At 32.7% G+C, this 144,179-nt stretch overlaps 1 pseudogene; it reads left to right on the forward strand.

Moving 5' to 3' along the window:
* Nucleotides 1–29,844: 29,844 nt before the first annotated feature.
* Nucleotides 29,845–118,395, forward strand: LOC114335656 (histone H3-like; annotated as a pseudogene).
* Nucleotides 118,396–144,179: the final 25,784 nt, after the last annotated feature.

The following is a 144,179-nucleotide window of genomic DNA, read 5'->3' on the forward strand; positions in this document are numbered from 1 at the left end:
TATTTTTGAAAAAAAGATATAATTTAAAAAAATCATAATTTTTAAAATTATTGTAATTCTCATATTCTTTTGATAATAACTTTAAAAATACTCAATATACGTAAAAAATTTTATATAACCAAATTTTAGTTTTTTCTGTGCCAAATATTTTACCTGTTTTACTATTTCTATAGGGTAAAAAACAACCGAGATAGAAACGTTTAAATCTTAAATTTTGTTGTGGGAACCATGCAACCGGGGTCATTTAACCTTTTATTTAAAAAAAAGTAAAGGGTTTAAAAGAATAGGTTCAACGTATTTAAATAGCGCTTGGAATTAACTTTCAAATAGTTTTTATATGGACCTGATTTCGTAAACATGAACGAAGTTATTAAAAAAACAATAACATTTTTTGGAAAAATTTTTAAAAGATAAATTTTGAGAAAATTTAGGAGCATAAATTTTAACGCCATCAACATGTTCGGGGGCTCATTTAATAGATATTTTTAAGTACTTTGACAAATGTTTAATAAGTTTATGTTATAAAATGCATCAATTTCCCGTTATTTCAGCTTGAATACTTAGACTTTTTTACTCGCCGAAAAAAATATACATTCAATTACCTATAACTCACTTTTAGTTAACATTAAAAGGTTTTTGTAGTAAGAGGTTTATTTCATTTTTTATTAGCTTCAATTTTGATAATAATAACTTTTATGTTAAAACTTACACTTTTTGAGTTATTGATGAAAAATGGTTAAAAACATGCATTTTTCTCAAGAAAAATTAAAATTTTTGATCTCTAATAACTCAAAAATGATTCTGATTTATTTTAATAACTTTATATAACAAATTTGGCTTGAAATTTGTCCCTCTATCGAATTATGGGGTTATTTTTAATAAAATAATTTTCACCCCCGAGAAGGGGTGGCATCCACCCCCAGGGAAAAAGCGCAAGTTGGCACCATGTCACCTTTGTTCCTTGAGATATCTTCTAACCACTTACCAATTTTCATGCAAATCAATGGAGGTTCAATGAAATCGGAGGTAATAGCTCATATCCACCTTCAGTGACTCCACTATTTGTAATCTGGATTAGGTACACATTTTACATTTTAGTCATTTTACTCGACTTAAAAAAATTTGATACAATATTAAACTATAAAAACTTAACGAGTATATAAAAAAGCCGGAAGGAATATAGACCGAACTCCAAAATAGATTTCAAGACTTAAAATATGTTAAATCGTCTCTTCATTTCTTTTGAATTCATTTGAAATGAACATAGTTCATAAGGTGAATTTTTTATTATTACCAATATATGACACACAACATCTGGAGAATTAAAATTAATAGAGACGCAAGACGATCAAGCTCGAAAATAAAACTATAAGTCGACGCAGAATACCGAATTTTGGAAATTTGTACCAGAATCCAAGTAGCTACCCTAAAAAGGATGCTTGTCAAATTATTTCCATATTAGCAACAATGTACTTGTGTAAGATGCACATTTTATGCCATTTTATAATTCGTGAAATCCTAACACCTATCAGTATTAACTAACCAGCATCTAAAAGAATTACTGAGAAGTACTGCCACACATTAATCACCAAATTGTAAAGAATTATCAAAAGAAGAAAAACAAAAATGTAATTAAGTTTTAATATTTCGTAATTTTATTTGGGTTTTCAGTAAGTAAAAGTTCTCTTAAAAAAATTGTAAATATCTTCTTTACATACTTTTTGAATACGTATTTGATTGCGGCTCGCGAAAAACTTCAACTTGTGAAAAGTGGCTCGGACTATTAAGGAGCTTGGCCACCCCTGACATATAGTATAATATAGAAATAAAATATTTCAGTTGTGTTGATTTAGGCCGATGTCACATTATGCGTTTTGACCGGATGCGTTTCCACCGCATCCGGTGAAAACGTATAGTGTGACAGATCGGTCCGGTTGCGTTGGAAACGGATGCGTTTTGAGTCATCGGTACGCGCTTACAAACTGCACCAGACTAAACGCATAGTGTGACAGGTCGGTCCGGTTGCGTTGGAAACGGATGCGTTTCCACCGCATCCGGTCAAAACGCATAATGTGGCATCGGCCTTATACGAAAATAATTTTATTGGGACGCTGTAACGCTATGCTTAACCGTATTGAAGGCTTTAAGTCGGCTTTTATAAATAAATTGGTCATTAAAATCAAAGAGCTTATCCTGTCATTTTTAATTAATTTGAATACCTTCCCTCGCGAGGAATGAACAAAAAAATCAAAACAAAAAGTCTGAATGGCTCCTGATCTGTTGCTAGGCGTTATACGGTTGTTTGAATGGAAGATGCCCATGTGAAATAATATGATAATGTCACAACATACAAACATTCCTGAAGAGATAGGAACAGGGAGATAAATGCAAAGTCGTACCCAAATATTTTGAAAGGTATGGTAAAGAATTGTATCTCATAATTCCTACGAAAATACGATATACTGTATAGAAATTACATTAATACTCAGCGTTCCCTATTATCATTAATTTGTTAACCAAACTTACAAGAGCTTTGGTAATTTTTGGAACTTGCTGATGGTGGGAAAATAAGCACCTCTGGCCTGGTGGATGTTTTGTTAGTGTTTTTGGATACGCCACTTTTGTGTCAGTTTTTTTGGTTTTTTTGATGGTCTTTTTTGTGTTTTTTTTATTTTTCTTTTTATGGAGTTTGAGTTCTTTTTAGGGAGTTTGGGATGAGTATCGGTTGAGTTAGGTTAGAATGGCCAGTGCGACGTTATTGAGAGCGTTGTCTTTGTTCTGAATGATAATTTCTCCTTCTCTCCTTTTTCTTCTATATTTTTTTTGTCATCTCCTTTTCCAAGATACGTACCTACTCTCAATGCTTATTATCCATTTTTTGAAGTTATACTTCTTTACCGGCGATGGAGGGTGATTTTTTTATATGTTAAAACCTATCAGCCCGGCGCATGCGCATTATAACTTTGTTCTGATTGGATGTTCAAATGACATGTCAAAAATTATCCGATATGGCAGCTGTGGTTTGGAGGTAAAGGTAAAGGTAAACAAATGTATAATATATTAGTTTTATTGTTGTGAGGACAGAAACAAAAAAGTTTATAATATTGTAGTGACTTTTAAATAGTTTTTAAAAGCAACAGGTACGTAATAATTGTTAATGTATCATGGGTATAAACCTACCTATTTGATCTGCCAAAATACATAGTATGTAATACTTTTATTCATACATATTTATAATTTATACATATTTATACATATTTATATATATATGTATAATTTAATTGCCATCAAAATTTCTATCAATATTCACCTAATATATTGTTTTTTTACTCTATGTTTTGTTGTATTTTTTCAATTCTAAATCATTTCAATTCAAAATTAAAATAATTTGATCAATTTTCAAAATATCAAAATATCATAAGTTTAATCCGTTTAGTTAGTCGATCTTCGTAAATAATGACACATAGTGTCCGTGGCTAAGCGGAGAAGGCGAATGAATTCCAATACCAACCGCTCTTATCAGCGCTGGTTCGAGTCCCAATAGAAACTTTCTTTTTTGTTTTTTTTTAATACATTTTATGATTGTAAGTATATTTATTATATAATTGTATTTTCAGAAATTACGTATTTAGTTAAAGTAATTTTCGACAATTAATGTTCAGACATCATTTGTGGCTTGTTTAATGTGTTTGTGTGTGTTTTATTCTTTTATTATTTTAATTTTTGGCACTGTTTTAATAAAAATGTTTGAGAAGTAGTAAGTATAAATTAGTTTAATATTTAAACAAAATATAAATAAAAAGTGTATTAATTTCGTTTAAATCATATAATAGAAGTATAACTTCTTACGTGCGTACAAAGTACACACACATTCTTTTTTTTTGTATTGGTATAACCATACCTTATTTTGTCCTGTAAAAGTTTGCGTTATCAAAAATTACATAATAAAACGAAGGGGGTCTCTGCAAATATTCCGTAGATATATTCCGTATTATGTCCAAATTCAAATTATATTATGTATATCGTAAACCTATACAAATAAAAGCAACGAAATTGACTGACACGGTAATGCTGGTGTGAGAGTGCAAAGTCCAAACTTATTGATTATCTAAAACTTGAGAAATTGGTTTTGTAATCTTAAAATCTTAATCTCAAAATTTAAATATTTTTTATACTTTCCTTTGTTATATTACGTATTACATACTATAAAATCGTATATGTACAAGACCATCATACAGTCTTGGTTGTAAATTATGTCGTGTGTTGATCACGGTATTTGTAATACATAATTTTTACGTCTTTTTGTACGACACAATTTATTGAACATATGTATTTGTTAAGTCGTTTTACTCTCTTCGTTTAATCGAAAATAAAATAAATAAGTAAATCATATAATATATTGTTACGATCTGCTTCTTATTAATTTTATATTAATTATTATTTATTTGATTAATTATTTAATTGTCGCAAATCATACATAAAAAATTAATAAAAAATCTCAGGGTGCCTTTTTCTAATATCAAGAAAATATCTAAATTATCTTACGTTATACTTATCTTCTCTCGTGGGTTCAGTATCTCTTAGTTGATCCTAATCGGGATAAAATAGGGAAAAGAAATAAAGCAAAATATAAAATAAACATACAGAATTGTCTTTTATTTATCAAAATCGATACTCTAAAAATCTATCAAATCTAAAACCTGTGGACACAGATGTCCGAATGAAATTTCTACCATTTAAATTTATTCTAGTAAAAAAAAACAATTTATCGGTTTGTTCCCGATGACTTTGGTACAACAAAATAAACAAAACCAAATTATGTATTCGCAAGATTAGCTATACTCCCTATTTACTTTCTGAAATATTGGAATTTTAATTCCTACGCTTTTTACTCAAAATTTTAGTTTCCGAACATAAAAATATCTTTCACATAAGTTGACTGACCTTTTGCTTCACTCACTCTGATGTCTTCTCGTGACCCAAAACAGCTCTCCCTCGTTGACTATGTTAAAGGCTACTCATCAAAGCCCTCTCCGTTTTCCAGCTTCAAAACTATCAGCATACCAGCACCAATTCTCCAACAAACCGGGCCTCTTTTGACACGTACTCGATTCAAACAAAAACTCCAAAAATTCTCTGCTCTCCTTCTCACAATAATACAGAATCAAAGAGGTATTTCGTCTCAATTTGATCTGTCTCTCGTTCCACTTTTCAACACTATTCTCCACTATCAAACAGCCACTGGTACTTGCTAACTATCTATCCACGAAAACGTCGAACTACTCCTCAGCGATGCCAATAACATAATGCCTTCTTTTTCAAATTCACTCAACATTCAAACCACTTTTCCCCTTCCAAATTTCCAAATCAGAAACATTTCTCTTTTCCATTCGACAAACAAACAGTCATTTTCAAAATTATTCCGACCATTCTAATTACTTTCGGGGAACCCTACAACATTTACTCGGGTTGAAATAAAGATATTAAAATTCCAAACTTTCTTTTAAATCATTTTTCTAGAAAATGATAATTACCTCTACCTGTGGATTCTATAGTTCCCGTAATAAACAATCTTTTTCCATTTTAAACCTGAATACATCGTCCTTTTCACTTTAATTATTCACAAAAGTATTTAATGGTTCATCGGAAAGCTCATTAAAAAAAAGAAATCCACTTACATCCAAACTAAATTCTAATAAATATTTACAGATCAATATACAGGGTGTATCAAATTTATGTGCCAGCGTTATTTAAAAAAAATTTAATTTAATTTTCATTTTGCCTTTGATTGATAAATTGAAAACACAATAATATATTTATATATCTATATATTTACAGTTAGGTTGCATTTCTTGAAATAAAGTTATAGTTATTTCATACTGCAAAATAAATCACTGACTTAAGGCAAACTCATTCTTGGCTAAAGGATATAAAACGTTATTATTACACACAAATATTTTCTCCACTCTTAAACCACTGCCTTCTACAATAATAAAATGATGGAGAGGCAAATCCAACTTCCTCAGTTTGTCCTTCTTTTTGTCAATAGTACCCAGTATATCAGCAATTAACTAAAACAAATCCATTAAGTGGGAAGAACTTATTTTAATGAAAAAAGTTCTTTATAAAGACCTACTTATTTCGGCAAATTTTGGGAAATACAAATAAAACACAAATACTCATAACAAACCCGACCCCACATAAAAAGAAAAAGCTTCTAAAAAAATATAGTGGTTATATGATGGTCTCATATATTTTTTGGTGGCAAGACAAATCCATCTCAAAATAACCCATATGCATTGCAAGGGTATCTCGCGTCATGATAGGCAAAAATGCCCTCACTCCAAAAATTCAATTTTTTTCTTTTTTTACGTTCTATGCGATTAAAAAATACGACTCAAACCAGTCTTCACCCTTCATCGCTTAACCTCCCTCCACCATCAAAAACGTCATTTTTTCGTTTATATTTTTTTAGGTAGAATGCACTCAATTTAAAAATTTCATAAAATGCACACGCATACAGTTGAGTCCCTGAATCTTTACCCGTGGGTCATCATTTAAAGCATACGAAATAAGTCGATGATAAGTCGGAAATTTAAATTTACTAAACGCAACAGCAAGTCACTTACTGTCACTTGCTGTTGCGTAAAGTAAATTTCAACTTCCGACTTATCATCGACTTATTTCGTATGCTTTGAATGACGATGCACGTGCACGGGTAAAGACTCAGGGACTCAACTGTAGTTGAGGCTTATACAAAAACTTGTTTATTGTTTATAGACCCATAGGATGAGTGTACCTACATAACCACAAAATGAATTATTATTTTTTCGGAAAAACGCGTAAAACTTTTTTTGGTATGGCTGCAGGTCTATTTTTTTATTTTGTGTACCTACATATATTATCAAAAAGTATATTTCTAATTTTTTTTCGTAAGCCATATTCAAAATTGCGTAAAACAATTGCAAACAAAAGACAAAAATTGGTTCCAAAACACCCGAAAAAGTTTAGAGAGGCACTAGTAAAAGCTAACCTACCAGTGACTACTGGAGACCCTGACAAAACGTGGGAATACACAAAGAAGTTGATCACCGAAGCCATCAACAACACAAACCCCAAAGCAAAAATAGATAGAAAAAAACATTGGATGACTGAAGAAACTCTCAACCTTGTAGAAGAAAGACGAAAACTTAGAAACGGCACGTCAAATTCAATACAAAAAGAAATAGAGATGAGCACCATAAATACAACTATAAAACACTTGTGCAGAAGGGACAAAAATAATCATATAAAAAGCATATGTGAACAACTAGAGGAACATGCTGACCTCCAAGACTCTAAAGAACTTTTCTCAAAAGTCAAATTTTTAGCGAGAGAATTCAAACCACAGACACAGATCATCAAAGATAATAGTGGAAATACCATGACAAACCCAGACGGTATCGCAGAGGTGTGGAAACAATATTGTGAAATACTATTCTCTAACAACGACCCAGACCATAATACAGAGAAAAGAAGTTATGAAAAAGAACCTCAAATATTGAAATCAGAAATTGAGTCGGCAATAAAAAAACTAAAATGTAGAAAAGCACAAGGAGCGGATGGAATAACAGCTGAAATACTCAAAGAAATGTGAGAATTAGGGACGGAAGTAATGCTTAGAATTTGCAATGAGATCTGGAATACCGGAAAGTGGCCAAATGACTGGGGTAAACTCACGTTTATTCCCATATACAAAAAAGGTTCTCCGTCAGATTGCAGTAATTACCGTACAGTAGCGTTGATATCTCACGCGAGCAAAGTACTTCTAACAATAATCAATGAAAGATTAAAATCCATTCTCTTGTCGCAAATTTACCAAGAACAATGCGGATTCGTCCCAGGTAGGAGAACAAGAGAACACATTCTTAATATTTGTCAAATCATAGAAAAATCTCGAGGGTTTAACATAGAAACATATTTGTGCTTTGTTGACTACTCCAAGGCCTTCGATAACGTAAAATGGGATAAAATGTGGCATATACTTAGAGAAATGGGTACGCCAGAACATCTAATCTATCTATTACAAGCACTTTATGTAAATAACACCGCTAATTAATGTAAGAGTTAAAAATGTGGTTTCGAAAAACTTCAAATTAAAATCTGGAGTGCGGCGGGGATGTATAATATCCCCCATTCTATTCAATATTTATAGTGAACACATTATGCGTCAAGTTTTTGAGGAATGGCAAGGTGGAGCAACGATAGAAGGAAGAAAAATAAAAAACCTACGTTATGATGATGACACTGTTATATTGGCGTCTTCACCAGGAGAACTGGAAGAAATTATGAATAGGCTAGGAACGATAAGTACGAAATATGGTTTGAAAATAAATATACAGAAAACCAAAGTAATGATCATCGATAGAATCAGAAACAACCAACCGGAGATAAGAGACTTGCCAGGTTACGAAGTGGTCAGACAATTTAATTACTTAGGCTCTGTTATTACTAACAGAGGAGGATGCGAAGACGAGATCCGCAGGCGCATCATAATGGCCAGATCGGCAACAGCCAAACTCACAAAAATATGAAAGAATACTGACATTACAAAAAACACAAAATTACGCCTTGTTCGAGCGTTAATATTTCCTATCGCCACCTACGCTTGAGAGACTTGGACCATCAAAAAAGCAGATTCGAAACGTATAATGGCATTTGAAATGTGGGTCTACCGGAGAATGTTGCGCATACCATGGACCGCACATCGCACAAATAATTTAATATTAGCCGAACTTAACATACAAACTAGACTCAGCACAACTATCAACCAAAATATACCGAGATATTTTGGACATATAACTACAAGAAGAGAACGCATGGAACAAATGATTAATAGCTGAAGGCAACGTAGAGGGCAGAAGATCCAGAGGAAGATCTCCATTACGTTGGTCGGACCAAATAAAGGACATGACTGGTTACTCATTCTCCGAAGCAAAACAACACGCACAGAAGAGAGAGAACTGGACAGAAATAGTCAAACGACTTACACGACGCCACTACATCCTTACGAAGAAGAACAGATTGAGGAGGAGGATTCAAGAAACCGAAAATCTGGTGTTTCTACGGATTTTCTCCATCTTATAAATTTCAAACTAGATCAAATTCATTTTTTATGTTGTATGTGATTAAAAATAAAAAAAAAAAAAAGTAAAAAAAATTGTAGGTATGTAGCATGCAACAAAATATTTGTTTTTTTGGAAAAAGGCGTATAAATTTTTTTGGAGATGTTTACAGACATAATTTTTTATTTTGTGTACTTTATCAAAAACTACTTTGAATCTTTTTTTGGGACTGCAATCGCCGTGATACTGTCCCTTCTATTCTTACCCAGCATCCACGGTAAAATTTTTATTTCATCTACCTAGATCTTCTTTTCATGAATCTTCTTTAATGGCAAAACTTCGCCGTCGTGCACCAACGCAGATCTCACTATGCACTCTTGTATATCGTTCCTTTCAGCTTTTTCTCGATTTTTCGATCACAGAGTAACTCGCTCGTTCGCTTTAAATTAAAACAACCCTAACCAACAAGTCCACGAAAAAATAATATATTATGTTACCTTTAAGGGGAGTGCAATTAGAACGAAAAGATACAATGTTTCGGAAAAACTCAAACAAGGATATTTTTTTTTAGAACTTTTTTTGTTAGTTTAAAAATATGTTAAAGTAAAAAGTTCTACTCACAAATTTCGCCGTTAATTGTTTATTAATTGTTTAAACAATAACAATTGTTTTGTATAAATAATGTTAAGAATATGGGTGAATTTAACATTTTATTTTGATAAAAAATGTTTTTATTTTAGTTTTCATTATGCTGAACCCGAATCTGACATTACAATTTGCAAATTCAAAATGGCGGATTCAAAATGGAGGATTTTTTCCTAAAAATCCTTAAAAAGTGGTTGTAAAATCCGATTTTTTTATAAAACGTGTTTGTTTACATATATGTGGATATTTTTGAGAGGTTGCTGAACCTGAATCAAATTTTGATAATTTAAATTATATAACGGCAGATCCAAAATGGCGGATAACTTAAAAAATAGTTGTAAAATCATAATTTCTTTACAAAGCGTATTTATTTCTACATATATTTATTTTTGAGAGCTTTGATAAACCTAACTTAAATGTTAACATTATAAACTATAAAATGGCGGATCCAAAATGCGGATTTTCTAAAAAGAACATTTTTCTAAAACATTTATTGTCTTTATTTTTAACAGGTTGTTGAATCTGAATTAGAGATTAAAAATTTAAATTTCAAAATGGCAGATCCAAAATGGCGGATATTTAAATGAAAAACATGTAGAATCCAATCAAACAAATATGGAATTTCATTCTTAAAAAAAAGATAAACAAATAATTTTCACAATAATATTAAAAATTAAAATGTATTAGAAAGAAAGAACAAATTATTCAAAATCTATCTCTTCAATATCACCTCCAACTACGCTGACATCTTCGCTTTCTTCAATTTCTTGTTCATTTAAAACGGGACAATTCAAACAGTCTTGTCCGAAACAATGAGAATAATATTGATAAAATATAATATTTTATATTTGCAAGTAAAATCCAATTAAACAAATATGGAATTTCATTCTTAAAAAAAAGATAAACAAATAATTTTCACAATATTAAAAATTAAAATGTATTAGAAAGAAAGAACAAATTATTCAAAATCTATCTCTTCAATATCACCTCCAACTACGCTGACATCTTCGCTTTCTTCAATTTCTTGTTCATTTAAAACGGGACAATTCGAACAGTCTTGTCCGAAACAATGAGAATAATATTGATAAAATATAATATTTTATATTTGCAATTAAGTGTTAGACCATGCACAGCTATTTATGACGAATAACTTTCTTCATAAAATTAATAATAAAACAGTTATCATAAATAATAAGTGAAAATTTAATGATGTTGGGGGTATAATTAATTTGAAACAATATTAAAAAAAAACAAATTTTCGATTAGAAGGATATAGTTACATATTGGAACATAGTTTTTAATTCCAAACAACTTTTCTTTATAAAAATTTTCGATATTGTGAAATATAAAGGTACTTTACTCTTGAGTGAAATTCATATTTTTTGACATACCTCGTACAAAATTAACAAAATTTGATATTTGATTGCATCTTATGTTATATACGATGCAGAGTATTTTATAAAGAATAAATTTTTTTCGTAAAACTGATATTAAAAAAGTTATCAATAGGTTCCAAGTTACGCAGACATACTGTATAAGAGCTAAAAAAAATTTTTTTGTGGAACATTTATTATTTTTTAAGCTTATTATTAAATGTATTTTAGGTAAGTTTTACAGAAAAAAGTTTTGATCACTCTGTATATACATTATTTGAATTAAATTTTTGAGATTTTTTTTTGAATAAAACGTCGTTTAGTGAGATAATTGAGAGGTAAGTTGTGCAAATTTGAGAGTTTTATCAGTAAAATCGTATTAGTTACACATTTTTAAATCATTTTTAAACAAAATTCATGTAAGGCTCATTTTCCGCCCACACCGTACTTATGTCCATACGTTTTATTTCTTTTTATTGTAACCATAAGATAGCTTATTTCATCTTCTTTCATGTCCAATTTGCAAAATTTCTTTTGATCCATTAGTTAAAGAATTACATTAAAAAATCTCAACCGTGCACTTCTTCCAACGCTAGTTTACAGTGCGCCAATGTGTGTGAGAAGGGTGACTTTAGCGTTATAAATAAAAAATTACAGAAGCTAGAGATTTAATTTTAGAAAAATCTTTATATAAGGTTTTTTTTGTAAAATTTTCTGAATTTTTCAATGGTCAAGTCAGTTTTTTCTAAAAATTATATTTTCGGAGTTATTTAAAAAAACATCTAACTTCGCTGTTCATTTGTTTAATAAAAAATGAAGCAACCACTTCTCGAGTAGAACTTTTTGATATGTTGTTTATTAAACATTTCTTAATGAAATTACAAAAAGTTTTATCTTGTTTGATTTTTTCCGAAGTGAAAATCTAAATGCACTCCCCTAATAGTATACCTAACAATATATTTATGTTAAAATTAATATTATTCATACCCGCCTAATTTCTTAATTTTTCTTAATTTTTTATTCCGAATTACATAAATATTCTAACGATGGTGCAAAGTCCACGTTCAAATTTTTAACTAATATTTTACCGATTACAGATGCATTGTGTTGTATAATATTCACCTTTGGACTGCTTATTTCAAAAGATTGATTTACTGAAAATCACGCCTATGTTAACCTTTGTTAATCTAATGTTAACCTAAAATTCATAAAATCACGCATATGTCATAAATTACCAACATTCGGTTTGAAAATTATAGATCCTAGAAATTGCATCTCATTTCCTTCTACCCCTGCGGACCCAGTTCTCCCACTAACTCCCACTCTTCCTTCTCTGCTATCAACAGCACCTTTCTCTTCTCACATAGTTCTCATCTAGTTGTGTATTCTTTCCACCATCAATCATTCCTCTCCATCTTCATAGGGATTTTGCCGCCCTGGGCAAGATGGGCGACTGCCGCCCCCCCTCTCGGTATAACCAAAAGCTCAAAAATTGCACCATGGCTCTTAATTTGCTGAAATCTATCACTTAATGCATTAACGGTTGTGTCTATAATTTTTAAATAGAAGTCAAGTTTTTATCGTGACTCTGGATTTAGGTCCATACTTTCATGTTCAGCCTCGTGACAAATTGTCTTTTCACTTTCCTCTTTCTGGCTATTACTGTGCCTCTTTTGGGGTTCTCAATTTCTATTTTTGATGAGATCTTTTGCGTCTGTCAAATAGCCCTGGAATTTTAAATCACTTCTGAGAGACTTAAAGTAGATTTCTGATTTTTCTAATAAACTGATAGCTTGATACGCTCCCATATCAATACTCTGCATACACGACTACGTTGATGTGAAGTAAAATGTCATGCCATATTACCACAGAGTAAAGAAAAGTAAAATCACGGATTTGATTTTTTAGCATAGTCCAACGATGACTAGATGCTGAGACAAAGTTGTAAATTTTTGTCACTAAGGAAAAGAAAGAAACTGCAAACTGTGAGGCTTTAGCAGCATCGTTCACGACTAAGTTAAGTGAATGGCTAGAACATGGGACAAAAAATGCTGTAGGATTCATTTTCAAAATTATGTTTTGAACTACCAAGTTCTTCTCTTCCATGTTTGCACCATTATCATACCCGTGTCCTCTCATTCATATCTTCCAAAGGTATTCCCAGTTTATTCTGGCACTCTGTAACTCCCATGCCAGTGCAGGCACAAATCCAAGAAAATGTTCTTCAATTTTAACACTATGTGAATAAGAACCTAAATCGACAAAATGTAGGTACAAAAATAGTCATCTGTTCCACCGCAGCAATATCAGATATACAATTTAAAATTATGCTATAATACTTTGCTGATTTCAAAAAGTTTAAAATTTTATTTTTGATTTGGTCACGGAGGAGCTGAATAATTTCGTTTTGAATACGTTTTCCCAAGTAGAGATACTGCTTGTTACTCCCATTAGTTATTCTCCTAATGTGCTCTTGTAAAACACAATCAAAATTTTTAAAGTGCTCAAAACGCTTAAAAAATTACCATTGTTTTGATGAAAATGTTTATCAGAATCGCCCCTCAATGAAAGACACTGTTGTGCTAAGAACAGTATTATTGATATAAGTCGTTGACTTATATCACATGACCAGTTTCTGAATTTAGAACCTTTTGTGTTTCTTCATCTGTGATTTTGCCCTATTCTAGTCTAATTGCTAGTTCTACCCACTGTCGCTGTGACTGTAGATAAGCTGGAGACTTAGCGTGGACCAAGCTTCAGCCATATGTTTCTAATTATTATATCAATTTTCAGTAAAGTTAATTTTAAGTGAATTTAGTTTATTTCTAATCCTACAATTCTTTTGCGATGAAGAAGAAGGCGGTGTTGTCGATTTTCCGTCGAATGAACCTTGCAATTGTTATTGTTTCACTTACTTAATTCTCATTTTTACAGTTGCATTTTTGCCGCTTTTGTTCATAATATTGATTTTTTATAATATTAAAAACACAAGTTATTATTTCTTCAATTTCAAAAATTGGCTGTCTTCTAAAATTTGCCGCCCCTGAATGGGCCGCCCTGGGCAGCCGCCCAGTTCGCCCACCCCTGGGGCCGGGCCTGGTTATTAGTCTAAGCGCCTGTATCCTCAGTCCAGCCAGTTCCAAAGATTCGCAATCAGTGACTACCATGTGCCACATCCTCCGTTGCATTCCACTCATCCTGCCACATCCCAATGGATGTGGTCCTCTCCTTGCTACTAACGTTATTTTCTTGTATCTCCCTATTTCTCCGGTGAAACATCCTCTTAGTCTCTCTCACCAACATATGTGAGGGCTCACAGCCGGGCATCACCCAGAGGGTAGCAGCAGAGACAGTCCTGTAAGCACTTCTAATACTGATCAGTTCCTGATTTAATTCCCGATCATGTCCCTTCTATTCTTAGCCAGCATCCACCGTAACACTTTCATTTCAGCTACCTAGATCTTCTTTTCCCGAATCTTCTTCACCGTCGTACAACGCAAAACTCACCACACTCTTGTATATCGTTCCTTTCAGCTTTTCCCCGATTTTTCGATAAAATGGAACGCCTATTATTGTTTGTCAGATAAAACTGTGGAAAACATCCAATCTTAATAGATTTACACAAATGAGCCCTTCAGAATAAATCCCTGCTAAATCCTAAATTTTTCGTTTTCCCTCTTTTTACACATTTTCAAGTTACACAAGTTCAATGTTGTTCTGAAGCTATTTTCTTGTGGCATTTTTATAATAAAATAAAATAATTTATTAATAATAAAATAATAAAAATTTTTTTTAAACGTTAATAAAATAATTTTTTTGGTAAAATTGTGGCTTATTTCCCATTAAAAGTAATTGAACACAAGTTCAAGTATATACTAATCTACAGGCATAAGGTTTTCGGCTCAAAACCTTCTAAATTCGTTTTAAAATACCAGTGTAATATTAAGGTTAGAATCAAACCCAGCTATGTCCATTACTTTTATGAACAATACAGCAACGGCGTAACTAGGATGAATCTAAGGGTTTGTTGCAACCCTGGTTTCTGGGGGATATAAAATACCGCCAATTTAAGCTCAAAGTACATTTCTATGGGGGGAGGGGGTTGTAACCCCCAAATCCCCCTGGTTATGTCACTGCATAACCAGTTGATAAATGAGTAAATCGGAGATTTTTGGGTTCGTTGAACACGAATATCATGACGACGATGGTCTCCGAGGCACCAGGTGCATTTATGTCAATTATTTCCTAATTACAAATGTATTATTTTTCAACATTTCGAAATGTATTTCGGAAAATGCATTTTCCTTGTTCAATAATGCAATTTTCATTTCGTCATCATCACTTTAGTTCACAAAGTTTCCTAACGCTTTTATGAATTTGGATTTTGGCCACTAGTGTATTTATGTTAAAATTAATATGATAACCAGCCACTTAACTTTCTCAATTTTTGACTTTGAATTATATAAATAATCTAACGATGGTTCAAAGTCCTCCTTCCGATTTTTTATTAAAATTTTTCCTATTACAGATGCATTATGTTGTATAATATTCACCTTTGGACTGCATATTTCAAAGGATTGATCTACTGAAAATCACGCGTAGGTCACGACAATTTCACTGAAATTTTACCTACTACCGACGCATTGTATAATACTCGTATTAACCTTTGAACCTTATATTTCAAAGGAATGTTTTAATTTTAATACTGATGTTCCTAAAATCACGAGTGTGTCACGATATTACCAACATCTTGTTTTGAAAATCATAGATCCTAGAAATTGCATCTGTCAAAATGTGTATTTGATATGGGTATTTTTATTATCCATGTGCGTCAATATAGTGCAATATTCCCGTCTTGAATCACAATTCTCTGATTTGTTCTAATATAGTGATATGTATTAGAATAACGTTAAATGAATTTAGAAGCCTACAAAAGTCTTTAATTTTATTTTCATTAATTTAAAACAACAAAGCACCAGAGAACATAAGAATGGAACTGCTGAAATATGGACGCACAATGGCCCATATTAAGCTGCACCCCCCACCATCGCGAATAAAGTTCGGACTAGGCAAAAAATTAGTGCTATTTATGTGCTAATTAGTTACTCTAATCCGAATTTTGTTGCTCAAACCGTTGACCAGGTAATCGCGTTGAAAGTGGGGGGTGGTGCAGCTTAATGGCAAGCTTCACCCACCCTCACCGAAAAAAGTTCATACTTCTTGATTTTTTTGGTGAAAAATTTACTTTTATTTATGTGCTAATTAGTTGCTCTAATCCGAGTTTTGTTGTTCAAACCGTTGACCAAGAAATCGCGTTTACAGTGGGGGGTCCAGCTTAATGGCAAGCTGCACATCCCCACACCGAAAAAAGTTCAAACTTCTTGATTTTTTTTGTTAATGAAAAATTTAGTGCTAAAGTGCTAATTAGTTGCTCTAATCAAAATTTTGTTGCTCAAACCGTTGACCAGGAAATCGCGTTGAAAATGGGGGGGGGGGAGTCCAGCTTAATGGCGAGCTGCACCCACCCACACCGAAAAAAGTTCAAACTTCTTGATTTTTTTGGTGAAAAATTTAGTGCTATTTATGTGCTAATTAGTTGCTCTAATCCGAATTTTGTTGCTCAAACCGTTGACCAATCGCGTTGATAAGGGGGGTTGCAGCTTAATGGCAAGCTGCACCCACCCACACCGAAAAAAATTCAAACTTCTTAAATTTTTTGGTGAAAAATTTAGTTCTATTTATGTGCTAATGAGTTGCTCTAATCCGAATTTTGTTGTTCAAACCGTTGACCAGAAAATCGCGTTGAAAGTGGGGGGGTCCAGTTAACGGCGAAAAAAGTTCAAACTTCTTGATTTTTTTTGGTGAAAAATTTAGTGCTATTTATATGCTAATTAGTTGCTCTAATCCAAGTTTTGTTGCTCAATGCGTTGACCAGGAAATCGCGTTGAAAGTGGGGGTCTAGCTTAATGGCAAGCTGCACCCACCCACACCGAAAAAAGTTCAAACTTCTTGATTTTTTTTTGTGAAAAATTTAGTGCTATTTAAGTGCTAATTAGTTGCTCTAATCAGAATTTTATTGCTTAAACCGTTGACCAGGCAATCGCGTTGAAAGTGTCTAAATATACGTCTGATTTTATGGCTTATTGTTTTAGTGAATATACAAGTCTTTCGTTGTATGTCTAATGAGAAGCTGACCCCGCCCCACTTTCAATTTGATTTCCTGCTTAACGCTTAGAGCAACAAAATCCGAAATAGAGCAAGTAATTAGCACATAAATAGAAGTAAATTTTTCACCAAAAAAATCAAGAAGTTTGAACTTTTTTCGGTGTCGGTGGGTGCAGCTTGCCATTTTGCCATTAAGCTGGACCCCCCCCCCCATTTTCAACGCGATTTCCTGGTCAACGGTTTGAGCAATAAAATTTGGATTAGAGCAACTAATTAGCACATAAATAGCACTAAATTTTTCACCAAAAGAAATCAAGAAATTTGAACTTTTTTCGCCATTAAGCTGGACCCCCCACTTTCAACGCGATTTCCTGGTCAGCGGTTTGAGCAACAAAATTCAAGTTAGAGCAACTAATTAGCACATAAATAGAACTAAATTTTTCACCAAAAAAATCAAGAAGTTTGAACTTTTTTCGGTGTGGGTGGGTGCAGCTTGCCATTAAGCTGCACCCTCACTTTCAACGCGATTTCTTGGTCAACGGTTTGAGCAACGAAATTCGGATTAGAGCAACTAATTAGCATATTAATAGTACTAAATTTTTCACTAAAAAAAAACAAGAAGTTTGAACTTTTTTTGGTCTGGGGGGTGCAGCTTGCCACTAAGCTTTCAATGCGATCTCTTGGTCAACGGTTTGAGCAACAAAATTCAGATTAGAGTAACTAATTAGCACATAAATAGCACTGAATTTGTCACCAAAAATATCAAGAAGTTTGAACTTTTTTCGATGTGGGTTGGTGCAGCTTGTTATTAAGCTGCAACCCCCCACTTTCAACGCAATTTCCTGGTCAACGGTTTGGGCAACAAAATTCGGATTAGAGCAACTAATTAGCACATAAATAGCATTAAATTTTTTGCCTAGTCCGAACTTTTTCGCGAAGGTGGGGAGTGCAGCTTAATAGGGGTCGTACAATGATGTATCCTTTATACGAGTACTGTTCAATATAATAGAAGCAGACGGGGAGATTCTAGGGAAGTGAAATCTATCATACATGTCCCTCATTTTAAAAAAATGGTGACAAATGGTAACCAAGTAACTATAGAGGACCATAACACATGGACCATTATGCCGAAGAATAAGCCGGATTGATGTGCAAATGTACAGGTAAGCTGGGAAGGATCAAATATCACCTTACCGTAAGCGTATCAAAACAAGAGGCTCGTCTCTGACAACCAGAGGTTCCGGGAGGCCGCTGTTGCGCGTTGGCCGGGCACCACCATCCAGGTACTGCCGATAGTGCTTGGATCTAGGGGTGTCTGGCCGAGGTGCAACGACACCGTTTCGGAAATTCTGAAGATACGGCAGTGAACAGCTGCATGCATTTATGCCTGAGGTGGGTGGCTTCGATACATTCAGCGTTTAGACGAAAGGTCTGGAGGTGAAGGTAACCCCTTTGTATTTCAATTTTTTTTTCTTCTTATTTTTATGTTCAGTCGTTTTACGGCGGTTCTCTTTTAACAAATATGTAATTTTGTCCCATATACACTGTTTGCCATTTAATTATGTTTTTATGGGTTGAATAGCAGCTGTCCCACCTGATGCGATTCCACCGCTTAAGTGACCTTATCTATTAACTGCAGATAAAAAACATCTTACAACAATCACATCCACCCTCAGAATCCACCAATTTCCACTTAAAATGCTCTTTATAACAAAATTATAGCAAACATGTATTAGGGCAGCAGAAGTTGTAGTATTATTAGTTAGCAGTGGTTCCCAACCATTTATGTCTGGCGACCCACCTTCTGATGTTTTTTCATATTCGCGACCCATCCCTCACCCATGATGATATTTTATATATTTACGTTATTCAGCTACTGTAAGAGCCACGCCGCGACCCACCGGTTGGGAAACGCTGAGCTAGAGTACAAAATACTGATTAGACCAGAATCATACATACAAGAGGCACATCATTTACTCAGTTTTTCATTTTATAAAATTGTATAAATTAATTATTGGGGTTCCTAACACGGCTATCATTCACCGGAATTCACGCCAATTCACGGAATTCAAAACATTGAATAAAAACAGGCTTATTTTGCCCCCTTATTTTGTATTTATTGCTATTTTGCAGAAAGGGTAATAATTTAAGACATTTTTAACCAGTAGTGGTATATTATACAAAATTTAATTATCTTTATTTTATTTCTCTACAACCTTGTTCCAAACTGAATCGTTTTAAAGTTATAAGCAAATAAAATAGAAAAATCGATGTTTTTCGAAATTTTTAAATATTTTAATTTTATTATTAATGTTCCGGGCATATTTGAGAAGAAGCCTAAGTCAATTATAATTATTGAAGTTGTCACCTAACTTTATCAGCAAAACTCCAAATGCCACCTCTTACATCCAAAGATAGAGGTTTTTTCACAGATCCGCCCTGGTCTAAATGTTAATCAAAATTAATTGATAAACCAATGATATATATTCCGATTAAAACAAGACATACGTAATTTTTTGCAGAGATAGCTTTGATCCAAATAATTGTGGATCGCTCGTTCTCTAAAGGGTTTGTACCCATATATCTTGGTGGCTGAGGCATGATCTTTAACCTATAAGAAGCACTGATGATGAGATTGCTATTTCGAAAACGTTCTGTGATGTAACCCTTTTTAGAAATTTTAATAAAAATATACTTTTTATAAACGATTTTAGTAAAACTTATAATAATCCCTTTGATTCTCTTCACGATACTTCCTTGAATGAGGGATACCTGAGCGCCATCGATTGCCATTAACATCAGTGATCGGACGCCGGCCGGTGGCGGTCTTGATGGTGCCGCAAAGAGTGCCACTTTTGGGCCGTTTTACATTTGTTAACGTGCTTTTTTATCAGCTATCGCGCTCCTCCGCATTCGAATGTAAATTTTGTTGGCCGAGAATCGCTTGTTTTTTTTTCTCAATAACAAATGGTCTACATCGTATGACATGAATTTTATTATAAATTATAGATATATTTGAGCAGAATATTGTGTACAAACATAACCGAAAACCCACAGTATGATGAAGATAAATGTAGATAGATGTAGAGGATGTGTTCATCATTTGTCCTCAGCGATCATAATAAATAATTTTTATGGACATCAGCAGTAAAGAAGAATCAATGAAATTGACAATGACAAAAGAAAACAACAACCCCCTACCTATTATGAATGTGTTAATCAAAAAAGAGAATATGGGATACGCACCAAAATATACAGAAAACCAATTCACGCCACATTTAAATTACCACAACATAAATATCAAAACACACATTTCAAATCATTATACATATATGTTGTAGGCAATCGGTGTAACACGTCATTCCGTGAAAAGCCTAGTCATTACACGTATTGCCGGCAAACGCTATTGGCCATGAGCCGATGGGTAGAGGGGATTTGACAGCTTTCGCCAGCGCTGTTAGTGGCAGTTTTGTGCATTTATCTGATAAATTAAAATGGCGCGCCATGGGTAGAGGAGAGGGGATTTGACGGTTATCGCCAGCGCTGTTAGTGCAGCGTTGCCACATTTAGTAGATTTCTACTTTTTTGGTAGATTTTTGATATTTTTTAAAAAATTCTAGTAGGCAATATTTTTTAATAGATTTTTGGTATATTTCAACATTTTCTTATGACAAAAATAAAATTTGCTTTTTAATAGTATTTACCCCATTTCTAAATTAATTTTTAGACATTTTGTTACAATTTCCCAATGTCATTACCGAAAATAAGATTCAGGGGTGGGATTCTGTGTACAATCGCTAACACCGCCGACCGCTTTCTATCAATGTCAATATATTTGAATTTTTAGTTTTAATTCAAATATTTTCTCGTTTTACTAAGTGCCACTTCAGCATCAATTAGCAAAACTAGAAAATAATTCAATTAAAGCTAAAAATTCAAATATTTTCACGACAGTTGACATCGATAGAAAGCGAAGTGTAGATATCTACAGTGCACGGAATCTAGCCCCAGGACGTAAATGATGAATATTAAACAGAAATGAAACTGGATTCTGGTGTAGCAAACTTGCAGATTTCAAGTAGCAGTGCAATCAGTACCTATTTCAGGTGTTATTGAAGAGTTCTGGCATTCGGTGAGCCTGTTAGAAGCTAACGATGGAAAACTAAAATATCTAAGGCCCGGTCTTTTCACCTCCGGATAAAAGTTATTCGGAGGTTTATTTGACAGATTTACATGTAATCTGCCGGATAAACTTCCTAATAAATATTTATTCGGAGGTGAAAAGACCAGGTCTAATTATAATATATGTAACTTTGCAAAACAACAAATGTTGTGTTTGCGTGTTTCTAATGTAAAATGCAAAATAATTGTTTGAAGAATATGATCCAGACATGCAGATGTTAAAATCAGCGGATGACAAAACATTATATACAAATATTAAATATAAAACTGATAAAAATTAATAATAGTTGGTCATTTTGTTCCCCAGTTAAAATATAAAAAAAGTTTGGTTTTTGTTTACAAACAGTCATATTAATTTCTAGTTAAACTCCCTCTGTGGCTCAGTGGTAAGAGAGCCTACCTTTGGATCGAAAGGACCGACTGGTCGCGAGTTCGAATCTCACCAGGGTAGAGAATTTTTCGTTTATTATAAATTAATAAATGAAAATAGTTTCTATCCTTGTGGGATCGGTACCCACCGGAGGGACCGCAGACGTTCGGATACAATTAGCGTCTCTGCAAAGACAATGACATCGACTTTGCAAAGTAACAAGACACTTACTCAACACACACACTACACATAACACTAGCTACCTAATTGGTAAAATCCACTGTACCATCACCATGCCAATGCCCATTAGTTGTCGAGGCATTAGCTAAATAAAAAAAATTTCTAGTTAGTCAGCTGTTATTTTTATTATAAAAAGTCCTAAATTATATACAAATATATTAATAAAGTTTTATAGTATATTTTAGTTTTTGATAAGTAGATTTTAGTAAGCTAAACTTACAGTAGATTTTCGAAATAAAATGTGGCAACGCTGTGTTAGTGGCCGTTGGCAGTTTTGTTTTGTGCATTTGATAAACTTCATAAACTGAAATGGCGGATAATATGGATTTTTCAAAAAAGAAAACAAGATATTGCAGCTGTTGTATTGATTCATGTAAAAATACTGAATATAACAGTACTGGATGCATTTATTATATTCGGAAACATTGCGTACATGTCCTGCATCAACTAAATCCTTTCCTTGTTTGGTGTTGCTGATTGAAATTGGATATCATGGGAAATAAGACTTGAATCCAGTATAATGTTTAATATCCATTTTGATAGAATTCAAACAAATTACAATTCATACAAATTACAAATTTTAATAAGCAAATCAGTAAGCACACAAAAATAAACAGAGGTAACATTTAAAATGTTAAATAATTCATTTAAACTTATTCTTTTTCTCAATGGTCTCTTGCGTAAGCAGTCATCCAGTCGCACGAACTTATATTATTAAATATTAAAATTATAATGAATAAAATAAAAAAACATAATTAATTTTACTATTAATTCTGTGTATTCATTTAGTAATCAGGTTACAATAATATTTCAGTTCATAATTTGTGTCTTTCTAGATAAGTATCTATTTTTCTCGTTTTGTATGTTTCACATACATAAATTTTATCAGAAAAGTATAAGTTTCAAACCGCGAGAGAGCGCTACCGTCGAAACTCACAGCCAATATCTCAATCAGTATTACTTTGTTTGACTGATATTATGCGCCATTTCAGGGACTGCCGTCTACGGTTTAGGCAAACGGTGATACCTCCCGAATGATTGAACGTTACAACATCTGACGGTTGTGTGTCTAGTCAATTCAGTCGTCGAATTAAGATTTTACGACATATCTCGTTGCAAGTGTTTATTATTATATAAATATGGATATTCACAAGGGTGTATTTTATGAAAGCTATATGAATTTCATAAGCTAGTGTATAGGTATGAACGGCCACGTATTTTTTATATTTAAGGTTAGGTTTAAGTTTTTGTTACCTCATTCATTTCATCATTTTTCCACGGCTTTTTGGCGTCCTTGTTCATTTGATAATATTGGTTTACTTTTTCATAAAATACACCCTTGTGGATATTCATATTTATATAATAATAAACAATTGCAACGAGATATGTGATAAAATCTTAATTCGACGACTGCATTGACTAAACATACAACCGTCAGACGCTGTAACGTTCAATCATTCGGCCGGTATCACCGTTTGCCTAAACCGTACACGGTAGTCCCTGAAATGGCGTATAATTTTAGTCGAACAAAGTAATAATGATTGTAATACAGCGTTTGCCGGCAATACGTGTAATTAATGACTAGGCTTTTCACGGAATGAAGTGTTTCGCCTATTGCCTACAACACATCTCTCTCTCTCTCTCTCTCTCTCTCTCTCTTGCCGTTTCCCCATTACTGAGGATCGTGATTTCTTCCAATATTCCTAACAATGTTTCTCCATTGGTCTCTATCTTCAGCTGCTCTAAGAGCTTCGCAAAATGAGTTTCCAGCTGAATTCTTTATTTGGTCAGACCATCTAGTTGGTGATCGTCCTCTTGATCTTCTCCCCGGAACGTTTCCAGAAACGATTAATCTCTCCAAACTGTCGTCACCTCTGCGAACCACGTGACCAAAGAATTGCAGAATTTGTTGCAGACATATTGTGGACAGCCTTTTTTTAATATTGAATTAGTTTAGAATGGAAACGTTTGTCCTATGAGCTGTCCATGGTATGCGCAGCATACTTCTCCAGCACCACATCTCAACGGCATCAATTTTTTGGCGCTCGCATGCGCGAAGAGTCCAAGTCTCTGCTCCATATAGAAATATTGAGAATACAAGGGAGATAGATCTGTCTTTCCAAACTTTAGTTAGGCGACTCATCGCATTTTTTGCCATACCAATACGTCTCCGAACTTCTGCTTCACAGTTGCCATCGTTAGTCATACTAGACCCGAGATAGACAAAGGTGTTTACTATCTGGTAAGATCAAACTACGACACATATTATATGATAAAGCTTAAAATCCCTGCTCTAACGAATGCTTTTTTCTTCCTAAAAATGCTTTTCAGGTCGAAAAAAAACACAGATTTTAACGAAAAATTATCATATCTTGTCATTTATGAACAAGGAATTTGAAAATATTTTCTAAGGGATATAACATTTTATAATATAATAACACAAAAAGCAATTCACCTGAAATGCTCACAGGAAGGAATTTGAAGATGGCAACATTACCATAGTATATATAGGGCTTATCAGAAAAATAGAAACGGTGGGAAATAATTCCGTAAAAATTCAAACCCAAGAACACCCAGGAGAGTTCAAAAAATGCATATATGTATAAAATAGCTTGTGACTGCAAAAAATTTTATGTGGGAGAATCCTTAAGACCATTAAGTATTAGAATAAACTAGCATGCAAAAACTAGCAAAAACAGTGACTTCGACAGATCTCAGATACGCGACAATGAACAAAGAGTGCAATGGAAAGATGCATCAATATTCATGATATAAAGAGGCAGCAAAAAGAGAAAAATCAAAGAAACAGCCCTCATCTTACGGAAAGAACAAAAATGTGTTACAAACCCATCAAGAGAATGTATTATGCTCTGGTTACCAATACTAAAAGATTAATAAAATGCAAGAGACACATTATTTATAATTAACCACATAAACACACAGCATGAAGCTTGCGGGGGGCCCAATATGTCAGGGGCCCCATCTTGTCGTTTAATATAATAATATGTAAAAATGTGTTATTATATTATTTTACGCATAGATGAAAAATGTAAGTTGCCATAAACAGTGCATGAATACACTAATAGCCCAGTAAATGACCGTTTTGGAGTTTAATTATCAGCGCCACAACGGATTTGCTGACAGCATGAGTTAGGAACAATATTTTTTCTAGGGCCGTACGTTTAGAAAAAAGCCTTAAAAAAATAGTGTAATATCAATTTTTATTTAGAAGTGAAAATACACAAATTAATTTTTTGACAAGTTTGTCACAGCCAAACTTTCAATATAATTGGTTACCATGACGACGATATTTGTTTCCATGCCGGCGATTCAAAACCATTGTTATTGTCTACTGATTTTACTTTTTAATATTATGTCAAAATAATTCTATTTCAACGAATTATCGCGTTAATTTCATTAAAACATGAACAAAATAAGATAAATTTGAAATAAATTAGTAAATAATATCTAAATATTAGTTTATTGCATGTAGTATAATATATTATAATGCCATATTACAAGGTATTCTACTTTCCAGCACGCCGTGCGGGAAAATTTACTTTCACGCAAGCCATGCGGGAAAGTGCAACTTTCGGAAACAAAATGCGTGCGGGAAAGTGCCTGTTTTAGCACGGCCGTAGAAAAAAATAATTTTAATATACAAAATATTATACAAAATATTACTAGTAATTACTAGTAATATTTTGTATTTTGACAACGACATCGGATTTTGACGTCGAAACGTTAATAAAATTATTTTTTCAATTTAATTGTGGCTTATTTAATGTAACACAGTAATGTAGTATTACTAGTAATACAAAATATTACTAGCAATATTTTGTATTTTGACAACGCCTTCCAATTTGGACGTCGAAACGTTAATAATAGTTATTTATGTACCAAGTCAGTAAAGTAACTCTTTATCGAACGAGTCTGATATTACGAGAAGAGCGAGCCAGACGAGTAACAGAAGAGTTCGATAAAGAGTCTTTACTGACGTGGTGCCTACAAAATTTTATCGCCAACATAGTTTAATATTGGTTTTAACACTTACTTGCAATTTACAAATTAAGAACTTTTTAAATTTTAGACGTTATAATAATTTCATGACAGTGATGACAGATAACTTTTACAAGATGGCCGCTTTCGATTTTTAATCGATAGTTATCAATATTGAATAATTACTAAATCGGTAATGTTTTAATTTATTTCATATGAATACAATTACAAAATACTACAGCATTTCACTTTTTGACATAAATTTAATTAATAATATCGCAAATTGTGTACTCTCTCGGGGGTGGAAATTTTTTTGTTAAAATAACTACTGAAGTGGCTAGACAACCTAATTTTAAGCAAAAACTGTTCTATATATTTTTTTTAAACTCGATACTTTTTGAGTTATTCGTGGTTGAAAATTGGCTATTGTCATTGAAAAATGGCACCTTTTCGGGCGGTTTTTTGCGAAAAACTATGCATCTAACGAAAAAAACTATATAAAATATTTTTGTAGCTTATAAAAAAACAGAGAGATTCGTTCCTTCATAAATCTTGTAGTTATAATACAAAAAGAGATATGCTAGGTGAGACGAGTTTGTTTTCTTGGTGCATGCTCGAAACGGTGTATTCAACCTGAAATAACAGAGAAACGGTCGATTATAGGTGTATAATGCTACCAAAACTTTTTGTAGTGCTTGAAAAGTCCTTTAAAATGAGCAATATTTAATGTCGATTATATTCAAACCAAGCGAGATATGCTAAAAGAAATGATGACTAATGTATTTTACGAAAAAATGAGAAGTATAGTTAACCCCTCATCAACAGAATTTAAACGCATCGTTTTCCTTCTACAATACTTTTTATTATAGTGTTCTTTCTATGTTCAAAAAGTTGGACGGGTTTAAAATGAATGGTATTTGAAAAAAATTATATCAATTTATAGAGCGCATTTTGAAATTTTCCCAAAAATCTTCTTTCTCTCAAGAAAAAAAATCAAAATTCAAAATGTTTATCTAAAAATACCCTACATTTTTGTGTGGTCTCTTTTTTTCGTATCTCTTATCATTTTCGAGTTAAATGGAGGAAAAGGAAGATTTTAAAGAAAATTTCAAAATGCGCTCTATAAGTTAATCCTATCTTTTTTAAAACACTATAATAAAAAGTATTCTAAAAGGAAAACGATGCATTTAAATTCTGTTGGATGAGGGATTAACTATACTTCTCATTTTTTCGTAAATACATTAGTCATCAATATTTTTTGCAGCATATGTCGGTTAGTTTGAATGTAATAGACATTTAATATTACTCATGTTAAAGGTCTTTTCAAGCACCACAAAAGGTTTTAGTAGCATGATACACCTATAATCGACCGTTTCTCCGTCATTTCAGGTTGAATAAACCGTTTTGAGCATTTACCAAAAAAATAAACTCGTCTCACCTACTCTTTGTTTTTTTATAAGCTACAAAAATATTTTGTATAGTTTTTTCGTTAGATGCATAGTTTTTAAGGTATTCGCAAAAAACCGCCCGAAAAGGTGCCATTTTTAAATGAAAATAGCCAATTTTCAACCACGAATAACTCAAAAAGTATTGAGTTTTAGAAAAAAAATTATAGAACAATTTTTGTTTAGAATTAGGTTTTCTAGACACTTCCGTAGTTATTTTAACCAAAAAATTGTCCACCCCCGAGAAGGAGTGGGAACCACCCAAAAGATAAAAGCGCACATCGGCATAGGGTAGACTTTGTTTCTTGAACTATTCCCTACTTTCTGTGACAATATCAAGTAAATCGATGTAATAGGATGGAATTCGGAGCCAAATTCCCTCATTGACTGCCCTATTAATCAACTTTTTTTTGGTACGCGGGATCCAGGTCTAGGCTTTTGTAAATTATTAGAGTTCCCTTTCATTTTACATTTTTTATTTTCATCAATGTGGCGACAGACCGATCCGGATATGAAAAAATCCGGATATCAAGACCACTTCTTTTATAGTCTCTGAAAGGTTTTCTCCTTCATACATTCCAGTAATCAATACCGTCAATAACTTTCGTCGATAGACACGTTTTATAGATTCTATAATACATTATTTCGCCATCTTTTAGTTCTTTTGGGTCGGGACGAGGACTGCCTTTCTAGGCAGATTTCGGTAGATCCGGACGGCAGGACCGTCCGGATATGGGACGTCCGGATATGACAGGTCCGGATGTGGCAGGTTGTACTGTACTTGTAAATAAATATTTTTTTCTACAAGAGATTTCTTGCATTGAATTATTTTGCGCAAATTATTCAGGTATTTTCAGATTATGATCAATACACCACACACTATAAATAATAGAGCTATATGCACCAAAGGTAGACAGCAACCTCGGAATATTGGGATAGACCGCATAGTATAGTGGCACTGATTTATAATTAATCACATATTACATTTCATGTACTGCCAAAGCCAAAATTTACTAGATTATTTTAATTTTGGTAAAGATATCGACCAATTACACTAATCCAAGTATACACTGATGAGCGCGCAAATAACCTGCAAAATAGCGCAAAAGATGGAAAACAATACATTACGAAACAAAAAGAGATGAAACTAGTGGAGGTGGAAATGATCGTTATAAATATATAAATTAACATTACATTACATAGTTTCCACCTTTAGACGTCTGTGACAGGAGTATTTTATAAAATTCTACCGTCACAGTGACAGTTGTCATACTCCTCTGATACGTCTAAAGGTGGGAAACTATGTAATTTAATGTTAATTTAGACGTTTATAACGATCATTTCCATCTCCTAGTTTCTTCTCTTTTTGTTTCGCAATGTATTATGTTTTCCATCTTTTGAGCTATTTTTTCGGTTATTAGCGCGCTCGTCACTGTATAAATATATTACCTTATGAAAAGTGTACAACAAAGTTAACCTTATGACGATTGTTTTTAACCTTTTTTTATTTTTTTCACTCTGACTTTAAAATAGGGCGTAGAAAAAATAAATTTATTATTGCTCTCAAAAAGATAAATATTTTGTGCAGTTACTGACAGTTACTGTAAAACCTTTCCGTTCAACCCGTGAGTTGTCAGAAAAAAGTATCTTTTTCTTTGTAAATCTCGTCTACCTAAGCCACCATAAAATCTTAAAAATACTAAACATCATTTATTTAGTAAGAAAACACAAAGGCACTTCATTCACGAAAACCATAATAATATCCCACAAGCCTGGCTCTCGGCACCGTACACAAAAAGAGATTAGACATCTCCGTGTCAAGTTTCGTTTCTAAACGCCGGTTCCTTTACGTCAACTCCCATCCTCGGTTTCGTCGAGACCAAAGGTGTATCCATGAATTGGCCGATGGGTTATAGCTGATGAATATTTATTAATATAATATGAATGATATTTTCGGATACACCTAAAAAAATAAATCTTTAATTTTTAGGTGCCATTTAAAAATTTTCTGAAAATACTTTGTCTTAGTTGTCTTAGATGTACCATAGGTTTAAGTGTCATATTCATTATTAAGGCATTCTAGTTATCCCTTACCTTTAACTGCTTCTGTTGCTTTTTCTTTTGAATTTGTTATTACTCTCATGGTTCGTATCGTTTTAATGCTGCATGAAATTGCTGTTTTTTTTTTTCTCTTCATTTTATGTCCATAATACGTTTAATTAATCCTCGGCTACATTTAACATGACCTTTAGTTGATTTGGTGTAAAATTTTAACAGCAATAAATCACAGAAGTCAAATGCTGCAGTGCAGTCAGATAACTATGGATATGGAGATTAAAAATATATCCGGGCTTCTACCTAGAAGATTTACAAAAATTCAGAAATTGATTGAAGAATATAAAGGGTCAGAATCTAAAGGGATCAGGTCTTCCATTGTTGAAGAATCTAAATTAGTTACCAGCAATTATGGAATGAATTCAGAATTTACATCAAATAAAGAAAAACGGCGCAAGAAGCATGTGAGATTTTTTGATGATTGCCTGGGCCTAGTAGTGATGCGACTGATACTTTTGAGCCCGACGCAATATTTCGCTTTGAACTATTTTGTGGACATTCCGAGATGACGATGACGAGAATATTAAGAAAAAAATTGATATATTACGTGAGTTTTATAAAGAAGACATCGGCATCAGTGAAGAATTGATAGATGAAATTTTTCATTTAAGAGTGATATACAAGGATAATATTGGTAAATCTTTACTTTCTCCAATCTTTTCTTTACGTGTCATCTCCGCGACGAAGGTTGGCAATCATCATTGCTATTCTAACTTTTGACACTACAGCCCGAAAGAGTTCAGTTGAGCTGGATCCAAACCATTCTCTGAGATTTCTCTGCCAGGACATTTTTCTTCTACCTATGCTGTGCCTTCCTTGAATCGTTCCCTGCAATTTCTCCAATAGATTTACTTAATAAAATTAAATATTTCAAATTAGATTCATTATTTGCTAACGTCGTTATTGCGTTAAGAATATTTTGCACATTGACGGTGACAGTCGCAAAAGCGAAAATATCCTTTAGTTTTCTTTCGCGCATAAAGAATGCTATGATATCTACAATGAAACAGGATTGGTTAACTCGCCTATCGACTTTGTGCATTGAGAATGATTTGGTAAAATCATGCGATTTTTCGAAAGGTAAAGACATCTTTTCCAATCAGAAAACTCGAAAAGCACCTGTATTATAAATATGTTCATTATTATAAATACATATACATACTCAAAATTTAATAAAATTTATATTTGAAATGTTTCTAATTACATATTTTTACTATTGATAATTTTATTTCTATAAAAGTTGAACAATTTTTTTCGCTCTTCATTTTTTGTAGGGAGCCCGTTCGTCACTTCTTGCCGGGGCCCGCTCATCCCTCTCGGCGGTTAACGACTAGAGTTGATGTCGTGTGAGACATGGCAACAAGTGCCCCTTTTTCAGTGGCCTTTGATTTGGTCTTGCTCCTTGCATTTTACTATCTAGAGTCAGTTCGGCAATCGTTCGGCCTTCATTCTTACTACATGTCTAGCTCCTCAAAATCTCTGAAGTTTAACGAATTCTGAGACCGGTGCCTATTTGAACAGGTGGTAGAGTTCATGGTTGTACCTGGACCTCCAGACTACGCTTTCGTTTTCGTTACTTCTTCTTCTTCATCTTCTTCTTGTAATAGGACTATGTCCTGTTTCTTCTGTTACAGTCTTTGCTGCGATCCGAAGCTCCAACTCTCGTACCATCGTTTTTTGGGTCTTCCTATGGGTCGCTTGGTGTTGGGCTTCTGTGTTTTCGCCCAATGCGCCATACGTTCAGGGTCCATCCGATCTACGTGGTCCCTCCACATGCGTCGTCGCGCTCTTGTCCATCTCACTACGTCCTGAACGCCTAGCTCTCTCAATGTGTCTTCGTTTCGTACTCTATCTCTGAGTGTGATACCTCTTATGGATCTTAGGGTTTTCATCTCTGTTGTTCTCATTATCTATTTGGTCTTTGTTGTCTCGGCCCTTGTCTCAGCTGCGTATGTCAGTACGGGTCTAACACATGTCTTATAAATGCGGACTTTGCTTTCGGTGCTCATATATTTATTCCGCCAGATTATATCCCTCAGGAAACCAGATATTCTCGCTGCTTTCATTGCCTGCTGTTTTGATTCTTGCCACAGATACCTGTCGCTAGATATTTCCACACCTAAGTATCTGCAATCCATTACTTGTTCGATTATATGGTCGTCCACTACTAACTTACATCTAATTGGGTTCCTGGATATTACCATCGATTGGGTTTTCTCTTTGGATAGTGTCAGGTTATACTTTTCGGCGGTTATTTTGAATTTTTGTAGTAGGCGTTGTAAGTCATCTTCGTTTTCGGCTATTAAGATTGCATCATCTGCGTAGCAAAGTATTCTCATGGTTCGGTTACCCATTTTGTATCCCTGATTTTCATGTATTCATGTTTTCGTTACTAGATCCCAATAACTTGTAAGATTTTATAGATTCTGATTTTCGATTTGCAGTGTGTGTTTTTGGAGCGGAACATATAGGCATGTGAAAAATAACCTCTGCTATTCTTTAATATTCTTCTTTGAGTTTCTGTTTCTTCTGTTCCATTCATGGATCCTAGCTTTCAACGCTTTCTATCGTTCCAGTCATATGCTTGTAGATCCCTATCTTCCATTGCACCATTTACTTCTTGTCAACAAGATCTTTTTGGACTTCCCTTTTTCCTGCGGTTGGTGGGGAATAGGGATTGCAATCCAGCAGCATTTTCATTCCAGCTGGATATTTCCAAGATTGGCCTGAGTCCAGCTGGATCCAGCGCGGATCCAGCAAAATGTGGAATCAAAATAAAAACACGATTTTGCTGTTTTTTTTTGTCTATATTCTAAATTTCTAAACAACAAAAACATGAATAATTTTGTTTTTTGGAAGTTAGACCAAAAACATATTTAACTATCATCTTATCGTCTAACCTACTTCGCACAGAACTGCGCATATAGCCGGTCGCGGAGAAATCCCTTTCGGCCTCTATGCTGGTTGAATTTAAGGTCATCAAATAGCCATAGACCATAGACAAATTATCGCCTTTCACACCTTCGGTGTCACAATCGGTCATTTCCTTTTCCAAAATCTTTTCAAAATCTTTTTGGTAGCCAGTTTTTTTTTGTTATAAAAGTTTTCTCTTTCTCGTTTTAATTCAATCTCAAGCTCTTGCTCTGAAGTAAAATTCACGGGCTCCGGATTAGTTGGCCCATCTCCTTCCATTATGTCCTCTTGCACTGGATCCACAATCACTTGTTTATTTTTTATACGACTCAACAAATTTTTCATCTCTTGTCGCATTGCATTGCAGGATTATTTAGTCCTTCGTCATACTTTTTTATATTTTGTAAGTACATTAATGTGCCTGTAACTTCAGAGAGGTGCCGTTCCGCGATTCTGTTGCATAGTACTTCCGATAGTAACATAACATAAAACATGTAAATTCTTAATTATATTAAATGTTTTCATGTTGTCTATTTCTAAGCTATACGGCTATTTTTGAATTTCTGATAAAATTAATGATGGAATCTAGTATCGATTTATCTGAGGAAGAAAGGAGAGCTGTAATATTTAGCGGCAATGGACACTCGTGACGAATTAGTTCTTGATACAGAATTGAAGAAGATTGAGAGTTCAGACAACATTCTAGAAATATGTGATTTGAATCACCAATGGATACATTGTCACAACTACAGACAGGAGAGTTAAGTATTCCAATTTTATATAAGTGAGATGGAAAGCGACAATGGTTCAATTTTAAACGAGTCAATACTGATATTTGTGCTCTATTATAATTAAAGGTGAAATGAGGAATGTTTTTTTGGAAGTGTAGGGTGAATACTGAAATAATGTTTTGTAGATTTATTTGCAATTCTTTTGTAATCAGTTTCCTATTTCCTTCTGATATTAGGTTTGAGAGCATTATTCAAATCTTTTAAATTAATTTCATGGTTATGTCGGCCGTTATCAAAGTGTACTCTCTTCTGCAAAGAGCTTCTACAGCCAGTTTTACCGGTCAAAGAGTGGGATCAACTCAGTGTTTATTGTCCACTCGCCAGCAGAGAATTTTGTAGCAGAATCAATGTCTGTCAACGCTTTATTGATGCAAACTTTTAGGCTGTAGAAACTTTCCAGCATACTGAGCTACTCCTAGCGCGATAGAATGGCAAGTTGCCGACTCACGGCTTTGAATAAAGAGGCTAATGAAGACATTAAGTAACCTATTTCTAATTTGACACGTTTGCGGATCCGCGCTGCTGGATCCAGCATGTAAAAAATAGCACTGGATCCAGCTAGATTGCTGGATGCTGGATCCAGCAATTGCAATCTCTAGTGGGGAACCACTGTAACATTCTCTTTGGTTCTGTCTGATCATCCATCCTTTCGATATGACAATACGATTTCAGCCTTTTGGCAATCTATAGTTTCCAGGGTCTCAATGGTTTCTGATTTCAATATTTCTTACTATCTCTTCTAGTGATTTGGTAACACGTACGCCAATAATTCATTTCCATTGCTTTTTTTTAATGCGTCTTTTTAATTTATTACCCAAAGCTCTGAATCATGTGTACCTATACTTTCAATGATTCTTTTGAATCTCCTAATTTTTGTGTTTCGAGTGATGTGTTTATTCCAGAGTATACTTTTATTTGAAGTTTTGAGGAACTACCATCGTTTGTACTGGTTACACCAAGATATTTATAGCTTTCAGTATTTTCGTTTTGTGTGCCACTCAGTTTTTAGTACATTTCTTCTCCTCCCACTATTACATACTCTGTTTTTGAAGGATTAATTGATAAACACCACTTAGTATATTCTTCATCAAGCAACATGTAGTGGACCTCATCTTGATATTCTCCAAGTATTACTTGGTTATAAAAATTGGTAAAAATTCAAGCTGTAAGTTTATGATCTCTAATTTTAACACCAAAGTTCACATTTTCTTTTCCAAATATCCAAAATCCGTTCGAAGTAAATCTTACAGAGCGTATGTGCAATGCAACAGCCTTGGCGAAGGCCTTTGGCCACCTTTATCTTTTTTGTAGCTTTTTTCTTCTTCTTCTTCTTTTGCCCTTTAATTCGTCCAATTCTGAACATAGGCTTCCCCCAGTTTCCTCCATTCGCTTCTGTTTAGTGCTTTCTGTTTCCAGTGCGTTCCTCCTATCTTTTTAATGTCGTCTCCCCATCTCATCTGGGGTCGTCCTCTTGCTCTCTTTCCTGTCCATGGTCTCCATTGTTGTATCGTGCTATTCCACCTATTGTCCGTTTGTCTAGCGTTATGACCTGCGAAGCTCCATTTTAGCCTGGTTATATGTTGACCTGCGTCTTTGACTTTTGTTCTATTTCTGACCCAGTTGTTTTGCTTTTTGTCTGTCAATGTTACTCCTAACATTGCTCTCTCCATGGCTCTTTGTGTCTTTATTATTTTATCCATGTTTGCCTTGGTCAAGGTCCATGTTTGGCATGCGTATGTGAGAATTGGGAGTATGCACTGGTCAAACACTCTTGTTTTTAAGTATTGTTGTATTTTTTTATTCTTTAGGACCCATTTTAATTTTCCAAATCCTGCCCAGGCTAATCTGACCCTTCTTTTTACCTCCGCTGTTTGGTTTTCCTTATTTATTTTTATAATCTGTCCCAAATATATGTAATCATTAACCGCTTCTATTGTGGTGTCGTTTAGTATTACGTTTCTATTGTCTTGTGTGTTTGTCATTGTTTTTGTTTTGGCAAAATTCATTTTTAGACCTATTTGTTCGGATTCATTTGCTAGTTCGGTTAGCATGGTTTGTAGTTCTTCAAAACTTGATGCTATGACTACTACATCGTCTGCATATCTTAGGTGGTTTAGTTTCTTTTCATTTATGTTTATTCCCATGTTTGTCCATCCAATCTTTATTGAATTCGTCATATCGTCGTACAATTCCTTAACAACAATAATGTAAACCGGAGGAATTTTCTTCTCTTCTAACACCTGCCACAGTTAAGCTAATGGGACACTACCATACGCTTCTTTAAGATCAATAATGCATTGCAATTTTCATCCCTACTCTACGCAGAGCAACATTAGAACAATTAGAAGCAATATTGCCAAAACAATCACCGCATTTTTTTGAAATTATATTTTAGCAGTATGTCGCTCTACTAATTACTCCAGATTTCCAGATTGATCCATTCGTGTCGTCGATCAATTATTGCTCAAAAAATTGCCCGTATAAGTGCACCGTAACGCCAGTGTCCGCGTGAGGAACACATCCATTATGAGATATACATTTTATTTGTATTTTAAAATTTTTATAATATGGCAAAGAAGCAGAGGCAAGTTAGCGGTGAGCGGTGAGCGGCGGCGAGTCGCTGCCATCAGAGTGACCCTCATAAATAACGGACCGCAGACCTGCCGCCGTGCCTTGTTAAAACCTTGGGAAATAAACTTTACACAGATCAGACAGATAACAACAGAATTTGGGACTAGTAACTTATTAACATGTTCACATTCCAGAATTTTGTTTCTCATACGTTCGTGTACCGCGGAAATGGTTTAGGATTTTTTTGTATTTACTCATTGTTTTAATATGTAAATTAATATAAAAGACACATATTTACATAAGCTCACGACATTTTCATTTGAGACAAAGAAAACGAAAGGATTTATTTTTTATAGGCAACAGCAACCTTAATATACATTATTTTTTTATAGTGTACAAATCAAAATAAGCTTGCTCAACATACAACTAGTTACAAGCATGTAGTAAGGATTTTTAATCATTTTTATCACAAGTCATCATCATTTTCTTTGCCTTATCCCTATGCGGGGTCGGCTTCCCTAATTCCATTTCTCCACACAATTCTATCTTGGGTCATATCAATGTCAATCCCCTTTACCAACATGTCCTGCCTTATCGTCTCCCCCCAGGTCTTCTTTGGTCTTCCTCTCCTACTCCTTCCAGGAATCTGCACTTTAGCTATTCTTCGTATTGGGTGATTAACGTCTCGACGTTGAACATGACCAAACCATCTTAACCTATGCTCTCTCATTTTGGCATCAATGGGTGCCACACCTAGACTTCCCCTAATATACTCATTTCTAATTTTATCCTTCTTTGTCACTCCACTCATCCATCTAAGCATTCTCATTTCCGCCACATGCATTCGTTGTTCCTCTTTCTTCTTCACTGCCCAACATTCAGTTCCGTACATCATAGCCGGTCTTATGGCTGTTTTATAGAATTTTCCCTTCAGCTTCATTGGAATTTTTCTGTCACACAACACACCACTCGCTTTTTTCCACTTCATCCATCGAGCCTTATTCTACTGCATGCATCTCCATCTATTTCTCCATTACTCTGTAATACCGATCCCAGGTACTTAAAACTATTGCTTTTACAATCAGTTCACCATCCAAAGATACCATTTTATTTGTAGTAACTCCATCTTTAAATGAACATTCCAAATACTCTGTTTTTATCCTACTAAGTTTTAAACCTTTTTCCTCCAGAGCTTGCCTCCACTTTTCCAATTTTTGTTCTAAGTCTCTTTCACTATTTCCTACTAACACGACATCATCAGCATACATTAAGCACCATGAAATGTTACCCTGTAGTTTCGCTGTTATCTGGTCCAAAAATAATGAGAATAAATACGGACTAAGCACAGAGCCTTGGTGCAATCCTAATTTCACATGAACTTTATCAGTCTCTCCAACACCTGTCCTAACACTAGTTGTTACTCCCTCATACATGTCCCTCACAATCTTTACATATTCACCAGGGACTCCTTTCTTATTGAGTGCCCACCAATCATTTTTATCACAACTAAAATGTTATATTGTTCAGATGTATTACTTTATGCAAATTATGTGGTGGCTGGAAATGACATGATGGCTAACCAATCACAACTGGATTGGACTTTGGACAGAATTAGAACCTGTGCGGAAAGAATCTAATTGAGATCAAGCTTTCTACACTCAAAAACTAAGGTTCAAAATGGATTATAATATGAATTATCACACACACATACACATAATAGTATGTAATCCCCGACCTTAATGAGTCTTCCATATCCTTAGGAACATTTGGGCATACAATTTTAATTGTGGTGAAGAGGATTGGTCTAGCTAGGTCCTAGGTAGAACAAGGATGAGTCATACAAGTCGCGGCAGGCATACTCTCCAGGCATTCCTTCATAATTCCTTTCATAGCACGCTGATGTTCTGTGAGAGGATACTCTCATAATGATGCCTGTAACGTGAAAGTCTTAAGAAACGAAACTCCCACTTGACAATTTCGTCGCTTGAAATCCCACTTGACGTCCTGGAAGACCTGAGACACTTTAGTCCAGTGGTGTTTTTTCTTCTAGCTTCCATAAGGTAAGTCTTCTTCTTCTTATGGTGCCTATCCGTTACGGATGTTGGACACTAACATGGCTATTCTGACTTTGTTGACTGCTGCCCTGAAAAGTCCGGTAGTGGTTAAGTTAAACCATTTTCGCAGGTTATGCAGCCAGGATATTCTTCTTCGTCCTAAACCTCTTTTACCATGCACTTTACCTTGAAGTATGGTCCGAAGTAGGTCATATCGTTGTTCATTGTGCATTATATGGCCCAGGTATTCCAGTTTGCGACGTTTTATGGTTACGACTAGTTCGCGCTCTTTACCCATTCTATGTAGAACTTCTTCGTTGGTAATTCTGTCTATCCAGGAAATCCTCAACATGCGTCTGTAGTACCACATCTCAAATGCTTCGAGTTTTTTCAGTGATGCTTCAGTTAAGGTCCAGGTTCCAATTTTATATCGTGGCTGTTAAAGCTTTTTTTCATTTTGATGAAAGGTGATCTTGCCTTCTCGATCCTTATCTTAATTTCCGTCGATTGGTCCCACTGTTCATTTAAGTTTGCACCCAAATAACAAAAGTTGGTGATTTGTGTTATTGGTTGTTGGTTAACTAGTAATTGACCAGGTGGTATCCTATTTTTGCTTATAACCATGTATTTGGTTTTTTTGATGTTAAAATCAAGCCCAAACCTGCTACTTACTTCTGCCACCCTGGAGACAAGGGTCTGCATACCTTCAAGACTGTCTGCAAAAATGACAGTATCATCAGCGTATCTTATGTTGTTCAATCGTTCTTCGTTTATAAGTATTCCCTCGTCTATGTCCGTTAGCGCTAAGTCTACCAGAGCCTTTCGGTTGAGTTGACGCCAAAGTCTCAACATTCGGATTTGAAAATTCGGCCCATTTTTTTTAATGTTTTGTTATTATTTTTTTATTGGCAGTGTCACTTTTTGTGTTTGTTTTTTTTTTAATTTTTTTTGGAAGGCCTGTGCCAATTTGTATTTTTATGACTTTCTTGACGAAGTTTTTGATGAGGATCGGCCACGGGTGCAAGTTAAGAGACCTACATGTTATCCCTTCTCAGTCATTGCCAGGATATTGTTGTTTAAGTCTTTTATGTTTCCATGTGTACCAGACAGAAAAACTTTGGGAAATAAACTTTACACAGATCAGAAAGATAACAACAGAATTTGGGACTAGTAACTTATTAACATGTTCACATTCCAGAATTTTGTTTCTCATACTCGTTCGTGTACCGCGGAAATGGTTTAGGATTTAAAACATTTTTTTGGATTTACTCATTGTTTTAATATGTAAATTAATATAAAAGCCGCATATTTACATAAACTCTTCGTTTACTGAAGAGCTGACATTTTAATTTCAGACAAAGAGAACGAAAGGATTTATTTTGTGTTTATTGTTTATAACAGAAATCTTAATATACAGTGCTAGTCAAAAGTCCGTACCCCCCTCGTATCTTTTGAACGGTTATACCTATAATAGTCAAAGGACATCGCACACATCTTATGAAAAATATAATGTCACTCAAATTCAATAAAATTTATATGAATATATTCGTTTCAATTTAACGATCAATTCTTATCATTGTTAATTGAACGATTAAATATCATTTATAATTTAAAATAGCATACATACATTAAAGTCAGAATTTGGTATTAGTTTTGAGAGTAAACTAAATGTAAGCCCAAATACTTACGATGTCGGGATAGTATCACGAGGTTTTTTCCTGGTTTCCCTCGTGATTTACTATGGAATCTCTAGCTCGAGAATTTTACTGCCATCGTTGCATTTGTTGTCTTTTTAAAGACAGATCACATGCTATGATTTTTTGTGGCGGATATTGTTGAGTTGGGGTTGATTTCATGTAATCGAATGAACTATCTTTTAGTAAAGTCGTCCCAGGAAACGCAACTCATCAATATTGGCAATATCATTTTAAAGTCTTCTACTTTAAAATGTATAATACATGCCTGAATTGCCGATATAAATGAGTCAGATTAAATAAATTATTAGAAGAATTTTTTACTAAGCAACAACATTTTTGTTTATTTAGTATTATTTTGTATTTTGACAACGACATCCGACGTGGGCGTCGAAACGTTAATAAATTCACTTTTTTGGTAAAATTGTGGCTTATTTCCCATTTAAAATAGTTCGTTTTAAATTATGTTCTGTTGTGGTGTATAGCGTTTCTTTCGATTTTATGCAAGTTCCCTATTCAATAAGCAAGATTCTGAAGATGAACGTTTTCAATAAATTTTCGTTTGTCCGATCGTTTAGAAGTTACGGCTCATATAATTCTTGAGCAATTACAATAAAACAAATAACAAAACAAAAAACATCCTGCGGTTTCCTTTTAAGTTAGTCATTCTGCAACAGTATTATACTGACACGCCTTCTATCAATAAACCGACCTAACTAAAGAATTTTGTCTACATGGTCTATACATGCTTTAACATTTCCAACTAAATCCAACTAATCGGATTAGATCAAATTTTGTGTTAACAAAACCGCCTTTCGTTCGAGACGGTCCCGACAGGTTAGCAGAAATTCTTTGGCGTAGATTCATTCTTCATTCATTTCCTCATTTGAAAATCCTCTCCGCCGGCGCTAAGATTCCTTCCCGTCTAGGCGTGCACAGCTCATTGAGAAACTTGGCAGCTATTTGGCAATTCGGGGAAATATAGCTCTATCGGATAGAAGTCAATGAAACAGAAAACCGAGTACTAGTGCATTGAAGGACAACATAAAGATCTCATATTGGATTACAGAACTACGATAAAGCCCTATAAGTATTTAGTTATAAATATTTTGTACGATAAAGCCATAAGATAAGGAAATACGGTAGGTAGAAAAGCAATTACAATGATAAACAGTAGTTTATGGGACCACTCCATCAGCAAAAAAAAATAAAAAGAGAATCTATCTAATTAGCCTTCTTCGATCCATATTTGGACATAGGCCTCCCCAATCCTTTTCTATTTTTCTCTGCCTATCGCTACAGTCATTCACCTAGAACCAACGCGCAACGTGCTTACGTTCTTATTAGTAACCTTAGAGCATGGAAAATTTTTAGAGAGAAAAAATTTTCCATGCTCTAAGTTAGTAACTGCTGAGAAGAGCAGCACGAGGATCTAGAAAAGAAATAGTCCAAGTAATGAAGCTTAAAATAGGACAAAACCTCGCAATTTTACAGAATGGATCGATTTGCTTGAAAATTTGAGAATAAGTAGTGGATAGTCCAAGGATCAACATCTATATCAGGCCGAAAGGCGCTTTTACCATGGGGGTGGTTGCCACCCCATCTCGGGGGTGGAAATTTTTTATTTTATTTTAACTGCAAAAGTTGGTAAACACATTCATTCTAAGCAAAAAACGTTCTATACATTTTTTTGATAAAAGTAATAGTTTTCGATTTATTCGCTATCGAAAGTGTTGGTTTAAATCGAGAAAATCATTGTTTTTAATCAGTTTTCTGCTAATAACTCAAAAAGTTTTCGTCCTATCAAAACAACAAAAATATACCTTTCGAAGAAAAAATAAACATAACCGTTTTTTATGATTTGCTTGAAGACCAATACAATAGTAATCGAGCTATACTTTATTATTAGCTCTTCTTCGTAAAATGCTAAATATTGTAGTTTCAAAGTGAAAAGACAGGAAAACTATGCATTTTTCGAGGATAACTTGTTTAAGCTAATTTAAAGTATTTAAAAATATCTATCTCAAGAAATAAAAAAAATAGTCCCTAGCTCAAAAATTAAGTGACTAAAAAGAATGTCAGTCCCTATTTTTTTCAGCGAAAAAGTGATCGGAAACTTCCCCCTACTCTCCACCCTAATTAAAATTGGTCATTAACCTTATTTGGTCTTCTTCATTTATGTATTATTAATAGGTTCTAGAGGTTTAACCGGCATAGAATGATGAGTTTAAAAAAAATTGAGTTAAAAGCGAATAACGACTTTTTGTAGTTTGGTAAAAAATGCCCTTTTCTTCAGAATAAAAAGATTAGCATCAGAGATACGAAAAAATATTTAAATGTAAAATTGTAGCTTATTTAATTCCCAAGAACTTGGATTGCAAAACTTGTTTCTACGGCAAAAATTGAGTGAATAGTAAATGAGTATCATACAGAAAAACATTGATTTTTTCGATATAAAACTAACACTTTCGATAGCGAATAAATCGAAAACTATTAATTTTATCAAAAAAATGTATAGAACATTTTTTGCTTAGAATGAATGTTTTTATCAACTTTTGCGGTCAAAATATAATAAATAATTTCCACTCACGAGATGGGGTGGCAACCACTCCCATGGTAAAAGCGCCTTTCGGCATTATATAGATTTTGATCCTTGGACTATCCACTACTTATTTTCAAATTTTCAAGCAAATTGATCCATTCTGTAAAAATTGCGAGGTGAAAAGCTTCGGTTCCTGGACTAAAACGATTAACAACGAACCCATTAGAGAAATAATGGGAATCAAACGCACAATCGTAAATGACTTATCAACATAACAAACTTATCTGGTTCGGATATATTTATACAAAGAAAGGATTAACAATGAATACCAAAGGAACTATAAAATGGAATCCAAAAGGAAAGAGAAAACGAGGTAGATCGAAACCAAGTTGGAGAGAAGAAATAGACAACGAATAAGAGAAAGAAACATAGAAGAGGTCCTATGGAACAATCGGGCGAAGTGGCGATTTGAAGACGGTGAAGAACGTTACAAACTGACATGTAGTACCTAGTAGTAGAACAGTAGAAGTAGCAATATTCAAAAAGAAAGAGTAAACAGGTACAAGTACTTGGGAACATGGATAACTTAAAATGTAGAGCAAATTCAAGATATTAAAAATTGCATTAAATCTCCAGAACCAAATCTGTAAGTATGAAGAAAGTATTAATAAAAATCTAAGGAAAAGGACGCCGTACAGCAGAGAGAACCATTGGTTGTCAGTTGTCAAGTATCTAGTGTTAATCACAAAAATATACACAAATGCCCGAAATACCGTCTCGACAACAGTTGTTTAATATTTAATTAGATATTCTGACCAATCGTTAAATTATTCTTTATTTTCTTGAGCAACTACAATAAAAACAAATAACAGAACGAGAAACATTCTGCGGTTTCCTCAAGTTAGTCATTCTGCAGCAGTATTATACTGACACGCCTTCTATCAATAAACCGATCTAACCAAAGAATTTTGTCTACATGGTCTGAACATTTCCAACTGAATCCAACTAATCGGATTAGATCAAATTTTGTGTTAACAAAACCGCCTTTCGTTCGAGACGGTCCCGACAGGTTAGCAGAAATTCTTCGGCGTAGATTCATTCTTCATTCATTTCCTCATTTGAAAATCCTCTGCCGCCGGCGCTAAGATTCTTTCCCGTCTAGGCGTGCACAGCTCATTGAGAAACTTGACAGCTATTTGGCAATTCTGGGAAATAATTGGGTATTTTATTGTATTCCCCGAGAACGGCGGTACGTTATCAGAATACGGTTGTGGATTTTTTTTTGTTTTTCGGGTTCGTGCACCTCGTCTACCTGAGAGGAATTTCTGGTAGACTGAAGAATGGATCTTTTGCTGAAACAAGATCAGTTTTCTATGAATTGTTAGTCATACCGTAGTAGACACCGACACGACTATGGAACAAGTTGTGTAATAATAACTAGTTATTTAACAATAATTACACGGTTGAGTAATTTTTATTTATACTAATATACGATCGTGTGTTTATAATGATGACTAGCTAATTTGTAAGATATAATACCGGAATATGTTAACATTGTACTCAAAAAACATTAAGAACATCAACAATTAATGCATATATGTATGTATTTTGAATCGTAATATTTATACTACCTCAAAGCCCTTGAATATGATGTAGACCTTCAACTTTTAATTCCATTATTCCAATTAGAATTATCTTCTATTGGTGTTATGTTTTGTTTATAATAACTTTTTCACAGTTGTTAAACATACATTAGTAAATGAAGTAAGTCAAGAATCCTACGAAATTCAAAACTTTGAATCAAAACTATTTTCGATATTTCTTTTTCTTCTTGCTTTCAACATCTTTCAAGTAGCTACTAGATGATCAAATCTACTCTAGAAGTACCCTCCTTTCAAGAATGCTCACACTATAGAGGAATAACACTTAGAGTACAGTAGGAAAACTTTATGCTAGTATACTAGAAAACAGGCTAAGAGAAAAGCTAGAAAACACCTTTGAGGAGAGCCAGAGTGGTTTCAGAAAAGAAAGAGGGACGAACGATCAGAATTTCATAATAAGACAAATAATAGAAAAGCTCTTAAAGCAGAAAAAGAAATACATGAATGTTTCATAGATGTGGAAAAAGCTTTCGACAGAATTAAAAGAGCAGATATTTGGAAAATACTAGAGAAGGGAAAAATTGAACAAGATCTAATAGGATGCATCCAGAGTTTAAACGAAAAAACGAATAGCTATGTAAGGACAAGAAATGAAAAATCAAAAGTATTCGACAGCAACATTGGATTAAAACAGGGTTGTGTCCTGAGCCCACTACTCTTTAACCTAGTACTAGATGACGTAATAAGAAAATGCAAACACAAATTGAGAAAATAAAATGTAGGATATTGGAAGTTGAGAATGATACAAATAACAGACCTATGCTACGCAGATGACCTGGTGATCATTGGGGAGTCAGAAAAACAATTACAAGAAAATATAAACATATTGTATGAAGAGCTAAAAATCAGAAACATGAAAATAAACAAAGAAAAATCAAAAACAATGATAATTGGAAGACCAAAAGGAAAACATGAAATAAAAGTAGATGGCAACTTGTACAGGTAGACAGATATATAACGATATAAGTATTTGGGGGTAATCATAAGCCGGGATGGAAAATTAGAAGATGAGATAAATGAATGAATTGCAAAGACTGGTGAGCTGTACAATATTATTAAGAGTAACTTTTTAAAAAAGAAAGAAATACCTAAGAATATAAAAACGGAAATAGTAAAAAATATTGTGAAACCCACTCTAACCTATGCCTGTGAATCTTGGGCATTAACAAAAAGGCAAAAGAATAGACTAATAAGCACAGAAATGAGATTTTTGAGAACAATAGAGGGACAAATAAGGAAAGATAAAACTAAAAATCAAACCTTTAGAGAAAATTTAAAAATACACCCAGTTCCAACAACAATCGAATAAGGACAACTTAGATGGCTCGGACATGTACTGAGAAGAGAAGAAAAAATAGTAAGACAGATATATGAAGCGAGAGATATGGGAAGAAAGAAGAGACGAAGACCAAGAAAGACGTGGACAGAAGAAGTGAGGGAAGCGGCCGACAAAAGAGGAATAAAATGGGAGGAAACAAAAGCATTGGCCATGGATAGAAGGAAATATGGAAGAAAACGACGGAGAACCTAACTCCGTAATAACTCACACAGAAAGATAGACGAGTTCTGGATTAAGTAAGTAAGAATATTTATGAATGACGATGCTAACCATTCTTCTGGTATGATGTCTGTGCCATAAATATTTTCTTACACATCTATCAAAATATATATAAACCATTTAAAGTAAAGAAAAGTTTAAGAAACTCACCTGAGCCCATCGCTTTCCCCATTTTTTGAGGAAACAGTTTTAAACCATAAACCTGTTCCTTCCATGAGCTTAGATATTGGTTATTTGTTGCATCCCTTCTCTGCAGGGACATATTATTTCGATCATCTATTTAGTTGATTTTTTGTATCTCTGAAAATTTTACCATTCGAGTCTTTTATTAGATGTATGTGTTTTTGTTTTGTTTTCTTCTCTTCTTTTTCATTGTCATTTCCTTCACTTTTCGATGAACTGTCATATTTTGTATTCCTTAATTTCCCGACACTGCTCATTTCCTTGCCTGTTTTTATTTATTTTCTAATCCTACATTTAAAGCTTATACTCTTCATTAGTGTTGTTATATCTTCTTCGTTCATTCATGAGGTCTAATATTTTATCAGTCATCCAGATCTGTGTTTATTTGTCCAAGTACTTCTTCTTCCCCATCCTTTAGGGTTTGTTCAATTTCTGCCCATTTTATTTCACAACTTTGATTTTTCTATTATTTATCCGTATAGATTTAAAGTTGTCGTTTGTTTTCTCTTTACTTGTTTTTCTGTTCTTGTACTCCTGCTGTTGTCAACAGGAAAAATAATTTGAATTTTGAGAACGATTTTCGAAATGGAAATAGAAACATTAAAATAAACGTATTTTTAACTTAAGTTTTGGTTAATATTCTTATTGAAGGTTGTAAATAAAACACGGCTTTATTTAAAGATACATGCATCTTATGCATAACCAACTATTTCCTTCCAGAACAAATGGCTCATGCATGCCAACAATTACTTTTTTCCTAATCTTGCGAACCACGTTATTCCTAATTCCATTATTACCCAAACACTGACTGTCGCACTTGTCACGGCGTACTAACACTTTAAATATTGTTAACTTACTGTTTCCATTGGCTGTGATGCTGTGTCGAAGCTAGGACAAATAATCCCCGGACAAATAATCCCGGACAAAAAATCCCCACAAATTATCCCTGGACAAAAATTCTCGGACAAAAAATCCCCGGACAAATAATCCCCGGACAAAAAATTACCACAAAAAATCCCCACAAAAAATCCCGGACAAAAAATCCCCAAGAAATATTTGCTGTCGAATAGTTTTCTAAAAATTTTCCTGAAATTTTAACAAATTTCGAATTCCAATTCCACGCTAAAACCTTTAAATTATGCATGACAAAAAAGTGTAAGTTTTTTCAAAAATCCTGGAAAATATGGGGAATGAGCTAAGGCCCCGTTTTCATGACAGGCGCTTAACGCTTGATTACAACTACATACATTTTACTTGAGACCGTCCACATGAAAACGCGGGTCTTAATGACCTAAAACGCGCGTTAGCATGTGAACGGTCTTCAGTAAAATGTATGTAGTTGTACAGCGCCTGTCATGAAAACGGGGCCTTAGCTCATTCCCCATATCTTCCACGATTTTTGAAAAAACTCACACTCTTTTGTCATGTAAAATTAGAAATTTTCAGCATGTAATTGGAATTCGAAATTTGTTAAAATCTCGGGAAAACTTTTACAGAACTATTCGGCAGCAAATATTTCTTGGGAATTTTTTGTCCGGGATTTTTTGTGGGGATATTTTGTCCAAAAAAATTTGTGGAGATTAATTGTACAGGGATAATTTGTAGGGATTTTTTATCCGGAATTATTTGTCCAGGGATTATTTGTCCGGACCCCGCTGTGTCAGATCGACCGCTTCATGTAGCTATTTTCCCACCAGAGTTTTCATTTGGTATGCCCATCAGGTTGGAGCTCTTCCTCTCAATCTTAGGACTAGTTCCATAGTCACCGTTCTTCAGGCTATGTGGAATGCGCTATGTTAAACATGCGCTATGTTAAACTCTACGTTAAAAGTAATCAACAATTTTCCTTTGGTAGTCACACAAATAATTTTATAAAACTCAGCCGTTATTCTTTCGGCGCCTGGAACTTCATTTTTCTACTACGCACTAAATCTAACTGCCATGTCAAAACTCCCATCCATCCTGTCCTGTTCAATAATATTGTTTTTTTTTGTCACCTAAACAAAATTCTTTAATTTTGTTTCATCAATTTTTCCCTTTTTTGTCCCTATTTTTTTTATCTTTTTATTTGTTCTTCATTGTTTGTTTTACATTCACCAGTAAGACTGGATCTTAGTATCATTTTAGGATCATTCTTTACTTTTAAAATTTCTCTGTTTCTACAATAGGTATATGTCTAAAAATAGGTATAACGAGTTCTATTATTGAAAATATAAATAGTCAATTTACTCAGATTAATCAAACCGCGAAGATGGGTTAAAAATTTGCTGAATATGGCTTAAGGATATGCACTTGTATCAATTTAATGATTCATTGGTTAGAGTCCATCTTTAGTTAAAGAGGCGGCAAATCCGGGATAAAAGACGGTATCATCACAGTTGTGGTTTCTTCATTCATTCGTTTTGCTAACTTTGGCGGCTTAAAATTGCGCTGACATCCTTTCAGGAAAACATTATTCACTGGTGGTCAATTTAATTATATATCTATTACTCACATCAAGAATCCAAAGTTCTTAGATATTCTTGTAGAATTCTTACGACTTTTCCTGGTATATCGGCCGGGAATTTTTTTGGGGCAGTAGAGCATAATAATTTTTGTATTAGGCTGTCAATAGTCTAGACTAACTTATTATAGTTTTTTTGTTGAAAAGGGGCCTACAGAAATTTTTGCCGAATCGATAAGGGTAGTCATCAGATCTTCTAAGAATATAATTGAATTAATATATTTAAAGTCTTTTCCTGGGAGGTCTATGCAGTTTTTTTGCAGAATTTTTATGTGAAAGGAAGTGTGCACATAACTTGTGAAATTCTGAAGGTAGTCACTGAAATTTCCTTGAAAAAAGGTCTATAAAATTTAGCATGAATAAGCTTTGCTTAGGAAAGATATGAGTTACTTCTTTTCTGTATTTTCTTCTTATAATATTAGACCACTAAAAGTTCTTGGCAGAAATTTTCTACTTAAGACCGTTCCTAATCTTCATTCAGAATATTCTTAGTTGTATAAAATCCGGTATATCCAACATCAAAAATTTCTATTACAAAAAATCTTAAGTTTTGATTGAGTCATCTTTGAGAAATATAGGTAAAAGCATAGTTAAAAATAAATTAGCCATAAAGACACATAATAAGAAGCGCCAACAAATTAGCAAATGGAAGCTAAAAAATAGCATCAAAATCAGCGAAGAAGGTATATAACTTCTCATTGCATCGCCTGTCCCGAAAAACAGTATACATTGAGCACGTAAAATTTGGAATAAATTCATTTTTTCGTGAATTAGCGATTTTGTAAATAAATCCCGAAACAGGTCGATTTTTAGTTTTAAATTACGATTTTTTTTGCATACATATTATACTAGTGACATCTTTCATCTCGGCGTGAAGACGTAATCGATCATTTTTTTTAAATAAGAATAGGGATCGTGTGAATGCTCATTTGAAAAATCATAATTAACATAATTATTTATACAGGGTGTTTAAAAAAATTACCATGCAGAAGATTATTTAAATAGCGATCATCCGATGACGGAATGACTATATTTTAATAAACAAAAGAACTCAAAAATTCAAAAACATCAGTAAAAACCAACTCTGGTGCTTAAATATATGAAAAAGATTATATCAAGTCAGAAGTAGTTAATGATGTTGAGATAGCAATAATTCGTTTAGAAAACATTGGAAGAGAAATATCAAACCAATATCTGCGACCAAAATAAGAGAATCCAATGGAGAAGACTACGCTGCGTATCAGATCTAGACAGAGAGATAAAATAGCTACCAGAAAAGCTACAAAGAATAAGCTGCCAAAAAAGCTACAAAGAATATTGTGGAAGAAAGGTGTGAAGAATTCAAGATATCAAAACATAAACAGGATTTGTTCAACCTCCACAAAAAGCGAAGCAAAAGTAGAAGCTGCTATAAACAGCATTAAGAGGGAAAAGCCGCATGGGAACGACATATGTGTAGAATTTTTGAGAATTCAGGCAGATATATACCTACATGAACGAAACATAGAATAAATGTTTGTGAAGTCAAGGTTGCAGAAGTATGAAGATAAATGAAGAGTGACATAGAAGAGACCACGACACTTGGTCAGAACAGATTGGTATTTCAAGAGAGAATAGTAAAACATGACTACTGAACTACGAAGCGAAGAAGTAAACAGCTATAGCAGTACTAAAAGACAAAGAACTCCCTAGCAACTTCTTCCAATTTCATATTGTAATTTCTTTAATCTTAAAGTACCTAATGTTCCTCATACCTGATTATTAAATATCTCTTTTGTCTGACATCGATATGTATAGAAACACAAAATAAAATTGATAATAGGTATTTATGTACCAAGTCAGTAAAGTGACTCTTTATCGAACGAGTCTGATATTACGAGAAGAGCGAGCGTAGCGAGCGAGGCGAGTAACAGGCGAGTTCGATAAAGAGTCTTTACTGACGTGGTGCATACAAAATTTTATCGCCAATAAAGTTTGATTGGAAATCAACTTGGAATTTGAACTCCGATGATTCGCACGTTAATGTTGACTACGTAAGAGTTTGGGCTCTGTAATTATTTAAAAATAATATCAAATTTATAAAAAAAATTGAATAAAAATCTGTCGTTTATTTAACTTCTTTAAAATCTCATTATAACACTACACAATTTTTTTAATTTGATTATCTTCATTATTTCATAAAGTTAATCATCTTTCATTTTAATAATCCCTAAATGAAAAACTGAAGAATGAAGTACTGAAAGCGCCGAAGAGCTTCGACAATGCCAAAATATATTTTATCTACAATTTCACTTTCTACAATAATTTGATATTGGTTTTAACACTTACCTGCAATTTAAATTTAAGAACTTTTTAAATTTTAGGCGTCATAATAATTTCATGACAGTGATGACAGATAACTTTTGCAAGATGGCCGCTTTCGATTTTGAATCGATAGTTATCAATATTGAATAACTACTAAATCGGTAAAGTTTTAATTTATTTTATATGAATATAATTACAAAATACTACAAAATTCCACTTTTTGACATAAATTTAATTGATAATATAGCAAATTGTGTACAATATTTTTAATAATAAAAGTAAATAAATTTTAAGTTCACTCAAATACTAGCCATTGGATTACTGCCATCGACCACTTACATTCAATCTTGGTTAATGTGATTAATCGCGACAGGTAAAGTAAAATTCTTCTTTCAGTACAATAAAGTGTTACTTTACTGCCGCAAATGAGGGCAACTGAGTACAATAATACATGACTTTAGTAACGGTTGGCGATAAATATATTTTTTTTGCCATACCAAAACAATTTTACTTGAATGTGGTACACAAAACTAGGGGAAATCCTCATCAGTTAATTATAAATGTTTCAAAGGGACTTTAATTTATAAAAAAAACTTCCTATCCTGTTCAGCGATTTAATCAGGAAAATTTGACGGTACTCTTATATATTAAAATCCACCATTGACGTCAGTATCATCATTACCAGCAAGAATAGGTGTCATACCCATCGATGCGAAAAAATAATTTTTAATTGTCGGTAAAACCATTTTACATGAAAATAAACCACATTCAGGAACAGTTATCTATCATTTCCTAGTGGTAATACAATTGTTAAGGTGTGTTGTAAAAGTGTGTAATTATCATAGACAATAAAGATCATTGATGACTTCATTGGGTACAAATAGAATAATATATCATAAATTTAATAAAAGACAATATATGTGATACATACTATTTGAAAATTACAAAGATGATGAACAAAGGATTTCTGCACCTTTATGAAAATTAAATGCAAATAAAAGTACCAGCGTATGACAGAATGACAAGTGAAATTATGAAAAAAGCGGGACAAAATGCAGCAATAAAAAGTTATTACTAGAGATATTTAATGCCTTATGGAGAGAAGAAGAGATACTTACTGACTGCAGAAGGCTCAGATAGTAACGATTTCTAAAATGGGCGATAGAACGGATTACAACAACTACAGAGGAATAACACTCTTAAGTACTGTCATGAAAATATGCGCAAAATTATTCAACAAAAGAATAAATCGACATCACGTTTCAGGAATCACAAAAGCGGGTACAGAAATGGCAGAAGCACCTCTATGATAATATATTTACCAATAATAATATCTCGGATTACACCTTGACAAGAGGCTAACATGGAGAACACACATCTGGACGAAGAGGAAGCAATTAGGAATAAAGTACAAAAAACACTATTGGTTACTAGGCCGAAAATCCACCTTATCTCTATCTAACAAAATATTAGTGTATAAAGCAATCATCCGGCCCATCTGGACCTACGGGATTGAACTGAGGGGAACTGCAGCAGACAGCAACCTAGCAATCCTGGAGCGGTTTCAATCCAAGGTTCTTCGTGCTATCACAAATGCACCGTGGTTCATTCCAAATGCAGACATTTACAGGGACTTGAAGATCGAGACAGTGAAGCAGATGGTCATCAAATGCAGTGATAACTAGTTCAAACAACTGGGAAAAGCACCCCAACGAATTAGCAGTGAATTTATTGTACAAATCTACACACATAAATAGACTGAAAATTAGAACTCCTCTTGATTTGCCATTTAGAACATAAGTGTTTCAAAGTGTTTTAAGGTTTTAAGTGAAAATAAGTGACTTAGTGTAATTATTAGTAACAAACCTACTAGGAGTTGATAGTCATTGGACTAAAACTCCTCTCACATTTGTTCGTTCAACAAAAATGCTTAGTGTTACTTTTTTTTGTGATGTAACAGATTGTATTTAAAAACAAATAAAAAAGAATAATAATATCAGCATCAGGAAAAAAGGTGGCGTATGTAGATCTTGAAAAGGTTTTTAACAAAAATTATGGGAAATATTAAAAAGAAAATATAATAGTAATAAAATGATAAGTTAAGAATATTTACAACAGCAAGATTAATGATGTCATCGTCCAAAAAAAAAACAGCAAAACATTTACTACAAATGAGGGTCTGACACAAGGAGAAGGAATAAGTATAATGCTATTTATAATATACTTGGATGAGATAGTTAAAGAATATAACGTAAAAGTCAAAAAAACGCATGTGGGTTAGAGGAGTTTAAGAAGGCTAGATATTTCAGAAGGAGAATTCGCTTACGAGGTCATCATATTGGCCGAAAATGAGAAACAACTACCAAAAAATATAGAAATATGTAATGAAGTAATACTTAAAAAATATGGAATGCCAATTTTTAAAAATAAAACAAAAGTTATGGTCATAGGAGGAAAGGAAGATGAAGAAAAGCCATACAAATAGAAGACCTAAATATAAAACAAGCAGGAACTTTCCAATATTTAGCAGTAGAATTAGAAGACAATGGAAGGCAGGAAACAAATATTAATAGTAGAATTAAAAAAAAACGATGAACCTTTACTAAGTTATGGACAATAAATTATAAGTAAGAACGAAATTACTTTATTTTATTCCACAAACTATAATAACAAATTACACAGCCCAACAAAAAAAACTTTTTGTCTTGCTGCCGAAAAAAAAATTAACTGATTTTAGTTAATTCATCTGTGCTGATTCCAAAAATACAAACCTTTCCTTGGTATCAGCTCTAGTTTTCGAGATATAACATCCAATACTTAAATATTCTTACATTTCTGTATATTCCACCACTATAATTGCAATATGTTTATAAACAAACTTAACAAATTCTAACACAAATGGGCAAATGAACAAAAGAGCGTATTTTGGTGTTCAATTAGGAGATCAAGATAAATCCTGAGCTCCACATGTAGTGTGCAAAACTTGTGTCGAAAACTTGCGACAGTGGACGAAAGGACAACGAAAATGTTTAAATTTGGTTTTCCAATGGTATGGAGGGAACCAAAAAATCATTTTGACGATTGCTATTTCCATCTTGTGAATATAAAGGGAATTAATCGTAACAATCGACATACCTAAACATATCCTAACCTGGATTCAGCAATAAGACCAATTCCACATCAGCTTGAGCGGATACCCATTCCAATATTTAGTAGTCTACCTATGTTACCAGAGGATAATGCCGAAACGTTATTTGACGAACTGCAGATTAATAGATTTAAGGAAGAAGACAGTGATTTTGAAGGGGATTCAACACGTCCTGAACGCTTTACTCAGGAAGAGCTAAACGATCTTATCAGAAATTTGAACCTTCCAAAGGATTTTTCCGAGTTGCTTACCTCCAGACTGAAAGAAAAGAATGTTCTTCACCCAGACACCAAAATTACATACTACCGTAATAGAGATAAAAGATCTTTTGCCTTTTTTTCTCAGCAAGATGATATGGTTTTTTATAACAATATTAAAGGACTGTTAAAAAAATGGGTGTATCGGAGTATACACCAGATCACTGGCGTCTTTTTATCGACAGTTCCAAACGAAGTTTAAAGTGTGTCCGTCTACATAATGGCAACAAATATGGAAGTATACCAATTGGCGAATGGCGGATTACTGCTGGAGTCTTCAAAGGGACCGTCCTTTTAAAGATTTTGCAAGAAAATCATATAAAAGGAAGTTTTTAGGTGACGCCGAATAACACATTTTTGTTGCGACACTGCCGGTTAGATTAGATGAAAAGTTAAGTTTTTTTGGCAGACATGTGTGATGATTTTTGTAAGTACATTATTGTACAATAAATATCTTACTTTTTATTCATATTTGGTTTATTCATGGGGAGCAGCACTACATATGTAGTAGTCTAGTAAAATAAAATTACACTACATGTAAATCAAAATGTAAATTCGTACAGGTTGAAACAAATTTTATATCAAAGTTTAGGTGGGTACAAAAGATATTTTCAAAAAAGTATCCAAATCATACAAGGGGATCATTGTTTAAATAATTAAAAAGGGGTCATTTTTGCAAAAAAAATACTTTTTTAAATGCTGAGGTCATTCAATTATTAATGAAGGTCTATAGGATTGTTTTCTGTAAAGTTGAAGGGTAATTCTTTCACATAAGGCTTACTAAATTAAATTTGACCCCCTATTTATTTAAATAATTATACATAAAACTTTAAAAACAAATTTGCAAAAAATTATTTTTAGCTTTTTAAATAAGCACTATAAAATATCTTATTTTACAGGATAAGTTGCGCTATGTTATCAGTATTACTAAAAAAAAATTGGTCCAAAAATATTTAATATTTTTTGAGATATTGAATTTGTTTATTAAATGTTACTCTATTTTCAATTGAAAAAACGCGGTTGTTACCAAAGAAATAATTACCTGTCTTAAATCTTATTATTTTTATTTTTATGTATATTTTCGACAAATGTATTGATAAATTCAAGTTTCAATTAAACTTCCCCCTAAAATGGCATTTGAAAATAATTCAAATTTATTTATAATTTATTTTTTTAATAACGTCGCGGGGATTAAATATTTTGAAATGCCGTTTCGATAATTGGGTTCCTGGGAATTTTTCACTAATTAACACATTTTTTTGACTTTTTTTCCTCTTCTTTTTTTTTCTTGGCATTATATTACTACGGGCCCTTTTTGGGTTAAGTTTCATTAAGAACGTCGAATCTCTAAGTTGTAGATTCTAGACCTAAAAATATTAAGATTGGTCTAAAATCACTTAAATAAAATGTGGCTACTTACTGAGTTACAGGGTGTTTTATTTACAAATTTAAAAATTATTTTTACCAAGTACTTTCAAACTATTTGACATATCCTTAACATACTTGGCAGAAAGTGTGGGTACTATACAGTCTACTAAATTGTGATAAATAAAAGTTTCTAGCTACCACCAGAGGCGTACGACAGGGGCCAGTTAATGGTTGACCCTTCCCAAATTCTACGCCACTGAGGAATTACTATTTTAGCGAAATTGTTCGATTCTCCAATACTTTCTATGTAAATAATATACTCTTTACTGGTAACGATTAAGTCATTAGTTTTCGAGATATTGGTCGTTAAAAATAAAACGGCATAGTTATTTTGATTCATTCATTCATTCATTTTAAATTTCCAATATCTCTCAAACTGATGACTTTATCGATACCAATAAAGTTATTTACATACAAAGTATTGGAGAATCGAAAAATTTCGCTACAATAGTAATTCACTCAGTGGCGTAGAATTTGGGAAGGGTCAATCATTCTCTATCCCCTGTCGTACGCCTCTGGCACTAGCTAGAAACGTTTATTAATCACAGTTTAATAGGGTGTATAATAGCCACACTTTCTGCCAAGTATGATAAGGATACGTCAAATAGTTTTAAAGTATTTGGTAACAATAATTTTTAAATTTTTAAATAAAACACCCTGTAACTCAGTAAGTAGCCACATTTTATTTAAGAGATTTTAGTTAAATCTTAATATTTTTAGGTCTAGAATCTACAACTCAGAGATTCGACATTCTTAATAAAATTTAACCCTAAAAGGGCCCGTAGTAATATAACTCAAAGAAAAAAAAAGAAGAAGAAAAATGACAAAAAAATTTTGTTAATTAGTAAAAAATTCCCAGGAACCCAATTATGGAAACGGCATTTCAAAATACTCAATCCCCGCGACGTTATTAAAAAAACATATTATAAACAAATTTGAATAATTTTCAAATGCCATTTTAGTGGGGACTTTAACTGAAATTTGAATTTATCAATACATTTATCGAAAACATACATAAAAATAAAAATAATGAGATCTTAAGCAGGTGAATATTTCTTTGGCAACAACCGCGTTTTTGCAATTGAAAATATAGTAACATTTAATAAACAAATTCAATATCTCAAAAAATATTAAATATTTTTCGACCAATTTTTTTTCCTTAATACTGGTAACATAGCGCAACTTATTCTGTAAAATAAGATATTTTATATTGCTTATTTAAAACGCTAAAAATAATTTTTTGCAAATTTGTTTTTAAAGTTTTATGTATAATTATTTAAATAAATAGGGGGTCAAATTTAATTTAGTAAGTCTTATGTGAAAAATTTACCCTTCAACTTTGCAGAAAAAAATCCTATAGACCTTCATTAGTAATTGAATGACCTCAGCAGTTAAAAAAGTAATTTTTTTGCAAAAATGACCCCTTTTTAATTATTTAAACAATGATCCCCTTGTATGATTTGGATACTTTCTTGAAAATATCTTTTGTACCCACCTAAACTTTGATATAAAATTTGTTTTAACGTGTACGAATTTACATATTGACTTTTTTTTATTTTATTAGGCTATAGGTAGTGCTGCGTTAAATTACCCTATATGTTAGAAATGTGATCTGTTGTGAAAATATCGTATTTTCTGAAAACGATCTGATGGAGCAAATCTGGTGGCAATTTTGGATTCAGCAGAGCCAAATTACCTAGAAACAGTAAAAAAATTTCCGGCAGCATACGGTGTGTTTACCAGTGTTATTATTAGAGAGACATCAAAATGTATTAAAAGCTTCCTTGCCGTGTTTTCTTCTCAAATGGGCAAGGATCAAGTGGATAGAATTATTATTAAAATCAGTTAAATTTATAGGAGATCCTCTATGCATACCTAGAATTTATCAAATTGAAAAAGTGGCTTAGAGAATTTTGTGTATAAGATATGATTTTAAAAATTTATGAAAAATATTGGTTAGGTATTACAACACTTACAGCAGTAAAACAGACATAGTGTACTCACCTCAAGAGATTATTGACAAAATAAATGAATTTTACAGGGAAACGCGTACTTAAATAGAAACAAGATTCTTTAAAAACCCTTTCATTATAGCGAAAACTGATATTCAGAATTGGAAGGAGAGTTGTCAACTGAGAATGGAAGTGGGACACAGAAGCAAAGAAAATTAATATGTCTATGATTAAACTGGCTTTCTTAAAATAGCACAAAATATTTAGCATATAAAAAAGAAAGAAAGAGCGCACCAACTATTTTTTGTAGCAAAAATAGTAAAAAGAAACAGAAGGATAAGAAATTAACAAATTCAGAAGAAATATTTTGGAATACAATAATTATTTAAAAATATAAATTAATAAAGATATGACGTTAGTCATATAAATATAAATTAATATAAATACAAAAATATAAATTAATAAAGATGTAAACAACAAATTATTACTTTTATTGTAAGAAAAACGCGCAGATGCTTTCTCTAAATCCATGTAAATTTATGATTAAAATTAAAATTCATGTAAATGTATATTAAATAGTGCGTAATAAGAAAAACCAATAATTTTAAGTAAGAAATCCGGATCAATAATTTTTTATAGATACACCATTGGAGTGCAAGGTGGTAACGATCCTTTCTCTTTCGATGCAATCTATAGCCTGGTTTAGATGAAATGGTTAAATGTGCGTGTACCGGAATTATAGTAAAAATAATGAGAAAATAAAAATAATGATTAAAAAAATATGTAAAAAATGTACCTATAGTTATAAAAAATTAATAAAAAATGACCACCAGAATAAGGAAAATTTTTGTAAATATTAAATTATTTTTAAGTCAGTTCTATAATAAACTAAAGGTCTTTAGAAATCGACGCGCTCTAAACTTTTGACTTGAGTTATATTTGTTTCAGAAACTATTAATCGGATCAAAAAGGTATAGATATACTCTGTGAAATATTAATGCTAACACAAGAAGCGTATTTGACAATCCGTCCGCAAGGCCGTCCGCACACGAGCTACTAAAAAGAAACCAGTTGGTAACGATACTTACCATTACCAATCAGTGACTTATTAGTCATTGGCCATGTATTTTAAAGAGTATCCGCACACAGCGCTACTAGTTAGTAGCCAGTCAATAATGCGTCAGTGATTAGTCGACAGCGGACTGGGCGTGCAGGTTGCTTGGGAACTATTTAGTTTCTAGTTTGTTATTTTATTAAAGTTTAACACGCGAAATTGGTAGAAAACAAGCAATTGTACTAATTTAGCATAACTTTCTTGTAATTATTTTGCTGCAACAAAGGCTCTGCAATTTATATTGTTTGCAATGCAGGAATGAACCCAATACCTCCTTTTTTCGTCTTCTGTTATTACGTATTTCTTCTAATAATGTACGAAAATCACACAGTCCAAGTCAAAATAAAATAAATGGTTGAATACGAACGCTCTTTCAACGTTCATTTTGTTGAACACTTTTCTTCTTCTTGCAGTACCGTCTCCTATCGGAGGATGGCTACCATCACAGCAATCTTAACTTTGTTGGCTGCAGCTCTGAAAAACTGTATTGAACTGCACCCATATCACTCCCTTAAATTTCGCAACCAGGAAATCCTCCTACTTCCCACATTTCTCTTTCCCGAGATTTTTCCTTGGATTATGAGTCTTAGCAGAGAGTACTTTTCTCCTCTCATTAAGTGGCCTAGATACTCCAGTGTTTTCGTTTGTATGGTTTTTATGACTTCGCATTCCTTCCCCATCTTCAGCAAAACATCTTGATTTGTTACTCTTTCTGTCCATGGTATTTTCCACATTCTCCTGTAACACCACATCTCGAATGCCTCAATGTTTTTTATGTTTATCTTTTTCAGTGTCCAAGCTTCCATGCCGTACAGCAGAACGGAGAAAACATAGCACCTTAACATTCTCGTTCTTAAGTTTATATTTATGTCCCGCCTGCATAGGAACTTCTTCATTTTGACAAACGATTGTCTCGCTAACGATTTAACGCTTTTATTGAATTACAAAATAAATGGTTCATTTTGGTTGAATCATTCACTTTGTTCAACCGAATTGAATGGTGTACTTCCCACTTTATACACACTCATGGACAAAAACATGGAATATTTATATAAATATTTTATGGAATATTTATATATATTTATAAATTTAATATTTACACATTATTTCCTTTTAATATTTACTAAGCGGTGCAAGTATTTTGACATTTAATTTATTTTGAAAAAGAAGGGGCAGACCTAGAAAGGAGTGGATAGAACAAATCGGGACCAAGAGAGGGAAAACAGTGCAACAGATGAAAGAAATGGCAGGATACCGGAAGGCGTGGAAGAAATGGATTAAAGATGGATAAGTGATACCAAAGTAAAAATAAAGAATAATATCTTCATCACTTGAATCACTAGACATTTTTAATGCGATAACTCTCAATAAGTATATAAGGTTTAAAATTTAAACACCATAAAACAAAACTATTCATACAGTCAAGAAGTGACTTGTTTTTCTTAATTTTCAGTAATGGAGCGTGCGAGTCATAGTTAGTAACCAGTTGGTAATTCTAGTTACCAGCTAGTTTAGTTTCTTTTTAGTAGCTCTGTGTGCGGACGGCCTAAATCAAAACGGCAAGTGGTGTATGTTTTCAACAAAACTGATAGTGTGTAAAAACTTTATTTCAGTATATACTTTCAACATATCAAAATGCCATCATCAGAGCTATCGTCTGATAGGTATACCTCAAATGAACAGTAATCGTTGAACAACACATTACAAAATTTAAAATTGACCCAGGGCTTAGCCTCTGGTCATGGGAAAAAACCCTGAAAGTATATAATTATCACATTTAATGTGAGTTCTAAACAATGGCTACCATTTTACATTTAACAGCTGTTAGTGATTACTGTTAAATGTAAAATGGTAGTCATATTAAATGTGATAATTATATATTTTAAGGGTTTTTACCCATGACCAGAGGCTATGCCCTGGGTCAATTTTAAATTTTGTAGATAATGTGTTGTTCAACGATTACTCTTTATTTCAGGTATTTATACTTATGGGATGATAGATCTGATGATGGCATTTTGATATGCTGAATTTTAATAAAATTTTTACACACTATCAGTTTTTTTGAAAACATACACCAGTTGCCGTTTTGATTTATATGGAAGTGTATACAAGTCATACAGTCTTTTTCCATTAATTAAAAATTTGACAGTTAATGTTTTAATAATGGGTATGATTAACTATTTAGATGGGAAATAAGCCACAATTAAATTGAAAAAATAATTTTATTAACGTTTCGACGCCCAAATCGGGTGTCGTTGTCAAAATACAAAATACTACTAGATTAAACAAAAATAATGGGTATGATCTCCTCTTGCGTTGATAACTTCTCTCATACCATTAGGCATAGAACTAATCAAGTTCACTATTGTTTCTTGTGCGATGTTAAGCCACTCTTCTTCTTCTACTGCAGAATCTTCTCGCTCATCAATACGGTTACACCTACGAATGAAAACAAGATCGGTTCGTGCCTCCATAGAAATTGCACCCCAAATTATGCAGAAATTATCTTCATAAAGACTACCCTCTTCAATGCATCATTCTGCAAATTGCTCTGCTCCTCTTTGGTACACTTTCTTTCTTCGGTCGCTACCATAGAGGCATGTTCTGGTCTCATCTGAGAACAGAACAGATTTCCATTGTTCCAACATCCCGTTCAGATGATCCCGTGCAAAACATAAGTGTGCTTGACGATGATCTGCAGTTAGTTTTTGACCAATCGCAGATACTCGAGGAGTCAGATTATTTTCCTCCAGTCCTAGTCTTTGTCTTACTGTCTACTGACTAATAGCCACTCCTCTTAGTTCACGGAGCTGTTATTGCACTTGAACAGCATTAAGGTGACGATAATATCGTATTATCTTAATATTGTTGAAACAGTAAAGCGATCAACATACGTAAGTAGTACCACATTTCAAATGCCTCTAACTGTTTTGTGACAACATATGTCAGAAAGACTCCAGTTTTCTAATACATAGAGGAGGATACTAAAGACGCGACATCTAAGAATTGTTATTTTTATATTCCTACTTATTCAAAATACGAGTTCTATTTCGTAGCTATGATCCCAGATATCCCTAATATTTGCGAGTGAATGATAACGAGTACTTTAAGTACATTGCTCATCAAACTAACTAATGTGCCTATGTTCTTCACATTTACTACAGTTGGCTTTTTGAGACGCGGAATGAATGTTAATAGTAGCCAGTTTTGAAGTGACCAGTCTCATTATGTTGTTGAATAGCTTCATTAGAACTGTGCTCTAGCCTCTAATAGCTTTAAAATTTCACGATACACTTTATTTTATCTTCAATTAGTCTAAATTTGGCTTTCGATGCCGACAACTATGCCTATATTGAGTTGTTTTCTGGTATTCTGTGCCTCTTTAATCTTTTTGTGAATACGAAAATCGTCATGTTTGTATTTAGTCCAATAAATAACCGTTTTGGAGTGTAATTTTCAGGGGCAACTCCGAATTGCATGAAAATTTGGATTTAGGTTCTATTTACCCTCCACTTCATTGAATTTGTGCCATTGGTTGCTTTTACTTGGGTGTATGGTCTATAAACTGAGTAAAAGCAAAGTTGTAGCTCATGAAAAATACGTTCTTATTCGTCTAATTCCAAATCGAATATTTCAACTTGAAATCACCGAAGTAATCAAAAGTTCACCGAAAAATTAAGCAATTCTCGGGAAAAACTTATTAACGTTTTTTAAAGTGTTTAAAAAAGCTTCATTTTACAAAAGTTTCTGGCATCAAAAATAAACGAGTTACGCTGAAAAAATGTTGGCCCCTTTTTTTGGTAAAAAAAAATCGTAAAAATCTCCCTCTATTTAGCACCCTAAATAAAATTAATCGTTACCGCTTTACCATTTACTTTAAATGTATGTATATTGTTTATATGATCTGTAAGTTTGGCAGGTTTGAAGTGCTTATTTTTGAAAAAATTAGGATGTATAGTAAAAAATATTTTTTCTAAAAATTTTGGAAAAATTTTCTTTTTTCGAAATAACTTAAAAAGTATTAGTGATACGAAAAATCTCAAAGAGTAAAAAAATGTTGGTTTTGCTGTTATAAATATGAGTTTAATTTTTCTTTTCCGTAAGACAAAAATTGGTTAGGATATGGCTATTCAAAATTTGCATACACTCGTGTATAGCGACTCGTTCAAGCCCTTTCAACTATAACACTTTCGAAAATAAGCACTTTAAACCGGTGAAACTGACAGATTACACCAGAAATAGAAAAGTAGAGTACCTCCTACATTGTTTGTTAAGCGGTAACGATTAATTTCATTTGGGGAGCTAAACACGGGGAGATTTTCATGATTTTTTTTAAATGGATTTTTCCCGAAAAGTGCTCGGTGATTTCACGTTGAAATACTCGATTGGGAACTAGACGAATAACAACGTATTTTTCATGATACAACTTTTCTTTTACTCGGTTTATAGACTTAAATGGGGGTGGTAACTATCACCCGCAAGTAAAAGCAACCAACGGCACAAATTCAACTTTGAAATGGAGGGTAAACAGAATATAAATCCAAATTTTCATGCAATTCGGAGTTGCCCCTAAAAATTACACGGTATCGCCGTATTTCCCGTTCATTTACTGGGCTAGTTGTAGTATTTCAATTTCTGTATATTTCCCCATCCGTACAATGATCATGTTATTTACATCGTAAATAAATAAACTACCAAATTGGATCACTATCAATTAAAAAAAAAGTCTTCTCCAGCGAATTATCTAAAGGCATTCGAAAAGATTACAGCCTCCTTCTCACCCATCACCCAGTCGTATTTTTTTTCTCTGAAATTCTTCTGTTCCACACTTCTCGTACTGCCGCCAACTAGCTTATTGCACATTGGTTTTTATAAGCTTAAAAAGCAACAACCCCAAATCTGTTTATTATTTCTAAAAATTAAGAGATTACCTACTGTAAAAATAGAAGCATTGCATGTGGGGCAAAAAATGCTAATATTTGGCTATATTCCGTCACTTTGTATTATGTACTTACCTAGTCATAAAAGTATTCTCTATCCCTATAATAGTACTCTTTAGTTTGAAAATATTTTTAATTAATATTTTTCAAATATTTTTTAAAATGGAAGATGGAGGAACCGCTAGGAGGAAGATGACTGACAAGAACAATAATTATTATTATTCTACTGTAGGTATGTCCTATAAAATCACGTCCTATGTAAATCTAAACATAATTACTAACTAGCTTGTGTCTCAATCTAGAATAAATAGTCTTGGTATCAATGAACATATACTGAAATAAAGGGGGCGTACGACATGCATATCGCCCACTATACTATTTCCTGTTACCATTATAAAATTGTAGTATAGGTACATTATTTGTTATTATTTACTATTTTGATCGATATCCGTCGTTAATGTGCGCAGAATTTGTTTATGATAATGTGTACAAAATTAGCAGGTTTTCTTATATCTATCTTGAAAACGGTGATATGCAAATCATCTAAAGCAATTTTTATAGTTTTATATATTTTAGCTAAAATTAGATTATACCACGCGTTAATAACACTAGGCGATGTAATGAAGCAGTAAAAAGCGTAAAACTTAAAAAAAATCGAGTTAGGCACCCAGGTCGCGTTAGGCATATTTCTTCAGCAATGAAAGGGTTAAGTAAGAAAAAATGAATTTTCCAAAGTGCATCTGGAAGCCGCAAAAAATAATAAATTTGTAGTTCGGAAAAAATTTACGGAAATGAGTCCAATAATACTTATCCGGGGTTTTTCGGGTCGTTAAATACTAATGTAGTGACGGCCATCATAGTCTCCGAGGTACCTGGTGTCCAGGATGGGCTTCGTCCGAAGTTTTATGAACTCCGGACGAGGATTTTATCTTAGGACATGACGTGTACGGCCCAAAAATTTGGAAAACAATAACCGCCAACCTATTGAATAAACAGGGTGTTTCATTAATAATTGTCCATATAGTAACTGGAGAAACCTTAGCACAAAATACGAAAATTTAACCTAAAACACTTAAATAAAATGCGGTTCCTTACTGAGTTACAGGATGTTTTATCTAAAAATTTAAAAATTATTTTTGCTTAGCATTTTAAAACTACTCGACATATCTTTTTCATACTTGGCAGGAAGTAAAGGGACCCTTTCCAAATTCTACGCCACTGGCGGAATTACTATTTTATTTCAATTTTTGGATTCTCCCGTACTTTCTATAAAAATAATTACTCTTCATTCGTAACGATAAAGTTATTAATTTTCGAGATCTTTGAAGTTAAAAATGAAACGACAAGGTTATTTTAATTAATGTATTTTGTCGCTTCATTTTTAATTTCAAATATCTCGAAAACTAATAATTGTATCGTTATGAATGTAGAGTATATTATTTACATAAAAAGTATTGGAAAATTAAAAAATTACACTAAAATGGCAATTTCGTCAGTGGCGTAGAATTTGGGAAGCGTCAACCAGCCACTATCCCCTGTCGTACGCCTCTGGTAGTAGCTAGAATCGTTTATTATTCTTAATTTAGTAGGGTGTACAGTACCTACACTTCTGCCAAGTATGATAAGGATATGTCAAATTGTTTTAAAGTACTGGGTACAAATAATTTTTAAATTTTAATCATATCATAAATAATTAATTAATCAAAATAACTGTGCCGTTTCATATTTAACTTCAAATATCTCGAAAACTAATGACTTTATCGTTACCAATGAAGAGTATATTATTTGCGTAGAAAGTAATGGAGAATCTAAAAATGGCACTAAAATAGTAATTCCTCCAGTGGTGTAGAATTTGAGAAGGGTCAATCATTCACTATCACCTGTCGTACGCCTCTGGTAGTAGCTAGAAACGTTTGTTTATCATAATTTAGTAGGGTGTATAGTAGTCGCACTTTCTGCCAAGTATGAAAAGGATACGTCGTATAGTTTTAAAGTGCTGAGCAAAAATAGTTAAATTTTTAGATAAAACACCCTGTGACTCAGTAAGGAACCACATTTTATTTAAGTGTTTTAGGCTAAATCTTCGTATTTTGTGCTAAGGCTTCTCCAGTTACTATATGGACAATTATTAATAAAACACCCTGTATATTATAACAACAGCTTTGCTGTTGAATTCCAATCTTCAAAATTAAAAATGTCCTACAAAAACATGAAACCAGAAAAGATGTCTCTCCATAGGAACTACTTATAAGTAGTTTTACAGATAATATGAAGCAGGTTTCCAAACTGAATAAAAATATATTTTTGTCATTATTATCAAATAGATCATATCGGTCACAAAAAAAAGTTGTTCAAAACACCAGACAGAACTGATAAAATATATTTGATATAATTTTTTGTTTCAGGAGTTCTCCGGATCCCAACATCCTAAGGTTAAGGTAAGATATTTAAAATGATTTTTATTGACCTGATTATACAAATCAACAAAGCACTAAAATACCCAAAACCTTGGAATTTTGTGCAGTAAGATGAATCGTCATGTAACTTTTTGCATTCGATTCGAGAGAGTGTCAGGAAATTTTGTGAATTTCCTGACATTGCCCACACTCCTGACAACAACGTTGTAAAAAAATAATTTAAAATTACAGTTTTCATCAATATCCGGTCAATACCGACAGTGGCCAGAAGCAAATGACCAATGTTGATAAATAAATAAAATTATCCATGACGTATTATTTTTATTTTAAACAACTTTTGAAGACTAATCAATTTTATTTTGACAAGATTGCATTTTGAATTACAAATTTTATTGTTTTCACGACAGGCACACTTATTATTTTTAGAACCACCTTTGAATTGGCACCGCTTGTAACCTTGACTCCCTAACACGCTATTTTCCGATATAGTTATTTTTTTCTTTTTCATCGATGCAGTTATATTTTCCATATATTAATTCCATATAATAGAAATGCAAACTGAACCAGGCAACCAGGTACCGTGGAGACCATCGCCGACATGAAATTCGTTTTCAGCGACCCCAAAACCCCCGTGTTATAGTTATTGACTGATTTTGAATGATTATAACATAAAACTCCAGGCGACGAGTTCCTTCCTGGGCATCAGGTACCTTGGACACCATCGCCGACATGAAATTCGTGTTCAGCGACTCCCAAAACCCCCGAGTATAAAAATTGAACTCATTTCCGTCAATATTTCCCGAGTTCTAAAATTTTAATTTTTAATCTTTTCGAGATGCACATAGAAATGCATTTTTCTTATGCCCAAAATGCAATTTTCATCTCACGGAGATCAGTTTAGTTCCTGACATTCTCCCGATATTAATGCAAAAATTATGTGACGATTCATCTTACTGCACAAAATTCTTTTTCAAAATTTTTCGTAGATTTCACACTAACAATAATTTCGAAAATTCTCATCAATTGAAACAGTTATTGAAATCTGCTACAATAAATGTGATTTTAATTCAGCCTATAACTATTATAATTTTTGTAAAGACAAGTTCATTTTAAATAGATTAGACTAGTAGTTCTTGTCACAAATTTCTATAATCTTAATATATTGTATAAGTACTTTTAAATAACTGCCTCAGTCTGTGGCAAATGTTTAATGTGGGATGTTATGTTGCAGTATTTTATTTCTTCACCTCTGTAAGTAATTTCACCTGTTTATATCATTTGTTGAATACACTCCTGGCCAAAAAAATGGGACACCTTAAAAATGGGTCATTTTTGATTTCTCGAATATCCTAAACCTGTTGTCCGATTTTAGTGATTTTTTTAATCTGTTATAGCCTTATTCTCTGAGAATATCGATGTAGTAATAGTGTTGCTGAACAGGTAAATGTCATTGTATACCGGGTGTAACAATAATACTTGTGTTTTTTCCTGAAAGTTCGTAACACCCTGTGGAATATTCTAGCATTTAAAAAATATTGAAATTAAGGCTAAAGTATAGCCTTAGCCTTTCTTAACATTCTGCCTTTTGACTCATTCACTTATGTTGGATAATGAAAAAGTTAGGTACTTTGACAACTAGCCATGTTGTTCATCAATACCAGGGTGTTTCTAAATAAGTGCAACAAACTTTAAGGGTTAATTCTGCATGAAAAAATAATGACAGTTTGCTTTATAAACATATGTCCGCAAATGCTTCGTTTCCGAGATACAGGATGTTGAATTTTTTCTTGCAAACTGACGATTTATTTATTGCTCTAAACCTGTTGAGATATGCAAATGAATTTTGGAAGGTTTTAAGAAGTAGTTATTTTACATTTTTTGACATACTAATAAAAATTTTATATTCACCATTGGCGTGCATACAGGTAATATGGCCGGGTAATATGACCCGTATGCACACCAATGGTGAATATAAAATACATAATTGTATGACAAAAATGCTCAATAACTGCCTCCCAAAACCCACCAAATTTCATTTGCATATCTGAACCTGAACCGGTTTAGAGCAATAACTAAATCGTCAATCTGTAAGAAAAAATCCAACATCCTGTATTTCGGAAACGAAACATTTGCAGACATATGTTTATAAATAAAACGGTCATTATTTTTTCATACAGAAGTACCCCTTAAAGTTTGTCGCACTTATTTAGAAACACCCTGTATTGATGAAGAACCTGGCTGGTTGTCAAAGTACCTAACTTTTTCATTATCCAACATAAGTGAATGAGTCAAAAAGCAGAATGTTAAGAAAGGCTAAGGCTGTAGTTTATATTCTACAGGGTGTTACGAACTTTCAGGAAAAAACACAAGTATTATTGTTACACCCGGTATAAAATGACATTTACCTGTTCAGCAACACTATTACTACATCGATATTCTTAGAGAATAAGGCTACAAGATATTAAAAAAATCACTAAAATCGGACAACAGGTTTAGGAGATTCGAGAAATCAAAAATGACCCATTTTTAAGGTGTCCCATTTTTTTGGCCAGGAGTGTATTTGTTTTTCATATTAATAGTGTAATCCTGATGTAACTAACAGACAATTATTAGAAAAATATTGAGACTTCAAAAAAACGAAAATTTTTTTTCTTTTTGAAAGCTTCTTTCTGACCCAAAAAAGCTGTATTTTCTTCCTTTCAGTTTGTATGTAATTTGTAATTTAGTTTTGTTTTTTTAGTCCAATTTCGTCCATTCTATTTATGGTCTTTTCATTTGTGTATTATCTTATTTTCTCATTGATGGATTAGACATTTCTTGTTTTATATAATATGTTCATTTTCCTGTCTATGAAATAGATAGATAGATAGATAGATACATTTATTTCCTTTTAAAATTTTACAATTTTATGGAAAGGGTGAGAACAAATATTTCGTTCCTTTTTTTCATCCCAAGAAACACACAATATGTTTATTTTAGGGATAAACAAAAGAAAGAAATAAATAAAAAAAAAAAAAAAAAACAACGAGTTATATAAGAATTAATTAAAGATACAAAGTATAATTTACGTATTTAACTATTCATTTATGATGAAAGACCTAAGTTTTAGAACATTCCAGATATAGCTAGCTATTATTTTAGCTGAATATACTGTAATGTTATTTAAGGTATGAGTTACAGTATCAATATCGGCTATATAATTAATGGATGATTGTTTCATACAAGAATATATTGGACAATCAAAAAGTATATGTTCAATTGTTTCTAACTCCTTATTGTTACAAATAGTACAGATTTCATTAGGATTAATTTTATATGTAGAATCCTTATAAGTGAACGTTAAGCAGAATGAATTACATAATCGAAGCTGTGCAATAGTTCTTGTAATCTGGATGGGCATTTTTAGGCATAAGTATTTTTGACTTAATTCGGAAAGAGCTAGGTGTTTATATAAGGGGAGAAAATTGGATTGCTGACAAAGAGAAATATCTAATTCTGAGAGCTTATTTTTAAATTTGATTAACAAGGCTTTTCTATTCAGTTGTAGGGAATGAAGGGAGAGATTATTCCAAATAGGTTCAGCATATGAAATTGTGTATTGCCCTTCTTCTGAAAAAAATCTCATTTCGCTAGCTTGGATCCTAAGATACATATATTTTCGTCATTATTCAACTTTCACATTCATATAAGAAAGTAGGTGTAGACATCAATTTCATCATCATCAGTAGCTCGACAACCCTTTTCGGATCTTGACAGATCTTGTTCCACTTGTTCCATGTATCTAAGTTTGGGTCTTCCCTTTGACCTTCTCCCTACTGGTGTTTGCCTCATTACATGTTTTGGCGTTTCGGTCTCCAACATCCGTTCAACATGGCCCATCCAGCGCAGACGTCCGATTTTTATGGATGTTATAGACATCATCTTCTTCTTCTTCTTCGGCCTTCAGTAATCCAACTTTGGACATAGGCCTCCCCCAATTCAATCCAGTGTTGTATATTTTGCGCCACCTCTTTCCAGTTGTGTCCTCCAAACTTCTTTATGTCATCGGCCCATCTCATTTGTGGCCTCCCTCTACTTCTTCTTCCTAACCACGGTCTCCATTGTTGTATTTCGTGATTCCATCTTTTCTTCTTCAGTCGGGCATTGTGTCCTGCCGAGCTCCATTTTAATTTGGCAGCATGTTCTCCTGCGTCTTTTACTTTTACTTTTCACCATCTTACACAGTTTTATTATTATATGACTTCTTTTCTTGTTCTCCGATAAACTTCCACTATTAGTCCACTTCCACACTTATAGTAGCAAATGAACAAGAAATTATATCTTAGTTAGATCTTCTGCTAATAGTTGAGTTGGAAATCACTAAAGTTGATCTTAAAATTAATAAGAATAAGACGAAAATCATGGCGAAAGACAAATTCAATACTATTTAGCTGAATAACCACTAGCATGAATACCAGATTGTCGACAGCTTCAACTATCTCGAATCTAGGATAATGGCAAATGCGAAGAAGTTCGGAGACGCATGCGATGAGTCGTCTAACCAAAGTTTGGAAAGATAGATGCCATGTCATTCTCTTTGCCTTATCCCTATGCGGGGTCGGCTTCCCCAATTGCATTTCTCCACACAATTCTATCTTGGGTCATATCAATGTTAATCCCCTTTACCAACATGTCCTGCCTTATCGCCTCCCCCCAGGTCTTCTTTGGTCTTCCTCTCCTACTCCTTCCAGGAATCTGCACTTCAGCTATTCATCGTATTGGGTGATTAACGTCTCGACGTTGAACATGACCAAACCATCTTAACCTATGCTCTCTCATTTTGGCATCAATTGGTGCCACACCTATACTTCCCCTAATATACTCATTTCTAATTTTATCCTTATTTGTCACTCCACTCATCCATCTAAGCATTCTCATTTCCGCCACATGCATTCGTTGTTCCTCTTTCTTTTTCACTGCCCAACATTCAGTTCCGTACATCATAGCCGGTCTTATGGCTGTTTTATAGAATTTTCCCTTCAGCTTTATTGGAATTTTTCTGTCACACGACACACCACTCGCTTCTTTCCACTTCATCCATCCAGCCCTAATTCTACTGCATCCATCTCCATCTATTTCTCCATTACTCTGTAATACCGATCCTAGGTACTTAAAACTATTACTTTTCACAATCATTTCACCATCCAAAGATACCATTTTATTTGTAGTAGCTCCATCTTTAAATGAACATTCCAAATACTCTGTTTTTGTCCTACTAAGTTTTAAACCTTTTTCCTCCAGAGCTTGTCTCCACTGTTTCAGTTTTTGTTCTAAGTCTCTTTCACTATTTCCTACTAACACGACATCATCAGCATACATTAAGCACCATGGAATGTTACCCTGTAGTTTCGCTGTTATCTGGTCCAAAACTAATGAGAATAAATACGGACTAAGCACAGAGCCTTGGTGCAATCCTACTTTCACATGAAATTTATCAGTCTCTCCCACACCTGTCCTAACACTAGTCGTTACTCCCTCATACATATCCCTCACAATCTTTACATATTCACCAGGGACTCCTTTCTTATTGAGTGCCCACCACAGAATCTCTCGAGGAACTCTATCATATGCTTTCTCAAGATCAATGAATACCATATGAGCGTTTGTTTCTTTACTCCTGTATTTTTCCATCAACTGCCTTATAATGAAAAGATAGATCTATCTCTCAAAAACTCAAGAGGGAATTTACTTGAATTATCAATATGAAACCACAACACTCAAATGAAACTGGGCAGGTCACGTGGCTCAAATGACAGATGACAGATGTTCAAAGTGGATACTAGAATGGAGAACAAGATATGATGCCTACCGAAGCAGAGGTCGTCCACCAACACGTTGGACTGATGATCTAACTAAAACTTTGTCAGAGAAATTGAGTGCAAGAGGCACAAGATCAAAATAGATGAAAAATTATGAGGAAGATTTATGTCCAACAGTGGACAAGCAAAGATTGACTGATGATGATCAATATTTCTATACGAGGTAAAACTTAGATTCTTCGCGCACAAAAACGCCAAACAATTGATGTCTTTGAGACATGGTGTTAGAGATAAATATTGTGGATACCTTGAATAGCTATTTGGACAAATTTTTTCATTCTTAATAAATTTGGCATTAAAAAAGGCTATCCACAACATGTCTGACACAATGGAACATCCACAACAAAAAATAGAAAAACAATGGAACGAATGTTAAACGAATTGGTAACAGAAGGAAAAGTAATGGGATTAAAAATAAACCAAGAAAAAACCAAAATAATCAGATTTGACAAAAACTTTGAAAAGAAAAAGGTTAGAGTTGGAGAATACACTTTTGAAGAAGTCGAAAAATTTAAATACTTAGGAATATTAATAACAAACAATGGAGAAAGAGAAACCGAAATCAAAGAAAGGATTATTACAGCAAATAAGAGCTTCCATGCAAATAAAAAATTACTTAAAAATAAGTTATTGAGTAAGAAATCAAAAATGAAGGTATACAAAACAATAATTCGACCGGCGATGATGTATGCAGCAGAAACTCTTAGCATGACAAAAAACAAGAGGAAAACCTCAGAATACAAGAAAAAAAATACTAAGAGCAATACTAGGACCAATAAAAATAAGTGACAATGAATTTAGACAAAGAACGAACCTTGAGCTACTGGATGAAATTAAGGAAGATATAGTGTGTAAAATAAAACAGCAAAGAGCAAAATGACTAGGACACATATGGAGATCCGGATCAACTACGACGATATTCTCAATATTGGAATGGACACCAGCTGGCAAGAGAAGACGTGGAAGACCAAGATCTACATGGTTACAAGAAGTAGTAAGTGATATCAACAAGGCGGGCATACGACATTGGAAAGAAAAAACCAGAGACAGAAAAGAGTGGAGAAAAATAACCGAGAAAATTAAATGACGAACATGAGGACTGATCTACCTCAAACCATAGATCTAGAGAGCGTAAGCGGCGTAACCCCTAAAGGGGTGTTTAGCCACTATATATATATATATATATATATATATATATATATATATATATATATATATATATATATAGTAATGTTTGAATAACGGCAATTCGGTCAGTTGAAAGAAAACTCTATTTGTTTTAAGTCTCAATATTTCGTCACTATTTGGTGACTTCTTCAGGAGAAAACTGCAAATTTATTAATATTAGACATGGACAAACTTAAATATTTCGATACTTACAACTATAAGAGTAAAAATTTAAATTTATTTAACATTGTATTATTTAATTATTATTATTAATTATTATTTAACATTATATTAAATTTAAATTTTTACTCTTATAGTTGTAAGTATCGAAATATTTAAGTTTGTCCATGTCTAATATTAATAAATTTGCAGTTTTCTCCTGAAGAAATCACCAAATAGTGACGAAATATTGAGACTTAAAACAAATAGAGTTTTCTTTCAACTGACCGAATTGCCGTTATTCAAACATTACTATTTAACACAGTACGGTCGATAATATTTGTACAAATATATATATATATATATATATATATATATATATATATATATATATATATATATATATATATAAATATATATATATATATATATATAAAACAAGGTTGAAATATTGGGGTAGCAGCAATCTCAAAGAAAACTCTTTATAATAATTCCAAGCTTTCGATAATGTTTATTATCATCTTCAGGGAAACTACAAATATAAATATACAGTATTTAACAATTAGTCTAATTAAAATCAATAAAAATTGTTATCTTTGTGCCATCAAAAATCCAAAACACCATAGTTTTCTCTCACTAAACCAGGTGTCAAGGATCCTCAAAAACACAAAAACAACAAAATATTGTTCTGAGAAATGCAGAGCTAATACTCTCACTAGAAACAACGCATATCACAGAACAACCTTACTAAAAAGTTATTTATATGTTTTGGTACTTACATTATGTGAGGATGTAGAGCCTAGTTGTTAAATACTAACATAACAACGAAATTTTGTCTTGGTAAAAGTAGTAGATAATATAAATTCAAAGTAAAAACTATATAAAAACTTATAAAAATCTGAGTATAAAATGATAAAAGCTAAAATATTCTTTTAAAAAATTGTGTATGTCTAATTGGCATTTTACAAAATGTCTAACAAAATGTTATAGATGTTTATTCATTTTTCTTTGAATTCATACGGAAACGTCACAACCACTGAACCAATTACAATTTTTGATAAATTTCTAATAAATTTTGAAATAGGAAAAGAGCGAAATGATAATACAAAAGTTTTAATCAATGCAAAATTGTTTCATAGTCCATGTTTTTTATTATTATGTAGTCTACACTGAAAAAATCTACAAATTATGTATCAAATTAAAGAAGAACCTGAATTATTAAATTTAAATTGGTTATTTTTGTCTAAAGTGAGCAAATAAGAATAAATTTCACTGAGATGTCTTACATCTGATTTTTTGTTGATCGAATTTTCTTCTTGAAAGATAAAAGCCATTTCTAAAAAAAGTCTTTTTTTATATGAGTTCTCAGAAGCTAGTACTTTAGTATGTTGATAATCCATCACATGACCCTCTTTGGAAACATGTTCTGCTAAAGCACAACGTTCAGGATGTAGTCTAGAATCACTTTTATGTGAAATTATTCGAGATGATAGAGTTCTCGAGGTGATACCTATATAGCTCATATTACAACTATGACATGGTATACTATAAACTACATTTGAACAAGACAATGCAGGAGTTTTATCTTTCAGTCTAGTAAAAATTGAGTTAATAGATAATGTGATACTATTAGCTATTTTTATGCCACTAATTTGATTAAAGATTCTGTTTAGTTTTGGTGTGATGTTCTTAATGTAAGGGAGTGAAAAATATTTAAAGTTAATGGGTTCCTGGTTTTCTGCAACATTAGTAAGATTATTTAAATTTTGGTTGTTAATACTATTATTATTTGTGTATGAGATGTCAGATGTGTTAAAAAGTAATTTCTTTATAAGGGCTTTTGGATAGGAATTGTCAATGAATATATTATATAATATTTTTAGATTTGTATTATGAAATGAGTTGTCTGATATTTTTAAAACCCTTGATTTCATTTGTTTTATTAAATTAACTTTTTGAGAAAATTTATGGTAAGACCAGTAATTCATATACCTGCCTGAGCTTATTGGTTTTTGGTACCAGTCAATCATTAAGGTGTTTGTAGTAGTATTACGAATAAATTTAGTATCTAAGAAAGGTAGAGTACCATTTTCATCTTCTCTTTCTAAGGTAAATTGAATGAAAGGATCATAACTGTTGAAGATGAACAAGATTTCATTCAAGGCATTGGAAGGTAGGCTAAGTATTATGTCATCAACATATTTCTTAATAAAACAAAGGTCAAAAGGTAGTACTGGTATTACTACGTCCAACAAATCGTCCATCACATAACATGCAATAATAGGTGAAATTGTCGCTCCCATAGGAGTACCAAATTTTTGAGAGTAATATTGATTATTAAAAGAAAAATATGTGTTATTAAATAAAAAGCTAATTAAATTTAAGAAGGTGTCTTTCTCAATGTTACAGAAATTACGAATAGAAGACCATTTTTTATTAATAGCTCTTAGAGCTGCATCTAAGTAAACATTACTAAAAAGGGACACGACATCCAAACTTGCAATAACATAATTAGGTGGAAGTTTAAAGTTATTGAATTTGTTAGCAACTTCAAAAGAATCTTTTATGTAGTAATCATTATTAGTGTCATAAGCTTTAGTCAATATATCAGTTAAAAAAGAAGCCAAAAACTGTGTAGGAGCATTAATACAAGCTACTATAGGACGTACTGATAGTGTAGGTTTATGTATTTTAGGAAGAGCGTAAAATTTTGGTGAAATACCACTATAACACATAAGTTTCTTTTTTGTATTAGGATCTATTTGGTTTGTATCTACTAGTGATTTTATTAATTTATTACATTTTTGTTGAATAGAAGAAGTAGGGTCCTTTGGTAAAATAGAATAGGCTTCTCTATTATTTAGTATATTTAAAGATAATTCTAAATATTGTTCTTTATACAAAATTACTGTTATATTACCTTTATCAGATTTTGTAACAACAATATTATATAATATATAATTTTGTATAAAGAACAATATTTAGAATTATCTTTAAATATACTAAATAATAGAGAAGCCTATTCTATTTTACCAAAGGACCCTACTTCTTCTATTCAACAAAAATGTAATAAATTAATAAAATCACTAGTAGATACAAACCAAATAGATCCTAATACAAAAAAGAAACTTATGTGTTATAGTGGTATTTCACCAAAATTTTACGCTCTTCCTAAAATACATAAACCTACACTATCAGTACGTCCTATAGTAGCTTGTATTAATGCTCCTACACAGTTTTTGGCTTCTTTTTTAACTGATATATTGACTAAAGCTTATGACACTAATAATGATTACTACATAAAAGATTCTTTTGAAGTTGCTAACAAATTCAATAACTTTAAACTTCCACCTAATTATGTTATTGCAAGTTTGGATGTCGTGTTCCTTTTTAGTAATGTTTACTTAGATGCAGCTCTAAGAGCTATTAATAAAAAATGGTCTTCTATTCGTAATTTCTGTAACATTGAGAAAGACACCTTCTTAAATTTAATTAGCTTTTTATTTAATAACACATATTTTTCTTTTAATAATCAATATTACCCTCAAAAATTTGGTACTCCTATGGGAGCGACAATTTCACCTATTATTGCATGTTATGTGATGGACGATTTGTTGGACGTAGTAATACCAGTACTACCTTTTGACCTTTGTTTTATTAAGAAATATGTTGATGACATAATACTTAGCCTACCTTCCAATGCCTTGAATGAAATCTTGTTCATCTTCAACAGTTATGATCCTTACATTCAATTTACCTTAGAAAGAAAAGATGAAAATGGTACTCTACCTTTCTTAGATACTAAATTTATTCGTAATACTACTACAAACACCTTAATGATTGACTGGTACCAAAAACCAATAAGATCAGGCAGGTATATGAATTACTGGTCTTACCATAAATTTTCTCAAAAAGTTAATTTAATAAAACAAATGAAGTCAAGGGTTTTAAAAATATCAGACAACTCATTTCATAATACAAATCTAAAAATATTATATAATATATTCATTGACAATTCCTATCCAAAAGCCCTTATAAAGAATTTACTTTTTAACACATCTGACATCTCATACACAAATAATAATAGTATTAACAACCAAAATTTAAATAATCTTACTAATGTTGCAGAAAACCAGGAACCCATTAACTTTAAATATTTTTCACTCCCTTACATTAAGAACATCACACCAAAACTAAGCAGAATCTTTAATCAAATTAGTGGCATAAAAATAGCTAATAGTATCACATTATCTATTAACTCAATTTTTACTAGACTGAAAGATAAAACTCCTGCATTGTCTTGTTCAAATGTAGTTTATAGTATACCATGTCATAGTTGTAATATGAGCTATATAGGTATCACCTCGAGAACTCTATCATCTCGAATAATTTCACATAAAAGTGATTCTAGACTACATCCTGAACGTTGTGCTTTAGCAGAACATGTTTCCAAAGAGGGTCATGTGATGGATTATCAACATACTAAAGTACTAGCTTCTGAGAACTCATATAAAAAAAGACTTTTTTTAGAAATGGCTTTTATCTTTCAAGAAGAAAATTCGATCAACAAAAAATCAGATGTAAGACATCTCAGTGAAATTTATTCTTATTTGCTCACTTTAGACAAAAATAACCAATTTAAATTTAATAATTCAGGTTCTTCTTTAATTTGATACATAATTTGTAGATTTTTTCAGTGTAGACTACATAATAATAAAAAACATGGACTATGAAACAATTTTGCATTGATTAAAACTTTTGTATTATCATTTCGCTCTTTTCCTATTTCAAAATTTATTAGAAATTTATCAAAAATTGTAATTGGTTCAGTGGTTGTGACGTTTCCGTATGAATTCAAAGAAAAATGAATAAACATCTATAACATTTTGTTAGACATTTTGTAAAATGCCAATTAGACATACACAATTTTTTAAAAGAATATTTTAGCTTTTATCATTTTATACTCAGATTTTTATAAGTTTTTATATAGTTTTTACTTTGAATTTATATTATCTACTACTTTTACCAAGACAAAATTTCGTTGTTATGTTAGTATTTAACAACTAGGCTCTACATCCTCACATAATGTAAGTACCAAAACATATAAATAACTTTTTAGTAAGGTTGTTCTGTGATATGCGTTGTTTCTAGTGAGAGTATTAGCTCTGCATTTCTCAGAACAATATTTTGTTGTTTTTGTGTTTTTGAGGATCCTTGACACCTGGTTTAGTGAGAGAAAACTATGGTGTTTTGGATTTTTGATGGCACAAAGATAACAATTTTTATTGATTTTAATTAGACTAATTGTTAAATACTGTATACAGTGGAACCTCGAGAAGTCGGATTAATCGGGACCGCGGCCGGTCCGGGTTATCGAAAATCCGGGTTGGCCGTAGAATATAGTAAAAATTAATTAAATACGGTATCCTTAGAGATAAACTCCATTATAATTATTGCAAAAACATGAAATACATTATGCATAGTACATGTGAATTACGTAACAGGGTGTCTGCGTAACTTGGAACCATATGGGAAACTTTTTTAATATCAATTTTACGAAAAAAAGTTATTCTTTATAAAATGCTCTGCATAGCCTAAAACCCAAGACGCAATCATCAGATATCAAATTTTATTAACAGTATACGAGGTATGTAAAAAATATGAATTTCGCTCAAGAGTAAAGTGCCTTTATATTTCAAATATCGAAAATTGTAATTGAGAAAAGTTGTTTGTAATTAAAAATTATGTTATAATCTGCATTTACACTCTTCTAAGTGAAATTTTTTTTATTTTCCTCAAATCACGGCTCTCAACATCACTTTATTTATGATAGCTCCGTTATTATTGATTTCACGAAAAAAATGTATTCTTCATGAAACGTTCTGCATAGTCTATCAACTAAGATAAAATTATAGGATATTAAATTTTGTCAATTTTATACGAGATATGTCAAAAAATATGAATTTCGCTGAAGAGTAAAGTACCTTTATTTTTCACAATATTAAAATTTGTTATTATAAAAAATTGTTCAGAATTAAAAACTATGTTTCAATATGCAATTGCATTCTTCTAGTTGAAATATTGTGAACTATAAAGGTATTTTACTCTTGAGCGAAATTCATATTTTTTGACATACCTCGTATGAAATTTAAAAAAAATTGATATCTTATGATTGCATCTTAGTTTCTTGACTATTCAGAAATTTTTATAAAGAATAACTTTTTTTCGCAAAATTAATAATTACGGAGTTATCATAAAATAAAAATGATGTTGGGTATCCCTAATTTGATGAAAATTAAAAAAAAAACAATTTCAATTAAAAAAATGTAAGTGCATATAACATAATTTTTAATTACAAAAAACTTTTCTTAATAACAATTTTTGATATTGTGAATAATATAAAGGCACATTACTCTTGAGCGAAATTAATATTTTTGGACACACCTCGTATATATTGATAAAATTTGATATCTGATGACTGCATCTTAGGTTTTATACTATGCAGAGCACTTTATGAAGAATAACTTTTTTTCGTAAAATTAATATTAAAAAAGTTTCACATATGGTTCCAAGTTACGCAGACACCCTGCATACAGTATTGTTCATTCCTTGGTAAAAATTTCAGTCAGTTTCAGTTGTCAATATTACGTTTTTATTGTTGAAATGTTTGTCTGATGAAAATCGGTCCGGGTTAGCCAGACTTTCGGGTTATCGGAGGCCGACTTAACGGGGTTCCACTGTATTTATATTTGTAGTTTCCCTGAAGATGATAATAAACATTATCGAAAGCTTGGAATTATTATAAAGAGTTTTCTTTGAGATTGCTGCTACCCCAATATTTCAACCTTGTTTCCTAACTGTTCAGCAAAGATTATATACCTGTTATATATATATATATATATATATATATATATATATATATATATATATATATATATATATATATATATATATATATATATATATATATACCCACAACATGTCTGCAGCGAATGATACAGTGCCTTAGACATGTGGTTCGCAGAAGTGGCGATAATTTAGAGAGATTAATTGTTCCAAAGGGAAGACCAAGAAGACTGTCACCAACCAGATGGCCCGAATAAATTCATAACTCAATGTACCCCTCCTTCTGTGAAACCCTTAAAGAACCAGAAGATAGAGACCAATGTGGAAAACTTGCTAGGCATATTGGGGGAAATCATGATCCTCGGTAGTGAGAAATCGACAAGAGAGGCAGAGGCATTCATGACAATCAAAATAAAACAATTACATTTAAAATTTTCTGCTCTTTTCAAATTTTCAAATCAAATAGTAGGTAGATATTTTCAAAATACACAGAAGGGGTAGGTATACAATATCCTATAATATTATAATCTATAAAACTGCCAAAGATATACTACAGATTCTCATAGTCTTTCTTCCACTCCTGTACGGTAATGAACTGGGCCGTATATTTTTAAGTTCTATTCATACCTATGTTTTATTATTTTGTATGTATATTGTCTGTATGAATTAGCCAGCATCTAGTCCCAATCTCAGTATAATCAAACAAACAATTGGACACAATCAGAAGATTGATTTGAAAATCCTGCTAACAACTTTAGAACTTTAGAACTTTAGAGCTTATTGTAGACAAATTGACTTTTTTATCTTCAGATCAAACAACTTTTTATCAGATCATCAACATTTAAGTACCTTGGAGATACGTGTTTAAGCAAAGAGAAAATAGTAGATGGTAATTAAGAAATAAGATAAATATCATCTTTATTACGGTTTTATTAAAGATATTCTATTTATTTTTTCATATTTTTGAATTCCATATGACTTCATAATTAATTAATGAGTTATTTTTGGGTAGTACCTACCACCTATAATTCTCTACATTTTTTAAGTTCAGTCATGAAGCTGTTTCCCATATCCGATTTAAAAATTGATCTCCATATTTCTTTTTTTTTTCACTTAAAAATTATCGTTGATCCAATGTTGGCACCTGTAATCAAAAAGAAAGGTTTGTTTGGATTTTATATAAAAAAATTGTAATGAATATGCATGCAGTAGGTAATTTATAAACCGCAGGAATGTTAGATATCTCTCGGAATTTTTTTGGGAAAACTGGAAAAAAATTAAGTGGTTTATTCAGAGAAAATCATCAGTCTGTTATGATTCAAAACATTACTGTAAAAAATTCCATTCATTTATAGGATTTTACTATCACATTAATTCACTAAATTTACCGTTACGATAATTATTAATTATTATCATGTAGTTAAATATTGTCTTAGCTACACTCACCGTGTGCCACTCCTCTACCGCGGACGTCTTGAGATCCCATCGAGTGGAAAGATGAAGCTAAATACCTGGGAGTCATCATGGACAAAGGATTAACCTTTCAAAAACATGTAGAAGCCACAGTCCAGAAGGCCAACATGGCGAGAGTAACATTAAGAGGACTCACAGGCATGAAAAGTAAATTAAGACTAAAAACGAGGTTAAGATTAATAAACAGCATAATATTACCGGTATTAACATACGCATCTCTCGCATGGGGACATGTATGCAAAACACACAAAAAGAAGATTCAAGCGGCTCACAACAGCAGCCTAAGAGAAGCAGCCAAAGTCCCGAGGTACGTCTCAGAACGATTCCTCTTCAGAGAAGTACAACAGGTGAGAGTCACAGAAATGATGACAGACAAGGCAAGGGTCAAATTCGCGGAGCTGGAACACCACCCAAGCCCCATACTGCGAGAGATGCTAGGGTATGAGGCTTTTCACCGATGATGGAAGCACAAACGTCCTAAACAGCAAATAGTGGAATAAAGTAAAGAAAATAAAGAGAAACATAAAGTGAAAGTAAAATGATAAAGAAGTAAAATAAAAAATAGTAGATATTTCGTAGCTCGAAACACCAGTAGTTCGTTTTTGCCGAAGAAACACGAAATCACAAGCGTAGGTCCAACATCACGATCAGGTAAAGTCAGCCCTTAAGAAAATAGAAGAAAAGGAGCAAACCACCAAAAAAAAATATAAAAAACAAAAAAAGGCGCAAGCCACCAAAAAAACACAAAAAACATAAAAACAAAAAACACTTGAGCACCAAGCTATTGGACTGAGCCCAGTGGGGCTTGGTACAATGACTTGGGGCCCATGCAAGCAATTTTAGTCCGCGGATAAGTAATTAGAAGATAAAGGCATAGAGCGCTTCACGCTGGCCTAGTTTTGAATTCGATTAGGGCACCACATTGGAATCTTATTACCCAGGATTCCATTGTAAACATCATTTGGCTGATAGTTGTGCCCACATCGTGCATCAGCGTGCTATGGGGGGGGGGGGGGGGAGGGATGGCCTCCTGGAGCATTGGAGCGAGGTGGGGTGATCCCTGTTTTTACTCGGATCAAAACACCTCGCCCCAATGAATTGTTACACCCGAATGTACTTTTTCGATAGCGTGGACATCTTCCACAGGTCGGGCTGAATCAAATTGCTTGCTTGCTTGCTTCTTGAGATCTCTGAATCGTGTAGGCGTTGGTACTCTTGCTCTTACTTATTTTTTGAGAATGTCCCAAGTTCAATTGTCCATTGAATAGAATAGAAATATGCTTTATTGTCATGAAAAATTTAACAAATTTTATAGACAAAGCTTACAAGAATCATAAATAAGAACAATAACAAATAACAAATACAATTTACTAAAATGATATAAATCGTCAATATAAATAAAATATAATGAAGTGAAACAAAAAACAGTAACAATCTATTGCAAAATTTAAAAAGAATTGCAAAATGCATAATCTACCTTAAGAAATTTAATAAGTTAAGTTATTAAGTTAAGCTGCTGCATATGACACTCAAATATAGATTAAGATTCTACTTATAAATAAGAATACTGTACTTTCTTAGTTATTGGTTAAGAAACTGGTATCTGCTATTGAATAATATGGTCTTTCATGTTTCAGATTTAAGTTGTAGAGGGAGATGATTGTAAAGTTTTTTTGGAGAATATAATATAGATTTCTTTACTAACTCACTGGACGGGATTGGTAAATAGATGTCAAAGGTAGAATTTCTGGTTAAATACTCATGTCTAGGTCTTGCTGGAAAGACATGTAGATGTTTACTAATTAAGCAAACAGTTTCTAAAATATATAAAGAAGGTAGTGTTAGAATCCTGTGATCTTTGAAGTAGCTTCTGCAATGTGTTGTTCTTCTGAGGCCAAAGAGATATGTTATTGCTCTTTTTTGTAATTTAAAAATAACATCGGATTGGGCAGCCGTACCAGAACCTCAAAAAGGGACACCATATCGAAGATGGACTCGAACAAAGAAAAATATGTTATTTTGGAAGAGTCTAAATTCATTTCCTTCGAAACAGATCTTATTGCAAAGCAAGCTGAGGATAGTTTCTTGCTTAACACATCAATATGAAGGGACCATTTGAGGTTGCTCTCTAAAAAAATACCAAGAATCTTTACAGAATCAACGATACTGATCTGGCTGTTATGAAGAGGTAAGGGTTGATGAGCTCCTTTATAGGATAATGCTACTGTTTTATCTCTGTTAAAAGAGAGTAAATTTGAATCGGACCAGGATTTTATTGTGAGTAGATCAGAAGTTATAGTAGCATGAAGAGTTTCGATGTTTGAGTTGCTCCAAGTGATACTGGTATCATCAGCAAAAAGAAAAACTTTTCCCTCGATTTTTAAGCTAGTGATGTCATTAATAAAGATAAGGAAAAGTAGAGGACCCAATACTGAACCTTGTGGTACCAAACATACAACATTTTTGAGACTAGAGTCTGTATCATTTGCTCCAACCAGTTGTTTCCTATTATCCAAGTAAGATTGAAACCAGTTCGAAGAAATACCTCGAATTCCATAGAAATCTACTAGTTTTTATCAAAATGTCGTGATTTACACAATCAAAAGCTTTGGCATAATCACAAAAAACAGTGGCAATGTGCAGATTATTGTTTAATGCTTGATAAACCTCATGTAGTACAGAAAACATGGCATCTGTGGTACATTTATTATATAAATAGCCGAACTGATTTTGTGATAAAATATTGTTATCAACGAGAAAGGACATAAGTCGGGCTTTTATGAGTCTCTCAATAATTTTGGAGAGTACCGGTAGTAATGCAATAGGTCTATAATTGCAGGCATTTGATTTTTCACCACCCTTATGAAGAGGCATAATGATGGCCGTCTTTAGGCACTCTGGAAATTTACCTTTCTCAAAAGAATCATTAATTAGAGAGATGAGGACTCCAAACACACGATCTGGGAGATTTGAGAAAATTGTTATGGATTTTTTTTATTGGGTTACGATCAGGACTGCGTACCGTCCGTGGTAAAATTTGAATTCTGAACTTTTAAGTTACTCACTGGTAAATTTTACGGTATGGAAACTTGCATTGTTAGGCATTAATCTAAAGTTTTCACCAATGAATGGTGCGAATGGAATTTTTTAACATTCACACTGCCACCATCGAACACAATAAATTCAGAAAGAGCTTCATAAGTGATATCTCCCCAAATCATTATTGCACCTCTTCGATAAGCAGATTTTTCGGTTATAGTGCATGGAGCAAACCTTTCATTTTGACACCTGTAGGCATGCTGACGTCCACCTGGATCTCTCAGAGCTATTCTGCTCTCATACGAGAGCAATATGTTCTTCCATTCCGGCATAGTTCAGTCAGCATACTCTCGCGCAAAACTAAATCTAGCTCTTCGGTGCTGTGGGAGCAGTTGTGTGGCGCGAGTTGGACGGAAAGCTCTCAATTTCCTTTCTGTCAGTCTTCTTCTAATGGTACTTTTACTCACACCAATACTTCTCACCTCAAACAGCGTACGAGCTTCAGGAGGAGTGCAAAAACAATATCTCAAACACGTTGCTGAAAACAAACCGGTCATGTTGAATTGCAGTGCAGGTTGGCAATTAGGCACATTTGGGACAACCTCAAAAATCGGTAAGAACAAGAGTACCTGCTTCTACATGTTTCGGAGAGCTCAAGACAACTGGGATAGAGAAGTAGCACAATATCTCCAATCGGATAGGTATCCAGGAATCCAGGATATCATGAATTACCGAACCAGCTCCAAGAAGTCCTAAGGGCCGGATGCGACAAGACCCATAATTAATATTCATAATTTTCTTTAATTAGACTGATTTTGAGAATTATGTTTGTTTGAATTTTCTTCTAACATTGGATTTTTGCTAAGCATCCCTTGATAAACTACTTTTTTTTCAATAATTTTATTGTTTTCTTTTCATCAGTGGTAGTTTTCACCGTATATTTAATAACATGTGGTCCAAGATTGACAATTTCTGCAAATTGACAGAAATACAAGGTGAGCGGTTAATTGTGTCGGTGAGTGTATAATAAGTGTTATTAATCAAGATCACAGTTGTGCATCTCTAAACACGTAAATATCTTGCAGGAATGTTATCTCTCGGAAATTTTTTTGGGAAATATCGTAAGGAGTTAAGTGGTTTATTCAGAAAAAATCATCGGTCTGTCATTCAGTCCATTATGATTCAAAACTTTAGTGTAAAAAATCCATGCATTCATAGTATTTTTACTACTATCTTATTAATTCACAAAGTTTACCGTTACGATAATTATTATCATGTAGTTAAATATTGTCTTAGTTATAAAAAGTAATATTAATCAAGATCGCAGTGTGCATCTCTAAACCCGCAAATATCATACATTTTCCATGATCCACAACAGTTCGACATAAAGCGGAAATCCACCTGTTCATGGAAAGCTATCTTGTCAAAAATCATCTATTACTGTGCGTCATGATTTGAATTAGTTTGCAAATTTCAACTCGATCTACGATACGATAAATCACTGTGAAGCGTGTCGGTACATATGTAAAAAGTTTAATGAAGGGGCAATTTATGCTAATTTAAATACGTATAGTGTGGCGCCAAAAACGAAATTGGTTCATTAATAGAAGCGACATTGAGTTTAAAAACTTGGCAATTTTACTCTTCGCTGTCATTTATGATGTCATCAATGCTATTGTAAAATACAAGAGTTGTTATTCTTATTAAGGTTACAGCCGCTAAAACAATAAAAAAATGTATAGCAACATCAAAGACATCTGTAAGACGTTAACTAGAGGCGAGTGGATCAATTATGCAGTTGAAATGTATCTAACCATATCTATAATTTTATTGGTACTTTAAAAGACAACAAGATCAGTTCAATAAAAAAAACAAAAACTATGGTTAATCTTAAAAAGTTTATCCGAAAATAAATACGAGGAACAAGTTACTAAGGAGAAATTATCAACAGCGTATAAGCAGTTTGGTACAATATACTATTTCTCAAGCATGTAAAGGAAACAATAATCCACAAAATAAGAGCTTTGGTGGACTTGCACAGGACTATAGAAACCATGCAGATGGAACTATATATTTTGGACAATAAGACACATAAACTAAAGAAAACAATCCAGGTCCTCAACAGCAGAACATAAAACAGAACCAAAAAGAAGAATCAAGAGAAGCTCGGTGAATTAACCGCCTGAAAGCAATTAATTGCTTCTTGTGAAAAGCAGCCAAGTAACTCAGAATTCCAATTATGCAGAATCTTCTTATTAAAAAAGAATAGCAACAATGTCGGGCACTAATACCGCATTTATACTCAGTCCTGTTGGACAGGGAATTGGGCAGGGAAGGGGGCAGCGTGAATGTGTAAATAGCTCACTCGCGCTGCTCATGTTCATGCCTCTTTGCCTCAAAGCCTCTTTGATAACGGGTAAACCTAGAAACACTTGTCAAAGGATCGTAGGAGACTTGAATTGACTAAAACCGAAACCGTCTATTTTTATTTCTTTTTATACACTTCAGAATTACTTTTCTTTTTCCATTCATTTATTTTATAAAAAATAACGTATCAAACATTTGCACAACTGTAACCTACGCTGATTTATTAACCGTTAATTTTACGTGAGCTTTAGATGTTCATACAAAGTTCCAAGAATTCTGATTAAACGGATTTTCCTTTACCCGATCTCCGAAGGACAATAACTATTAGTTTGGCCTAGTTTTCCACGCGGTCAATAAAAATCTAGGGGTGGCACAAATTGATTGAGTAATGGTGTAGGAGTGATTTTTAGCATTACTCTGGGAAAATTAGAAAAAAACAAGGAAAAGTTAATTACCAGCTATTTTGTTTCACAATAAAACACTGAAAAACGTTTGTTTTCTATACTTCCACAAAATTTATTACAACTATGTTATTACTACAGATGTTTCGGCAAAGTGCCTTTCTCAAGTGATATATTTTACAATGTGTTTGCCTTTTTAAGTCTTTAACTGAAGAGGTTGAGGAGTGGGGAGTTGTTTGTCTCGAGTTGGTCATTCAGAATTATATCTGTATTTTTCAATTTATTAATTTCCATTGATTCTAAAAGTGACAGCTTAAGGCCCTTATTTTGAATATGTAGAATTTGAAACTCTTCATTGAAAGAATTATTATGATCTAGAAGGTGAAGTGCGTATGTAGAAGTGTCTGTTTTTCTATTGTTGAAAGCCCTTTTGTGTTCTGCTCTCCGTTTGTCAAAAGTTCTGCCAGTTTGACCGATGTAAGTTTTCGGACAGTCACCACAAGTTAGTTTGTACACACCACTCTGTAGTTGCTTTCTCTTTCGGCTTTTATTCTTTTTAATATGTTTGCTTAAGTTGTTGTTAGTTCTGAAAGCTGGTGTTATTCCTTTCTTTTTTATGTATCTGGCTATTTTTGTTGTTATTTTGCCAGTATATGTGAGAGAGCAGAAGGTACTGGGTTCTTTCTGTGGTGGTGGATACACTAATTTCAAGGCTTTCTTATGGAGTTTTTGGTTTAAAATGTTGTTAACTGTTTGTTCGTTATAGCCATTGTTTATGCTATTTGTCTAATGATATTTAGTTTTGTCTCGAAGTTATTTTTTGTCATAGGAATTTCTGTCAGTCTATGTATCATGCTATGGTAGGCTGCTAATTTGTGTTGTGTAGGATGGGATGATGAATTGTGTATAGTTGTGTCAGTATGGGTAGGTTTATGATATACGGAGAACTCATGTTTGTTGTGTAGTCTGGTAATCGTTAGTTACATCTAGAAAGTTTATGGAATTATTCTGTTCTGTTTCTATTGTGAACTCAATATTACTATGAAGTGAATTAATGTATGATAGAAATTGGTCAAGTTGTCTGTTAGTTCTTGTAAAGCAGACTAGTATGTCATCCACGTATCTCCACCAATATAAGAACTGTTTAAATACGGGGGTGTTTAGAAATTGTTGTTTCAAGTTGGTTCTATTCAAGTTGGTTTCAAGCTATTTTGTTGCTGGAATTGAATCTTAAGATTGCATGTATTAGTAATATAGGTATGCCAAGTCCGCAGAGAGTGTGTTATTTTGTTTATAAACAAATTATCGCTCTGAAATCTTTTTTTCCAATTATTGCTCTGTAACTCCGAAGATTTTAACTTTAAACTTTTTCTTCTGTTAGTGCCTATTCGTTTCGAACATTGACGATCATTTTGGCTATAATTATTTTATTAACTTATGCTTTAAATAGATTAGTTGTTGTTGTGGCGAACCATTTCCTCAGGTTCTTTAACCATGATATTCTTCTTCTCCCAATTCCTCGCTTTCCGAATACTTCACCTTGAAGGATTACCTTCAGTAATCTGTATTTAGTGCCGTTTCTCATTATGTGTCGGAGATATTCTAACTATCTCCTTTTAATGGTATACATCACCTCTCTTTCTTTGCCTACTCTTCGTAATGTAATACGGTCTCTTTGGTTATCTTGTCCGTCCATGATATCCTTAGGATTCGCCTGTATAGCCACATCTCGAAGGCTTCAAGTTTTTTCTCCATTTCTTCAGTGAGTGTCCAGGATTCAACTTCGTAACACAATATTGAGAAGATATAACATCGGTTATATCATATAACAACAGATTAAGGTTGTGGCTTTTAAAGAGTTTGGCCATGTTATTGAATGCACTCCTAGCCTTCTCTGTTCTACATTTTATTTCTTGTGAGTGATCCCATTGTTCGTTTACTATTGTTCCAAGATAGTTATACTGTTTTACTCGGTCCACTGGTGTATTATTGATAAGTAGTTGGGCGTCTCTAATTTTATTTTTGCTGATGATCATAAATTTAGTTTTTGATATATTTACTTGAAGTCCAAATCTTTCACTTCCTTCATTTACTTTGTTTATTAGTTGCTGTAAACTGTTCAAACTTTCTGCAAAAATAACGGTGTCGTCTGCATAGCGGATGTTGTTTAGGAGTTCTCCATTTAGAAGTATTCCATGTTCACAATTTTCCAAGGCTTTACTAAATATTTCCTCTGAATATAGGTTAAATAATATAGGTGAAAGTATACAACCTTGTCTAATGCCTCGTAGAATCTGGATCGCTTCCGTTGGTTCACCTCCAAGATTCGTTCTTATTGTGGCTGATTGGTTCCAGTATAAATTTTGTATTAGACGTCGGCCTTTATCATCCATTTGGGCTTTTGTTAGAACATCCATCATTTTTCGCTGTTGAACTGTATCAAATACTTTTTGGTAGTCCACAAAGCAGGTGTAAATGTCGCAAGTCATATCTCTGCATTTTTTAAATAAAACCTGTAGACTAAACAGTGCATCTCTTGTACCTACGCCTTTCATAAATCCAAACTGTGTGTCTTGTATTCTCCCTTCGCATAACTTATATATTCTACGATTTATAATTTTAAGAGAAAGTTTTAATGTATGGCTCATTAGACTTATTAGCCTATATTCTCCGCACTTTTTTGCTCCCTGTTTCTTTGGTAAGGTAATAAATTCTGAAACTAGCCAATCTTTTGGGATATTGCCTGTGTCATAGATATTATTGAAGATTTTACATAGTATTCGTAAAGATTCATCATCAAGAAGTTTAAGAAATTCAGATTGTACTCCGTCTGGTCCTGGAGCTCTACTTTCTTTTAGTGATATTATGGCTGCTCTTATTTCTGCCACTAGTATAGGTGGTCCTGTTTCCGTAGGTATTGGGAACTGGTTCTCCCTCTCATCAAAAAATAAATTTCTTATGTAATTTTTCCAGGTATTATTGATACTCTCTTTGTCCACGATTATCTCTCCATTGTCATTAACAAGTTTACTTATTCTTCTGTTTTTACATTTGCCTGTAATTTCTCTTACCTTCTTATGCACGTTGAAGTCGTCGTATTTACGTCGTATTTACTTTAAACTAAAAACACTCAAATAAAAGTTCACCCTAATTTAATTCTGCACAGAGATATGAGAGTTTTTTTTTCGTTTTCCTGGAAAATTCGGGTTTTTCCAATAAAATCTTTAATTTCAACTAAAATTTTAGGGAGGTAGTTATTTATTAATAATTAAGTAGCTTCGTACATAAAAGCTTTTTCGTAGTAGATTATATTTCCGGGAGCGGGACACAATCTAATAAATAGTTTAGCAACAATTAAATTATTAATTAATTTACGGCCGTAATAAATAATATCCAGAATAATTATGACACACCAGAATACCAACTATAATTTTCGTATAAAAAGGCACTATGTCAATCTATAAGTTACTATCGCTAAATTTAACACCTCCACTAGGTTAATCTCTTTTTATCTCACAACTTAATTATGTTTTCCATCTTTTGCGTTATTTTGCCGGTTATTACTGCGCTCATTACTGTATATACGTATCTAACATACTTTACAGAGTTTAAATTAGACTATTTTGCCGGCATCAGAAATGTTTTAAAGTTATAAACAATTTTGTGGCTTATAAACAAATAGAATGTCTCGGCAACTATTAGATTAAACTAAATTAAGAAAACGGTATTGGAAGGGACGCGACAGGACGATTCTTTTAAAAGAAAAAATTGAATTACGAGGAGTGGTGCTTGAGATACAACCGGTCAAAGTTGACCGGCATTTGCGACGAAGTTATAAACAATAGGATGGTAATCTTCGAAGCATTAACTTTTTATGTCGGTCCACTTTCTACATACAGATTTTTATATATTCAAGAGATATAACACAACATAACAAAAGAAATAACATATTATAATAATAAAAACGATCGGTATTACGCGTAAAAGATAACAAAAATACCAAAATCCTAATCAAAAGCTAGGTTAAAGAAAATTGAATTTTAAAGTTTAAAATCTGTGCAGCTACGTTAAACAAACATTTTTTAATCCAAAGTAACTCAAGTAACCACCTAACTAGCGCATTACTAAATGCCAAAAATGCTTTAGTTTTGTTATAATAATAGTTATTTATGATATAAGTGTTAAAAGTACACGTTTAAGGCATGCATGTGAAAGTTTGCAATTCTGCAATTCACATGAGTGCCTTAAAAATGTACTGTTTAACACGCATATCATACAATATTTTTTCTACAAACGTAATTACAGGACAATATCTACAAAAACTTTTACTTGAACTTGACTGACATTCCATTTTTATATTTTTTTGGCATTACATCAAAATTGTCTATACGGTAATACGAACTGCAGTGCCTTAAAAATATTTTTTCTACGAAGGTGCAAAATTGTCTATTTTCGCGCACGCATTTTAGTTTAGAAAGTTTCACTTTTCCGCACGCGTGTTAGTTTTCCGCACGCGGTTTTTACTTTTCCGCACGCGTGTTAATTTAGATATGTTAATATGGCCTTAAAGTATTTATAATACATGCAATAAACTAATATTTAGATATTATTTACTGATTTATTTCAAATATATCTTATTGTGTTCCTGGTTTAATGAAATTAACGGGACAAATCGATGAAATAAAATTATTTTGACATAATATTCGAAAGTCAAATCGGTAGACAATAACAGTCGTTTTGAATCATCGTCATGGAAACCAAGATCGTCGTCATGCTAACTAATTATATTGAAAGTTTGGTTTTGACAACCTTGTCAAAGAATTAATTTGTGCATGTATTTTCATATTAATTAAATTAATTTTTTTTTATTAAACACAAGCTGTGTTTAAACTACTGAAATCTGGTCATTAGTTGACCAATTATCAGTTCTTTTTTCACTTAAATTACTAAATGATACATAATCTAAGATCTTAACCCTATGGTGTCCTCTTATTTTTTTAACAAGTATGCATTTTAAAACTAAAACTAACACACAATACAACACTATGCTCTGCTTTTACACTAACACTTTACACTAACTCAAATGGTTTTCTTCGTTTGAGTTTTTTTTCTAACCCAGTATTATCGAGGAGCTGGATAATTAAATTAAAGGGCCGGTTGTTCGAACGCTAATCAAAAATGATCATTATCAAATATTTAATTACTGTTCTGAAACTATTTCCTTGTGGCATTTTTATAATATTTATAATATATTTATAATAAATATAAATAAATATAATATAATAAATATAATATATAAATATAATAAAAATAAATATAATATAATATTTATAATATATTTATAATAAAAACTCAATAGTATTTTGTATTTTGACAACGAAACCCGATTTGGGCTTCGAAACGTTAATAAATTCATTTTTTAGTAAAATTGTGGCTTATTTCCCATAAAAATACGTAATTTAATTACTGTCACCAACTGTCAATGTCAACTTTGTTTGGGTTGCTGAAAACATAATTATGGATTACAATTATGAAATTAGTTAATCAATTATATTAATAATTGTTATGTTAATTGATTAACTAATCTCATAATTATAATCAATTATGTTTTCAGCAACCCATTCAAAGTTGACATTGACAATTGGTGACAGTAATTAAATATTTGATAGTGATCATTGTTGATTAGCGTTCGAACAACCGGCCCTTAGATTTGGTAATTTTTTAAAGACTCTTAGAAAAAATATTGTTCCTAACTCTTGCAGAAAGTCTCTTTTCCGCATTCGACTGCTTGCCGAACTCCCGCTTCGCGTCGTTCGGCAAACTGCAGTCGCTTGCGGAAAAGAATGACTTTCTGCACTTGTTAGGAAAATAACTATTAAAGCACTGTGCCTTAAAGTAGCATTTTTAACGCTCGTATGGAGTGCTAAAAATTACATTTTTAACACGGCTGTAGAAAAAATAATTTTTTTATTGTAACAAAAATGTTTAATTTGTTTAAATAATTATACAACTTTTAAATGAGAAGATGTATTTGTATTTTGAACGTTAAAAGGCACAGGTGTGGAAGTTTTTCTAAAAAATGTCTACAACAGGAAAAGATATTAGTTTTATTTTGTTATACGTTAGATATGTATAGTGCCTTTTTATACAAAAATCGTAGTTATTCTGGTTATTATTGCGACCATAAATTTTTAATTAATAATTTAATTGTCGCTAGATTGTCTCCACCTTCTGGAAATATAATCTACTACAAAAATGCTTTTATATCATCAAGCTACTTATAACTTAATTCTTAATAAATAATTACTTCTCTACGATTTTAGTTGAAAATTAAAGATTTTAATGGGAAAACCCGGAATTTTCGAGGAAAATTTTCGTCAAAGGAAATCAGAAAAAAATATCTTTGTGCAGAATTAAATTACGGTGAATTTTTATTGGGGTGTTTTTGGCGTAAAGTTGAAATCTTCGGAGTTACAGAGCAAAAATTAAAAAAAATATGATTTCGGAGCGCTAATTTTTTTATAAAAAATAGAACACTGTCTGCGGACTTTACATACCTATATTACTAATATATGCAATCTTAAGATTCGATTCCAGTAACAAAATAGGTAATAAATAACTTTTCCCAAAAGTGGCATTGTTTTCTCGATAATCTGCCCAGACTACATCATGAACATTTTCCGATAAGTAAGGAAAAATCAGAACAGATTTTCCAATTTCCTTGCGGTTTTCCGGGAAATACAGGCAAGTGCGGTTATGTTTACGTCAATTAGAAGATAGATCGTTGCATAGTGCACATACATAGTTTTATAACTGGTCATGAAAATTATAGTTTCTAATGACGTGACAGATTTTTTTTAGGATGTAAGGAGTGTTGCTACGTGCCATGTTCGACATACTGCAATTGATATTTACATTGCAATTATCTGATTTTTTATACACCGGAATTATACCGAGTCATAATATACAGGGTGTCCAGAAACTCTAGCGACAAACGAAGACAGGAGATCCTTAGATAATTTTAAGACAATTTAACCAAATTCACCTAGTCCGAAAATGCTTCTTAAGGGAGCTAGAGCTCTTTCAATATGGCGTCTTGTAATTAGTTTTTCTTAAATACCTTCAGAACGCTTCTAGTTAGAAAAACGAAAATTAGTACACATATTTATCTTCCTGAGATAAATCGATTCCATCCATTGTGAATTTCTAGTACCAGTCATAGGCGTCCGTTTTGGGTGGGGCAATGGCTATTTTATCGCATAACTCTTTTGTATTTAACTTTTAACCATTTTTGATAATGGATTATTAAATCGTGAGGTATTCTAGTACTAACAGGTGCCCTCGCTTTAAGTCGGAAAGACACACCGTTTTCTAGAAAAATCGATTTGAAAATTTTTCGTTTCCTGAATTTGAAAAAAAAAAATGAAAAAAATTAAAAAAAAAACGGTGTATTTTACCAACTTAAAGCAAGAGTAACTTTTAGTATTAGAATACTTCATAATTCGATAATTTAGTGTCAAAAATTCTTAAAAATTAAAGACAAAAGAGTTATGCGATAAAATAACCGTTGACCTAACCAAAACGGACGGATATGACCGGTACTAGAAATTCTTAATTAATGAAATCGATTCATCTTTGGAATATAAATAAATGTACCAGTTTTTATTTTTCTAAATAGTTTTTTTTTTAATTTTTTTTATATTCAAAAAACGAAAATTTTTCAAATCGATTTTTGTAGAAAACGGTGTATCCTGTGGGCTTAAAGAAAGGGTACCTTTTAGTACTACAATACCTTATATTTTAATAATTCAGACTCAAAAATGCATAAAAGTTAGAAACAAAAGAGTTATGCGATAATATAACTGTAGCCCTACCCAAAACGGACGCCTATGACCGGTACTAGAAATTTGCAATGGATGGAGTCGATTTATCTCTGGAAGATAGATCTGTGTACCAATTTTCGCTTTTTTAAATAGAAGCGTTCTGGAGATATTTAAGAAAAACTAATTACCAGACGCCACTTTTTCAAATAGCTCTAGCTCCTTTAGGAAGCATTTTCGGACTAGATGAATTGAATTTCCTGTTTTCGTTTGTCAGTACTCAAGTAGAGTTTCTTGACACCCTGTATAAAGAAATATAATAGGAGATGAATAACACAGGAAAACTAGTACGCTATTGATTATATTCAAAATAAGATAGCTAAAAGGAACTACAACATTAACGGGGTGTTATTATTTCATATGGTCAGTGGACATCTATATATGAAAAAACCGTGGAGTGCTACCATTTAAAGGGGTGCGTTTTTGAGAAATGGGTGAATTAGTCCCTGGGCACCGGTTACATTAGGGTGAGTTCTATGCACTTTTGGTACTAACATATCTAGATAAAAATTGTTCCTGGTTAAATTTCGCATCTAAATATTACTATTTAAAGTCAATGATACTTTTTTTTACAAAATTATATTCAAAAGAAAAAGCACAAAGAAACCCAAAAGAAAGAAATTTTGTTTTTTGTCCCATAACTTTTGTCCATGAGGATATAGGTATAGACATTGCTCTACAGAAAAAAAACCTACATATTGTTTCTTTAAAATGTTGTTTAGTAGAGGTAATTAGGATTTACAGTTTTCGAAATATGATTTTTCAAAGTTCGCCACTCACAGCAATTTTGGGCAATTTTCCTTGTTATCTCGCAAATATTGTTCTGTAACTTTTTTCTACGTAACTTTAGGTATATGCAATGGTACACGTAATAGGAATAGAAATCAATTACCTTTAAAATGGTCTACTGTATAACGTTGTACGACTTTTTTTAAAGAGATTATGGTTATTAAAGGTTTTATACTTTTACCGTTTTTTTATAATATAAAAATAAAATAATATTATTATATAATATATTATATATTATATAATATTATATTATATATTATATAATATTATATTATATATTATATATTATATAATACCTGATATAAAAAAAATCTATTATTATTTATATTTCTTAAGATTATTTTTGAAATTTCTCATTATAACTTTTTTTCTTCTACATTTAGGTATATATTGTATTATAAATATAATAAAAAAGCTTATTTTGTTTACTTTAAAATGGTGTATTACAAAAAATTCTTGGATTATTTTTGAATAAGATATTATTTTTCAAAATGTAATAAGTACTTGTAATAACGATTTTTGATTTTAGGATTATTTTTTAAATTTCTCACTATAACTTTTTTTTTCCTGTACATGAATATACTATATATTGCTCAATAAAGAGGGCTTAGTTTTTGGTATTTAAAATGGTGTATCATCTATATTTAAATAATGGAAACCGAGTGATTTTTTGATATTTTTTTACCTGTATTATTTAAAACTATTTCTTTTACAAAAATTACATAAACATTAGTCTTAGAAAACATCGCTTTAGTTAAAATTATTTAAACGTTGACATTTAAAAAATTTTCAAAATAAAAATCCATCTCTTCGTTAGCATTAGCTTCAATATCTTTCTCTGACACCTCAATTATCTTAGAGTTCTCACAATTAGTACCCATACACATGCACCCTTTGCAGAATATTGAACAACTAATTCTTATCTTCCTACAACCGCAGATTTTTGTACATCCTTTGGTATATTTACATGCTATTTTTTCAAGCAAAGCTTGTAATGCAGGAGCTTTGACAGTAAATATTGGAATTAATCCATATTTTGAAGTTTGCCCGGCCGAGTCAAGTGGATCCAAAGTATTATCTATAAAAAATAAGATTCAATCATAACACACAATCACATAAAAAAATAATGAGAAATTTAAAAAATAATCCTAAATTCAAAAATCGTTGCAAGTACTTATTACATTTTGAAAAAGCATATCTTATTCAAAAATAATCCTAGAATTTTTTATAATATACCATTTTAGAAAAAAAAGTTATAATGAGAAAATTAAAAAATAATCGTAAAAAATATAAAAACTCGTTAAAAGTATAAAATCTTGAAAAAGATAACCTCTTTAAAAGAAGTCGTACAACATTATACAGTAGAACATTTTAAAGGTACATAATTCATTTCTATTCCTCTTACATGTACCATTGAATAATTATACTTAAAGTTACGTAGAAAAAAGTTACAGAACAATATTTGCGAAATAACAAGGAAAATTGCCCAAAATTGCTGTGAGTGGCGAAATTTGAAAAATCATATTTCGAAAACTGTAAATCCTAATGACCTCTACTAAAAATCATTTTAAAGAGAAAATATGTAAGCTTTTTTTCTGTAAAGCAATGTCTATACCTATATCCCCGTGGACAAAAGTTATGGGACAAAAAACAAAATTTCTTTCTTTTGGGTTTCTTTGTGCTTTTTCTTTTGAATATATTTTTGTAAAAAAAAGTACCTTTGACTTTAAATAACCATATTTAGATAGTAAATTTAACCAGGAACAATTTTTATGTAGACGTGTTTGTACCAAAAGTGCACAGAACTCACCCTAATGTAACCTGTGCCCAGGGACTAATTCACCCATTTCTCAAAAACGCACCCCTTCAAATGGTAGCACTCCGCGGTTTTTTCATATATAGAGGTTCATTGACCATATGAAATAATAAAGCCCCGTTAACGTTGTAGTTCCTTTCTATAGTACATAATCAATAGCCTATAGGGTTGTTCCTGCAGTGGTTGCTTATTAGTAAATTAGCTCGTGACCGTTTGAACAATTTCTTTTCTTTTTTAAACAAGAATTAGTTTTTGTTAAAATAAGTACTTGAGTACTTGGCATTTGGCACTTGGCAGACATTGTTGGCCCAAGATGGTTGGTTAAAGTTTTCGATTAGGGTTTCACCATGTTCCCAGAGGTTATCTACTTACATCGGCGTTGAGATTTTTTAATTTCCCTAGCGGGAACTGGATGCCCTAGCGGCAACTGCTATCGAAAGACTAAGTTTTTAATCTAATAGCACATAAAATAACACTAAAAATATTACTCTTCATCCCACCATTTTGGTTGTTGCAATCCGTGGCTGCACGCCGGGTTTGTCCTGGTTGGGTCAGAGAGAACAGCATATTATGTGCCTCCTAATGAGAGACTAATAAGTTTCGAAACCGGTAGAAGTGCTTGCTGCACTCTCTGATTAAACTAGAATATGGTGCGGCTGTAGTGTCGTGTTGCAACGAAATTGGAAATGGTTATTCATTTTTGATTTACATGTTTACTCTGATTGGAGTACGAAGGGAACCATTCTCGTTACAACTTTACCGCGCTGAGCAGATGGGACGTGAATTATAAATTGTAAAATTCCCTCATCTTCTTTAGTCTCAGCATCCGTTATGGCTTGCAAATTTTAGAAGCCTCGGATGTGTAACCAGAGAAGGTTCCCATTGTTTTCAGTCTGGTGGGATGTAGAGTAATATTTTTAGTGTTATTTTATGTGCTATTAGATTGAAAACAGTCTTTTGTTAGAAAATACTACATCGTACTAAGTTATCTACGGCTCGATAACATGGAAAGAGTCCCACCATAACTCAATCCTTTTGATACCGTAGTAGGTCCGTATCCCGCGTATGCAAAAAAAGTTGATTAATAGCAAGCTGAAAATTATTTAATAGCTTAAGGGTGTCTAAAGGACAAACTTTGATGTATGGGAACACTGGAACAGGGGAAATTTTAATGGTGGAACAGGTTAAAATTTTGGAACGTCAGCCTAAGAAAACGTCTCATGTATTTTGTCGGACAGAACTTCCAATTAATTCGTTACCCTTTCATTAAACTGCCCTGCAAAAATTAGACTACTATTTATCACCAACTGGGCATTTTAATGAGTGGAACACGTAGAGCATGTCAAATGACAGGAATTATGACAGGTGACAAATAGCAGTCTGATTTTTGTATGAGAGTTTAATGAAAGGGTAACAAATAATTTGGAAGTTCTGTCCGACAAAATACATGGGAGGTTTTCGTGGTCTGACGTTCCAAATTTTTAACATGTTCCACAATTAAAACTTCCCCTGTTCCAGTGTTCCCATACATCAAAGTTTGTCCGACTAGACACCCTTAAGCTATTAACAAATTTTCAGCTTGCTATTAATCAAATTTTTTTCATACGCGGGATCCAGACCTATAGGTATCTGGGTTGAGTGAATTGTAGAGTGAGTGAGAGCTTATTTAATCTATTAAAAATAGTAACAGACAGCTGTAAAGCTGTTTACTGCAATTATACTATTTTTGAAAGTTTTCTCAGCCAAGAAATTTTCCTTTCATCCAACGTGATTACTTTTGATTCTTGGTTGCACGGTAGGTCTTCCCATTTCATACTTCTTATCCCTAGCAATGTGGTCCAGGTATTCCAGTTATTGTATTTTCGCATTCTTTTATAATCGTCCCAGCACTTCGACATTGGTAAATATTTGAATCCAGCTACGGTATTTTGACCATACCTCTAGAACACCACATCTGAAATGCTTCTATCTTCTTTATAGTAGGGGAGCCCAAGCGGGGATTTTTGCAGTTACTCGAGCGCGTCAGATTAGCATATGGGAGAAACCTGATACCCTGCAGATGTACCTCTACCATATATTGGCTCTTAACACAGGGGAGTTCGTTAAGGGGGGCCCGAAAAAAAAAATCTATCCTTAAAAAAACTCGAAATTGTCAGATTAAGATAAGGTAAGTTAAGTACATGCAAAAGAGTGTATATTTCAAAAATCTGACGATTTGAGCCTGGCGTAAGAAAATGGGTGAGTCCCAAAGTTTCACAAGAAAAAAGTGAATATTTCGCGAAATGAATGACAGATCGAAAAACTAAAAAATTTGTGCCCAATATTTTTTAAAAATCTATCGAATGATACCAAACACGACTTCCCACGGAGAGGGGTGGGGGGTAAATTTAATATTTTAAATACGAATCCCGCGATATTTCGCGAAATGAACATCAGATCGAAAAACTGTAAAATACACTTATTCAATATTTTTGAAAAATCTATCGAATGGTACCAAACACGACCCCCCATGGATGTGGGGTGGGGGGTTACTTTAAAATCTTAAATAGGAGCCCTCATTTTTTATTGCAGATTTGCATTCCTTACGTAAAAATAAGTAACTTTTATTCGAAACATTTTTTCGAATTATGGATAGATGGCGTTATAATCGGAAAAAACGATTGTTGGAAATGGAAAATTAAATTAAAAAATGGCAAGCGCCCACTAAAATGGAAAACTTTACTTAACTTTTTTTGGTTTTAGGACCTACTCTTCACAACCCAATAGGTCCCCAAAGCGCTCGAGTGACTGCACATTTAGCATACTTTGCTCCCCTACCATTATGTGTTTTATCGTGTACTGTATGACAAAGTAGATAAAACATAAAATTTTAACGATCTTATCCTCAATTTTATCAAGATCTAAGAATCTTGAATACGAGGTACAAATGTGAGTATACATCAGAATAATATTGTAGTCTTATGTTTTGTGAACATTCTTTTGTTTGAATGTCCCTGATATCTTTAGAAACAAAAAAAAATAGACGGTTTTGTAATTTAACATGTGTTTTAACCGAAACAAAAGTTTAAGACACCTTGTAGGGAGAAAAAGGCACAAAGGTGAGTATACCCCGATATTATGTTGTAGTCTCATATTTTTTGAATATTTTATTTTTTTAATTTCTCTGATATCTTTAATCTAAAGAAACTAGACGGTATTACCCTTTGATATGTTTTTCTATGTTTCACATGTGTGATGTGACGGATGTCGTCAGTTAAAACACATATTAAAGAGTAATATCGTCTAGTTTCTTTGTTATTAAAGATATCAGAGAAATTAAAAAAAATAAAATATTCACAAAATATGAGACTACAACAAAATATTGAGGTATACTCACCTTTGTGCCTTTTTCTCCCTACAAGGTGTCTCAAACTTTTGTTTCGGTTAAAACGCATGTTAAATTACAAAACCGTCTATTTTTTTATTTCTAAAGATATCAGGGACATTCAAAAAACAAAATGTTCCCAAAACATAAGACTACAATACGATTTCGATATATACTCCCATTTGTATTTCGTTCTCCCTACAGGGCGTCTCAAACTTAACATAAGAAAAACATTTCTTTTCTTAAAAAAGGTCAAACCGGCAAACAGGTGTATGTTCTCAAAGAAATTGAAAGTGTGTAAAAAAACTTTTAATAATCCGCTAAGTACTTTCAGCACATAACGTGCCATCATCAGAGCTTCCTAAAAGGACATTTAAGATAAGAGATTTTTTATAAACAAAAGATTGAAAAAAACTTACGTCCTCTTATAAATCCTTCATAGAAGAGTAATTGTTAAAACTCACATGATAAATCATGGATACTGGGCAAAAGCCACAGATATTGGGTATAAAACCCTTAAAATTAAAAGTTATCACATCTAAATTCTTTTTTTATTTTAAAATTACAACATGGCTGCGTCAAACCGTTGTGAGTTCACGTGAACAGCTGAGCGCTGTCATTCATTCAAATGATAAAGAAGGAACCACTAATTTATGCGCCCTCTATATTGGTATGTAAATAAAAATTAATTAAATTGAAAATGGCTAAAAGGCCATGTGTTGGTTAAATTAATTCTAAGTGAAGATACTAATTTTTTTTTTTAAAGTTAAATTTTCAAAATTACAAATATTAATATTGAAGTGAAATGTTAACGTGTACGTAAGTTATCAAAAATTCTTTTAAAAAACAAACCGTTATGGTTTGACCAAGTGTAGAAAAGAAGTTAGATGAAAACAAACCAAGGAGAAGTCTCATTTGTCAAGTTCAGAGTTCAAAAGCTGTTATTTTATAAAATTAACAAATTTACCAAAAGATTAAGTCAAATCTCAAATATTCTACTTATATGTAATCAATGAAAGAAAACTCAAGAATACCGAAAAAGTAATGTTCAAAATACCTACAGCAATTGTTGGGTATACTGTATACTAAACCAAAATTATTAAAGAAATTTCTTAAAGATAGGATCAAATTTACAATTTAATTGAATCTGAGTGTTAACACAGTTTTGAGGATTTCTTTTCATTTCTCTACTTATTTCTAGATCTTCTAGTAGATTCATTTTAGTATAGTTATTATTTGGTATGCTATGTAGGATCCTACTGTCTCTTTGGGGACTAAAGCTGTGTTTCGATGCATGCAAATGATGACCAAAACTAGATTTATCGATCTTTGAAAGATGTTCTTTAATACGTGTATCCAACGGTCGCATCGTTCTACCCACGTAGGTCACAGGGCAGTCACCACATGACAATTTATATATGCCACTTTTAGAAGTTTTTTTAATTCTGTCTTTAGTATGAGAAAAAATAGACCTGATGTTTTCTTTACATTTAAATGAGAGTTTTAAGTTAGGAATGTTATTTAAGATTTTGGCTATATTGTCTGAAGGATAACCTATGTATGATATAGATCTATACATAACTTCTGAATTGGAATTGTCAGGAGTAGCATTATAAGCTAGAGATCTATTCCTTTTATTCCTTAATTTGTTGAGTATGTTGTCAACCAAAGTAGGGGAGTAACCATTACTATATGCAAGTTGTTTAATAATATCCAATTCAGAAGTAAAATTTGTGTCTGATAATGGTAAGCTAAGTAAACGGTGGATATAGCAATAAAAAGATGCCATCTTCTGTTGAAAAGGATGATTAGAAGATCTAGGGATAGTGTGGTCAGTCTGAGTTGGTTTTCTAAAGACTGAAAAACTTAATTTGTTCTCTATTCTAGTCAATGTTAGGTCTAGAAAATTAATAGAATTGTTAGACTCTGTTTCTAAAGTGAATGTTATGGCTGGATGTAAATTATTGAGTGAAACTAGAATATTTTCTGCATCAGAGGAATTTCCATCTATAATAGCTAACACATCATCCACATATCTGAACCAATACAAGATTTTTTGTAAAGGATTATGAACTGAAGAATGATTGTCAAAGATATTACACTCAAGGTTATTTAAGAACAAATCTGCTAGTACAGGTGATAAGGGATTTCCCATTGCAAGGCCTTGTGCCTGTCTATAAATAATATTGTTAAAAGAAAAGAAATCTTGTGACAAACATAATTTAAGTAAACCCAACATGTGGGAAATTGTACCTCTATTAGTGTTACTTTTAATAAGTAAATTCTCCACTATAGGAATGGTTTCATCTCTTGGTACGTTCGTAAACAAATTACTTACATCGAAAGAAACTAGAAAGAAGTCTCTAGGTAAATTTAAAACTGACAATTTATTTACTAGATCAGTAGAATTTTTAACAGAATAATTAGGTTGCAAAGATATTGAAGATTGTAAAATAGTATTAATGAATTTAGACAATGCAACAACTGGAGTGTTATAAAAACTAACCACTGGTCTCATAGGAACATTAGGTTTATGAATCTTTGGCAAACCATATAGTCTAGGTATTTGAGGATTTGACAAAATGAAGGTTTTTTCTTTCATCTTATGTACTAGAAGGAAATCTTTATGTGTAGATAAGGTAGCTTTTAAGTTGGTAACTAATTTATTTAAAGGACTTCTATCTAAAACGTCAAAGTTGTTATTTCTTAAAAATTCTTCCGTTTTTTGAATGTAATCACTATGATGCATGATAATAAGGCAGTTACCTTTATCAGCTTTAGTAACGATAAGGTTATTACTATTCAATTTGGTAGATATTTGTCTAATCAGATGTAGTTGTTTAAAACATTTGATTTTAATGTTATTGACATTATTATTAAATTTGTTAAGATCTTTTAGTAAAGAAAGGAAACAATTACTTTTCAAGTTGGTTTTAGAAATGTAATCTAAAGGTAAACTTTCTATAACTGTGTCTATGTCAACTGAAAATTCTTCAACCATTTTATTGTTAAATGGTACTAAAGTAGAGAATTTTAATCCGTTAGACAAAAAATCAAGTTCTTTATTAGAAAAGGAGCAATTTGATAAGTTGACTGTACGTTTGTGAAATCTAAACCTAAAGGAACCCATCAATCTATCAGTGTTTTGACTATTACTATTAAGATTATTTTTCTTTTTTAACAAATTGTGTAATTTATTGTTTAATCTATTGAATTTAGAATGTTTAATGTACTCTAGATTGTCTAAATGATTAGCTATGGAATCTCTGAAATTATCAAATGACACCTATCTTACAATGTTATCATAAAGTATTTTAAGCTGGACGTTAATATTATCTAATTGAGCATGATGTTTACATAGTTCATTTTGAAGAAATTTCCTTTCTGTTTGTAATTTAAAGTTAAAGTAGCAGTGAAAGGTACCTTACATTTTGCAAAAGTTGGTGTTACTTTGAATTTGATGCATTTGTGAATGTGATGATGTGTTAGCTATTATAGATGGAAATTCCTCTGATGCAGAAAATATTCTAGTTTCACTCAATAATTTACATCCAGCCATAACATTCACTTTAGAAACAGAGTCTAACAATTCTATTAATTTTCTAGACCTAACATTGACTAGAATAGAGAACAAATTAAGTTTTTCAGTCTTTAGAAAACCAACTCAGACTGACCACACTATCCCTAGATCTTCTAATCATCCTTTTCAACAGAAGATGGCATCTTTTTATTGCTATATCCACCGTTTACTTAGCTTACCATTATCAGACACAAATTTTACTTCTGAATTGGATATTATTAAACAACTTGCATATAGTAATGGTTACTCCCCTACTTTGGTTGACAACATACTCAACAAATTAAGGAATAAAAGGAATAGATCTCTAGCTTATAATGCTACTCCTGACAATTCCAATTCAGAAGTTATGTATAGATCTATATCATACATAGGTTATCCTTCAGACAATATAGCCAAAATCTTAAATAACATTCCTAACTTAAAACTCTCATTTAAATGTAAAGAAAACATCAGGTCTATTTTTTCTCATACTAAAGACAGAATTAAAAAACTTCTAAAAGTGGCATATATAAATTGTCATGTGGTGACTGCCCTGTGACCTACGTGGGTAGAACGATGCGACCGTTGGATACACGTATTAAAGAACATCTTTCAAAGATCGATAAATCTAGTTTTGGTCATCATTTGCATGCATCGAAACACAGCTTTAGTCCCCAAAGAGACAGTAGGATCCTACATAGCATACCAAATAATAACTATACTAAAATGAATCTACTAGAAGATCTAGAAATAAGTAGAGAAATGAAAAGAAATCCTCAAAACTGTGTTAACACTCAGATTCAATTAAATTGTAAATTTGATCCTATCTTTAAGAAATTTCTTTAATAATTTTGGTTTAGTATACAGTATACCCAACAATTGCTGTAGGTATTTTGAACATTACTTTTTCGGTATTCTTGAGTTTTCTTTCATTGATTACATATAAGTAGAATATTTGAGATTTGACTTAATCTTTTGGTAAATTTGTTAATTTTATAAAATAACAGCTTTTGAACTCTGAACTTGACAAATGAGACTTCTCCTTGGTTTGTTTTCATCTAACTTCTTTTCTACACTTGGTCAAACCATAACGGTTTGTTTTTTAAAAGAATTTTTGATAACTTACGTACACGTTAACATTTCACTTCAATATTAATATTTGTAATTTTGAAAATTTAACTTTAAAAAAAATTTAGTATCTTCACTTAGAATTAATTTAACCAACACATGGCCTTTTAGCCATTTTCAATTTAATTAATTTTTATTTACATACCAATATAGAGGGCGCATAAATTAGTGGTTCCTTCTTTATCATTTGAATGAATGACAGCGCTCAGCTGTTCACGTGAACTCACAACGGTTTGACGCAGCCATGTTGTAATTTTAAAATAAAAAAAGAATTTAGATGTGATAACTTTTAATTTTAAGGGTTTTATACCCAATATCTGTGGCTTTTGCCCAGTATCCATGATTTATCATGTGAGTTTTAACAATTACTCTTCTATGAAGGATTTATAAGAGGACGTAAGTTTTTTCAATCTTTTGTTTATAAAAAATCTCTTATCTTAAATGTCCTTTTAGGAAGCTCTGATGATGGCACGTTATGTGCTGAAAGTACTTAGCTGATTATTAAAAGTTTTTTTACACACTTTCAATTTCTTTGAGAACATACACCTGTTTGCCGGTTTGACCTTTTTTAGAAGTGTGTACAAGTCATACAGTCTGTTTCAATTTCTTTTCTTGCACCCGAGTAAACCTTTGCATAACTGTGTAAATACTAAAGAAAAGTCTAAAATAATAAAAAAAAAATCAGTGGAATCCGTTAATCTGTTCACAAAAAAATCTACTATAAAAATTCAGCAGAACTTTCTATATCCCTAACTTTTGACGAGCAGTTTATTTCATCTCTAGGGCTTGTATCTTATGCTGGCCACTCACTTACGGATATCGAAGAGACCATGGCATGCAGGCCAGGACTGAAGGCCGTTATTTGAGTAGTTAAGTTAATGAACTGCAGTTGAGACGCCACACACATGCAGTTTTGTGATCGAGCGTGCCAACGCCTTTACAAAACGTGTATGTGGTGATTTTGGCTTCAATTAAGCGCCTGTCAGTCGCTCGGCCTCTTGGATATCTGTAAGTGAGTGGCCAGCATTACTCTTTAGTTTTCTTGTTAATAAACAAGATTCGCAGTTTTATTTAAGTACTGGTCTGCATATGGTTTTAAACACAGTTAATTTGGTTTTCCGTGTAATTTCTTTCTTGTTTATTGTTAGGAATAGTTGTTATGTTTTACTAATTCTCTCTTCAATATATTTGTCCCACCTTAAATATTTATTACGAGTTGTTCTTGTGAACCATAGTCTTTGTTTTATGAGAACCTAACTCAAAATGATAATACAGAATAACAATGCTTGCTGATATTTTGTTTCTATACAAAAGTTTTGATTTATGTATTTTTCAAGCAAACATAATCCATCATTATCTGGACACAGATCTACGATGAAGTTAATACTACTTAAAATTGTACCTGCCTTTACGACTTTCTTATCTCAATAGCCATTCGGCTTTAATAAAGGATTCTAAATCTTTTGACTATCGAAAATCCTTCCCTCTTTAAAACTAATAGCAACGATAAACACCTATTGTCTATGAAACATCGTTTGAATGGAACCTCTTTATACTGTGGTTTGAAGTGCGGTATATTACTTTATGGGAATATGCTTAAGCTTAAATAATATTTTACTTTTACAGTAAAGTCAAATAAATCTAAAGGGTAGGTACTGGAGAGATAAGAGGATTAAGAAAATTTCTTTGTGTTGATTTGGTATTGGGCAAGAGTTAGTCATTGACTTATTGTACGTGTCAATTGTCACTAACATCATACCAATCCTTGAATATTAAGTGATTTTTTATGAAATTATGTTCATTTTAGATAATGTTAGTTTAAATTATTTATAGTAGGTAGTCTAAAAGTATGTAATATTTTTGTTTATATTTTTTCTTGTTTATTTTTATATTTTTTCTTCTATTACCTTATCGAGTTTCGAGAATTTAGGAACTGAACTATACTGAAATCGAAATAAAGATGCACTAGAAATAATAAATAAAAAGTATAGGATATACATACATTGTAAATCATGATTTGGGAGTGCTCCTTGTAACATTCAACGTGTCTTGGTGTGTCAATATAGTCAAGAGAAATAAGGATTTTCTCAGGACACTCAAAGATCCAGGTAGCTGACTACTTTTTTAGTTATTGTAGACCTATAGGAAGAAAACCTACCTGTTTCCTGCCTAGAATTCGCGTCCGTTTTTTAATAATAATTTAATAACAATTTAGTGCAAAAAACGCGATTTTTTCGATTTTTTGCTCCCCAGATAAATAGTTGACATAAAATTACAAAATTTGATTTTTTAGAACATTAAAAAAGCTTCAAAATACCGATTTTTGAATGTTAAAAAGTCAATTTGTTGCTTCGCAAATTGCAAAATAAATGAAAATCGATTTTTGTTAATAACTTTTACTAAATTTAACCTAGAACTTAGGGGTTTCATCAGGGCCTATTTTACTACTAGGCCCACGAGGCACCTGCCTCTGGCCCGCATTTTAACGGGGCCCGGAAATATACCAAAAATTTTTATTGCAATAACAAAATAAATTTTCAAAATTCTTTCATTTTACGAACAGGAAATGATCAATGATAACAATAAGAGTTATATTCAGAAATTGAAAATGAAGCTGAAAAATTATCGACGATAAACCCTTTATATACTTAGGTAAATATAAGCTTTCCCGGGGACGGAAAAAAACAAGTTTTTTGGTTGCTAAACAAGTTTAGTTTTTTATCTATTTGTGATACTTTAATTGCGCAAGTATCTATTTCTATTATATACGAAAAGATACTTATAATTCTGTAAACGATATTTTTAACATACATTGTTCTCAGACAATATTGAAATAGTAGACTTGAAAACTATTACCGATTATTACGAGATCGATATCGATGTTGATGATGTATTTAGTGGAAGAAATGGCACCTTTTAAAGAACTTTGCAGCACATATAATATCTTATTAAGATATTAAGAAGAAGAATTTTTTTAATCTAATCTATTTTCAAGTGATGAAATGGTTGCAGGTGTGAGTCCATGATGCATAGTTTATGAAAACAGTTTCAATACTCACAATGTTTATAGGTGTTAGTGTTAAATAAGGCGACCGGTTTCGAGGCATATATTGTAAGCGGTCGCCTTATTTAACACCAATAAAGATTGTCAGTATTGACCCTTTTTTCATATACTATTAATCTATTTTGTTTTTCCTACTAAATATTTAGGTATAGTACCTACTTATTTTTTGTTCGTTTCTGTAGAGGTACTATTTGTTTTATAATAATTATATTTAAGTTTTAGGTAATTTCTGTATATATTTTATAGTAAAGGAGAATTTGATGCTAAATTTGCAGTTACTAAAGCGTCATGGTGACTTATTAGGTTGTGAAATTAGGTCCTAAAACCAAAAAAAGTTAAGTTAAGTTTTCTATAATTATTTATTTTTACGTAATGAATCCAAATCTGTAATAAAAAAATGGAGGTTCCTATTTAAGATGTTAAAGTAACCCCCTACCCCACCTCCGTGGGGGTCATGTTTATTGTCATTCGATAGATTTTTGAAAAATATTGAATATTTTTCAGTTTTTCGATTTGATGTTAATTTCGCGAAATATTTGCGAAAAGATATTAATTTTTGTGAAACTTTGTGACCTGTCTAGTTCGTTACGCCCCGCTCAAATCGTCAGATTTTTTAAATATACACTGTTCTTGATGTATGTTCTGACGTTTTGAATTTTTTTAAGAATAGATTTTTTACGGACTCCCCAACGTACACCCCTGTATTAAGAGCCCATATATGGTAGGGGTACATTTACAGGGCACAAGTTTACTCCCTATATGATTCTCTGACGCTCTCGAGTAACTGCAAAAATCCCCGCTTGGGATGCCCTACCATTAGTTATGTAAGTTAATATTTAAAAACATTTAAAAAAGTTATTAAATTATATTGAGGGGCCCGAAAATTGTGTAGTGCCTCGGGCCTGATTTGAAGTAAAATAGGCTCTGGGTTTCATCCAAAGTTAAGTATTTTCAATAATTTCAAAGCTTTTTCAGTAATGTTTCTTTTTTTTTAATATTCTTATTAGTTTTGATTTTGATCTGTCTGCAAAATCATTTGTCCCTTGTAGTACTATACCGTCCGTCATTACACCACTTTGTTGTAGGATAGGGTGACCAAACGTACCGTAAAAACGAGATTGTCCCGTTTTTTAACGAGTTGTCCCGGAGTCCCGAAAAAGTATCTCGGGAAGCCTAAATGTCCCGTATTTGCGTTGGGTTGAGTTTTTGTATCTGAATATATTTTCCCTCTTTAATTTTTCTTCACTTTCTGTATTTGTTTTCATTCTTATTTCTCCCTCTTTTGTTACATTGTGGCCCAGTATTGTTCTCATTATTTTTCTTTCAAATTTCAGAAGGCTATCTTGCTCTTTCTTGTTAATCGTCGTTGTTTCCATCCCATATGTAACACCAAGTCTTATTAAGGTCTTATATAGGTTCATATTATACTTAGAGTCTTGCTTCTCAGCAGATTTCTACCGTGTAGATGTTTTCTGTCCTTCAGAATTCTTTCCTCTGTCTGTTATTTTCCGGTTTTCCCTATTTTTACTCCTAAGTAGGTAAAGATGGATACAGTTTCAAATTTATGGTTCTGTGTTATTAGATATTTCTGAGTTGGGTCATCTTTCCCTATCGCCATGTATTTTGCTGTGAGCTGGTTTATCTCTAGTCCTATTATTTATTCTCTTCGCTTCCTTATTTAATTTTCCAACTGCAAGTTTTATCTTCGTCTTCGCTGTGATGACTGAATCATCTGCATATGTTACTATTTGAAGTTGATCTGTAATAATGTTTTTGTTTGCAAGTTTGTCATCCTCATGATTACAGATTATGCCAATATCTGATATTGTCAATATTAGTTTAAATACTGTCGGAGAGATAGAGTCACCTTGTTTCACGCCTTTGTGTACATTAATCTCCTTAGAAGTTGTTCCGTTGTAACTGATCCTTGCTCTGGTGTTCTTTAGGCTTAGTCCAGAAAGCCACTGCGCATCCGCTAGGAAAAATATTCTGATTCGGTTTTTTTGCACATTCTTACTTAAAAAGGACCCCTTTTAACAAATTTGCATGTTGCCAGGACCAAAAGGTGGTCAAAAATTTTTTTAACGTTTTTTTTTTGTTTTTTTCCTAAAATTATTTTTTTTGCATGGAAAAAAGTTTTTTTTTAGGTTTTTTGGATCATTCCAAACAGAAAAGGTCTTGAGTGACTTTTCTCTAAAAATGATAGTTTTTGACATATAAGCGATTAAAAATTGAAAAATTGCGAAATCGGCCATTTTTAACCCTCAAAAACTATGTGAAAAACTGAAAATTTGAATGTTGCCAAGGTAGGTAGATATTCTCTAAACATCGATTGATGAAATCCCGAAGAGTTTTTTGCACTACAATATTCAAAACTCCTTTGTTTTTTAATTGATAATCAAGCGTGCGCGACACTATTTTCCACCGACAGTATGGTGCAAATGAAAGGAATAAATTCGTTATTTCGTAAACCGGCGACTTAAAGGAAAAATCCCGAAACAGGTCGATTTTTATTTTTAAGTTATGATATTGTGGCATATATGGTATACTAGTGACGTCATCCATCTGGACGTGATGACGTAATCGATGATTTTTTTAAATGAGAATAGGGGTCGTGTGCTAGCTCATTTGAAAGGTTCTGCAATTCTCTATTCAGTAATATAAACATTTACATAATTATTTATACAGGGTGTCCAAAAAATTTTTATTAAATTAAATTATTTGACAAAAATAGAAGTAGAAGGACACCCTGTATAGATAATTATGTAAATGTTTACATTACTGAATAGAGAATTGAAGAACCTTTCAAATGAGCTACCACACGACCCCTATTCTCATTTAAAAAAATCATCGATTACGTCATCACGTCCAGACGAATGACGTCACTAGTATACCATATATGCCACAATATCATAACTTAAAAATAAAAATCGACCTATTTCGGGATTTTTCCTTAAAGTTGCCGGTTTACGAAATAACGAATTTATTCCTTTCATTTGCACCATACTGTCGGTGGAAAATAGTGTCGCGCACGCTTGATTAGCAATTAAAAAACAAAGGAGTTTTGAATACTGTATTGCAAAAAACTCTTCGGGATTTCATCAATCGACTTTTAAAGAATATCTACCTACCTTGGCAACATTCATATTTTCAGTTTTTCACATAGTTTTTGAGGGTTAAAAATGGCCGATTTCGCAATTTTTAAATTTTTAATCGCTTATATGTCAAAAACTATCATTTTTAGAGTAGTCACTAAAGACCTTTTCTGTTTGGAATGACCCAAAAAACCTAAAAAAACTTTTTTCCATGCAAAAAAATAATTTTAGGAAAAAACAAAAAAGAAAACGTTTAAAAAATTTTTGACCACCTTTTGGTCCTGGCAACATGCAAATTTGTTAAAAGGAGTCCTTTTTGAGTAAGATTGTGCAAAAAATCCGAATTAGAATATTTTTCCTAGCGGATGCGCAGTGGCTTTCTGGACTAGCTCACTGTTAGCATATATCTTAATTTTTCTGGGATTCCAACATTCTCTAGCTGCTCCATCATTTTTGTCCGATTGGTTGTATCAAAAGCGCTTTTGAAATCCATGAATATTAGGTGCATTTCTCTGTTGTATTCTCTCGATTTTTGAATTATTTGGTCCACTGTATGTATGGAATTAATCGTCGACCTCCTCCGGTCTGAACCTGTTCTGGTATTTTCCTAATATTCGTTCAGTGCATAATTTAAGTCTTATGTTTAGTATATTTTCTAGAATGTTATAGTATGTGTTGTTTAATAAACTTATTGCTCTGTAATTCTCGCACTCCTCTAGATCTCCTTTTTTATATATAGGTAGGTACCTACTATAATACCTGCGTTCCAATCGGCTGGTAGTCTGTTTTGTTTGTATTTTGTATTAGCTAGTTTATTCCTTTACGTAATTCTCTTCCTCCGTATTTTATTCCACAGCTATTTCATCGTCTGTGAAAATTTTTCCTTCGTCGTTTTCTTGTACGGCCTTACTTCTTCATCGCAGTGTATTTCCTTCACAGTGAATACAATTTTTTCGTAATATTCTTCCCATATTTAGCTGATCTGTCTGTCCTCAAACAAGGTTTTTCTTTATTTGCTTTTTTGTCCTATTGTTTTAATGTTGGCCTTATTTTTGCTGGTCTGACTTTTTTGTAAAATTATTGTTGTATTTGATAGTTTTCTCTGTCTTTTTCAATATCCTCTAGCGAAACCTGTCATTTTTCTTCTTTTTATTTGTTGAGTTGGCTTTGTTTCTCGATATTTTGTATTCTTCCCTGTTTTGTTCTGACGGGTTGTTGATCCATGCCATTCTGGCGGAGTTTTATAGTTTTCTGTTTCGCAGTCTTGATCGTACGTAAATTACACATTCAAAAGAAAATTGAAAAAGATTTATAGGTCCCAAATTAACTAAAAGACCATGTTTTAATTTTCCCTACCTGTGTGGGTATCGCTCCAAACCCTCCTTGGCAGTGGCGCACCCAGAGGGGTTTTGGGGGTTAAACCCCACAGGGCATATGAAAAATATACAAAAAATCGTAGGAAAATATAACATGTCTTTCACAAACAATACAAAAAAAATTCGACGCCCAACCAACCCTCTTCCCCCAGAGAAAAATTCTAGGTGCGCCACTGCTCCTTGGATGTGTCCCGTTTTTTCAAGTTTATGATTTGGTCACCCTATTGTAGGATAACTTATAGGATAAAACTTTAAACTGAGTTATAGACACTGGGTCTCCTAGTCTTCATCCCTTCCTTACCGTAAAATAGTCTGACAAACTTCCTTCCAGGATCACTTTATTTAATGTTTCTTTTAAGACCATTTCTACTAACTTAATTAGTTTGGTAGGTATATTATAACAGATTATAACAGTGGGTATATGTTAGGTATAACAATTTGTATTATTACCTTGTTTATTTATGATAGTACTTAATATTAGCTTTTCTGAACATTTTTGCTGTGACGCCGTTTTCTCCGGAACTATTGTTATTCTTCAGCTGCTTAATTATTTCCTCTATTTCCTGATCTAATAGTTGGTTTATTTCGGCATCATTGTTGTTTTGCTCCGGTACTCCAGTCCGGTTTAAGATTGATTTCAATGGAATTTTTAGTTCCTCAAAGTACTCTCCACACCTCTCTAGTTTTTTTTTGGTACGTCATCTCTTAGTGTACCTTCTTTACTAATTTAGAATTTAGCTTTATTGACTTTAACATCTTGGTAAAAATGCTTAATCTCTTTGCTTATCGTATGATTTTCCATATGTTGTAACTTGATTATCCAGCATTCTAGTTTCTTTTTTCTGTAGGTCTGTTTTTTTTGCTGCTTTATAATTCTCCCTCGTTTCTCTTGTTGATTCAGTATATTTAGTTCTACTGTTTTAGCTTTTCTTCTAGCTTTTAATTACCTATTACATTATGCTTCTAACCAATCTTTACGATTTGCTTTCTTTATTTTTCCTACTGTCTTCTCTGTCGCTTCCGATTCCGATATTATTTTTTATATTTGTGTCTATTCTTGGTCAGTATCATCCTTTGAAATTGTGCCTTCTAATCGTTTTGTTATTTCCCGTTCTAATTGGGTTTGATCTTTTTATCTCTTAGCTTTTTTACATTAGAACGCTGGGTTGCATTTAATTTCTGCTTAGGTTCCTTTGGAACTTTTTATTTTATACTCGCTACTACCATAAACTGGTCTATTGGTGTGTATTACTGTCTGTCCCTTGATAAATAATTCTAACATGCGTGATGGTATTCCAAAATTCCTTAAAGTGGCATATAAAGTCATAAACTGACTATATGTGAGACAATCCGGTAGACCCCTGAAAGAGTGAAGCATATCTTGCATGACTGAGAGGTATAAAATCGCAGGTGGCAAGTACTTTTTGGACACAACTAAGTCAGTCCAAAAATATATGATAGGTACCCATCCATTAGACTTGTATGAGCTGGTATAGGGTTCCAGAATCCTGGAACCCTGTATGAAGGAATGGAAGGTTCACAATAAGCCAATTATTGACAGCAGTAAGACCAGTTTAGATAGACGGCTTCCATGAAAATAGAAAAAACAGTTAACCCCCAACAAAATTTCCCGATATTCAGTCATTTACGTCATATTTGCACCGTTCAAGAGTTTATTAATATTAACTGCCTCCAAGAAGAGCACTTGATATTTTTCATGCACGTCAATACACTCCTTTGTTGGGATTTCAGTCTAAAATTTATTACTCAAATTTGGAACTCACACCTCAACTTCTAATTGATTTTAAATTCTACTATTTTAATATGTGTTTACTGTTAATATTTGTTGATTTATTATCTTTAAATTGATACGATTTAATCTATCTGAAAACCGGTTGTTTTTATAATTTTATGTCTGTACTATTACTTCATTGTTACGTTTTGCGTACGATGTAATATTAATTTTTCTGAATAGGCATATGATATAGTGTGTCCCAAAAGTAAGGCATAAAATTCATAATTTTTTTGCTGATAGATAGACCAGGACGGATCTGTTTTGAGGTGGATGTGAGAGGTGGCATTCGGATTTTTGCAGATAAAGTTGGTGACAACTTCAATAATTATAATTGATTTATGCTCTTTCTCAAAATATGCCAGGAAGATTAATAAAAAAATTTAAATATTTAAAAATTTCGAAAAATATCGATATTTTTCTTCTTTCCTTGCATATAACTTTAAAAGGATTCATTTTGGAACAAAGTCGTAGGGAAAGAAAATAAAGATAATTTAATTTTGTATAATATACGACTGGTTTAAAACATACGACAGTATGTTTTGTGAACATGCTGTTGTTTGAATGTCCCTGATATCTTTAGAAACAAAAAAAATAGACGGTTTTGTAATTTAACATGTGTTTTAACCGAAACACAAAGTTTGAGACACCTTGTAGGGAGAAAAAGGCACAAAGGTGAGTATACCCCGATATTATGTTGTAGTCTCATATTTTTTTAATACTTTATTTTTTTTATTTTTCTGATATCTTTATAACAAAGAAACTAGACGGTATTACTCTTTAATATGTTTTTCTATGTTTCACATGTGTGATGTGACGCATGTCGTCAGTTAAAACACATATTAAAGAGTAATATCGTCTAGTTTCTTTGTTATTAAAGATATCAGTGAAATTAAAAAAAACAAAATATTCACAAAATATGAGACTACAACAAAATATCGAGGTATACTCACATTTGTACCTTTTTCTCCCTACAAGGTGTCTCAAACTTTTGTTTCGGTTGAAACACATGTTAAATTACAAAACCGTCTATTTTTTTATTTCTAAAGATATCAGGGACATTCAAAAAACAAAATGTTCACAAAACATAAGACTATAATACGATTTCGATATATACTCCCATTTTTACCTCGTCCTCCCTACAGGGCGTCTCAAACTTAACATAAGAAAAACATTTTTTTTCTTCCACCCGGTATAAGTACAAAAAAAGTTTGAGTAAACCTTTGCATAACTGTGTAAATACTAAAAAAAGTCTAAAATAATAAAAAAAAATTAGCGGAATCAGTTAATCTTTTCACGAAAAAATCTACTATCAGCAGAATTTTTGACTTTTACCCTAACTTTTGACGAGTGCCTTTTGACTTTTTATTCCAGTAACCTATTGGGTGCGTTCTGAAATTTTGCTATCTGTTCAGTATTGTAGTATTCTGTTATTTATTGACCTTTTCTGTTGGTTTCTCTTAAATTAATTGGGGTAACATATTCTGCCGGACAGCTTGTGTTGCATGGAAAACAATATTTTGCCGTACAGTTACATATTTGCCAGTCGCCGTCAAATTCTCTTCGTCTGACGCTGCTCTTGTTTTATCATCGTCGACTTCATCTTTACTGTCTTCTTCATATTCAGTTGTGTGCTCTAACGCATACTCTTTTACACAAGACCAATAACAGACGCATACAACTGGTGGTAAACAAAATTCACTGGTGGTAAAGCACCACGTAAACAGTTAGCAACCAAAACCCCTCGTAAGAGTGCATCTGCTACTGGAGGAGTTAAAAACCTCTTCGTTACCGACCATGTACCGTAGTTCTTCGTGAAATTAGATGGTACCAGAAAAAAAGTACTGAGCTACTTCTTATCAGAAAACTGACTTTCCAGCGTCTTGTCCGTGAAATCGCACAATCGCACAAGATTTTAAAACAGATTTACGTTTTCAGTGTTTGGCAGTGATGGCTTTATAAGAAGTGTATATGGTAGGTTTCTTTGAAGATACCAATTTATTCGCTCTTCACGCTAAGAGAGTCACTATTATGCCTAACGATATTCAGCTGACTAAGAACTACTCAAGCAAGGTGGAAGGAATTTGACACAACAGATGTACCAGCTAATACGAGAGATATGGATAGAAGAAGAAATCTCCCAACAATGGAAGAAAAGTATAATCTGCCCTACTCATAAAAAAGGAGACAAACTGTTGTGTCAGAATTATAGAGGCATCTCTTTAGTTTGTTTGGGATACAAAATATTGACAAACATCCTTAATCAAAGACTTCAACCTCTCACGGAAAAAATCATCGGGGAATATCAAGCAGGGTTTAGGCAAAATAGTGATTAACTATTTACAGTTAAACAAATACCAGCCAAAGCATGGGAATATGACATGGACGTTTACAATCTCTTTGTAGATTTTAAACAAACTTATGATTCAATAGATAGAACAATTCTACCTAATATATTGGAAGAATTTGGCATACCATCAAGATTAATAAGACTAGTGCAAATGACAATGACAGAAACAGAAGCACAGTATGTATTCAAGGACAGATCACTGATGCGTTTACGATAACGCAAGGACTGATACAAGGCGACGGACTGGTTCCAACGCTTTTTAATCTTGTTCTTGAATATGTAATTAGACGGTTGACGGTGAGCAGAAATAACATACTTACAAACAAATCTACCCAATTAACAGCATACGCATGCATACGCATACACGATGATATAAGCATAATGAGCAGAACAATGAATGCAGCGGAACAAACCTACGTTGAGTTGAAACAGAGTGCAGAAGCAGTAGGGCTAGCAATAAATACAAATAAAACAAAACTACTCATACAAACCAGATCAAATAGACCGGCGCAACAACATTTTATTGACGATATAGAACATGTGAATAGATTCACGTACCTAGGAATGGATCTGGTCGCAAGCAACGAAGAAGAACCGGAAATAAATAGAAGGCTTGTGCTGGCAAATAAAGCCTATTTCGCGATGGGCCACATATTCAAATCGCGAGACGTACACAGGAAAACAAAACTCTGGGTCTATAAAACAATAATCAGGCCCATAGTAAGTTATGGCTGTGAAACATGGGTGGTGACACAGAAATCTGCCAATGCATTAGATGAGTTTGAAAGAAAAATATTACGTAGGATACTGGGACCAATAAGTGAAAATAACAACTGACGAGTTAGGTATAATAGAGACATATGCGAGCAATATAGCGAACCAACTCTAGCACAATACGCTAAACTGCAGAGATTATGGTGGGCAGGGCACGTGGTCCGCATGCATGAGAATAGAATCCCCAGAAAATTGATAAATGCAAGAATGCAGGGAAAAAGACCTGTTGGAAGACCTAAAAAGAGATGGGAAGACGAAGTCGATGAGGATGCCAGGAACTTCCTGGGAACGCGTTCATGGAAAAGAACAGCGGTAAATCGAAATGATTGGAGAAGCTTGTTGAAGGAGGCCAAGGCTCGATTTGGGCTGTAGTGTCATTGGACGGATGGATATTCTGCTGGCTAGAAGAATCAGAGGAGAAATGGCATAAACAAAAAAGAAATGTTATAAAATTGTTAATTATATTTTACAAATTTTCTAATTACATAAATTAAGAAAATAACAATCGATCATGTTCAAACATCGTTACTCATTTGAAATCCGTTCTGTATAAGAACACTTTTACTCATTCCATTGTCAAGGTCAGTTCTACGAGAAGCCATCGATTACTTTAGAGGTCACATTTGAACGAGCGTACCGTTGACCTGACCCTATTTCATTGTTTATCGATTCAAATTCTCGAAAAATAACGAAACACTTGCTGCCATCTAGGAATTCCTGAAATTCCATTAGGATTGGATATTAATCATAAAGTTCGTGGTCCCGTGCAATTTGAGATTCGTGTGATGCAACAGAAAAACGGTTCTGATTACTTCTGTTAATCAGTTTGTCATCGCCGAACAAAAATTAATATAATTAAGTTTTTCTAAACAAGATCTCCCTAGGATATGAAAATTTTACTGAAGTAATCATGATTCCCAAGCGAGGAAAACTACCACTGGCTTCGAAAAATTACTTACCAAGATATTGTAACCAATAAACGAAGCAATATTTAATAATATAACAATAATTTGTTTCTTTACATAAACTTGATTTAAAGATAGAACAATAGTTTGATTATAGACCAAGTAGACAAGGCGAAACCCTCTATTCGTTCGGAAAAACATTTCCATGAGACTTTTTTGCATAATCACTTTCATGTCATGACATACCCCAGAATAAGTTTCAAGAGGTCGCACTTGCGAAAAGTAGTATTAATTTATTTAAACAATTTTTTTAAACAAATTGTAAAAATCAATATCGACAATTTTTTTGTTCTTTAAATCCTTCTGAACAACAAAGATATCTTGCATTTTTCCCGAAATTTACCGAGTGCCGACAGAAGTGAATACTCCTTACACATTCGATAATACTTATTCGATTTCATTCAATTCGATTTATTTTATTTATTTAATTTAATTTTATATATTTTTATTTAATTTTATCTAATGCTATTTAATGTGATTAATTTTACTTCATTTTATTTAATTTTACTGAATTTTATTTAAATTTTCTTCAATTTTATTTTATATACTTTTGTTTAATTTTATCAAATTTTATTTAGTTTTGTTAATTTTATTTAACTTTCTGTAATTTTATTAAATTTATTGAATTTTATTTGATTTTATATATTTTTCTTTAATTGTATCTAATTTAATGTACCTATCACTAATTTTATTTAATTTTGTTTAATTTCATTTATTTTTATTTAATTTTAATTATTTAATCAACACCTATAGGATTAATCCATCCCGAACCCAGTCAATAATCGAAAATTCTGAATCTATATCTAGTTACACCTTAAAACAATGTGTGGTACTATACTTTTCCGAGAAACTGAACGAATCAACCCCTATAGGGTTAAAACCACCCCAAACTCAGTAAATTTAAAATTCGGGATCTATACTTGAAATCACCCTGAAACCAGCCAAACAATAGAAAATTCAGGATATGTACTTAGTTTACTAAGACAGTTTTTTTTACGGCCTTGGCGTAGCCAATTGACCAGATTATTTTGGAATTTGTATTCACAGATCTACAATCAGAGTTCGAGTTAGTAGTAAATTAAATTAAAAAGTTTGACTTGTTTTGACTGTTACTGTTTTTTTTCTTTTTCATTTTTTATTTTTAGTCTCTTTTTTTATTTTCATTATATTATTTTTTTTTGATATGGTATATAAATTTTAAATTTTTATTTTGTTTTTTTTTTCTTTTTTGTTAATTTTTTTTTTATTTATTTTCGTTTGTTTCTTTTTTTTGTTTCTTTTTTTTGTTTCTTTTTTTTTGTTTCTTTTTTTTCGTATCATAATATTTATTACATTATCGATGTGTTTGCAGATTGCTTACAAGTTTCATCTTAATTCTATGGTTAGTACATTATATTGTTTAAAGTTTATATTTACATTTTTTAATTAACCGATAAATACAATTAAATATTTCTACGTTTCCAGAGAAAATTAGTTCATTTAAGGGAAATGGGAAACAGACATTTAGTTTTCGTAAGTCTTCATAAAAATATGCAATATTTCCCTGTTGGTTTTCACATTCTAATAAGATATGTGTTAAATCCCCATATTTACCACAAGTACAGTTTGGAGTGTGATAGATTCATTTTGTGCATTCTTGCAGGTGTTAGAACATGATTTGAATTTAGCCTATTAATAGTTTTAATAAAATTTCGGTACTAAGACAGTTAAAATACATAAGTGTATTAATTTGTAGGCATGTATATTACGGTATACCGCAAGTTTACTGCAGACGTCTCGATTTTCGAATAACGCCAAATACGATTTTAGTTGCGTCAACATTTCATACCTAGTTATAAGAAGAATTCAATTCAATAGTATTTTATACCTTCTTGAGTTTTTTAACCTTGAAAATCGTCATCTATCGTTTTTTTTTTCGTTTCACATGTTTATAACTCGAAAACGATAAAGAGAAAAATTACAAGAAATCTTTTTTCTCCAATATTTTAAAAAAAATCGAAAAAAATTGTCCTGATCGAAAAAAAAATAGTTATTTATGAAACAGTTCGTGAAGTATGCTTTTTGCGAACGCACGCGATGTTTAGAGCACGAGCGACAGCGGAGCGAGTGCTATACATCGCGTAAGTTCGCAAAAAGTACTTCACGCACAGTTTCATAAAATATGTTATCTACGATAAACAAATAAAAAAACTGTAACTCTTCGTCACTGGAATTCATTTCTATCCTACAATTTTTAGAACTTTGACATTTAAAAATTCTAACTTCTTTCGAACCACAAAACTGTCAAAACTTTTGTTGTAAAAATATTGCTCACATGTCATCACCATGACAACGCGAAAGTTAGGGATATTTGATTATATGAAAGTGTGCCAAAAAACAGTGCGAAAAAGTAAATCCCATTTAAAATACATTGATCTTCACGCACACTTTAAATCCTTCACGCACTGCTATCTATATAATGACAGTTTTTACAAACTAAAAACTTACACATAATATGAGATAGAGTAGATAAAAGGATTTTTACAACTTGTTTAAAATAATTTTAAGTAAATTGGTACCACTTTTCGCATGTCCACTGTTGACCCTTATCTTGGGGTACTCATGAAAAAGATTATGCAAACAACTCTCGGGAACATTTTTTAGAACGAATTCGGGCTATCCGCCTGATATAAAGTGTAGGTATAGAATATTAAATCCATTAAAAACTACATTAGAAAAAAAATGTGCAATACCTACATTATTTCGTGGGCATTACTCAGTTTCGGTAAAGGTAAAATAGTAAAACGTAAAATCCTAATTCATAAACTGGTAATACAGCACATAATACAAGAATTCGATGAAATAATAAAATTATTTACCACATATATATGTTTTACTCAAATTCAAATTACACGACTTGGTCAAAAAATTGCGAATGAGATATTCAGAGGAAAATACAGAAAAGTTTACCGTCACGTCATATCTATCTGTACTAAAATATATACAGTGATGAGCGCGTTAATAACCGGCAAAATTACGCAAAAGATGGAAAACATAATACCTTATGAAGTACTAAGACAACTAAGAGATGAAACTAGTATAGGTGGAAATTATCGATATAAACGTATCAATTAACATTAAATTACATAGTTTTCACCTTTAGACGTATCGGAGCATTATGACAACTGTCACTGTGACAGAAGAATTTTATAAAATACTCCTGTCACAGACGTCTAAAAATGGGAAACTGTAATGTAATGTTAATTTTGTTCTGAAGCTATTTCCTTGTGGCATTTTTCTGATTAACTATTTAGTGGGAAATAAGCCACAATTAAATTGAAAAAAATAATTTTATTAACGTTTCGAAGCCCAAAGACAACGAAACCCGATTTGGGCTTCGAAACGTTAATAAAATTATTTTTTCAATTTAATTGTGGCTTATTTCCCACTAAATAGCTAATCATAATGTTAATTTATACGTTAATATCGATAATTTTTACCTGTACTAGTTTCATCTCTTTTTATTTCAAAATGTATTATGTTTTCCACCTTTTGCGTTATTTTGCCGGTTATTAGCGCGCTCATCACTGTATATATTTTTTTGTATAATATTGTAACAAAAATATAAATTGGCATACAAGATGACTGCGAAACAGTATTAAAACAATTTTTTATGTTAAGACATTAACAAAATCTGATTCAACATTAAAATTTATTAAAAAAAACATTCGTGGTACAATTGTAATATATTTATATTTTGTTAGTTTGTTTCAATGCTGCCTCGCAACTGTGACAATTTTAATTTTGGAAAAAATTGTTAATACATACTTAGATGTACGCAAGCAGTTTTAAATGTTAATATTGGTACAAATAAACAAATTATGAATTTTCAAAATTGGAAAAATTATCGCGGCAAAAAATGATCCTAGAAAAACTTTTTCTTTAAATGTGTGAAAAATTATCAATAATACGATTATAGAAACGATATTTTAAAATTTTTCTTAATTTTGAACCGCGACGTTCTTAAAAAACAAGTTATAAACCAATTTAACTCAATTTTCAAACGCCATTTTGGAAGGGAACTAATTTATTGAAGTCTTGATTTCTCAATGCATTTGTTTTAAATATACATAAAAACAAAAGAGTTGGACCGTAAAAAAATGTATACTTTATCGGCAACAACCACGTTTTTGTAATTGAAAAGTAGCAATATTTAAAAAAACAAATTAAATACCTCATAAACTATTGAATATTTTTCAACCAATTTTTTCCTCCAAGTAGTAACATAACGCAATTTTTCCTGTAAAAAAATATTTACAGTGCTTATTTACTTATCATGCAAATAATGATTTCTTGTACATTTGTTTTTCAAACTTTATTTATAACTGTTTAAATAAATTAATGTAACAACCTGTACGGAATTATATTTTGATTTGATTTTATCAGGCTAAATTATGACAAAGTTAATTGTGTTGTGAAGTTAATAGAATAACATTAAATTGTTTATATATGTGTGGTTGGAAACATAACTGCGGATTACTGAATTCATACGCCTAAAAATTTTTTGGTTTATTGTAATCGCGATGTTTGTTTTCCATTTTTAATTTTCTTAACTTATAGACATTGTTACAACTAAGTTATTATTTTTTGTTTTTGTTTTTTTTTAATTACCTATTAATTACTATTTTTAATATTTAAAATTTTTTGGTTTAATTTTTTATTAATGTTTTGATAATTTCTATTTTGTATATAAAATTATTCCAAGAAGTATACCCGCAAGCTAACACCAACATAACACAATATTGAATCATTTTAAGACATTATTTTCAATGACTCTAAGCAGTTTTTTCCAAGCTACAATGTGGTTAAGGCCAATTGACTAAAACTGGACTAACCTTTGACGTAAATGCTTTTACATTTCTTTAAAATTACTAGAAATTTTCGTTCATATATGCGAATTATATTTTTCCTATACTGAGTCACGGTTTCAGAGGTAAAAAATTCACTTTTTTTTTTCCAACCGGCAGCATGGAATGCTAAAAAGGAAATTAATTATTAATGCAGCGGCTTGAACTTACTTTTTGACGATTTAGCTGTTTAACATCTAACAGAATACAGAAGATAGAAAAATTATGGTTCAATATTACTTACGAATCTCATATAATATATAACAATCATTTTTGAGATTGATCTTTGAAAACATGCTAGTAAATCAGAATTATCATAATATCATAGTTATTTATGAAACAGTTCGTGAAGTATGCTTTTTGCGAACGGACGCGATATTTAGAGCACGAGCGACAACGGAGCGAGCAACATACAATATTTTATCTATGATGAACAAATAAAAAAACTGTAGCTCTTCGTCACTGGAATTTATTTCTATTCTACAATTTTTAGAACTTTGACATTTAAAAATTCTAACTTCTTTCAAACCACAAAACTGTCAAAACTTTTGTCGTAATTTATTGCTCAGTATGTCATTACCATGACAACGCGAAATTTAAGGATATTTGATTATAATATGAAAGTGTGTTAAAAACAGTGCGAAAAAGTAAGTCCCATTTAAAATACATTGTTACTTCACGCACACTTTAAACACTTTACGCACTGCTACCTATAATGACAGCTTTCACAAACTAAAAACTTATACGTAATATGACATAGAGTAGATAAAACATATTTACACAAGAGAAGCATCATAAAATATATTACGCTAACATAAACAATAAAAAATTATTGATAAAAATGTAATCAATTATTTTAAATGGAATAAAGCCACAATGTAACTAAAAAATTATTTTATTAACGTTTCGACATCCACATCGGATGTCGTTGTCAAAATACAAAATAATAATAAATTAAACAAAAATGTTCTTGTTTAGTAAAAAATTCTTCTTCTTCTTCTTCCTTCTTGTATGTAGGCTTTAAAGGCTGTTTCTTCTTCAATATTAGCCTCCTAAATTATTTAAGTTATCGCACCATCTCTTTGTCTGCCAATACTTCTTCGTCCACTTAGTGACTTATCTCGTGCTATTCGTACTATCCTATCCTCTGCCATTCTACTAATGTGTTCGTTCCACTCCTGTTTCCGTTTTGTCACCCATCCATTTATGTCTTCTACATTGCATGGTCTTCTTATGTTTTCGCTTCTCTCCCTATCCAACAGACTTTTCCCTGATATTCGTCTGAGTATTTTCATCTCTGTTGTTTCTAGTAGTCGTCTCGTTTTAGATGTGTCAGGTCTTGTCTCCGCCGGTCTTGTCTCCGTTTTTAAGCTTTATTGCCGTACTTCCTCTCCAACATCTCCGTAACTGGTTATATCTATTCCCAGATATCTAAACCTTGCTTCCTGCTTTATTATTTTCCCATCAATTTCGATTTTACATCGTAGTAGGTATTTAGATGTTGTCATACATTTGGTTTTTTCTGCTGATATTATCATATTGTATTTCTTGGCTGTTGTATTGAAGATGTGTGTTAATCTTTGGAGATCGTCTTCTGTCTCGGCGATTATTGCGGCGTCGTCTGCATAACATAATATTTGGATTTCTAAGAAATTTCAAGAAACTAAGAAGAAAGGTAAAGGCCAAAGGGACTATAACCAATATATTTTAGTATATAGTGGAGTGAAGAAAGAAGAACGAGCACGAGCAGGCGTAGGTATACTTCTTGTCCATAAGAAATTTCAAGACAACATAAGTAACTGCCGTTACATCTCCGAAAGAATAATACATATGAAGATCACAATGGACTACCAAAAATTAAATGTTATTTCTATAGTCTATCTATAGTCCCGAGGACTGCAAACCTAAGGAGGAACGAGTGGCATTCTACGAAAAAATTCTTCTAATAATTTAATTTAATCTGACTCAATCACATCGGCAATTCAGTAAATGTAAATTAAAAGAAAGACGAAAAGGTACTTCAGTGAATGTATGAAAATGGTGTACAGATGAATGCTTTTACAAGCTCTTAACTTTCCAACGTTGGTAACGTGATCCAGACATAAATCGAAGACCCTTGAGCTAGCGGGGCCACATGAGCGGAATCCAATTTAATCTTCTTCTTCTTTATGTGCCATCTCCGAGACGGAGGTTGGCAATCATCATGGCTATTTTGATCTTACATGCTGCTGCTCTGAATAGTTCGGTTGATGTGCATCCGTACCATTCTCTCAAGTTACGCAACCATGAAATTCTTCTCCTTCCTACACTTCTCTTGCCCTGGATTTTCCCATGTATAATTAACTGAAGTATGTTGTTCTCTCGTTACATATAACATGCCCCAGGTATTGTAGCTTTCGTGTCTTGATGGTTTCCAATATTTCCATTGTTTTGTTGACTCTTCTCATGACGTCGTTGTTTGTTACATGCTCGGTCCATGATATGTTCAGGATTCTTTTGTACACCCACAGTTCGAATGCTTCCAACTTTTTAGTAGTCGCCGTGTTAAGTGTATATGCTGCTATCTCGTAAAGCAGAGTCGAGAAAATGTAACAACCTTGCCAGCCTAACTCTCAAGTCTAACTTCAGTTCTGTTGCACAAAGTACCTTTCTCATTTTATTGAAGCTTTCTCTATTCGAACTTTTATTTCTTTAGAGTAATCGTTTGTGTGATTAATTATTGTGCCAAGATAGTTGTAGTTTTCAAATTGTTTTAAAAACTTGTTCTAAAGAAAAAAAAAAGAGAGAAAAACTTGTTCTAAAGTTTTACCTTTAATTGTCAGGATTTCGTCATTATTTTGGGTTTTTGATATCCTTATAAGTTTCATTGATGTTTATTGATAATCCATATGTTCTTCTCCATACTCAACAATCTTGTTAATTAGCTTTTGGAGGTCTTGAAGGTTGACCGCTATTATGATAGTATCGTCCGCATATCTAATGTTGTTATTTAGCGTCCTATTTATCTTTATTCCTGCTGTTTCTCCCTCAAGAACTCTTTTCATAATTTCTTCGGAGTATGCATTGAATAGTAGTGGTGACAATACGTATCCCTGTCGCACTCCTATTTTAATTTCGAATTCTTCTGATGTGTGTTCGTTAATGCGTATCTGTGCCTGCTGTTTATAATATAGATTTATTATAATTCGAAGGTCATTGTATTGTAATTGTTTTGCTTTGAGGACGTCCATTAGCTCTTTGTGACGGACTATTTAATTTTAATTTAATCTACGTCATATTTGTTACCACCCTAATAATCTTTCACCCCTTAACCATCCTTACGGAGAGATGTTCCGCTAGCTTAATATTCAATCTAACAGAATTTAAAAAAATGTTTCACGTGAGCGGAAGCCAATTTAACCTACGCCATATTCTTCACCAACTCTTTACCTAATTGTTCACCACACTAATAATTTTTCACCCCTTAACCACTTTTAAAGGAAGATGATCCGCTAGCTTAAGATTTCAGCTAGCAAAATTTAAAAAAAAAATTTTGATATACCTAATACAGTGTTCTTCTAGGTTCTTACGAATTTAGTAACACTTTAATAATTTTTCACGATTAAACATTAAATTATTAGGGTGGTAATAAATTCGCAAGAACCTTTCAAATTACTTCTTCTTCCTCTTTATAAACAATTCTGCTTGTTCATTGGCGGATTGATACCTCTATGGAAGGTTGTCGCTCCATCTTTTGCGCGGTCGTCCGATACTTCTTCTGCCGATTGGTGATTTATCTCGTGCTATTTTGACCACACGTGTCTCCCCCATTCCGGTTATGTGGTTGTTCCATTCTTTTTTTTTATTTAGTGTCCATTCGTTTATACACTGTACGTTACATTGTCTTCTAATATCTTCGCTCCTCTTTCGATCTCTCAGTATATTTCCTGTAATTCTTCTCAGTACTCTTATCTCTGCCGTTTCCAGTAGTCTTTGTGTTGTGGCTGTATCGGGTCTTATTTCTGATGCATATTATGTCATTATTGGTCTTACACTGGCTTTATAAATTCTGAACTTCATCTCAGTATTAATATGTCGGTTTCGCCATATAGTGTTATTAAGGCATCCTGCCAATCTATTTGCTTTTTGTACTTGGATTTCTCACTTCTTTGTCTAGGTCTCCGTAACTTGACAATGTAATTTCAAAGTATTTTACTTCCATTACTTGTTCAATACTGATACCATCAATTTCTATTTTGCATCTGATTGGTTCTTTACTGATTAGTATTGTTTTGGTTTTCTGAGGTGAAATTGTCATATTGAATTCTTTTGCTTTTATGTTAAATCTGTGGACTAATCTTTGCAGACTATCTTCATCTTGGGCTATCAATATTGCGTCGTCTGCGTAGCAGAGTATTTTTACTTATTTGTTTCCCATTCTATATCCTCTTCCTTTGTTGACGTTTTTGATGATTTCATCCATGATTAAATTGAAAAGGATAGGACTCAATGAGTCTCCCTGTCTTATTCCGCGGCCTATATCTATAGGTTCTGTAAGTTGTCCACCTATTCCGACTTCCATTTTGTTGTTTTCGTAGATGTTCTCAATAGTTTTTATGATATCTAGAGGGATCTCTCTATTATACAGAAGATGGATTACATCTTTGAGTCTTACTCTGTCAAATGCTTTCTGTAAGTCAATCAGACATAGAAATCCTGGTCTATTATACTCTAGTGATTTCTCGGTAATTTGATTTATGACGAATATTGCCTTTGTACACGATCTGCCAGTACGAAAGCCCTGTTGTTCATCTGCTAAACTTATCCTCTGATTCATTACGTCTTGTAAGATTTTAGTTGTAAGTTTTAGGGTAGTATTTAACAAGTTGATACCTCTGTAGTTTTCTGGCTGCTTTTTATCTCCTTTTTTGAATAGTAGAATTAGTTCGCTTGTTCTCCATTCTTCCGGTATTTTGTTGTGTTTTATGATTTTGTTAATTAATGTTGTTAATTGTTCCGTCATTGCTGCTCCACAATATTTCAGTAATTCATTTGGTATTCCATCCTTACCTGCAGCTTTTCTGTTCTTCAGCTTTTCGAGTGTTTTTCGTACTTCCTGTGCACTTATATTAACATCTTTATTTGTGGTAATTTCTGGTGTTTCCTGTTCTAGCATCATTTGTATTTCCTCTGCATAGAGCTTTTTTAGATAGTCTATCCATGTATCCTTTTCTATGTGTTTTGGTTCTATTAGTTCCTTTACCTCCGTTCTTTGAGGCCTCCGTTCTGCAAATTACTGTGGTACATATTTCAGAAAACATTTTTTTTTTAATTTAGCTCGCTTGAAATCTTAAGCTAGCGGAATCTCACCCTTTAAAGGTGGTTTAGAGGCGGAAAATTTTTAGGGTGGTAATAAATTGGTTTTTAAGTGAACGAGTGTAATTTACACTAAATCTTATAAACTAATTCCCTCCAAATTTTCCAGACTAGTTGTCGAAGAATGTTTAAAAATATTTATGCCTAAATTCAATTGGTAAATGAACAAAGTAAATAAAGTAAGTGAAAGATTTGGATTAGATATACTTACATAGCTAAAACTAAATTTATGGGCATCAGCAAAAATAAAATTGGTGATGCCCAACTACTTATCAACAATACATCAGACGACTGAGTATGACAACTCAGACTCAGGCTTGGAGCAATAGTAAACGAACAATAGGATCACTCACAGAAGGTAAAAAGTAGAATAGAGAATGCTAGGAGTGCATTCAGCAACATAGTCAAACTCAAAACCTACAACCGCAATCTAGACATTAAAGTAAGGCTCGTATGATGTTATTTCTTCTCAAAACTATAGTATGGGATTGAATCCTGGATACTGGCTGAAGCAATGGAGAAGAAACTCGAATCATTTGAGATGTAGCTGTACAGGCGAGTCCTAAGGATATCATGAACGGACAAGGTAATCAACGAGACCGTAATACGAAGGATTAGGAAAGAAAGAGAAGTCACGTACACGATTAAAGGAGAAAGTTGAAACATATCGGATACATAAGCAAAAACAGCACTAAATATAGGTTACTAAAAATACTCCTTTAAGGCGAAATATCCAAAAAGGGAGAAAATTAGAGAAGAATAATATCATGATTAATAAGTGATAATAATATCATAATTAAAAGTGAGTTACCCACATGTCTAAAGAGAAAGGTATTCGATCAGTGCGTCCTCCCAGTCTTGACGTACGGATCAGAAACACTTACCTTAACTAAAGCCTCGGCTACCAAACTAAGAGTCACGCAGAGAAGAATGGAGCGGTCAATGTTAGGAATAACTCTGCGAGACAAAATCACAAACGAAGAAATCAGGAGAAGAACAAAGGTGACTGACGTCATCGAGAGGATAGCCAGGTTGAAGTGGAGCTGGGCAGGACACGTAGCCAGAATGACAGATGGGCGATGGACGAAGAGGTTATTGGAATGGAGGCCAAGAGAAGACAAGAGAAGCGTCGGTCGACCGCTTACAAGATGGACTGACGACTTAAGAAAGGTAAATAAAAACTGGATGAGGGCGGCGCAGGATAGATGGGGTTGGAAACGAGGGGAGGAGGCCTATGTTCAGCAGTGGACTTTTGAGGCTGGATGATGAATATCATGATTAAAAATTTGAGGATATAGGTCTCCACAACAACAACAAACTAATGTATTTAAAGCTCCTGTCAATAATATAATTATAGCCAGCATGATCGTTAATATCTGAAACGAATAGGCAGCAGAAGAAGATTCAACTAATTGACTAACTGACCCAGTTGAAGTTGGCAATGGGATAAGACAGGGGAATTCCCTGAGTCATTTATTGTTCAACCTGCTTATGGATGAAATAATAAAAAAGTAAGTACTAAAAAAGGATACCAAATGGTAGAAAACAACTTAAAATAATCTAGTATGCAGAGGATGAAATACTAATCTCTCAAAGTGAAGATGATTTACAACGTGTGCTGCATCAATTTAGTATGACCAACAAAATGCATCATTATAACAGCAAATCCAATAAGATGTAAATTATAGCTGGAGGGGCAGATAATAGAACAAGTGATTTTCAATATCTAGGCATCACACTATCTAGCTACGGAAAGCTCGCAACAAAAGTAGAATATCAAGTGAATAGAGCAAACAGAGCCGCAATCTGCCTGAGTGAAATAATAAGGCACAATAAGGAGAAATAGAAGTATCGGAAAAGAAATAAAAGACAGAATTTACACAACAGTCATTAGACCAATAATGACATAAGCGGCAGAAACACGACCTGACACAGAGGTGACACAAAGATTGCTCGAAATAATGGAGATGAAAACCCTTCGAAAAATCGATGGTATTATGGTATAAGACATGAGACAGAGCTAGAAGTACATATGTACGATGGAGATGATAGGGGGAGAACATTAATAACTGGGAAAGAAACAGAAGAGTTGAAAGGAAGGACCACATAAGCTGAATGACAATAAATAGAGTACTAATGACGACGAGAGACGGTTTTCCAAAACGAAGACGATCAGTGGCAAGACCACGAAAACGATGGAACGACAACTTACTGGACGCACATTAACACTAGAAGCACCAGAGCGGTCATTTTGACTGCTTTCAATTTTTGACCCTCTATATTACTTATTCCTAGTTGTTTTAGAAAGTTGATAAGTTAGGACTTTTCCTAGGTCTACTTGAGGATTATAATTCCTCCTTTACAGGTACTTAGTGTAATTACTTTTTTAGATTTGTTAATATATACCTACAAGCATCAGGGCGGTCATTTTGACTGCTTTCTATTTTTGGCCCTCTGTATTACTACTTATTCATAGTTACATATTCTAAAAACTTAAAAATTTAGGACTTTGCTACATCTATTTAAGGATTACAAGTTCTCTTTTGCAGGTAGGTACTTAGTGTAATTACTTGTTGAATATGTTGATGTCGACCTAGAAAAAATGCGGTCCTCATTACGGAGGAGAAGTACCAGATCTGAGCGATGATCAACAGATAAATTTTCACTTGCGTCGGCAATATGGAACCTATTTATAGAGAATTGTATATTTTGCTACACCTACAACTGGCTAAAATATATCTATCGACGAACAGCTTTTTCCCACAAAAGCAAGATGTCACTTCACCCAGTACATGGCGTATAAACCCGATAAGTTTGGAGTCAAATTCTGGCTTACAGCTAATGTCTAGTCCAAATATTTATTGCACGGATTTCCTTACCTACGGAAAGATGAACAACGACCAGACAATCAACTTCTAGGGGAACATGTAATTAGCCGTCTAATGGGCCCATTTATGAATAAGGGAAGAAATGTCACGACACATAAAAAGTATTACGAAAGAAGGCTACCAGAAGTACTGGACCAATAAACCGAGCATGAAAGGATATTCCTTTGTCAATAAAAACGAAAAGATGGAATTATACAAATCAAAAGTTGTCATACACGAAGACTTGAGCTAACCAGGGAAACCAGGTGTACCAGAGAAAAATGATCAAAAATGTTCTAGCGCTGAATTCTCTATACTCAAACAATATTGAAATAGGCATAGACAAAAAGGAGAAACCTAAAGCCATTACCTACTACAACCATACAAAATACGGAGTAGACGTTAAAGATCAGATGGCCATCAGTGCTCAACCAAATCAGCTTCAAGAAAATGGCCGTTGCTGGCTTTTTTTAATATCTTAGATATGGTAGGAATAAATGCTTGGATTTTGTGTAAGGAAGTTACTGGTTGTCAAATATCTGGGCAAACTTTCCTACCTGAGTTAGCAGAAGAATTGCGACAAGATCATCTGACTAAGGCTAGGACAACATCAACGGAAACAAATCAGAGATACAACACCTCAATCAAATAATAAACGTAGGCAGTGACAAAAGCAACAATATCTCGGACATGTGATTCGGAGCGAGAAGTATGGCATCCTATGACTCATAATGCAAGGAGGGGTGGATAGCAGAAGAAGCATCGGAAGTAGACGAATTTCATGGCTGACGAACCTGAGGGAATGGTTATTGGATTCTGTATAAGGAAGTTACTGGTTGTCAAATATCTCGGCAAACTTTCCTACCTGAGTTAGCAGAAAAATTGCCACAAGATCATCTGACTAAAGGTAGGACAACATCAACGGAAACAAATCAGAGATACAACACCTCAATGAAATAATAAACGTAGGCAGTGACAAAAGCAACAATATCTCGGACATGTGATTCGGAGCGAGAAGTATGGCATCCTATGACTCATAATGCAAGGAGGGGTGGATAGCGGAAGAAGCATCGGAAGAAGACGAATTTCATCTCTGAGGAACCTGAGGGAATGGTTATTGGATGAAGCTCAAAACAACTATTCAGAGCTACTGACTCAAAAATTGAAAAAGCTATGATGATTGCCAACCTCCGTAGCAGAGATAGCACCTGAAGAAGAAGAAGTGGAAAACTGGGAACTAAAACTAAAATAAAACATGTGAAAGTCATATACTTATGTACAAAATTTGTGTGTAGGTCTTGTACAAGCAAAATTAAAAAAATTTGCTACTGCATAAATTGTGCTTGAATAATTAAATAATTTAGTTAAATTAACTAAATGTCTTTTGTTAGTAGGTATTAACTCAATATAGTTTTTTTTTCAATTAAAAAACGATACGAAAACGACTGGCGATAGGAAATTCTAATACCCGTCATCTTGACCGCTCCGGTGCTTCTAGGTATGTAAAAATGTTGGTGCTTCTAGTGTTAAAAAAAACAGAGAGAATCATATCTATACAGAAAGAAAGAAGAAGAAGAACTTTAGACGAGCATGGTTAATTTCTATAAAAATAAAATATGAAAACAATTACATTTATTATATAATTCTGATCATTTTTCATCCCTGCATACAAACTACTCCCTGTATAAAACCTTTAATACTCGTATAAACATAATATATAAAAAAACTCATCACGTACCCCACGGCACAGTGCAAAAAAGGCTTGCCTATTTCGTGAAAACTCCCCAAGATTTGGGTCCAACTAGACGAGTCCAAATTGTAACCGATATAATAAAGAACGTTCATTTGTTTGCATTGATTCCCGACTTGCTTAGAAGTAAAACAGCTGATCGAAACTTTCAAATCTCAAACTGTCACCGGCGTTTAAATTTCAGTGTTGATAAATAAAACCCATTCTGACATTGTTTACCATGTCACATTAAAATTTTTATAAAGTCCTTCTATTTTATTTATACAAAGTTTTACAATTTTACAAATGAAATATTATACAGTGTTTTTTCGGTGCGAAATTCCTCAGTGCAGGTGAAAGTTAAAGAATATTTCAAAATGCCAAATGATTAGGATACAACTTCTTTATGGTAAGTCAAAAAATGATTGATATTGTTGTAATAATATGCTTACAGAATTAGTGCGTTTTGTACCTTTTTCATTGAAAGAAACTGAAAATACGTTATGGTTGGTTTGTCTTTGTAATTTATTTCCATTAATTTGTCTGTTTTTGAATTTCCTGTGCACTTTCTGATTTGCATTTCTGTGCATTTCTATTTTGTGTTGAACCTGACCTTCACATATCTCAGAACCGCACCTTATATTATTACTAACACATCCATGTGCTTCACTTAGCTTCTTTGATTCTTACTCTTCAATTCATGTAAACTGTCCCTTTTTTTCGAAGAACTTTTCCGATGAAATTGGAAATATGTATATTTGAAACATTGACCCTGCGCTGTCACTCTCTCTGTTGCCTTAACTCCTTATAGTATAAGAGCTGTGAGACATTTTTGAGTAGGTATTTTTATATTTAGGCAACCTGAAAATTTTTCAGGTGACTCTTCTATGATAGCCTAATACAAAAATGCCGGTCTGGCTGGAGGGTAGCGGTTATTTTCCCCAAAAATCCCCCCAAAGTTAAAAAAAGGGTAAAAATTGCTATTACAAAAAATATCATTGATATGACTTGAAAGTAAATTTAAATATTCAAATATAAAGAAAATAAACAGGCCAGGCGATTTGAGGGCTATTTTAACTCTGCAAGATACTTGCATGGGCGCCCCAGGAATATTTTCAGGGGATGCATCTGAACTTCAGAAGATTCCATCTGAATCTCTACATACTATTAACGAGTATAAAATATACAACTATACAGGCATAGCTATGTACATTCTTTCCGGACAGGGAGGTGCAATTGTTATTTTGACAGGGTATTTTTTAATTAAAAAAAAAACATTCTAAAAAAAACAGGTTTTTTTTTGGTGAAATTTTCCAATTGCCATGTGATCAAACAAATTACGCGTGCATATAAATGAACAGCGCTATAGGTAAGCAGCAGTGTGAGAAAGAGGGTATACCGATAGCTGTTTGGGTCCTCTGTTGTAGCTGAGCGAGTCCGTTCGCTCGAGAAAATCACGTGACCTGGCGATATCCATGTTGTTGTGCCTCGAAACGTTAGAGTAATTATTATATATACTATAGTTTTTTAAGTAATTTTTTTTAATTAAAGGAAAATAATACGTACTATACAATATATTTTGCAAATATGATAGAAAAAGACAAATTTATTATTATAAATATATAGGTAGAAAAGTATAAAACTATAAACTAAATTAATTCTGTGTCCGAATCTTGTACTTCTTCTTCAAACTCCTCATCTGAGCTTAAATGTTCATTCTCTTCTTCTTCGTCAGACTCCCATCGAGACTCAGATTCCTCTTCTACGTGATCTGTAAATAGTTGTAATATGTATTTAGAATTAATTAAAAATTAATCAGTGATTAATTAATTGAGTTGCTACATATTCTCTGTCCTTTAATACGGAGTCGAAGCCTGGACAATCACGGGCGCATCTGAAGAAAGACTTGCCATTGTTGAGATGTGGTGTTATCAAATAATGTAAAAAATACCATGGACACAACACTTAACAAACAGGGAAACATTAAGAAAGATGAAAAAGGCAAAAGAAATACTCAACACTATGAAGGAAAGAAAAATGAGCTAAAATAAATATACATTCTCTCTTCTTCGTCAGACTCCCCTAGAGACTCAGATTCTTCTACCTGATCTGTAAATAGTTGTAATATGTATTAAGAATTAATGAAAAATTAATTAGTGCTTAATTGATTGAGTTGCTACGTATTATTACTTATATAACCAATGCTTAATACTTTTCCTTGTATAATCAATCACATCACGTTTTTTATTTCTTAGTATATGACCAAAGTAGCTCATGTTTCTTTCCTTCCTAGTTTTGAGTATTTCTGTTGCCTTCGTCTTTCTTAATGTTTCCGTGTTTGTTACGTGTGTCCATGATATCTTTAACATTACATATTTGATAACTCCACATCTCAACAACGGCAAGTCTTTCTTCAGGACGGAGAATACGTAGCAACTCAACTAATTAATCACTGATTCATTTTTAATTAATTCTAAATAGATATTACAACTATTTACAGATCATGTAGAAGAGGAATCTGAGTCTCGAGGGGCGTGTGACAAAAAATAAGAGAATGAATATTTAAGCTCAGATGAGGAGTTTGAAGAAGAAGTACAAGATTCGGACACAGAATTAATTTAGTTTATAGTTTTATACTTTTCTACCTATATATTTATAATAATAAATTTGTCTTTTTCTATCATATTTGCAAAATCGATTGTATAGTACGTATTATTTTTCTTTAATCAAGAAAAAGTTACTTAAAAAACTATAATAACTATAATAATAATTACTCTAACGTTTCGAGGAACAAAAACATGGATATCGCCAGGTCACGTGATTTTTCTCGAGCGAATGGACTGGCTCAGCTACAACATAGGACGCAAACAGCTATCGGTATACGCTCTTTCTCACACTGCTGCTTTCCCATAGCGCTTTTCATTTATATGCACGCGTAATTTGTTTGATCACCTGACAGTTGGAAAATTTCACCAAAAAACCTGTCCGGAAGAAATGTACATAGCTATGCATGTATAGTTGTATATTTTATACTCGTTAATAGTATGTACAGATTCAGATGGAATCTTCTGAAGTTCAGATGCATCCCCTGAAAATATTTCTGGGGCCAGGCGCGGATACAGAGGGGGGTCAACGGGTCCATGGACCCCCCTATTGTATTTAGTCCATAAGTATTTCTTGTATTATTTATTATTTTTTTTTGTCAACCAGAGCTCAATTCTTTTGATACCGTAGGTATCTGAGATGACTGAATTTTATCCTTAGAGTAATGGTGAGTCGTATGGCTAAATCTGGACAATTAAATATTTGCGGTACGTCTGACCCCCCTATTATTAATTTCTAGATCCGGGCCTGCCTGGGGCGCCCATGCAAGTATCTTGCAGAGTTAAAATCGCCCTCAAATCGCCTGGCCTGTTTATTTTCTTTATATTTGAATATTTAAATTTACTTTAAAGTATCACGTCAATCATATTTTTTGTAATAACAATTTTTACCCTTTTGTTTAACTTTGGGGGGATTTTTGGGAAAAATAACCGCTACCCTCCAGCCAGACCGGCATTATTGTATTAGGCTATCATGGAAGAGTCACCTGAAAAATTTTCAGGTTGCCTAAAATACCTACTCAAAAATGTCTCACAGCTCTTGGACCATTATGGAGTATTGGGATATCTTGTAAGTTTTTTTAGCCAAAAGTAAAAGATGGCTAATTGGCTGGATTCTCCTACAAATATTTTCCGTTAATAATAATAGTAATTGGTATTATTACAATAACAAACTTACCGAGTTAGTGCATTTTGTACCTTTTTTAACGAAACAAACTGAAAATACGTTATGGCTGGTTTGTCTTATTGCACTAATTTATCTGTTTTTGAATTTTCTGTACACTTTCTGATTTGAATTTCCTGCATTTCTGTTTTGTGTTGAACCTGACCTTCGCACACTTAAATCCTCAGAACTGCACCTTATACATATTATTACTAACACAAGCATGTGCTTCATTTAGCTTCTCTGATTCTCTACTCTTCAATTCATGTGATCGGTCCCTTTTTTTTGAAGAACTTTTTTTACGAAATCTTCTTCTTCTTCTTCTTCTTCTTCCTTCTTGTATGTAGCCTTTAAAGCCTGTTTCTTCTTCAATATTAGCCTCCTAAATTGTTACTGCTCGGGTTATTGCTCGCCAATTTTCGCATATACAGTGGAGCCCCGATAAGTCGGTCTCCAATAACCCGGACCGATTTTCATCAGACTAAACAAACATTTTTTCAGTTTAACTGAGTTTTGTACCAAGAAATGAACAATACTGTGTACAACTGTACGTAATTTAGATGTACTGTGCATATGTGTTTCATGTTTTTTGCAATTTTACTGTGTATTTGTTTATTATTTATAAGTATTTTATTAATTTTTACCGTATTCTCCGGCTAACCCGGATTTTCGATAACCCAGATCGGCCGCGGTCCCGATTAATCCGACTTATAGAGGTTCCAATGTACTTAGATCGCTCTTTTTTGGTATCTTAATGATTACAGTATCGTTCCATTCCTTTGGTAGTTCCTCGTCGGCCCATATTTTGTTAATGAGTTTGTGTAACATTTATACTGATTATTTTGCGTTGGCCTTTATTAAATCTATCGGTAGGTTGTTACTTTCAGCGGCCTTGTCATTTTTTAATTATTTCAGTGTGCTTTGTATTTCTTCTTTCGTAATTCCATCTGTGCTAACGTTTAGCTATATTTCATTTTCTTCGTCTATATCTAGTGTTGCCTCGCGTTTGGAGTATAAGTGGTTATTTCAAGATTGTTATGAACTTATTATGTTTTACTCTATCAGGTGCCTTTTTGCAGTCGATAAAACAAATAAATACATCACAGTTGACATTCTTGCACTTCTGTATAAGCACTTGTACAGCGAGTACAGCCTCTCGGGTGCTTAAGGTAATGCGGAATCCAAATTGTATTCATGACACTACTTGTTCTTCAAATTTTTCATATACGTAAGCACCTGTGTATCAGTTTTAAAAACATTTTAAGTGAGTGGCTAACTTTTCCCTAGTCTCCTATGTTACTTGTGTAGTAAAATAAGCATTTGCTTGAGGAGTTCATTATTGCTTTGTATATTGATACTGCTTATTTCATCAAATTCGTATTCATTTAAAAAGAAATTTTCACAAGAAAACCAAATTTCTTGTGCGAAAATTTTTTAGTATCTTATCTTTCAGATTTTATATCCTTAATTATTAATCTTTTAAACGCAGCTAATTCAAAACAACTTTTTGAGTTTAATTATTTTGTAATTGATTTATCAAGTAACAATTATGGGAGCATGCTTGGAAGTATGAGAATGATATGATTGGTTTATATAAAAAGTACCTACCTGACAGAGATGATTAAACAATTAAAACGTATAAAAAATGGTACTTCAGTAATTTTGCTTGATATTTATTAAACAATTTTATTAGGTATGAATAGAATGAATATTTTGTTCCAATGAAACCGTAACAGATATTTTTAAGGGGCAAAGACCTTTTGTAACCACTGTTTAAAATTAAGTAATTGATTTACAAAAATTAAGTTTAATAAATGACTATATACAGGGTGTTTCTTTGGGAAAGTAATAGGTACATTAACTGTATCGGGGGGACACTTAGGCGAACTCAAAAAGCCCATACAATGATTCATAATTCTTCAATAATAAAGTTACTGGATGTAATATGTATTTTCCAGCTTTTTATTTAGTTCATAACTTTTTTACCATGTAGTAGAGTATTTAAAAGAAATGACAATCGCCGTACCTATTCAATAAAAAGATCGCGTCATTGTCACCGCACATTAAATTAATAAAATTTTGAATAATTAGTTTTTAAAAGTTATTTTTCGGGGGAAATTACACAAGTGCATCAAAATTATCGATAATTTTGCTTGAAAGCGTATTGCCTTAAAACTACTAGAGTTAATTTTCATATTTTGGCGAAAGAGCCCGACTCCGAAGGAGGGGGGCTCTCCTCCTTAGGACTCGGGAGGAGGGAAGGAGGAAGTTTGTTTTTGGGTCGGAAAATTTTTCCACATTTTTTAATTAACTCGGAGCTCGATTTCTTAATATGTAATTATAAATAAATTAATCGAAAATGAATAACCATTTTCAATTTTGTTGTAAAACGAAAATACAGTTGCATCATATTCTAGTCCAATCAGAGAGTGCAGCAAGCACCTCTACCGGTTTCGAAACTTATTAGTCTCTCATCAGGAGGCACATATGCTGCTCTCTCTGATCCAACCAAAACAAACCCCGGCGTGCAGTCACGGATTGCAACGAACGAAACGGCATAGATGCCCTAGCGGCAACTGCTAGCAAAAGACTAAGTTTTCAATCTAATGACATATTATAAAACAACATAATGTTACTCTACACCCCACCAGACTGAAAACGTGGGAACCTTCTCTGGTCACACCTCTGAGGCTTCTACAATTTGCAAGCCATAACGAATGCTGAGACTACGGAATATGAGGGAATTTTACAATTTATAATTCACGTCCCATCTGCTCAGCGCGATAAAGTTCCAACGAGAATGGTTCCCTTCGTACTCCAATCAGAGTAAGTATGTAAATCAAAAATGAATAACCATTTTCAATTTCGTTGCAAAACGAAAATACAGCCACATCATATTCTAGCCCAATCAGAGAGTGCAGCAAGCACCTCTACCGGTTTCGAAACTTATTAGTCTCTCATCAGGGGGCACATATGCGGCTCTCTCTCTCTCTGATCCAACCAAAACAAACCCCGGCGTGCAGTCACGGATTGCAATGAACGAAACGGCATAGATGCCCTAGCGACAACTGCTAGCAAAAGACTAAGTTTTCAATCTAATGACATATAAAACAACATAATGTTACTCTACACCCCACCAGAATGCTTGCAAATTGTAGAAGCCTCGGAGGTGTGACCAGAGAAGGTTCCCATGTTTTCAGTCTGGTGGGAGGTAGAGTAACATTATGTTGTTTTATATGTCATTAGATTGAAAACTTAGTCTTTTGCTAGCAGTTGCCGCTAGGGCATCTATGCCGTTTCGTTCGTTGCAATCCGTGGCTGCACGCGGGGTTTGTTTTGGTTGGATCAGAGAGAGCAGCATATGTGCCTCCTGATGAGAGACTAATAAGTTTCGAAACCGGTAGAGGTGCTTGCTGCACTCTCTGATTGAACTAGAATATGATGCGACTGTATTTTCGTTTTGCAACGAAATTGAAAATGGTTATTCATTTTTGATTTACAAGTTTACTCGTTGGAACCATTCTCGTTGGAACTTTACCGCGCTGAGCAGATGGGACGTGAATTATAAATTGTAAAATTCCCTCAACTTCCTTAGTCTCAGCATCCGTTATGGCTTGCAAATTGTAGAAGCCTCGGAGGTGTGACCAGAGAAGGTTCCCATGTTTTCAGTCTGGTGGGGTGTAGAGTAACATTATGTTGTTTTATATGTCATTAAATTGAAAACTTAGTCTTTGTTTTTAAATTAATCGATTCGATACCTTAAAGAATGTTATTGTGCCCAATAGAAAGAAAAAATATACAGTATTGGTAAAAAGTTAAGAGCAAAATAAGAAGCTGGCAAAATAGATAAAACACCGAGTATCTTTGTTATTGATGAATAATTAAGGCCCATTAAATATGGAAGTTTTGAGTTCGCCTAAGTATACCCTTTTTTTAGTTAACGTGTGTTACTTTCCCAAAGAAATATCTGTATAGAGAATTGAGACACCTAAAATATAACAATTCCCTTCTCTTTCCTTGCTATTCAATGTATTCGTCTCTAAGCCAAGATGAATTTTACAAATTCTTGTGCAAAACAACAATTACCCTTTCTATACATTTTTTAGTTTAAAGTATTTTGACTATCCTTTTATTTCCATTAAATTCATTGTGATTTTCATGTGTTTTTTAATTTCTCCTTCTAGTCAATTTCCTTCTTTTCTTCTTAGCTATATACCTATAAAATACCCTTAACCCTACTCTACCCTCTTTATTTAGGTCATCCGTGCTACTCCAACTCATGAGTGCATCCTGGAACACATGCATTGTATTCATTAAAGCATTAAATTATTGAACTTTCAAACTTCGAAACAGTTCGATCCCATTAAATCGACTGACAAATTTTAGATTTGTCTTTTGCGTAGTTTAGTTTATCTAAGCTTAATTGTTTTAAAATTATTATTCTTCAGCAGAAATTAAACACAATTAATAATTTATAATTACATTATTTGACGCCTGGACCGCGAAATCGTTTTTTTTTCTACGATAATATAGTTATTTTTCTAACAAGTGCAGAAAGTCATACTTTTCCGCACGCGACTGCAGTTTGCTGAACGACGCGAAGCGGGACTTTCTACCGCTTCTGTCTAATTGTAGTAATTTCGGCTAAAAAGAATCCCGAGGAAATAAAATATTTTCATTTTCAACCGTTCTTTTATTTCTGTACTGCCCATGAATTTGTTAGTTGCTTATGAGTCTCTATTCTTTTGATATCTACTTCAGCTCTAAGTTAGCCTGTAGTATCATACATAATTTTTTGTACAGACGATCATTTCGTTTTTCGGGAAGTACCTACTAATGAGTTTGTTTGTCCATTTTGTGTTGTCCTGATTTAACGTTTTTTTTTTGCAATAAGCCAGCTGTAAGGAAGTTACAGCAGATAATAAAAAAAGTCTTCACAAATACCACTAAGATTTTACTTTCTCATTAAACTCGAATTACTGAACTTTATAGAAACTTCTTTCCAATTTTTTTGTGGCGTTTTTATCGATTAGTTTGTTCTTATCTAGATTTCTAAGCAAGTAAGTTTTCGTAAAAAAATAAAGTTTACCGATCACATGCAACCTATTGTGATCCTTGATTTTAACAAAATTGTTATTATATACCTATAAACAATATTATGTTAATGTTTTAGTTAATTACCTACTTCTTTCAAAAAGACAGTAGGTACCAATAAAATGTTAACTTAACTAGTAGATAAAGCTCTGATTTCCTTCGAAAAATATCCCCGTAAAATATTTTTGCTTAATCAATTTCGTAAGACACCTCAGAATAAATGGTCCCAATTTTATTTAAATATTTTTTTATAGAAATATTAAAAAAGCAAATATGTATTTGTCTCTGTTATTTTTTTTATATTTCTTGGATTCTTCTGAATAAAGAAGGTTTCTTGAATTTTTTTCTAAAACTGAATGTTTTCGATGTAACAATAACTATTTAAAACTAAAATATCGAAAAATGATCATTTTCAACGCTTCAGAACTCAATTCATAGTTATTTATGTATGTACCAAGTCAGTAAAGTGACTCTTTATCGAACGAGTCTTGATATTACGAAAAGAGCGAGCGTAGCGAGCGAGGCGAGTAACAGACGAGTTCGATAAAGGGTCTTTACTGACGTGGTGCATACAAAATTTTATCGCCAACATAATTTGATTGGAAATCAACTTGGAACTTGAATTCCGATGATTCGCACCTTAAAGTTGACTATTTAAGAGTTTGGGCTCTGTAATAATTTCAAAATAATATTTTATAAAGTTTATAAAATAAATTGAATAAAAACCTGTCGTTGATTTAACTTCTTTAAAATCTCATTATAACAATACACAAGTTTTTTAATTTGATTATCTTCATTTTTTCATAAAATTAATCATCTTTAATTGTAATAATCCCTGAATGAAAAACTGGAAAATAGAGTACTGAAAGCTTGACAGCCTGGATAATGGCAAAATATATTGTTATGATCTGCTTCTTATTAATTTTATATTAATTATTATTTATTTGATTAATTATTTAATTGTCGCAAATCATACATAAAAATGAATAAAAAATCTCAGGGTGCCTTTTTATACTATTAAAAAAAATCTAAATTATCTCACGTTATACTTATCTTCTCTCGTGGGTTCAGTATCTCTTAGTTGATCCTAATCGGGATTAAATAGGGAAAAGAAATAAAGCAAAATATTAAAATAAAAATACAGAATTGTCTTTTATTTATCAAAATCAATACTCTAAAATCTATCAAATCTAAAACCTGTGGACACAGATGTCCGAATGAAATTTTTACCACTTAAATTTATTTTAGTTAAAAAAAACAATTTATCGGTTTATTCCCGATGACTTTGGTAAAACAACTAAACAAAACAAATTTATGTATTCGCAAGATTACCTATATTTACTATTTACTTTTTGAAATATTGGAATTTTAATTCATATGCTTTTTACTCAAAAATTTAGTTTCCGAACATAAAAGTCTCTTTCACATAAATTGACTGACCTTTTGCTTCACTCACTCTGATGTCTTCTCGTGACCCAAAACAGCTCTCCCTCGTTGACTATGTTAAAGGCTACTCATCAAAGCCCTCTCCGTTCTCTAGCTTCAAAACTGTC

Source organism: Diabrotica virgifera, chromosome 7 (genome assembly GCF_917563875.1).
Source record: "Diabrotica virgifera virgifera chromosome 7, PGI_DIABVI_V3a".
In the NCBI taxonomy this organism is placed as follows: domain Eukaryota; kingdom Metazoa; phylum Arthropoda; class Insecta; order Coleoptera; family Chrysomelidae; genus Diabrotica; species Diabrotica virgifera.